Below are 105,000 nucleotides of genomic sequence, written 5' to 3' on the forward strand. Positions count from 1 at the left end.
CACGTGCACACTTACGCTGCTCTCTGCCATGGTGTTTGTGTCTCCTCTGCACAGAGTCTCTGGCGTCGCCAGGCCGCTTCTCAGCCTGACTGGCCCATAGAACACTTCCGGAGCACAGCGAGGACCCCTGGCCCGCCGGTCCGCTGAGCCTCAGGCCGCTGGTGGAGCTGCACTCCAGCATGGCTGTGGTGTAGTCCGGGAGCCCCGCCCCAGAGCCCCTGTCCCAGCGAGGAGCGTAGCGTGGCACGGGGGCCTCGGCCTGGGGGACGAGCGTCCTGTCTCCCTGCTGAGTGTAGCAGAGGAGCTGCCTGGAGCCCCGGCGAGCCCCCGCTTCCTCCGCACAGTCTTTGTTCTGCGCGTACTGAATGATCCAGTTGATTTTTTGGCTCAGGACATTTTTCACTCCTTCGTAGGTGCTTGTGGAGACTTTGGCTCGCGAGAGTTTCTGGTTGGCTATCAGGTGGTACTTTTCAAAGCAGTCTCTGTGACCTCTGGAAGACTTGGAGTGCAGGAGTGTCGACCTCGTCATGCCTGCGGGGAAAGACATAGCAACATGTTAGCAAAAAAAACAAATAAAACACAAAGCAGCGATATTCATGAGGAAAAGCTATTGCACACGCACAACAAATACACATACATTTCATTAAAATTAATCCATGTTTTCCCCATTGCTTTATATTTATTTATTATGTGTCCAAAACTACTTCAAATGTTTGTTTTCTTCAGCGATTTCATGCATGAAAGGGTTCAAATGATTTTAACACACAAAGCAGGATCCAGGTATATTGAATAGAGAGCTAACGCCACTCAGTATGGGACAGTTACACATCACTGTACACAAGAGAAAATCAAACCTCTCCCAACACTACAGTATCAGTGATACACTACAGTATATACAGCAATGCAACACAAACCTCTCCCTACAGTACAGTATATACTGTGTATGCAGCAATGTAACCCAATACATTAAAAGGGGAGCCGTCTGCACTGCATTGTAACGATCCTGAGGCTCTTAATGAAAAGGGTTTTGATCTGTGCTTTTTAAAATCCTTTAGGAAGCTTTGCAGAATGGAAAACGAGCATCCCGGCTTTTTAACAGCTATAAATAGAGGATACAGCATGAATTCCTTTGGGATCTGCTGAACGGACAGCTAGGGAAGGGTGGAGAAGCCTTGAGCACTGGCTGCTATTATTCAGACAGCTCTGCGTTGAACATCCAGCTCATTTCAGTGAGCCATTCATAAAGCATACAGGAGAGTTATTTACTGGAGTGTCACATAGCAGAACTGAGGAAAGCAGAAGTACAGTTAATCTGTCACATGCTCCTGTAAAGCACAGAAATGTTTGTGCTGTAGTGGAAAGAGTCAACGACCAAGTATAGTAAACTAAACTAGAATGAGTGCGTGCAGGACTGTGCAAAACACACAATGAACAAAAGTGAAACTTACTCAAAAACTGGGCAATTAAAAAACGGTGCTTTAGTAAGCAAAACTAAATGTTACTGCAACACACACACACACACACACACACACACACACACACACACGCACACGCACACGCACACGCACACACACAGAGTCTCCTCACACGTTAGAAAGGGTTAGCACTGTATTTGAAAATTAAGAGACTTTTCTTGTACCTTGCCCAATCTGGTACAGTAAATGCATTTGAACCCCTCCGGTGTGACTCTCTGAATCTGCATGTGATTGAGCTCCCCTTCTCCCCTCTGCCCCGCCCCCTGGGTCATTGCGGCCACTAGGAAGCACTAAATTAGCTGTTACAATCTTACAAGAAACTATAATAAATCAACCCAGAAATGACAGGCGCTCCAGTCCTACCAGACTGCATGTGCGGTTTGAAGTCTAGGAGGATATTAAGAGGCTTTGTAGAAGCAATGCGCTCTTAATATCCTGAGCCGCAGTCCTCTCTCAAAGCATGCAAGCAGGCTCTTCGTTAATCCTCAATAAGCAGCGTGCCCTTCAACACCACGTCACATGCAAAGCTGTGCCGGGCCGGATTAGTGCTACCATGTCAAGTTTATTAGGATCATCGGCAGTGATGTCACCTGACCTGAAAGACCACAGTATCTCCCACCCTGCCCCGTCGGCAGCAGAGGAGCCCGTTCACACACAGTGCAGAGAAACATGCAGGGGGGCTCTACTGTATTCATCACCTACAGTATAAGAGCTTTGTGAGAAATGGATCACACAAACCTGGGGCTGTTCCAGCTAACAGTCTGCTAAACCCAACTCGCTTCCATTTATAAAAAAAATAATGAAATTAACATTAAGAAATGATCCTTTAAAATCAGCCAGACATGATGAGTGGATTTCTACTATCTCGCTCTATCTTAAAATAAGAAAGCTCGCTACAGCAGCTAGCAGCGTGCCAAGTGCTAACAGTGCTTAGTGAAACTGGCAAGTCTATCTGAAAGCACGGCCACTGTAGGAACTATTGATCACAGCAGGCATTTCTCTATAGAAATACATATGCGCTGTAATGCATTGTGGAGCTGGTGTCTTCTACGTGTTTATTAAGAACAATGATGTGATTCGGAGGTCTTTGTATAGCTTGTCATGTGGAAGGCTGATTGAAGAGACTTCCACTTAGTACCGTGTGGCTTCAAGCTGGCTCTAAAAAAGGCATAACCCCATTACACAAGAGCAGCCAGATCCATCTCATCATGCACTTCAAACACACTCTGAAATCATAGCTAGGGTAAGATGCCTTTCCTACTCGGTCTTTAGGATTTAGAGTCAACCTTCTGAAATACATTTGGTGATGTGATTCAATGGAGGGATTACAGGACTGGAAATGAAGATGAAATGAAATGCTAAAAGCTTTGCAGATACAGCTTACTTACTTAATGCGTGGAATAGAATGGCTGTCAGTCAAAGGGAGAGTGCAGCACACTCCGCTCCATCACAGGGATGCATTCAGGGCTGCCGTCGTTGCGCTAGTTTGTTTTTTTCAGGTTGTACTCCATGTAAGTTTACAAATTCCAGACAACATTCCAAGCAACTTGAGGCACAACCAGCAACAGGCTGAGCTTCCTTTGATCTTACACCAGAGAGAGACCCCATTTACACAGGAATGTATCACTTCTCAAATGGGTCAATAAAAGATTGAAAGGAACCCATTCTACCCTCGCCAGGCACGTGTCCTCCCAAGCTGTGAAACAAACGGCTTGCTTCATTCCATTGCAATGTGGCTTTGCTACATAAAGCAGGTTTACCCCAGGGGTGAGGAGCTCATCAGCGCGGCTGTGTTAACTGTGCTGGGTACAGAAACTCAGTGGAGGGAGGTTTAGCTGTCCCCATTGATATAATAAAAACAATAAATGAAAAGACAGGGCAATCAAGAGAGGCCAGCAGAACAGTTAATGAAACAGAGGCCTGCAGCACAAGCCTGCTGCCCGACTGGTCCCTCCGTCCCGGGATCGGAGCAGCGGTCAGAACAGATTCACATCACTGCTTGACGTGGGGATCACAACCTGACCCCAAACCTTTAAATGTGACAGTTCAAAAGAAAACGTGCTTATTTATTAAACTGTAGAGACCATGTGGGAGAAACCCTTCCGGCACAAAGAACCGCCAACCAATGGGTGTCTGCAGCAGGACATGTTGCTTCCTGCCAGAGTTCATTATCAATCAGCTAGCTGCCCGTCTGCCTGCCAGCACACAGCTCACACGCACATTGAAAGCTCTTGTATTATTTCCATGCCATCAGCCTGGGTGGAGCACGTGGACCCGGCTGCTGTGCAAAGAGCAGGAAGATCACGGATCGGGAAGCCTCCGGAATGCAATCCCACGTCACAATCACTGGGGTGTGGAGACAAGGTTTGCAACCCTGTACCACTGTGTCACTATCAAGCCTTCACTCCTACAGGACAATATTAAAACTGCTGATACACTACAGGGTCCATAGGATTAACCTTGACCGGGACAAACCACAGCTGGGGTTTCTACAGAGCATTTTTAAAGGATCAAGGAATCCACCTGAACAGCACTGTCCCCTACACGGGATCCATAATGTAGTGCAGACCAGCACCAGCATTCCCTTCGGATTCTACTCACAAGAGTTATATACAGAAAAAAACGACAGCTCATTAACATGCAAGCCAAACCCCATCATTTGACAAATAAACTCAAATATAACCCCAGTGTACACTCCAAGCAAAATAGGAGAAGATCAGCAAGCTACTGTCAAGAGAGAGATTAGATTTTCTATACTGAAAAACACAATGGGATGCTTTCTAATAATAAGCAGCAGCAGCAGCAATGGGCCATAGCTCTACTGAACTGTATGGAGAGTCAATTGCTCACAATTGAAGTTAGGGCTTGTGACTTTCTGTTAAACACTATACTTTACTAGGCAGAAATGCATCCTGCCCAAAATGTCCTGAAATGATATACAGGACTAGATAATTACACACTGTAGCACATTACTTGCATCCTTCCTGGGAAAACATACTGATCTCTACCCAACGCAATCTCACTGACACAGTGTGTGGAGCTGCTCATACTGTACGTCCTTGAACAATCCGTGACAGCATGCTGCATTCTGCACTCACAGACAATCACAACACTCCTGCGGGAGGTCACTCGAGATCTCTACCCAACGCAATCTCACTGACACAGTGTGTGGAGCTGCTCATACTGTACGTCCTTGAACAATCCGTGACAGCATGCTGCATTCTGCACTCACAGACAATCACAACACTCCTGCGGGAGGTCACTCGAGATCTCTACCCAACGCAATCTCACTGACACAGTGCGTGGAGCTGCTCATACTGTACATCCTTGAACAATCCGTGACAGCATGCTGCATTCTGCACTTACAGCCAATCACAACACTCCTGCGGGAGGTCACTCGAGATCTCTACCCAACGCAATCTCACTGACACAGTGCGTGGAGCTGCTCATACTGTACGTCCTTGAACAATCCGTGACAGCATGCTGCATTCTGCACTCACAGCCAATCACAACACTCCTGCGGGAGGTCACTCGAGATCTCTACCCAACGCAATCTCACTGACACAGTGTGTGGAGCTGCTCATACTGTACGTCCTTGAACAATCCGTGACAGCATGCTGCATTCTGCACTCACAGACAATCACAACACTCCTGCGGGAGGTCACTCGAGATCTCTACCCAACGCAATCTCACTGACACAGTGCGTGGAGCTGCTCATACTGTATGTCCTTGAACAATCCGTGACAGCATGCTGCATTCTGCACTCACAGCCAATCACAACACTCCTGCGGGAGGTCACTCGAGATCTCTACCCAACGCAATCTCACTGACACAGTGTGTGGAACTGCTCATACTGTATGTCCTTGAACAATCCGTGACAGCATGCTGCATTCTGCACTCACAGCCAATCACAACACTCCTGCGGGAGGTCACTCGAGATCTCTACCCAACGCAATCTCACTGACACAGTGCGTGGAGCTGCTCATACTGTACGTCCTTGAACAATCCGTGACAGCATGCTGCATTCTGCACTCACAGCCAATCACAACACTCCTGCGGGAGGTCACTCGAGATCTCTACCCAACGCAACACACCACAGCACGCTTACAGCTGGTTCCACAGGGATTAGTGTTAAACAGGTGTGAAACCAAATGAAGTGCAGAGATTATGAAAAGGAGACCTCATACAGGGACAGACTTAAATAAACAAATAAACACTCTTCTGGTCTTTATATGGGGACATACACAAGAAGCACACGCATGATGACCTCACATGACCATGTCATTTGTTCCCCATATAAAAACAATGGATTTTTTATTTATTTTTTAATTCAATGAAAAATACACTGTGTTCAAAACAACTTTTTTCCAGCTCTTTTCAATATTTCATGCATGCAAGCGTTGAAATGCCTCTTATTTGATTCCTCGTTAGATTGAGTACCTGCCCTCCAGGTGGTCTCGAGTGTGTAGACACTCTCTAGCTCAACACTGCATACAGAATCCAGCTGGGCCCCTGTGTTGTGTCTGACAGATACTGTAGAGCAGCATGTGATTCATTACATCACCGCACTGGAGGCTGGCAGCATTGGTTCACGTAACTTGCCTCAGCTGTTCTGAGACAACTGACTCGCATGGGATCTGCTGCACTCTTCTGAAAAAGCCAGCTAAACTAAAAGGACTCTTCAGCTTTGGAGAGCGGCAGGGAGAAGCCGTTCAGAGATCTTCAGCTCTGAATGGAGAGTGGCAGGGAGAAGCCGTTCAGAGATCTTCAGCTCTGAATGGAGAGGGGCAGGGAGAAGCCGTTCAGAGATCTTCAGCTCTGAATGGAGAGGGGCAGGGAGAAGCCGTTCAGAGATCTTCAGCTCTGAATGGAGAGTGGCAGGGAGAAGCCGTTCAGAGATCTTCAGCTCTGAATGGAGAGTGGCAGGGAGAAGCCGTTCAGAGATCTTCAGCTCTGAATGGAGAGCGGCAGGGAGAAGCCGTTCAGAGATCTTCAGCTCTGAACGGAGAGCGGCAGGGAGAAGCCGTTCAGAGATCTTCAGCTCTGAACGGAGAGCGGCAGGGAGAAGCCGTTCAGAGATCTTCAGCTCTGAATGGAGAGGGGCAGGGAGAAGCGGATGGCAGCTCTTCAGCTCTGAATGGAGAGCGGCAGGGAGAAGCGGATGGCAGCTCTTCAGCTCTGATCCCACACTTGGCTGACTCCGCTGTTACTGACATGCTCCTAATTACTCTACTGGGCATTTTCTTTGATTAAACAGAACGAGCTGGCGAGTGTGGCAAGCATTACTGTAAGGAGTCAGACTGAATTTAATTAGCACTGTTCCAAGCCCTGGAGTAACCCTTTTAAAGCCTTGTGTACAGAACTGCAGCCGACTAGAAATGTCACTCACTAGAACCGTGTGTTTAAAAGTACCTTCCCAGCGAGTTTCCCCACGTGAGGTTTCAATACGTTACAATACGCCTCAATGCAACAAAGATATGACAACATCTGCTTCCGTCTGAGAAACCACAAGGCAAGGGTCTTCCTGTGTTCACTTTACAGCATGCACACCATTATCTGAGTCATAAACAGTGTTCACTATACTGAGGCAATGAAACGGGTGTGTGCCGGTGTACAGTAAATGCTTAATAAGCAAAATGTCCCAGAGCTTTTAACTAAAAGATGCAGAAGGATGAATTGGTGCATTTGTAAACAGCAATCATAACCGCATTCCAGTAGCTGTGCTCCTTATTAAAACTAGAGCTGCATGAAGCGATTATTCCATCAGGCTCGGCACAGGGGAGGGTCCCTGCTGTCAATCCGGATCATTTATCATTCCAAGAGAAAGGGGTGAAGAAACAGCTGCTTGGATTTGTGTTGGTTGCTGTTCTCCACTCACCCTAAGAACACAAACCCAGGCAGCTGTTTCTGCACTGAATCGAGCCCGATTGACACCAGTGACCCACACCTGTGGACAGCCTGATCCCAATAATCAAACAGTTGACTTTTGAAGCTCTGATGAAAACAGACTCAGTCGTGTCTGGATTCGTCCCGTGGAACTCATTGGTCACTCCCAACGCACGAGAATGGTTTCAGGCGTTTACACAAATGAGCTACAGAGGAGTGATCTGAAAACACACAATACAGAACAGAGATGAATTCATCACCACAGTCCCGCGGCTGTGTACAACACTACATTCTCTCTGGTGTGAACTAGTCACATCACACACAGCATTTCCTGTACTGCGGTACAGAAGGCAGGCAGCGCTGGCTTCAAGGCTGTACATTTCTCATGAATTATCTAATGGAAATCAATGTACAGGCAGTAGCACAGCTCAGGAATGTCCTCCAAAGCTTCCTTTAAAGAACATCGTCCTTTTCTAACCCCTGCACTCTGTGTGCTGTTGAGAAAACCCGATGCTGCAGCTGAACTCCCTCACTGTAAAGTGAAAGCTCACTTCTGATCTCGTCACAGCGAGTCTCCTCCTGTTGAAACTGCGCTGCACGGTAAATGAACTTCCCAGACAAACCGTGACACTGTGCATGAAGAGCTATGCACCAACAGAGCTGCACATGACTGCATCGCACCTGCACAACTGCATTTAGAAAAGTCATTGTTTGCACAGAAGCCCTATTGAGTGAAGATAATGTGCAGCATGAGCTGAGGAAGGATCTCTACTACAGGTCGCTCCTATTGAAAAAGGGCACTGCCCCGTGCAGACTGGGGGTTCCTATTGAAAAAGGGCACTGCCCCTTGCAGACTGGGGGTTCCTGTTGAAAAAGGGTACTGCCTCGTGCAGACTGGGGGTTCCTATTGAAAAAGGGCACTGTCCCGTGCAGACTGGGGGTTCCTATTGAAAAAGGGCACTGCCTCTTGCAGACTGGGGGTTCCTGTTGAAAAAGGGCACTGCCCCTTGCAGACTGGGGGTTCCTATTGAAAAAGGGCACTGTCCCGTGCAGACTGGGGGTTCCTATTGAAAAAGGGCACTGTCCCGTGCAGACTGGGGGTTCCTATTGAAAAAGGGCACTGCCCCTTGCAGACTGGGGGTTCCTATTGAAAAAGGGCACTGCCCCGTGCAGACTGGGGGTTCCTATTGAAAAAGGGCACTGCCCCTTGCAGACTGGGGGTTCCTATTGAGAAAGGGTACTGCCCCTTGCAGACTGGGGGTTCCTATTGAAAAAGGGTACTGCCCCGTGCAGACTGGGGGTTCCTATTGAAAAAGGGTACTGCCCCGTGCAGACTGCAGTGTCAAGTGCAGTGAGTGAGCCTTAAAACAGAACGTCAGGACCTCAAATTATGGTCATTTTACACTTTTATTGAAAGCCAGATATAAAAAAATAAAAATAAATAAATAAATAAATAAAAAGATCAAAAGAGATCTCCACAAACAAGATATTCATGCACGCTTTACTTAAACCATTTTATTTATAGGTACAGTTTGCAACACCCCTTTGCTTTGGTTAATAACTGGTTTCTTATTCTTTTTTATACTATCACCTGAAATCAATTCACAACACTTTAAAAATCACTGCACAGCAAGGGCGACACGAAAATGATACTTAAATGACAACGCAAGCAAATGCTAAGTTCTAGATTGTGCACAATGGCATATGAAGGCGTGCAGATTGCATCCTATAGAGAATAGAAGAGACAGCCGTGTTCTCATACCCTCAATACTGAGCTCGAAGCACACGTGACAGAAGGACAGCGTGCCCGCGTCCGTTTCCACTTTACAGATACTGCAGACATTGTCGTCGTTGAGATCGATGTTCACGAAGAGCTCCTCTTCACTCATGATGACCCTGAACGACAAGCACACATGCAAGCACAAATTACATGGAGGGAAGCCCAGCAGCTGCATGGTGCCTTTTAAGGATGCAAAGACGTGTTCTGACACACAGCACAGTGCCTGGAATGAAAACTACTTGCAGTTAAATAATGAAAAGTAATCAGAGCATTGCTTGTAATCACAGCATTGCTTGTAATCACAGCATTGCTTGTAGTGCCAGTGCACTGAGAAAGGGGGGTGAGGTTTAGAAGCCACAGGCTAGAGGTAAACAGGAAAGAACACAAACAAAAAAACTGATAAAAAGCTGAACACTGATGTATTTAATGAAGGCGAGCAGGGCAAGTTACAACACCACTGAAACTCCTCTTACTTGTGAAACATGTTTCAGCAAAGAACGAAGAGACACAGACAGCTCAGTCTGATCCCTCCCGGAAATGTACAAAAAAAAAAAAAAAAAATCCAGTGTACTGAGCTCAATTCCTGGAAAGTAAAGTGAGCTCCACTGCATCAGTACCCATCTCAATCCAAACCGAATTATCCAGGCGTGATTTAAGAAGGTCTCATTCCTCAGAACCAGGGCGAGGAGAACGGGGTAGAGCGTTTACTTCAATGGAATAATATTTATAGCCCTCAGTCTCACATCAACAGTTCCCAGGCGACACCAAGGACAATTGTGATCTCATTACGAATAGCGAGCTGGGAAAGTTCTCAAAACATCATTCAAATAATAAAATCCAGCCGACTCAACTCCGTGCTGTAACAAAAATATAATAATAATAAATATATATTTTATTACCATCTCTTTTAGCAGAAGTGGCTGGTCTACAGTGCTCTCGATTTCAGATAAGATCGAGGAGTTTAAACTGACTACACCACAGCGTACAACAATAGGAGCAGCTTCGTGTTTGGTGTTATTGTATTTTAACAAGCAAAAAGCTCATCACTGCCCCAGCAAGCGACCTCACAGCAAATGCACATGACGGTTATTCTGTAATGCGAATGTAACAAGAGGTGTCTACGATGCCAGTGCAAACGCCATTGTGTAACTCCTGACAGAAACAAAAGAAATGTGTGATCAAACACGCGTACGAGTCTAGACTTACTCAGCACCTAGCAGCACAGCTTAGTAAAGAGTGTTCACTTTCATGAACATGCATTTTATCAAGATCGGTGTTTACAGCACGCCTCGCACACAGTGTGCTTGATAACACCTCCTTCCAAAATAAGAACGCTTACAAACAGTGTGTAGAAAACGTCACGGACCAAGCTTAAACTACTTCCAAAACAGCAGAGCAACTTGCCAGTTTACACAGAGCCCTAACAAAAGCAATACACATTGGCACAGCAGAGCGTTCAAGTAATCCGAGCTCCTCGGACAGAGAGAGTTAACGTTACTGCCCGGCGGGTTCTGTTGCTGTTGTTATGGTTATTAGCATGTACATGTCGCGGATCAATTTAAACACATCAATAACAATAAGTTTCTGGTCCGCTACACAAAAGGAAGTAAGACCGAACTACTAGATAATGATAGCATTACAGCGCCTTCGCTTCGTGATCAAATTGCAGTCTTGTGACACACTAACATGTAAACGGAATATCAAATGGTCTTACCTTTTTAATAAAAGCCTCCAAAACGGTGCGATTCTGCCGATTGTGTTTAAAAAGAGAGAGGGAGAGAGGACAGCAGGAAAACGCTAGATCCACACGCTAAACTACTGTGTGTATTTAATTACACTAGAAAAAAAGAAGCGTGGAAAAATCCCTCGGTTGGACCAGACCAATCACTAAGTAGGGGTGGGTGATGCGTCCAGTTATTAAAAAAAAGCATCATCAAGCTTTATAATTAACAACGTCTTTGTCAAACTGTAGCCATATTTTAATATTAATAATAAACTATCATTTATATAGGTAAATTAAAGCATTATTTTATATAAGTTACAATTGCTGCTAAAACGTGCCTCCCCGTTTCGTTTTTCAAGATGGGTTGTTCTAATTTCTTTACGTGACGTCACTTTCAGAGGTTATTCGTAGTTTCCAGGCGAGAAGGGGGTTTTACCAGGTAGAAAGACAACATGTTTTTACCTTTATCAGAGGTTATGGGTTGTCATTCCTCTTTTAGATTCGATAGCTGTGCACTGGTGTATTTGAAAGCAGCCCATTTAGATCTGTAAGTCTTTTCAAACTGGTACATTTCAACGGGAGAGGGGTTAAATCAAAAGGTTTGGACGTGTCAGCGGCGGATGAATTAACCAACACAGAATAACAACATAAGAAAGTTTACAAACGAGAGGAGGCCATGCAGCCCATCTTGCTCGTTTGGTTGTTAGTAGCTTATTGATCCCAGAATCTCATCAAGCAGCTTCTTGAAGGATCCCAGGGTGTCAGCTTCAACAGCATTACTGGGGAGTTGGTTCCAGACCCTCACAATTCTCTGTGTAAAAAAGTGCCTCCTATTTTCTGTTCTGAATGCATCGAAAGTGCGAGTCTGAAAATGTTATACACCGCATTTAAAGCTTGTCGTCATCAAGTGATTTGATCACACAGTTTATCAAAACAATTGAAAGGGAAACTGGGAAATCCCAGGCGGAACTAAGAAAACACACGAGCGTTTGTTTCTGTATGGAATCCGAACAGACAAACAGAACCGATTGTGATTATTTAGGCTGCTGTAATAACGTCATGAGACCGCGTAGTAATCTCCTAGTATTTATTTAATCAACATCTCCGTTACCAGTCTCTTAACTGAAGACACCCCAACATTGTTCCAATGGTGCCCCTATAATCCCTTTAAAATAATGAGTACCTGATTGGATTAACCGCTGTACACGCAGCGCAGATATAAAACACAGCTCGATTTCTAGAGGATTTCACAGCACTGGGGAATCACCCTAGAGCAGGGTTTCACAGCTCTGGTCCGGGGGACCCCCTGTGTGTCTGCTGGTTTTCATTCCAGCTGAGCTCTCAATTACTGAACTAGACCCTTCATTATACTCAAATAAACTTTATTTGTTTTCAGATCTTAACAGTTGCATATTTCAAGTTAGCTATATAAGTAACTTGAACTCTGCAACTGTTTAAGAGTTGAACATAATTAAAGAAAGGTCTAATTAAGCAAATGATCAGTTCAATGAAGAGAGAGAGAGAGAGAGAGAGAGAGAGAGAGAGAGAGAGAGAGAGAGAGAGAGAGAGAGTGAGAGAGAGACCCCTGTGAAGTTAATCTCAGGAATTCCAAACCCCTCGAGCATTCCATTGCTAATTCTAAATTCCATTGGGACTCTTCTGGAACCCTGGGGATTCCTGTCCAGTCTTCAGAGTCTCAGCTCACACCCGCTCCACAGGAGCACCGCGCCCCTCCCGCAGCTACACAGCACACAGACGCCCCCGCCAGTATTAAGACTGTCCGTTACCTCATCACTCAGGCAGTGTTGGTGATTCTGCGATGAGCACCGCGGGAGGCGGACCCCTGCTGGTGAAAGCCGGGATAGCAGGTTCTGTCATTACAGTATCAAACTGCCTGGTTGTGTGGGATTGGCTTCCCGAGCCTGATCTTTGCATTGAAACGAATCCCTGAAGCCGCTGGACTGCTGCCGCTGCTGGGAAGCAGCATTTACTTGACCTGCCAGTCTCACTGTGATTGGCCGATTGCCCTGGACTGACTACTGTGCTCTAAAACGAGGAGAATATCCACACACTGTGCCCTATACTGACGTGGAGCAGTAAGCACCATTCGGCTTGATAGGTTCCTTTTTGGGTGTGCTTGTTTTATTTTAAATGAGTTGGTTAAGTGACTGCAAACACATTGAAGAGGATGTGACTCCACTCAAATGCAGTCCACTTACTAGCATAGGAAGGGAAACTAAACTCAACTGTCCAGCATCCTGCAGAACCGACGTTAATCCAATTAAAAGACAGCTGCTGTAATGAACCCCAATAGCGCCCGGTCCAGTCAAACGGACTGCGGCTTCACTTGCACGTGTGTTCGGGTGAGGAATCCCGGGCCCATTCGCGGCGTATGCTGGCAGGATGAAAGTGCGACACCTAGCGGTCAAACGGGTGTATAAACAGCACTTTGTCAGGCAGCTGCCATTGAGCGCGTGTTAAGCCTTCAACTCACACACGTGCTCCGTCATTTGGAAAGTTGTCTACTATTTGGGGGAAGAATATTCCAAAATGATGCAACATCGTTATTAGCCTAAACCACTGTTTCCTTTATTAATTGTTATTATTGCTATTATTATTATCTTTAAAAGCCATTCCTGAATGCACGAAGATATATCTGGACTAGTTGTATGATATTTTAATGAGCACTATACACAGACATAGATAGCATCAGTTTCTATATAGCAAACTAAACAGCACACACATGGTTATATTAAAGATCACACCACCCTTTCATTTGTATTTGAAACGACACACGTAAAAGCCTTCTAATCCCAACAGTGTTTCGTTGTTTCTTTGATCAACAGGAAACAGTATCCAGAACAGCTATAGTTATTGTTAATATGCAGTAATTGTAATATGTATAAGGCTCATTGAAAATGTGTAATACAACCCTCAATCCATCAGCGATTCAGCTTTTCAATCAGACCTCATTCTATTTCTTCAGCATGTGCTGAAATCCAGAAATCCTGCCATACCATCATCTGTCCAGAAGGTGGTGCCAGAGAGTTATCGAAAGAAACTGCAGTTCAGAAAGCAGTGCATGCATATTGTTTGATGCACGGGCTTGTCTAATGTTCACATCTACAACCACCTCACCTCAGACTTTTAGGAGTCTTTCCAGAAGCTGTCATTTGCCCCATCGTTCTGCTGCCTCCAGGGCTGGGAAGGGTCTGTTGAGAGCTGTGAGCCTGACTCCCTGCACAGCACACTGTAGTGTCTTTACTGATGGGGACTCCCTGCACAGCACACTGTAGTGTCTTTACTGATGGGGACTCCCTGCACAGCACACTGTAGTGTCTTTACTGATGGAGACTCTGGAGGCGTTTGTCTGGATTTAATCCAAAACCAGACACAAGCACAGATCAGACAGTTTGTTATTTATTACAGCCAGGATGTCCTTTAATGTGTTTTGCAAGAGCTTATCAGTGAAGGACTTGCCTATCTCCAGTGAACTCTCTGGCAATCAGTAACTTTCCATGACATCAGCTTTCAGGCTATTACCAACATAACAGTCGTCATAAAGCACAGAATTCTGTCAAGTACGAAAACGCCCACGAGCTCATTCGAATTTCAGGTTGAGCTCCTGCTGCCTTCAGGAACTTGCATGTTAATTTACATACTGTATGAATACATTCACTATACATTATTGAAGTAATGTCAACCAGCACAGTATGCAAATAAAAAACCATGAAGCCAAATTAACAAGCCACGTTACTTCTGTGTTTGTGATGTAATCTTTTTCATCATTCTTCAACTGTTAGTGGATTTGTATATGAAAATAAATACAAAGAATGCCGTATCACTGCTGTGGGAACAACATGTTCCCTTTTCATAGAATTTCTATCAGAACAGTACAGGTTACGAAGAGAGAAAATGAACAATTCTACATTTTAAATGGTTACTGTTATATGATCTCCCCAGCCAGTTCTCAAAACATATGCACACACACACACACGCACACACGCACGCGCACACACACACACACTATATTACAGGCCATATTTTCAAAGTGTTTACTCTAGTCTTTAATGAACTCCTACAGACTCAGAGACAGGAAGCTGCAGTTTAAACACTGGAATGATATACAGTCACAGCCAGTATCAACCAGAGAAAACCTCTCTATAAAGTGCCATGTTTGAATTAATACCCATTTAGTTTATGTGACACTACTGGTTCCATTCATTATAAATGTATTTTTAATAGCACTGGTAATCTTGCTATATTAATAGTTTTAAAAGTGACAGTTATTTTATTTCGTATTAATATTTCTGAACTGTATTACTAAGTTTATATTTTTTTTTTTGGATAACGGTTTGTATTGGATTGTATTTTACTCTATTATTTTCACTTCATGTCCAGTGATTGTTGTTATTCTTATTATTCTAACTGTGTGTAATCAGGATGCGTGTTAGCAAGACACTGGTGGCACATCACCTGGCTGAATAATCCACCCTCATGAATCATACGGGACAAGTCAGCACATGTGGGGACTGGGTATTTAAAGTCACGGCAGCTGCAGGGAATTCACTTATTAAAAGGCTTACTCCCCTTTCCACAGCGGATGATCTGGGCTGGTAGCTGCTCAGGCTCTCTGTACACTTCACTGCAGAGTCACGGCTCAGTGCTCAGGGCTCGGGAGCACGTACAGCAGCTAAGCAGCACAGAGTCCAAAGTCAAGTACAGTAATACGTTAAGCAGGGCTGCAGGGGAGACCACCTCATACCAGGCAGTCCTAAAGTCTATACTCACAGGCAGATAGCCCACCGCACAGCAGATGTATTTCAGTGGGAGAGCAGTCCTCTCAGTGCTTAACAGGGCTGGATGGAGGCTTCGTTGGGTCAATGAAACAATTTAGCACAGGGCTGGAAGGGACAGCTTTGAGCAGCCCTGACCTAGTGTGTTCCTCTGTCACTTATCTAGAGATTCAAGTGGATGTGGGGTAGTAATGCTCTATTGGTACGAAGTATAATTCCCCCAGTCATGAAAAGCAAACCCCTAAACACACCTCGCTTTCCAATCAGGAATGTAACGCTTAGCAACATTGTGAGAATGTTGGCATAACTACTTTAGAATGGCCATTGTCCACCACAGTTCTGTTATTCCAAACAGAACCTCTTCTCCACAGAAACACAGTGCCAAGGACAGAGCCTTTCTTTATTACTGCATTATCTGCACACACAACAGACAACAGCCTTTACTTTGAACAACAAACATGAACCACAGTAACTCAGGGTTTACTAATGGAAAGTTTTCCCAGGAACCAGCCTTCCTTTTCCCAGGAATTACTGATGGAGCCCAGATCCAAATTCCATCTTACCAAAGACCGTCAAGACTGACAACACTAGAAGGATTCTTCAGAGCCGGTGAGCCTCTGGAGGGCACGCTGCTGTGGGGTGTTTCAGCTGCACCCCTGCCATTAGTTTTACTTTTTGCTCAAAACATACAACTTTCCAATGTTTCGCTATGTTTCATATACCTTTGATAGATTTTATATATATATATATATATATATATATATATATATATATATATATATATATATATATATATACACACACACACACACACACAGATCTAGATCTATCTATCTTAAATGTTTTATTGTCATTCTATATTAACATCATTGTATAGTGTTCTTTCTGTTTCTCTTTATAAATGTCAATATTAATCTTGTATTATAGATCAATCTGGTTTTCAGATCCCAATCAGTCAGGGAGCATATTCTCTCCAAATCCAACAATGTCACGCAGGACCTGCAGGTGAGATCCTTTCTACTCAGCCCTCTTTTATTATATTATTATTATTATTGTTATCAAATCATGCATCCATTCAGCCTTGCATCCTCTTTCTCAGGTCTGCACGGTTCTGCTTATGACCCCAATGTACACATAATGCAGTGCGGCGCGGTCCAAAGCGCATACTACCACAACAGTTACATCCCTCAGCCTGCAATGGGGCTTCCCCAGCAGACAGTGCACCAGCAGCCGCAGCCGCTGTACTACAGCCAGCCAGACAACCGCGCTGTGATCTACCAGGTACCCCCGAACCAGCTCCAGCAGGGCTTGTATCAGCAGCCCTCCACCAGACAGCCTCCCTTCTACCTGCCTCCCTACCAGGACCCCCCGCTCAGAACCGGCAGCCTGCCTGTGAGCTTCCAGCCCCCGCAGGAGCACTACATCCAGTACCACATCCAGGAGAAGAACAGCAGCCTGCAGCCACCAGCGGACCTCACGCATTTCGGACTGAGACACGTGGCAACCTTGCTGCCAGGGAGCGCCGCAGCGCCGCTGTTACCAGGAGGCGCCCAGACTATAAAACTGGAAGCCCCGGGTGCTGCCTTCGAGTCGCAGGCTGCTGCTCTTGAACCTCGGATTCCTGGTCCATCGGTTGTAACAGCCCCTGTTCTCCCGCATGGAATCCTTCCCCGATTCCTCAAAATTCAAGGTCAGTCTTTTAAACCGCAGGGAAGCCCGGTCTGGGACAGTGACCTGTCAGAGTTTGCTTCCCTCCTCTCTGTTGTGAAAGATTCATCCAGCACTTCAGAGTGTGCATTGGAGGACCTGAATAAAACTTCCCAGCTCAGAGAGGATGGACCAGAAGGCCCCAAGCCTGATTTCGAGATTAAGAAAGAACCGAGGGAGGAACTCGTTCCAGATACTGGACCACTGACAGGCACGGCTGAAGTCACCTCGTTGGAAGAGGCCATGAAAATATTCCACTGCGAGCCAGATCTGGGCAAAGCAATGAGGTGCCTGGAGCACGCATTCCCAGCAAGCACAGAGACCACAGCTCTCAGAGAACCAGAGAACCAGGTCCACTTGCTAAAGACCGTCCCCAGCGGGACAGCTTCTCGTGCAGCTCCTGAAGAAGAAGTCTGTCTCGGCGGTCTTTTTAAAATCCTGGGGGCTGCAGAACCTGGACGGGAGATGGACTTCTTTTACGAAGTAGATAACCTGGGCTGGTTCTGCGAGTTTCAGATTTTCGGCCGGCCCGTGTCCCTGGAAGGAATGGAAAGGCAGGGGGCTGGTCCGGAGGACGCGATGGAAGAGCTTCACCTTTAAGGAGGATCGGAAGCTGGGGAGTCAGAGCGTGACTCGCCCTGTGCTCCCTCGAGACATCTCAGGAAAAAAAAAAAATAAGAGCGGATTCAAAAGGAAAAGAGAAAACAGAACATATGAACAGATAGATGATAGGTATATAGATATTTACTGAAAATATGATCAGTGTCACTAAAACTGTATTTATACACGCAGCTTCAGTAGCACACAGACAAATCCTGCAGAAGTAGGTCTTCATCTGATAACTCATGACAAACAAGGTGTCTGTAGCAAACATGTTTCAATACGGGGTCATTATTGAGGCAATCCACTTTTTTCATATAGATCTGCGATGTCCATTTCATACATTCATTCATGGTCAAGGTTCACTTATCCTAAACCAGAAGGGGCGTGTCAATTTCTCCAGGAGATGTACTCCTACCTTGAAGACAGAATTTCACAATACAACAGTACAATGAATATCATAGGGAAAGCAGGGAGCTTCAGTGCATTACACAACCTCTGTTTAAGAAAGAGAGACCATGCAAACAGTTAGATTGATCCATATTTATTAATGGCATACAGTTATTATATACAGACAGATGAAACGGTGTGCAGACTGTGTACTCTGTTCCATACTGTTTTCAGCTTGAAGCCCTGCCCAATACACTTTGCTTTGCCCAATGCAACAGCAGTAAATTACAGGCTTGAAATTCACCAGCAAAGGTTATGCCAATGTGACAATGAAAGGAATCAGCTGACCCCAGACAGAGCGCTGTATTGTGGAGGTCACAGGGTACAGCCTGCAGGTCTCCCCTGTCTTACAGCAGTCTGAGGCCGACAGACAGTTAGCACTCGTATTGAAAGCTGTGCATCACCATTAGAAACCTTTCTAGACTGCACTGTAACTCTGTTTAGAGGTCATATTGGTGGGTCGCTTTCTAGATTAAACTCTACGGGCTCCAGTCCTGAGCCACGTTCTGTACAGTGGACGAGGCCACGTGTTTGTGCGGTGGGGTGTCCAGTGCACGTGGTTTAAGTGCGGTTGAGACAATGCAGAGTTCTGCACGTTCTCCACTGTCAGTAAGTTACACTCCAGGTGTGTCGCCAGGTTGAGCAGCTGCAGTACTGGGAATACTATTAGGACCGCTGTTTTGGTCATTAACATTAGACCCCAGATCCCATTAAGTGAAAGTGTGCAATATCTTAGCAATCATAAAAAAAACATGTACATTGGAATCGTAAAATATACAACAATATTAAATATCACACATGCGCGAGAGATCAAAACATCTGCAAAAATACAATTTACATTGACAGTATGAAACAAAATCTTAAACAACTTTGTTTTTTTTTTGTAGAATTAAAAGAAATAGGTCAGATATTAATCTTTCTTTTTTTCTCCTTTTGATTAAAACAAGAACAGACTAAAAAACCCTCAGTTTTGACAAAGCATATTTACAGCAAACGGTTCAAATTTGGCCGAGCAAACTGTGCCCTGACCAGAACTGCTTTTCTAATACACATATTGTACATCACGAATGTTGCATTTGCTTGTACAGTACTTCATTATCCTTGCATAAAACTGCAGGAACTTCCACTATTTCTTCAAAACGGCTCCTATTCATGCAAAGAATAAAAAATAATGTTTTAAAAAGAAATGTTTGTACTTTCCAACTCAACGACAGATTAAAGATGTGGGATTATGAACCCGTGGCAGCTGCAGGTGACCCGTCTGGGTTTTCATTTTATACTCCCGGCGTGTGCGGTTCAAAGATCAGGACACTTTCTCCTCGATCTGGTCTTCAGTTTGCAGCAGCCGCTTCACCACGGAGGTCTTCCCATTCTCCTGTGCAAGCTGCAGGGGAGTCTGAGCTGCAGCGTTCTGGCAGTTCACCAGGGCGCCGTGTGCAAGCAGGGTGTGGACGGCCTGCAGATGCCCTCCTTTGGCAGCCAGATGGAGAGCGGTGAAGCCCTGCTTGTCAGCCAGGTTCACACTTTCAGAGCTGGACAGCAGGAGCTCCTTTATGACCTCTGAATGGCCCTCCTCAGCGGCCAAATGGCAAGCCGGTCTGTGGTCGTGGTCTTTGGCGTGAACATTGGCTTGCTCGTCGATGAGCAGTCTAACTGTCGGGAGATGGCCGAACTGGGAAGCGAGATGCAGAGCAGTCCACCCTACCCCAGTTCTTGCCTCCAGGTCCGCTTTGTGTTTGAGGAGCAGCCTGGAGGTGCTGGTGTGCCCAGTTTCAGCAGCCACGTGCAGCGGGGTACGCAGCGTGGCGGTCGGTACGCTGACGTCAGCGCCCAGCTCGATCAAGAGGCGCGCCATCCTGTAGTGGCCCCTCTGAGCGGCCAGGTGCAGCGGGGTTCTCCCGTCGGAGGTCTGGGTGTTGACGTGGGCCCCAGACTGCTTCACCAGCAGCTTGACGATTGACAGGTGGCCCTGCCAGGCTGCGAAGTGGAGCGGCGCCCAGTCGTCCTTCCCCTTCAGGTGCACGTCGGCCCCTCTGCTCAGCAGGACCCGCACCACCTTGTCCTGGCCGTGCTGGCAGGCGATGTGCAGCGGCGTCCGGCCCTCGAAGTCCGTCTCATTGATGGAGGCGCCCCGGTCCAGCAGCTGCCTGGCGATGGTTTCGTCCCCGCTCTGCGCTGTGAAGTGCAGGGGGGTGTACTGGTCCTCGTCCTTGGCGTTCACATTGGTCTTCCTCCCCAGCAGGAGTTCTGTGATGTTCTTCAGCCTCTTCTCCACCGCCAGGTGGATGGGGGTGGAGCCCCGGCTGTTGGCCAGGTTGGGGTTGGCGTTGTAGAGCAGGAGCAGTTTCACGGCCTCGTCGTTGGACAGCTGGACGGCGTAGTGCAGGAGGCTCAGGCCGTCTTCCAAGACGAGGTCCACGTCCTGAGGCTGCAGGATCTTCATCAGTTTGGCAATGTCTTCAGACATGATGGCCTCGCAAAGCTTCTTCTTCTGCAGATCTAAAGTCCCAGATTCTGAATGGAGGAGGAGGAGGAATAACACAGGCTGATGTTACTACAGGAACAGCACATTGCCCTTGAGCAAAAACAACATTACAGCCATGCTGAGCATATCCAGCGGGCAAAACAGGAAAAACAGCAATAAGGTAGAGGTGCGAAATATTACATGGATGCAACACCTGGGTAATAACGTTTAGCTCAAACCGTTTCTTCAAGGAATATCTACCGAAGGGGTTGGACTTCATTTCACAGCTGCATAAATACCCCTCATCATAATTGTTATTCTCATCATCATGAAATGCCTTAATTCTGTTTGTAGCATCCTGTAGCGCACATTTAAAGATGACTTATTCACTGTTTATAATCTTTAAACTAAAGCATGAGTGCTTTGAGAAGATGTATCTTTTCTAGGGTACCACTTTCTGGGTAGGGATGCTTTTTATGTGACTTATGCAATATATCTTATCCTTACAACACGTTTCAGAAAAAATTATTAACGTGCATTGCCATGCAGTGTATTTTTATTATTATTTCCGATTAGATTTGTACACTCATTAAACACACCTGCGTATACAGATTCAGGAACTGCCCTTCTTACTCACCGCTGGAAGAGTTTTCTTTTTCAAATGACAGCAACAAGGACCCTTGAGAAGAGAAGGCAGAGTCCACAGAGGAGATTCCCGAGAGCCTCTTGCTGGTCATCTCTTTACACTCAGAGTTTTCCTTCATGCAGCCGAAGCTTTGTGAAATCCCGCAGTCTATCTGGCTCAGAAGCTCAGAAAGACTGTAATCTTTGTCAGCAGCCATCGGAGCGGACTTCATCCCCATCTGCTCCACAACGATCTCCTGTAGGGAGAGGGAGAGCATGGGGTCTTTTCAACTGATCTGAACACAGACGTCATCTGAATTTAACAACAAAACAGCACCTTCCCTGATGTTTCATTTAATTTTAGACAGAGATATAACAGAGACTGACATCATGCATGTTTATTTTTTCAGAACCTGGCCACGAGAAGCTCTGTAGACTGGTGAGGCGACTGCTGATTTTGCCTGCTTAACACACGCTAGAACCAATGTGACATTCCCTGTGTGATCTCCAGCGAAGATGAGCCACTTTACAGCCAAGAACCTGTGTTCCCCTGACTGCACGACTCACCCTGCACACCACGCGGCCGTGCCTTTACCAGGGGAGACTCTGAGGGACCCCTGCGCTCCCCTGACTGCATGATTCACCCTGCACACCACGTGGCCGTGTCTTTACCAGGTAAGACCCTGAGGGACCCCTGCGCTGCCCTGACTGCATGATTCACCCTGCACACCACACGGTCATTCCTTTACCAGGGGAGACCCTGAGGGACCCCTGCACTGCCCTGACTGCATGATTCACCCCGCACACCACACGGTCATGCCTTTACCAAGGGGGGACAGTCAGGGAACCCTGAAACTGGCATTTTGGATGCGACACCACAAAAAAAAGCTTTGCATATTTCAGTTTCATTCCAGTTCTGTCTTGGCTTTGTATGCGTTCTCTTCTCAAACAAATCACAGCACTGAAAAAGATCACATCCCTGGTTAAGTGTACAATTGCATTGTGAAGCCTTACTGTACCTGGCTGCTGGCATCTTGCCTCTGGCTGGTATCTGTGTCCTGCTCATCGAGCATATCTTTGGTTTCCTCCTGTGGTTTAGAACACAGTTCCTCTGCCTCCGAAGTAATTTCTGAAAACATGACAATAATTATACAACTTTATTTTAGGGAACACCATATGGCGCTTGGGCATAGATAATAACACCCTTAAAAATCTTCTTACTTAGTCTCCAAAGAAATATTCTATATAAAAAATATACTGAAAATTATTAGAGAGTAATATTACTATCTGTATCAGCAAGGATGAAAATAAGACTCCTATTGCATAGCAGCTTCACCCATTCCAGGTTTTACTACAAGCTTGATCAGCCCCAGTGTACACAACACAATGCAATGTTTCACTGCATCTACACAACACAATGCAATGTTTCACTGCATCTACACAACACAATGCAATGTTGCACTGCATCTGTAACACAAAAGTATTAGTTTGAAAAACAAAACAAATTGGTATAAGTGTAGAAAGACAGGCCAGGCTTTTCAGCGATGGACAACTCGAGAGAATTAGAATACCGATCTTAAGATCTAAATAAGTCTCTCTGCTCCAGGTAAAGAGCGCGGACTGTCTCTCTGCTCCAGGTAAAGAGCGCGGCCCGTCTCTCTGCTCCAGGTAAAGAGCGCGGACTGTCTCTCTGCTCCAGGTAAAGAGCGCGGACTGTCTCTCTGCTCCAGGTAAAGAGCGTGGCCCGTCTCTCTGCCTCAGGTAAAGAGCGTGGCCCGTCTCTCTGCCCCAGGTAAAGAGCGCGGCCCGTCTCTCTGCCCCAGGTAAAGAGCGCGGCCCGTCTCTCTGCCCCAGGTAAAGAGCGCGGCCCGTCTCTCTGCCCCAGGTAAAGAGCGCGGCCCGTCTCTCTGCCCCAGGTAAAGAGCGCGGCCCGTCTCTCTGCCCCAGGTAAAGAGCGCGGCCCGTCTCTCTGCCCCAGGTAAAGAGCACGGCCCGTCTCTCTGCTCCAGGTAAAGAGCGCGGCCCGTCTCTCTGCCCCAGGTAAAGAGCGCGGCCCGTCTCTCTGCCCCAGGTAAAGAGCGCGGCCCGTCTCTCTGCTCCAGGTAAAGAGCGCGGCCCGTCTCTCTGCCCCAGGTAAAGAGCGTGGCCCGTCTCTCTGCCCCAGGTAAAGAGCGCGGCCCGTCTCTCTGCCCCAGGTAAAGAGCGTGGCCCGTCTCTCTGCCCCAGGTAAAGAGCGCGGCCCTTCTCTCTGCACCCCTGTCAGAAGACCCTTACCTTGGAAGGACGGGCGCTTGCTGGAGGTGTCCAGCCAGCATCTCTCCATCAGGCTGATGAAGCCGCTGCAGGCCTGCGGTCGGGAGCGAGGGATGGCAGACAGCTCCGGACGCAGCCCCTTCACCACTTTCACCATTATGTGCAGGATGTTGATTTCTTCTGTTAACAAGAAAGAGGTTCACAGGCTTATTAGAAATGCACAAACAGACTCTCTCCAAATCAGTGTCAAACCCATAACGGAAACTGCTTCTGAGACGAGACGAGCGCTTCAACAAGAATGTCTTCAGCTTGTGTTTTTGTTTTGTTTTCAGAACTCCTTGGATGAGCCTGAATGTGTCGCATCGTTCTCCGAAGATGAAGCACAGTTTACACTCCAGGAGGTAGGCATGGCAGCTCGGTTAAACAGTGGATCACCACTTTATGGTTTTACTTTGAAATGTGTTCATTTTTTATAACGTCCAGAGCAATGTAACCCGATGAATAAAGTAAAGTCAGGATGCATGAGTGGCAGGTTGAGCGCTTTTATCAATGGTGTTATAAACTGAGCAAAATGACTTTTGGTTACAAAGACATTTTTTTTTATTATTATGTTAAAAAGACACAGATTGGAAAAAGTTTAAGGATGTAAAAGGGTGAACATGTTGTGCTTTACAGGGCTGTCCTGTAAGCCAGCGCCAGCACAGCTAACAATGCAATGACCATGTGGAAAGGCAGTACAGTGGCTGATCAGAAGCCATGAATTCGGTTATTCTGAGTGAGGACTGAGAACCCTGGGGTGGGGGAGGGCTCATCACCAGTCCCTCAGTGTGCGGATTGTCAACAGCAGTTAAATAAATATTTTCAGATTTACTGGCAAAAACAATCAATCCTCGGGTGTAATCCTGACAACACCCTTTTGTTTCAACAGTCATGGAGAGAAAATGAATGGGCATGACTCTCCGTCTCTGCTCTACTGGCATGAGAGAATAAGAGTTCCAGTAATGCACGGTTACAGGAAAACGCTTCCCCCAGCGAGCCTGTGCACAACTTGTTTAGGCAACAGTATCCCGGCAACTGAAACATTACTGATTCACTCCTGAAGAGCGCTGATGATAGGACACGGAGTTCACCTCCAAGCTCTATTCAAACTGCAGTGCACTATGAGATTACAGGGATGGAAAAACGACTCCCATTGCACAGCAGCGTGATCCACTCCTGGTTTCACTAGGAGTTTAATAAGACACACCTGACCTTCTTAACGATACACTGTGGGCTTATCAAGCTTGTATCAAAACCTGGAACAGGCGAAACTGCTATGCAAGAGAAGCCTTATTCCCATCCCTGAATTCGAATGACTCCCAGGTATTACAGGACCACAGGAGCTGATTGGGTCCTATCTAGCAATCGTGAAGTGAAAGCCAAACCTTTTGGAACAGCTTCTGTGTTTAGGAACGGACATTTAAAAAAAAAAAACAAAGAAACACCAAACCTGAGGGCAGGGACCAAAATAGATTTGTACAAATAAACTGAAAGTAAGCTTAAAATAAATAGGAGCAGTGTTAGCGAGCGTGAGCCTGTTCTCAAGAGCACACCCCCGTCAATGACAACACAGTTAAAGATGAGATTGAACTGGGGCGTTCCACACTACACAAGACACAGCGCTGGAAACACAATGCTCTGTACTGAGCTGAGCTGAACAGTGAGGGACGGAAACACAAGGCTCTGTACTGAGCTGAGCTGAACAGTGAGGGACGGAAACACAAGGCTCTGTACTGAGCTGAGCTGAACAGTGAGGGACGGAAACACAAGGCTCTGTACTGAGCTGAGCTGAACAGTGAGGGACGGAAACACAAGGCTCTGTACTGAGCTGAGCTGAACAGTGAGGGACGGAAACACAAGGCTCTGTACTGAGCTGAGCTGAACAGTGAGGGACGGAAACACAATGCTCTGTACTGAGCTGAGCTGAACAGTGAGGGACGGAAACACAATGCTCTGTACTGAGCTGAGCTGAACAGTGAGGGACGGAAACACTGCCACCGTTTACATGCTATCGTATTTTGTCCTGTATGAACAATGGGAACACTGGGATACACTGTATGGTGTCTTGTGTGAATAATGGGAACACTGGTACCTGCGTATGGTTTCTTCTGTGTCAGTATGCCCCAGATCACAATGGAGAAGCTGAAAAATAAAACAACAAAAATACTTAGTGTGTCAACTTTACATGATTATAATAGATTAGCAAGTAAACCAAAAATACAGTTATTATAGGGATGTAAATAAGACGCCCATTGCATAGCAGTTTGAGCCATGCCTGATTTCACTATGAGTTTAATAAGACACACCTGATCTTTATACCTGTACACTGGGACTAATCAAGCTCGTAGTAAACCCTGGAATGGGTGGAATGGTGCTATGCAATAGGAGTCTTATTTCCATCCCTGTGCTAGGCTATTCATACGTTTGTTATTGAAGCTGGAAGCACCTTGAGATTTAAAATCTAGTAAAACTAGTTATTTTACAGGGTTTCCAAAGAAGACAGGTAACTGTAGACCGAGCCCGTCACTGCAAACACACACAGGCAATCAGCCCCCGCTGTGCACCGTGCCCATCACTGCAAACACACACAGGCAATCAGCCCCCGCTGTGCACCGTGCCCATCACTGCAAACACACACAGGCAATCAGCCCCCGCTGTGCACCGTGCCCATCACTGCAAACACACACAGGCAATCAGCCCCCGCTGTGCACCGTGCCCATCACTGCAAACACACACAGGCAATCAGCCCCCGCTGTGCACCGTGCCCATCACTGCAAACACACACAGGCAATCAGCCCCCGCTGTGCACCGTGCCCATCACTGCAAACACACACAGGCAATCAGCCCCCGCTGTGAACCGTGCCCATCACTGCAAACACACACAGGCAATCAGCCCCCGCTGTGCACCGTGCCCATCACTGCAAACACACACAGGCAATCAGCCCCCGCTGTGCACCGTGCCCATCACTGCAAACACACACAGGCAATCAGCCCCCGCTGTGCACCGTGCCCATCACTGCAAACACACACAGGCAATCAGCCCCCGCTGTGCACCGTGCCCATCACTGCAAACACACACAGGCAATCAGCCCCCGCTGTGCACCGTGCCCATCACTGCAAACACACACAGGCAATCAGCCCCCGCTGTGCACCGTGCCCGTACTGTTTAAAGTGTGTGCAACATAAACAAACAGTCAGAGAGATAAGCAAGTCACAGGCAGTGACGATACATTTGTGGTCTGATCCTTGGATTCTGAATGGAGGCCCAGAGGAACAGGTTCATACAGAAGGTGTGGGCTGTCTGACTCTGTGACTGGAACTACTGGCACAGATTGCATCGTGATCTGGGTGCGACTGTACCATATGTCCCGCTCTTGCAGCACTCTTGCTATTTCTGTGATGAATCACGCAGTGCCGCAGGATTCCCATTGCAGCCTGAATTCCTTTAGCAATTGATCATTAAATGAGACCCGGAAAACCTGCATGATTGTGGCTCTCCAGGGCCAGGGTCGGCCACCCCTGCCCTAGAATGCATTTATGAACATTTGTGCAAGCCCTGGTGTCACTGGGGATGACAGAGACCTTTCAGTGAAGAGTTTCAAGAACTGGAGGTCATTTTAAAACAGACACCATCAAACCTTCTATATAGAAAGGGCATGACTGGTCTGGGTTATAATTCATAATGATCTCTCTCAACTCTACAGCTTGTAGGAGCAACAGTAAGAGCAAGCAGGCAATTCGGATTACAAATCTCTACGCAGTGACCCCACAACCAGCAACCCCACAACCAGCAACCCCAACAGTACTATCTGGAATGGCAGTAAGGAATATATACAGCATCGATGATCAAAGAGTTACACTATTTAGTGAAAACATTAAAGTGATGCCATTATTTTATGTATGGGGGGGCGACAAACTGATTTAAAGAAGGACACACGCACACGCACACACACACACACACACGCACACGCACACGCACACACACACGCACACACATGCACACGCACACATCCCACCCAATTCAATCTATTGGGAATACTGACTAAATGGATGAACTAAAAGGAAAATGACCGACTTCTGTTTGGAGCATCCCCAAACTCCCAAACGCAATCCAACAGGAGCGGGCTGGTTCATAAACACTGACCGTTCAATCCACTCCACTCAGATCATGCCAAGCAGCGCAATGGACATGCAAAGTTCAGTCAGAAAAAGAGGAAGTAATTCAAAAAAACAAGGTGTATCCTTGATATTGGTATTAGAGGCCTGAAAAGAATTCAATACGCTGAATACGTTGAAATCTTGGATTATTATTAGCAGCAGCAGCAGTCGTAGTCATGGACCTTGACATCTATATTAACTACTGGAGTTGACTGTTTTATTAATTACAGCTGACGTGAGACTTGCAACAGCTGTACAAACCAACTGGCAAAAAGTACATTCCTTCAGACTGTAATTCCATATCAGTGTGTGGCGACACTGATAAAATCCCCTCGAGGTAGCTCCAAGGAATCAGAGCCTTATTGTGCACAGCTGGGTACACAGCACGTTACTCCTTGTTTTAATAGACCAACCTGTAAACATCATGCTTGGTGTTCGAGGTCCTGTGTTTGCCCTTGATCCTCTCCGGGGGGAGGTACGCGATCGTGCCACAGAAACCGTCTCTGCTGATGTCATCGGTGCTCGAGAACCCGTTCCATCTCGCCAATCCAAAATCGGAGATCTGAAAAAATCAATCAATCAACACAATTAAATAAATACACACGTTAATTACAAGAAGAAAAGGGGTTCCAAATAAATAATCATGAAACCCCATTACTTCACGCTGTTTATTAATAACAGGGGTTTCCTTCTTTAATCATTTGTTCTTTTTGGCATCTTTACAACGCTATTCATTTCACTCCGTGGGCCCTTCTGGTTTCCACGCCGGCGTGCTTTGGAACTCCCTTGCATGAGGAGTGGTTTGTGATTCATGCGTCGCGTGTTTTTCAAGTCAGGACTCGACCTGTCCCCTTGCCTGACCTATTCTTAGACAGGATTCTAAGTTCTGACTGCAGCACGTATTTTTATTCCATAGTTTTTGCCCCGAGGCTGTGAGGTGCGTGCGTGGATAGAACCTGCTGTAGAGCTGGACTGTAAGGGTGTTCTAGCGCCAGTTCACATGCAGTGTGTAGTTAATAGATAACGTGTCAACAGAACAGCAGGCACCCAGTGAGAATATAAAATCCCAGGCAAGGTTTACAGAAAATCTGTTTCTTCGGAGCGTAGAGAACCAGCAGCAGAACTGCTCCCAGGAAAGGAGTTTCTGGACCAGCAAAGCATCAGCTCTGAGCAGAGACACCAGAGCAGGCCATGGCTGGGACTGAAGCACAGGGTTAAACACAATGGGGAGGCAGTCTCAGCAGGTAGTTCTGCGTGGTGTTCCTACCCTTGTGGGGACTGTTCTGACCCTGTAAGCCTGTGGTGCACAACCCTGGACTCTCAAGACCCATCTCAGTCCAGGTACAAGCAGGTAAGCAGGTAACTCATTTAGGATCTGACTGGAACACAAACCCAGACTGGAATGGATCTGGGTTGGTGTGCCACTGCTGTAAGCACTATAAACAAGCCAGCACCTGGACACAGGCGTGGAGGAAGAATCACTGGGATCCTTTAAGACACAACTTGACCAAGCTTTGAGTTCAGCCGAGCTCAGATGGAGCCGAATGGGCTCCTCTCATGTGTGTGTGTGTGTGTGTGTGTGTTCCTGTGAACCTCATGCAGACAGGCAGGCTCCGGTACCTTCACGTGATAATGTGCGTCCAGCAGGATGTTGGCCGGCTTCAAGTCGAGGTGCAGCAGGGGGGGGTTCATGCAGTGCAGGAAGTTCATCCCCACGGCCGCCTCGTGAATGATGCGGAAGCGCAGTTCCCATGGTAACGGCTCCGAGGCCAGAAGCTTTTCCAGAGATCCCGTCTCCATGTATTCCATGACAAGTCCGACGGGGTCCTGGCAGATGCCGTACACTGGGAGGATGTAGCGGAACTTGGCCATTTCCATTTTCTTGGCTTCGTCGAGCAGCTCGGCGCGTTCCCTGCAACACAGTTACAAAACAATGAGGATAGCAGCACCCTACCAGCGAGGGAAACACACACAGGACTAGCCAAAACAATGAGGATAGCAGCACCCTACCAGCGAGGGAAACACACACAGGACTAGCCAAAACAATGAGGATAGCAGCACCCTACCAGCGAGGGAAACACACACAGGACTAGCCAAAACAATGAGGATAGCAGCACCTTACCAGCGAGGGAAACACACACACAGGAGTAGCACATTACCATTTCCCATGGTGCAAACTTTACACTTGAGCAGCAGCTCCTTGCAAACAAACCAACCTTCTTACACAGAGCGCAAAACCACAAGATCGTTCTTGTTTTGTACTACAAATCATGAGGCACCTGAAGCCCACCTTCCCAGTGCTTAACTCAAATAAAGGAATGCTTGTCATTTATTTTTTTTTGCACTATTATTTGAAGTGTGTTAACCCTTTAACCTGCTGATCAGTTCTAACGCTATAGAACATGCCTCCATGGTCTCTAAGCCTACTGAACAATGTACATGAACACCCACTTAAGCAGCAGGCGGAGCCCCAACAGACTTGCACAATGAACGCTCTGTACTCAATAAAACCAGACATGAAGCAAGAGTGAATGCTGGATTAAGCTTTGCAAACCTCTTGAGGTCTGCATGACTATGGTAAATGGGTGGAGACAGACTTCCTTGCATCCATCAACTTATTCCAATTGACTGTGAAAAGCTGAACCCAAGTGTCTGTGTGTGTAGACAGAGTGGTTAAGCTTAAATCTGACATAAAAGGCGAACAACAGAATGTACCAGACAGTGTCAAAACCAGCCTCAGAGGGAGGGGATCCGAATGTACCAGACAGTGTCAAAACCAGCCTCAGAGGCAGGGGATCCGAATGTACCAGACAGTGTCAAAACCAGGCTCAGAGGTAGAGCATCCGAAGTAAATGAAATACGACTTTCCAAGATAATTTGCTAACAATTTTGCTGTGTCCTAATAATAAACAGATTCCTATTTAATAGTCTTCAGTGCCAGTGCAGTGTTTTAATCAGATTTGTTTTTCATATTAAATTGTGGGGGTGGAGGAGTCTCTAATGTAATTTTTTTAAATGCTGCAAATGTTTCAACAAACTGGGGCTAAGGAGGCGACATTAAAATCCTGAATTATCAGGATTCAAATAGAATAACAAAAAATGCACCGCCCCCCCCCAAAAAAAGCCATACAAACACCAGTCCATATGCACAGACAAACACCAGTCCATATGCACAGACAAACACCAGTCCATATTCACAGACAAACACCAGTCCATATGCACAGACAAACACCAGTCCATATGCACAGACAAACACCAGTCCATATGCACAGACAAACACCAGTCCATATGCACAGACAAACACCAGTCCATATGCACAGACAAACACCAGTCCATATGCACAGACAAACACCAGTCCATATGCACAGACAAACACCAGTCCATATGCACAGACAAACACCAGTCCATATGCACAGACAAACACCAGTCCATATGCACAGACAAACACCAGTCCATATTCACAGACAAACACCAGTCCATATGCACAGACAAACACCAGTCCATATGCACAGACAAACACCAGTCCATATGCACAGACAAACACCAGTCCATATGCACAGACAAACACCAGTCCATATGCACACACACAAACACCAGTCCATATGCACACACACAAACACCAGTCCATATGCACAGACAAACACCAGTCCATATGCACACAGACAAACACCAGTCCATGTGCACAGACAAACACCAGTCCATATTCACACACAAACACCAGTCCATATTCACACACAAACACCAGTCCATATTCACACACAAACACCAGTCCATATTCACACACAAACACCAGTCCATATTCACACACAAACACCAGTCCATATTCACACACGTTTTTAAGGACTGTTTAAGGGATTTGGATAAAAACAGTGCTTTGAAAAATAAGACTAGTCTTCTTATCCTCTCTAAAACAAGATGAAAAAGGGTCCCGCTCTTTCTTAATTAAAGCCCAGTATCGTCAGAAAGGACACTTTTCCCCTCCAGGTATCTCTAACAAAAAGTTCCCACAGTACCCACAGGAGTCTGTGTGGTCCAGTGGTTAAAGAAAATGGCTTGTAACCAGGAGGTTCAAATCCCAGCTCAGCCACTGACTCACTGTGTGTGACCCTGAGCAAGTCACTTCACCTCCTTGTGCTTCGTCTTTCAGGTGAGACGTGGTTGTGAGTGACTCTGTAGCTGATGCATAGTTCACACACCCTAGTCTCTGTAAATCACCTTGGATAAAAGCGTCTGCTAAATAAATAACAAATAACAGTACATTTGCAGACTTCACATGGCTATACTACACATTTAAAATACTTTACAACAGTTTGGCACTTTTGTTTTTTAAAATCTGCTTTACCACACCTCTGTGGCCTCACAATGCTTACCTGTGCTTAACCATGCCTTCGCTATACTTCACTACTCTTTGCTATACCTTTACTATGAGAACATGCCCGCTGGCACATTCTGTTTCTGTCTGCTGCAGTTCCAGACAATGTCAGCATTAACATCCTGAACAGACTAACTGGTATAGCAACATTGCTCATTGCCTCCAGAAAAAAAAAAAAAAAAAAAACTGCTTCAAAACACAGATAAGATCAGAATTTTTCCAACAAAGACTATTTTGAGCGGAATTTGAAAAGGATCGTGTACCACGGGTCGTGTACGAGATGTTTCGACAACGACAGCAGGACCCGGGAACCGCACGAGCTTCACAAAGATAAACTGCTGCTACAAGCAGGGCCTATTCACCAAACTGGAAGGAATGCTTTACAGAGCGGTTACTGCCATGCTCTCAGGATATTACACTGTATTAATAAACCCTAAAACAGGTGAACGGGATTAGCAAACTGACAACCTGCTTTAATTAATCAAAATTCATCAAAACAGACTTTATAATGTATATTTTAAACAGTCCTAAAATAAATTATTCTTTAATGTTTCGTGCATAGGACAATACAGAATGCAGATATTTTACACTGTGGTTATATTATATATATGTTCATATTTTTGCGTATGACAAAGAGTCTTGTTCAAGTTGGATTTTCCAAAAAGTGAATTGCAAAAGGTAAAGGAAGTGGCTCACACAATACTGCCTGTTACAATTACATAACAAACCAAATTACCAGGTAGGCTGACCTGCTATTTATAATAAGTTACACCAAAAACAATTCCAAACACAGGCAGACTTCAGCTGTCTAATAATATAAATCATACCAGCTCTATGGATTTGCTAGTACACATACAGAAAGAACAATAAAAGCACCTTGAAATAGTTGCCATGGAAACAGGGTTCAGGTGGACTTCAAGCCCTCTTGTTGTGCAACAGCCCGCGTCGAGGTACTGCTTCACAGATGTGTCGCTGTTTCATTTGTGTTTTACTGTGTCATTTCCCTGATTAACCCAAGTGTTAAGCAGCACACTGCTGAATCCATTCCCTAGTGGGATGAATATTATTCTTTAGAAAAACACAGAGATGCGTCTCAAAGTGTGGACTTTCCCGGAGCGTCAAGCATCAGAGGAACAGATAGCCTGCTGTGAAGAAGCTGTTGGATTGATGGCCATTCACATCCCCACAGAGACATCAGAGCTATACAATCGGCTGACATCAAGCAGACACCTAATCAACCTGCCAATAAACTACCTACGTGCTAACTGCAGATCAGCAATAAACTACCTACGTGCAGACGAAGGACTGGGAAACATCGTAGCTATCCTAACACACTCTTCTCATCTTCACCGTGAAACATCGTAGCTATCCTAACACACTCTTCTCATCTTCACCGTGAAACATCGTAGCTATCCTAACACGCTCTTCTCATCTTCACCGTGAAACATCGCAGCTATCCTAACACGCTCTTCTCATCTTCACCGTGAAACATCGTAGCTATCCTAACACGCTCTTCTCATCTTCACCGTGAAACATCGTAGCTATCCTAACACGCTCTTCTCATCTTCACCGTGAAACATCGTAGCTATCCTAACACACTCTTCTCATCTTCACCGTGAAACATCGTAGCTATCCTAACACGCTCTTCTCATCTTCACCGTGAAACATCGTAGCTATCCTAACACGCTCTTCTCATCTTCACCGTGAAACATCGTAGCTATCCTAACACGCTCTTCTCATCTTCACCGTGAAACATCGTAGCTATCCTAACACGCTCTTCTCATCTTCACCGTGAAACATCGTAGCTATCCTAACACGCTCTTCTCATCTTCACCGTGAAACATCGTAGCTATCCTAACACGCTCTTCTCATCTTCACCGTGAAACATCGTAGCTATCCTAACACGCTCTTCTCATCTTCACCGTGAAACATCGTAGCTATCCTAACACGCTCTTCTCATCTTCACCGTGAAACATCGTAGCTATCCTAACACGCTCTTCTCATCTTCACCGTGAAACATCGTAGCTATCCTAACACGCTCTTCTCATCTTCACCGTGAAACATCGTAGCTATCCTAACACGCTCTTCTCATCTTCACCGTGAAACATCGTAGCTATCCTAACACGCTCTTCTCATCTTCACCGTGAAACATCGTAGCTATCCTAACACACTCTTCTCATCTTCACCGGGAAACATCGTAGCTATCCTAACACACTCTTCTCATCTTCACCGGGAAACATCGTAGCTATCCTAACACACTCTTCTCATCTTCACCGGGAAACATCGTAGCTATCCTAACACACTCTTCTCATCTTCACCGTGAAACATCGTAGCTATCCTAACACACTCTTCTCATCTTCACCGTGAAACATCGTAGCTATCCTAACACACTCTTCTCATCTTCACCGTGAAACATCGCAGCTATCCTAACACACTCTTCTCATCTTCACTGTGAAACATCGTAGCTATCCTAATACACTCTTCTCTGTGAAACATTAAGAGGTGGGGAAACACCCATTAGGAACACATGCAGTATTTGCCCCGGGGGGTGACGCTGCCACTCTTGCCCAATGGTTTTGACAGTGCAGACTTACAGTTACAAAGGTTAACAAAAAACTCTTCTTATGTTGATTAGTTGGCATGGGAATTTTCCCCCAACAATGGGCTCCATTATAAAACACTTCCAATACAATACAAAAGCACATTCAACACACAGCAGCTATACTCTTTGGTTGAATGTCCTAAATGCATTACGAAAACAAAACAATGTTCTTTGATTGTAAGAACAGTTTTAAACATACATACATACATACATACATACATACATAGATTGGCTTCAGTGAGTTACAGGAAAATAATTCCATCTAGTGTTTCTGTGACGTCATAAGCTATGAGACTGTTCTATGTGGTTATTCGTTAGTGCTTCAGCTTTATTTGGATGATTGTCTTTACCTTGTTTTAATTTCCCATTCCTCTTCAGTTTCTCATTTAAATCACTTTTTTTTTTTTAAAGTATTCTCATTTTGTTGATCATTAATGAACATTTCTGTACTATGGGTGTTGTCGAGTGATTGAAAACGAGACATTTTGTGTTTGAATTGAAAGTGACGGTCTCGAGGAGTCGAATGGGTCAAAGTTCAAAGTATATTTTCTTCCAGGGGAATTACAGTATCACTTTTTGACGTCACTGCTGTGGTATTATGATTTTTTTTCTTTTTAATGGCTCAGGATGCAAATATATAGACTTCTTGCCCAAATGTTCTATTCAGCAGCCCATCGAGGGATTATTACTGTACAAACCCCCAGGACTGTGCTATAAAATGTAAACTGTGTGATCCCAGCCCATCGAGGGATTATTACTGTACAAACCCCCAGGACTGTGCTATAAAATGTAAACTGTGTGATCCCAGCCCATCGAGGGATTATTACTGTACAAACCCCCAGGACTGTGCTATAAAATGTAAACTGTGTGATCCCAGCCCATCGAGGGATTATTACTGTACAAACCCCCAGGACTGTGCTATAAAATGTAAACTGTGTGATCCCAGCCCATCGAGGGATTATTACTGTACAAACCCCCAGGACTGTGCTATAAAATGTAAACTGTGTGATCCCAGCCCGTTTTAATGGCATGTCAATGATCTTTACTTGACGGGATTCGTTCTGAAGGTCCTTTGCAGGTTTTGATTCCTCGTGCAGGCAGGGGGAGATGTTTACTCTGTGGGACAGGACTAGTTGCTGATCTACTGAAACAACCTTGTACACCACATGGCATACATCTGAGGAGGCAGCAATCAAAGAGTGCAGTCTTTATACTTCATTCAGGACAGAGCATTTTCAATATTAACACAGAGTCACTACACTGATACAAATATTCTCTGATTAAGCAGAGCTTTTAAAAAAGAGATGCATGAACTTCTAGCCCGCTCTCCAACAGCTGAAAAAAAGGGTTCATGGACAGCAAACTGTGACTGCATTAATAATAATAATAATAATAATAATAATAATAATAATAATAATAATAATAATAATAATAATAATAAGGGTATTGAACAAAACTTTCTTTTCAATTTTAAGAATATGGCTCACAGGCACAAGCCAAAGCCAGGGTCGAGATCAATTCCAATTCCGTTTGAATCTATTCTAATTCCAATTCTAATTCCATTTGAATCAATTCTAATTCCAATTCCAATTCCATTTTAATCAATTCTAATTCCAATTCCAATTCCATTTGAATCCATTCCAATTCCTTCAAAAGGAACAGCAGCGTGGGTAGATACCCTCATACAAGTTCAGGATGCACACTGCACGCTAGACTGTAGCTTATCATGCTCTCCCACGCACACCTGTCTGCTTTACCCTTATGACACTGCAGAAATCCCTACCCTATCACCATGTTAAAAGCACAGCAATCTGCAATGTGAATATAAATAGCACTTAGGACTTTGAGGGGGATGTGAAGCAATGGCATGCAGGCTTTCCATAACACAGAAGGAATGCATTTATTTATCGTGTTGAATAACCTGCACCTTTCACATACACCAGAGTGATTCTCCAAGCTTTAAAATCAACATGAATGAAACACACATGCAGCAAGTTTGCAGCTCCTTCCTTTAAAAAACAGATTGATAAACCCACAGACAAAGAGTTCCTTAACCGGCAAATGAACTGCGTGTGCGTCAGAAAGGGAAATTCGAATGAATGCGTTTGAATAGATTTCAAGAACACGGACCGTGTTAATAAAGTAAACGTCAGAAATGATTGACACACACAGTCAGGAACAGAAGGCACACCTGGGTCTGGGGTGTTTTTGACACAGATCCACCAGTGAAAGATTTCCTTTAGTGGTGTGGTGATTATTAAGCAAAGACGAGATCCACATTGCATTGCTAGCAAAACAATTAAAAACCCTGCAGTTCAAAGTGAAGGTGTCAGGTACCCAGTTCAGCGTGACAGGACAGGGCAGGGCAGGACAGACACAAACAGACAGACACACAGACGCACAGACACACAGACGCACAGACACACAGACCCAGCAGCTCCCTGCAGTTCAAAGTGAAGGTGTCAGGTACTCAGTTCACCATGACAGGACAGGGCAGGGCAGGACAGGACAGGACAGACACAGACACAAACATACACACAGACACAGACACAGAGACAGAGACAGACAGACAGACAGACAGACAGACACAGACACCGACACCTACTTTTCATCCACGCGCAGGCTGGGAGGGCACTTGATTGCCAGCCATGTTTTCCAGTGTACATGTCTCACTTTGTAAACTTGCCCAAATCCACCAGAACCAATTTTCTCCCACTTCCCAAACTCATCACAGTCAAACGTCTTGAGCAGCCCCATTCCCGAGGGGGAGCTCTCCTGGTGCTCCATGTCCAGTAGTTGACACTCTGTTTGTTCTGTTGTTTTTACCCAGCTCTGTACCTTGAGCTTCCCTGTTCTCTCACACTGTTTGCCTGGCTGTTATTTGCTCTACTCCCTTCCCAGGTGATTAGGGAGTGTTCATGCACCTCGGGGTACTGTGACATCATTTCCTGTCAGAAGCTCGCTGTTTTGTTTTCTGTTCAGGTACTGGCTGCCCTTGAGATTTCTATCAGGCTGTTTACAAATATGGGCATTACAGCATATACCGGCTGTACGGAGTCTGTGCAAGCGAGATGCTTCTCATTGAGATTTCTGGAAGTACAGATTTGTTGTTGACAATAAACAACTCAGCCCCGTAAACTAAATCAGTCTTGACCGTTAGCTTGAAGCTCTTCCAGAATATGCCTGTGTCATATAGTATGTAGCCCTGGTTCAGTAAGAACACATTTGCAATATGTATTTAAATGGAGTTTGTCAGACTGAACCACAGTGATTCAGAGGTAGTCTGTTCTAGAAGCGCAGCTTTGCAACAGGCGGGTCAGTCAGTAATACTGATTGCGGAACCGGCTTGAGCAATATCGCGCAACCAGACACGCGTAATTACAGAACATGAAAACAACAGGACCGAGTCAAAGCTTTCCGAATCGGGACCATGCGTTCTGAATTACACGAACCCCTCCTGCTCACTCGAGGCGTCTCCAATAACGCGGAGGCTTGCTCCAGTTTTCCTTATCCTTTAATCTGTAGCACAGATTTTGCAAGCTCTTGCTAGTCGTCATTTTCAGCAGGATCCCATGCACTGCAACAAAAGGCAGGAGGTGTGATTGATTGTGCGCTACAGTGCAGGTGCGTGCTTGCATTCGAGGCGGATCAGAGGAACAATCCTGATAAACAGATCTGTTTATTTATATCACTGTAGGTTCAGCTATGGCCACACGTTTTGCATCACTTAGAATTTTAGGATTGAGACATAATCTTAAAAAAAACACTATATGAACATAATTTAAATCTTTTATTTAACATCATGTGATTAAAGAAACTACAAAATGATACCGCAAAAGTCTACAGGTGTACCTACACAGGAAGCCATAATAGTTTAGTACAGTACAGACTAGTTGATGTTAGATTTTTTTTCGCTAACTATATGGAAAAATACAAAGCTGTATGTAATTCAATATGTCAAAATAACATTATTCAGCAGCTTTCATTCGACTTTATGAAGCGATTCTTTTGAGTGACGCAAACCTTTCGTCCATATAGCTGTAGTTATCAGCGTAGAGGAATTATCAGAACCGACTCAGTCCGCTGTCTCTCCGAACCCGAGCTGACATAAAGAATCGGCAGCCCAGGATTAGGGCTGAACCATGGTCTGTGAAACCAGCTGAATATTATGATCGAGGGCAAAGTGGGACTCAGACAGAAAGTACAAGAGCAATTCGAACGTGTACGTTTCAGTGACGTCCCCATGACCTTCTGAAATGTTACCCGACTTGGGTACGTGTGGAGCCTCGAATACTTCCATGGTAAGGTGTAGTGCTACATTCTCAGCGTCACATTTACAGGACAGTCAGGACTTTAACACGCTTATGTTAAACGCCGTTTGTGTCAGCACTGCCATTTATTGGCACTGAAAACAGGACTAGTTATCAGCACGATTATATAAGAACATAAGAAAGTTTACAAACGAGAAGAGGTCATTCAGCCCATCTTGCTCATTTGGTTGTTAGTAGCTTATTGATCCCAGAATCTCATCAAGCAGCTTCTTGAAGGATCCCAGGGTGTCAGCTTCAATATTACTGGGGAGTTGGTTCCAGACCCTCACAATTCTTTGTGAAAAAAAGTGCCTCCTATTTTCTGTTCTGAATGCCCCTTTATCTAATCTCCACTTGTGACCCCTGGTCCTTGTTTCTTTTTTCAGGTATTTTAGCCTGTCTGCATACGACATGCCTTTTAAACCCGGGATAATTCTGGTTGCTCTTCTTTGCACTCTTTCTAGAGCAGCAATATCCTTTTTGTAACAAGGTGACCAGAACTAAACACAATATTCTAGGTGAGGTCTTACTAATGCATTGTAAAGTTTTAACATTACTTCCCTTGATTTAAATTCAACACTTCTCACAATACATCCGAGCATCTTGTTGGCCTTGTTCATAGCTTCCCCACATTGTCTAGGAAGGCTGGTTCATGTTGTGTCTTTATATACCCCTTGGATAGAGTTCCGTCTGTAACAGATTTGCTATTGCTGCAGAAGCTGGGATTTACAAAACTTGTTCAGACACGGTAACTGAAATACAATTTTTTTTCTTCATTGAAAAATAGAGCACACCTGTTTGAGCTTTAAAACAGAGACAATAGCCCGTGTTAAACACACTGTCTTCACTACTGTCTGAAGTGCACGTTTTTAATTAACATTTTATCAAATTCTGTATTAAGAGGTAGTGTGTGTGAAAAATCAACATTCTAACACTGATGGAATTACAGAAGCATTCTCTTGCAGTTCATGCAATAAAGGACAGCTTTGTAAAGATGCCAGCTGACTTCATAACCACCCTGCATGTTGCAGCCTGTTGAGATTCCTTTAACTCGACGTGTCGTAGCATTGAGTGTGGGTTTAGTGCTAAACGAGCACTTACTGTACACTTTGATGGAATTACTGAAGCATTCTCTTGCAGTTCATGCAATAAAGGATAGCTTTGTAAAGATGCCAGCTGACTTCATAACCACCCTGCATGTTGCAGCCTGTTGGGATTCAAACACTGTAGCTTGACATGTTGTGGCATTGTGAGTGTGGGTTCAGTGCTAAACACGCACTTTCTGTACACGTTCATGACCATATATAAAAGCACAGATCACACACGCACTGACATGTGTACAGTTTGATTATCATTGATTTAATACAGTCACACTGTGCATCAATACTATCGAAACGCCAGAGCTGAATAATGACAATGCAAAACATTTCAGGGCTGTGCATTACAATCTCAGATATTTTACAACATGCATTCATCTAAAATGGGAATTACAATTAGCATGAATTATGAAAAGATTCATAATTTAACTAAATCTTAACCGCCCCAAAATATAGAAGATTCATAAAATGCCCATAACTGGTACTGGGCTCCTGCCATTTCAGAAAATGTAATCCCTTTGAAAGCGAGCTCAAACCCTTTGAAAACGAGCCTTTGCTGGTATAACAATGCACACTGGTGATTTCCATGGCTTCACTTTCTGGGCACAAAACTGGTTCACAGAACCACATGTATATCATTGAAAGATTCCTCTCACTAGTTCAAAAAAAGTTTCAAAAACAAAAGAAACTGCTGCTGTTGCTTCCTGGTACTGAATCACTTCCTGTGTTGTTCAAATTCGCACCAATGGTCCATCTCCAAGCAGACCGTGTGACCGCACAGCAACAGTGCCAGGATGTAGGGCTCTCCATAGCCGTGCATTTGAAATACACGCAAATCCCGAACTGACGTAAAAAAAAACACGTGGGAAGAAATTCTAAACACAATAAAAGAGGCGCTGGTAACAATGTTAATAAAGCCAGTAGGAGGTATTAGATTTCACAGCACTGGGTAAGGTTTGTGTTCAAGTGCTGCGCTTCAGCAAAGAGAGTGTGAAAGAATCCTGCAGTTCAACCTGAAACTAGGTGAGGTAAGAGAATCGCTGATCACATGACCTCTTTACCAGGTTTAGAAAAGAAACGGTACAACAGACGCTGGACATGCATCTGCAGCACACCTGCAGAAATACATAAAACACATTACTGTTCCTAGAATAAGACAACTGGAATTCCTTTCACTGATACATTCCCCATGAGCCTGCCCCCATTAATATGACAAATATACACCCCTACCTTAACATTGCACAGGGTTTGTCTTTTTATATTTTCGTAATCTGTCGGGATATAAAAAGTCCCAAAAAACACAAGAAACTGGAGAGAGAAAGAAGAGTTTTCTCTTACAAAACATTGATGGAAATAAGACTCCTATTGCACAGCAGTCTCACCCATCCCAGGTTTTACTACAAGCTTGATTAGCCGCAGTGTATAGTTAAACTCAGGTGTGTCTTATCGAACTCCTAGTAAAACCAGGAATGGATCACACTGCTGTGCAATGGGAGTCTTCTTTCCATCCCTGTAATCTGTTTCTTAGTGCACTGCAACTCGAGTGGAACTTGTAATGAACTCCATGTTCTATGATCTTCCAAACAGAAAGACAATCAAACAATCTGTATTCCCAGCCCCCTGGCTACTTCTGTGAGCGCCTCCACAGCCCCTGAGCGGTGCGTGTGCAGCCCCTGCCCCTCCTCCTCCTCGGGCGTGACGTTGCTGAGGGCGCAGTACACGGGCTGGGGCTCCGGCTCCATGCCGCTGCTCTGGGAGCTCTCCCCCCCAGCTGCAGGGCCGCTCCTCCGGGGCTGGCTGCTCCACAGCTTCCTGGGCGTCCTCTTCTTCACCATGTTCTTCATGATCTGCTCCGTCACCTCCACCGTCTCGTAGCGCACCATGTTGAGACGCAGGTAGCCGTCCTCGTCCTCCTTGTACCTGGAACAAATCACAAGCACAGCGTTTCACAAGGCTAATAAATATTGGATGGATATACACACGCAACACTCAGTTTAGTATACATAAAGAGATATATAGTACTGTGCTCTGTACCTGAATCGAGAGTGTCCCGATGGCCACTTGAGCTGGTGCTTCTTCCGGAGGTGGAGAGTGAGCGTGTAGCACCAGGAGAAGCACTTGTCACAGAGGTGACACTTGTATTTTGCCACCATGTCCCCCTAGATAACAAATAAATACATACAGAAATAAATAAATCATTGCATAACAGCATAAAAATCTCCCTCAGCATTTACAACTCAAACATGGTGACTCCATTCTCAATCCAAAAGCATTACCTTCTACCCTTTTCGCTCTTGTTTTGTGCCAGACCAATAAATGGGATATGAGCGGAAAGCTCTCCAACCCCTCCTGGCTACAGCGCTGTTTCATTGAAGCACAGCAGGGAACACTGCTTGCCATTTCCACCTGGTTTAGAGTTCAAATTACAACGATCCCCACAACACACAGGTAATATACTAGGGTTTGTTTTGGGGAAGTCTTCAATTAGAACACCGGAAAATGAGCTACAAAAAATGGTCACATCACAATAAAAAAAATAAAAACAAAAAGGTTGTGCATTGAGCTGCAAAAACTACTCAGCGATATAAAGGAAGTTTGACAAAAACAAAACCTGTGAAGCAGTGACATCTAGTGGGGAAAACGAAGATATGCAGTTTGATCTACCGCACAAACACTGGATCTAGATCTGAATAGCGCCTGTCTGATTCAGTTCCAGGGCACAGAGACACAGTCTACACACACAGTGCTAGATCTGAACAGCGCCTGTCTGATTCAGTCCCAGGGCACAGAGACACGGTCTACACACACAGTGCTAGATCTGAACAGCGCCTGTCTGATTCAGTTCCAGGGCACAGAGACACGGTCTACACACACAGTGCTAGATCTGAACAGCGCCTGTCTGATTCAGTTCCAGGGCACAGAGACACGGTCTACACACACAGTGCTAGATCTGAACAGCGCCTGTCTGATTCAGTTCCAGAGCACAGAGACACGGTCTACACACACAGTGCTAGATCTGAACAGCGCCTGTCTGATTCAGTTCCAGGGCACAGAGACACGGTCTACACACACAGTGCTAGATCTGAACAGCGCCTGTCTGATTCAGTTCCAGGGCACAGAGACACGGTCTACACACACAGTGCTAGATCTGAACAGCGCCTGTCTGATTCAGTTCCAGAGCACAGAGACACGGTCTACACACACAGTGCTAGATCTGAACAGCGCCTGTCTGATTCAGTTCCAGGGCACAGAGACACGGTCTACACACACAGTGCTAGATCTGAACAGCGTCTGTCTGATTCAGTTCCAGTGCACAGAGACACGGTCTACACACACATTGCTAGATCTGAACAGCGCCTGTCTGATTCAGTTCCAGCACCCCCCAGTCACACTCCTACCTCATGAACTCTCTTGTAATGCTGGCTCATGCTGTGGGCCATGCGGGAGGAGTACGTGCATCCCTCCACGTCGCAGTGATAGGCGGCTCCTTCGTTGTGGGTCTCTGTGTGCTTACGGAGGTCGTGGGAGTTTTTAAAACTGGAGGAAAGCAGACAGAGAGTATCCTTAACCACCCGTGTTACAATAAGAGTTCTTGGTTCCCCTAACCCAGTGCTTTAGTAGTACCATACAGGCTGATTGACAATGTTTAATACACACACCCTCTCAATATCCCTTCATTGTTTAGAGATGTGTAGTTTACAGGACTACAGACAGGCAGTACCGAAGATAGACTACTTTACAGGTAAAGAAGCAACCAATAAGGCCGCAATGAAATGCTGTCCACATACAGTACTGTACGCATGCTGCAGTAATGGATTGAAATGCTGTCCACATACAGTACTGTACGCATGCTGCAGTAATGGATTGAAATGCTGTCCACATACAGTACTGTACGCATGCTGCAGTAATGGATTGAAATGCTGTCCACATACAGTACTGTACGCATGCTGCAGTAATGGATTGAAATGCTGTCCACATACAGTACTGTACGCATGCTGCAGTAATGGATCACTTCCCATGATGGCTTTTCTGATTGGCTACAATCATTCACAACATGTTAAAGTTTTAACGTTTAAACGTTTTTAATCCTGAAGTTTAAACACTTGGGAAATTCAAGGGAAGCTAACCCCCTACACATGAGCCTCCCCTCACTGAGCCCCACTCTTTGCTTGTATAAAGATAATGAAGTGTGTCCACCTGCTTTCACAGAAATCACACTGAAACGGGCGCTCGTCGCAGTGTCGAAACTTGATGTGCGTTCTCAGAGAGGCAAGGGTGGTGCAGGTCATGTCACACAGAGGACACTTAATGTGGTTAACTGGAAAACAAGAGACAGGAAGACTTATATTGAACATGTCCTCTACAGGCTCTCTAAAGAGTTTATATTGAACATGTCCTCTACAGGCTCTCTAAAGAGTTCATATTGAACACATCATCTACAGGCTCTCTATAGAGTTCATATTGAACAAGTCCTCTACAGGCTCTCTAAAGAGTTTATATTGAACATGTCCTCTACAGGCTCCCTAAAGAGTTTATATTGAACATCTCATCTACAGGCTCTCTAAATAGTTTCGTCAAACTGTAAAAAGGGGACTATGATGTATTCTGATGGGAGGGAGCAGGCTAGTAATTTGCCATGACATTTTCATACAGGCAGTAGAGCAAGTCCATCCCTATGGCAGAGCTACCAGAAGCGCTCTCTGCAAGCTGACCAGCCATTTAGTTCCTACCTGCCCACAGGAGGGCGAGGGAGGGAAGGAAGGAAGGGGCTGGTGAAGAATAGAGAACACAAACTCACCGTGCTGGCGAACGTGATCTCGCAGCAGCCTCTCATTGGCAAACGGCTTGTCACAGTGCTCACACACCAACGACTCTGGAGAATAAAACACAGGAGACAGAAGCACACACTGAGTGCAGTATAAAACACAGGAGAGAGAAGCACACACTGAGTGCAGTATAAAACACAGGAGAGAGAAGCACACACTGAGTGCAGTATAAAACACAGGAGAGAGAAGCACACACTGAGTGCAGTATAAAACACAGGAGAGAGAAGCACACACTGAGTGCAGTATAAAACACAGGAGAGAGAAGCACACACTGAGTGCAGTATAAAACACAGGAGAGAGAAGCACACACTGAGTGCAGTATAAAACACAGGAGAGAGAAGCACACACTGAGTGCAGTATAAAACACAGGAGAGAGAAGCACACACTGAGTGCAGTATAAAACACAGGAGAGAGAAGCACACACTGAGTGCAGTATAAAACACAAGAGAGAGAAGCACACACTGAGTGCAGTATAAAACACAGGAGAGAGAAGCACACACTGAGTGCAGTATAAAACACAGGAGAGAGAAGCACACACTGAGTGCAGTATAAAACACAGGAGAGAGAAGCACACACTGAGTGTATTTCTCACACACTCTTTGTTTTGTTCACTTGCTGGTCTGTCATACAAGAGTCTTTAAAATCTTAAAAGGAGTTGACACCTAACCCAAACCATTACTAGAAGCACAGTGCAGAAACCAGGACCAGAGGACACAGCTGGAAATGAAGTGCAGATCAATTTAGGAGACAGAAGGAATGAGACACTTCTCCACACAGACAGTGGTGAGGGGATGGAATGGGCTGCCTAGTCATGTTGTTGAAGGAGACACTTCTCCACACAGACAGTGGTGAGGGGATGGAATGGGCTGCCTAGTCATGTTGTTGAAGGAGACTCTTCTTCACACACAGAGTGGTAAGGAGATGGAATGGGCTGCCTAGTCATGTTGTTGAAGGAGACTCCTCTTCACAGAGTGGTAAGGAGATGGAATGGGCTGCCTAGTCATGTTGTTGAAGGAGACTCCTCTTCACAGAGTGGTGAGGGGATGGAATGGGTTGACTAGTCATGTTATTGAGGCAGAAACACTGGAATCCTTTAAGACCAGACTTCTGAGATCAATCGGCTACTAGGAAGCGGATGATCTCAGATGGTATATTTTATTATGTAGCGGCCCGGGGGCTGCACTCACCCTCGCTCACGCACTGCCTCTGGATGTGGTCGAAGAACTTGGTGTTGCTGGCGAACATGCAGCCGCAGGTGGGGCAGGACACCACCCTCTCCTGGGTGTGGCTCCTCAGGTGCTCCCGCAGTCGGTATTTAATCTTGAAGGTGGCGTCGCAATCTGCAAGCGCACACAGGGCAGGAGGTTTCTGAGAGCTCACATGTCCCTGTGACAGGCTTGGGGTCAATTCTACTGCCTTTTTAAAATCAATTCCTAATTCCTTCAAAGGAACTGGGAACTGATATTTAGAGCCATACCAGCTGTCGTGACAGCTGATTTTACAAAGGAATTGGAATTGATTTTACAAAGGAATTGGAATTGATTTTAAAAAGGAATTGGAATTGGGAATTGGAATTGATTTTACAAAGGAATTGGAATTGATTTTACAAAGGAATTGGAATTGATTTTAGAAAGGACTTAGAATTGGAATTGATTTTAAAAGGGAAAGGAAATTTAAATTGATTTTAAAAGGGAAAGGGAATTGACCCCAACCCTGCGTGGCACTGTAAAAGGGGTGCGAGATGAGACACAGAAATGTATTAAAACTAATCCAGTCTCTTCTATCGTATTACTCTGTGTACAGTGTACCATCGTTATTTCACAATGCAATGAATGTAACGGGCAGTGTTTGTGTGCTGCACTGCCGTTACGGATTCTGTCCTGGAGAGCAGGGACGTCACTCTACCTCTCCAGCAGCAGGCGAGGGCGTCCTGTCTGTTCGGGAGGGGCTCCTTCTCCGTGCACTGAGCGTGCATGTCCACGTGCCGGTAGAACCACTCAGGGTTGTTAAAAGTACTCTGTACGAAAACACACAGAATCAGCAAGACCTGCAAGAGACTTCTCTGTCAACACCCCCCTCGGTGCATGCGGGGGGTGCGGTATATATATATATATATATTTTTTTTTTTTTGTATTAATGTATTTTTAATCTAAATCAAAAACGTTACATCCAAGTTTCCAGAAGGTTTGTTTTAATAAATAAAAAATAAATTAAAAAGTGTGAAGTTTTGAGAATGCTAGAGAGGTCATTTAGCAGTGGTTTAATACGATTCAGACTGCACTGGGTGGCCTTAATATTGAAACTGAAGAGGCACAACCAGCTTGCTTAAGAGCGATGGAAAGCTGAAACTGCAGACAAGCAGGAAGGGAACCTGTGAAATATACTGGAGTGGATTTGGCCGAGGAGAAGGAATGAAAAGCAGATTCAAGTCATTTTGTTGCATTGGTACTTGCCGGTAATGCTGACACAGTTTTCTTGTAGTATTAAAATGCCGGTAGTAAACAGGATACAGAAGTGGCTGCTTTAATCTCTGAAGAGCAGAGCTGCAGTGAAACTAATGGACTTCAGTAGTAATGAAACCGCAATTCAATAGGAGTCTTATTACCAGCCCTGACTGCACTTCACCACCGCAGCTCCACACTGATCCAAGACTGCAGTCCACACTCGTGTCACAATAATAATAATAATAATAACAACAACACAGCTGGAAATAAGGTTCCTATTGCATAGCAGTTTGATCCATTCCTGGCTTCACTATAATAAGACACTCCTGAGCTTGTTGCCTATACACACTGAGGCTAATCAAGCTCCTAGTAAAACCTGGAATGGGTGAAGCCGCGATGCAGTCGGAGCCTTATTCCCATCCCTGCTGCACTGAGCTGTGGTGCACACTCACGTCACAGTGTTCCCACTGACACTCGAATGCCCCCGACAGCTCCGGCACCAGGTTCTTGCTGTGCAGGTCCTGGGAGCAGGCTCTCAGCTCCGGGTGGGACAGCAGCAGCTGGGATCCGATGCACTTCAGCTTGGCGTGGAAGGTGTGGAAGTTCACGTGGACTACCAGCTCTCTGGGACTTCCGATCGCAATGAACTCGCAGCCATTCCACAGACAGGCGTAATCATCTGGAACACAGACAGGAGTAATCATCTGGAACACAGACAGGAGTAATCATCTGGAACACAGACAGGCGTAATCATCTGGAACACAGACAGGCGTAATCATCTGGAACACAGACAGGAGTAATCATCTGAACACAGACAGGAGTAATCATCTGGAACACAGACAGATGTCAATATTATATAATGTAAAGATTTGTTTTTTCTTCTTCTAAGTAATAGGTTCCGCCATGCCAAGTTGTTTGAATGTAAACTATGTACGCAGTATTAGTGTGGCTGTGCATGGTGGAAAGGAGAGTTAAACTGCAGAGTTTGTGTGCAGCTATCTGGTCAATTCCTGTTATTCAATTCCTTTTAAAAATCGATAACCAATTCCGATTCCAATTCTCTTTAAATCAATTCCAGCACATCATTGATCAAAACTGCAATTATTATTCTGTTATAACGAGTTTCTCACAGTGGCAAGAGGTTATTTAAATTGAAGTCACTGTTAAGTCAATTAAAATGGCTTCAAATGAACGCAGCTGAATAATCACAACCATTCAAATATCAATTCCAATGGAAGGAATTGCAAATTGAAAAACAGGATCTGAGTCCAACCCTGATGGCTACAGACTGACTTGAAGTTTCTGTAGTATGTAACTGGTTTTATTTCATTTCAAAGCTGATGTACTACATGGAAACCCCTTACCCCAGAAGATAACAGGTGCAGTTAAAAATCAATGGCATGTTTACCTAGTTCCTCCAGGGCTTCCCCATCCCCCAGGTGTTCTTTGAGGTGCAGGGCGGTGTGGTCACACAGCTCCTCCATGCTCTTCCCTTTGAAGGAGCAGGACGCCCACTCACAGGACACCACCAGCTCTGAGGGCTTGCTCTTCCTGGCCATGTCTAGAGAGGAACCGAAATACAAACAGAGAACTACTCATAACAAAGGGGTGGTGGCTTTTCAATCTACAGTATATTACAGGGGTGGACAGCCCTGGAGAGCAGCACGGCTATTCATCTAATGTCATGTTTCATATCCTTTTATATCTACAGTATATTACAGGGGTGGACAGCCCTGGAGAGCAGCACGGCTATTCATCTAATGTCATGTTTCATATCCTTTTATATCTACAGTATATTACAGGGGTGGACAGCCCTGGAGAGCAGCACGGCTATTCATCTAATGTCATGTTTCATATCCTTTTATATCTACAGTATATTACAGGGGTGGACAGCCCTGGAGAGCAGCACGGCTATTCATCTAATGTCATGTTTCACAGCCTTTAACTAATCTAGGGGTTTGGATCATTCATGGGGCAGTTTATATGCTGTCATACTATTGACAGCATATACAACTATTTTTTTTTTATTTTTTTTTTAAAACATACTTCTAAGTCACCTGAAATAAAACGAGTCTCCATAACAATAACACTCATTACACCTGTGAAGGAATCACCAGAAACGAGTACCTGCTTGACTCCACCTTAGTTCTATATAATATATATGAACACTGATGCTACAATTCTGTGATGCCAGTGTTCAGCACACACTTGTATACACTCGCACTATATATTGGTGAAGCCGAGCATCTAGCGCCTCAGAATCAACGTTTTCAGTTTCAAAATGTATTGATTTGTTAAAATGACAACCTATATAAAATGGTAGCAGGTGAAATACAGACAAAGATATCTGGATGCCCACTGTATGCATTTACAACTGAATGCTTCGAGACACGTAATATGCCCGCCGAAACAAAACGTTGTTTACTTTTGATGTTGCCGTGTCTCTCAAAATAAGTATTTACAACATAATAATAACAACAGCAACTAAGCGTATATTATTACAGATGCAACGTGTTAAAAAAAATGCAGAATCCCCTTTACATTTTGGAGTTGCGCATTTTCACTTTCAGTCACACTTGCGTTCTGTGAGACAAGGGATTATTTTCCATTTGGGCCCCGTCTCCCCTTTTGGTAAGTTACATATTTTTTGTATATTAAAACACGACAGTAACATACATCTATTGGTTATTAGTGTTATTTACAAAGTGTCCCGTCCGTAGTATGATGCGCCCCTAGTTTTCTATTCTGACAACGACACGTCTTGTTAAACGCGTATGAATTTCAAATTGCACAAGAATAACAGTGTGTGTGGTATATCTAAAAAAAAAAAAAAAAAGCACTTCGCTTTAAAGTCCTGTTTTTTATTACCTTCAAAATCCTTCACAGTAAAACAAAATGTGCTCTTTTCTGAGTTAGGATATCAACAAACGGGTCCCGATACTCATTTCTCTTCTGCTCCCTTCCTGTTGTTTTTCTTTACTTCCTGCTTTTGTCCCACCAAGGCACAGCACTCACATTTACCGCGTAAATGATCTCACAAAACTCGGTTCCGCCCACCAGCACATCTTTCATTGTAATTGGGCGGTTGAGCCGCCAGTCCCGGTTCTTGCCGACACACCTGTAGTAAAGAATTGTGGGATTTGGAGTTCGTCATATATTTGTATACTGTGCTCTTAATACAGTATGCTTTTAAATGGTCGTACATATCCATTTGAGAGTGACTTTCCTATTTTAAGGAAACGTCATGCTGGTGAAAAGTACAGCTGATGGTTTAAATGCCTGGAAAGAAAATCATGAATTAATTTAAACAACACTCAAATATATCAGTTGCATTATTATTATTATTATTATTATTATTATTATTGCAATTGTTTTTTCACTCTTCAGTTGTGCTTAACAATGACAGTATGGAATAATGATACAAATGTTTGAAATGTAATTTCTAGTGATTCTCAGTGCTGCTTTTCTAACCCTGGACTCGTTTCTCTCTCCTTTAGTTTTCCTGTATTCCCTGACAGTCACAGGACTCTGAAATGACTGTGCCTCAGTCGTAGGGTTCCCTTTTTCAGCCTGGTTTTAGAACACACAGCTGGTCAGGTTCTCACTGGTTAAGAGTTCCAGCACTTTGTGCTCTGCACACGTTCCAGCAAAGCTCTACAGTTTAATAGAGGCAGTCCTTTGTTGGTAACCCCATACACACAACACTTGCAACTCACATACGATAAAACATAAAACGAAATTAAAATCACGACAGGCGAGCATGAAAAAAAAGTCTTATATTTCAATAAAAAAAAAAATATATATCATTAAAAAAATCTAACCAAACCCATCACTGTCTCTAACAAAGCGTTCCCAAATAGAGGCAGTTGAAATCTTGCCCATTCCTTGTGCGCTCCTTCCATCTTCCAGACACACCCCCTGCACGCGGCTGTGCAAGGCCTGCACACAAAGCCTTCTTTTTCCGTGAAGCGCACCTTCCTGCAGAGCTCTGACTTCAAACTTTCATTTTATGGTCTTGCATGTTTTGCTTGATCCTTTGCATTTGTGTCGGTCTGAATAGATAACCTGAAGTCACTTTCCAGTGTAATATTGCATTCTTCACCTGGCACAGGTATTTACACCTTCACTAGAAGTGTGAGTAATTTAAACGTCATTATATTTCCAATTGAATTCCTACAGGGAGTGAAAGAACCAGGACAAACTTTCACATCTCTACAAGCTGAACTCATCATAAACAGACACTTATTTGAAAATGGGATCTTTCCCTCCCAGAATGAAGAGCCCCTCCTGTCTCTGAACAGCGGAGCAGCATTCAAGCGGTTTGGTTTTTCTGTTTATCTTTTTATGACCTAAACTTTATTTTCTGTTGACTCCTGTGAAGCCTGTTTAAGCTGCCACAGGGATAAAAGTGAATTTCATGTGTTACAGGGAATAGGAACCCACTGTAGTGTCCTGCGGGCAGCAGGGGGAATCCTAAAACATGTAAACACAGCAAATGAACCTGTAGTTTTGTGGCAGGATTCCCTTCAATAAAAGTGCAGCCCAAACCAGGTAAAAACTAAATGAGATCAACATGATGCAGTACTAATGAGAGGCAAGGGAATGATTTGTAAAACCTTATTGACATTACTGCATCAAACAAACAATATTCCAGAGGCTCAGAGAAGGAGATCAGAAGCAATGACTGCACACATCCTTCGTATGACTATCATTCATATATATAGTCCAAGTGCAGCCTGGTTGAGCAGAAGTGAACCGACACCACAAGGCTGTCTTGAAACACAAAGCGTTTACTGTTTCACTGATCAGGACACGTGGAGCTTTGTCTCTTCATTCTCACGCCCTCTTTAACACAGGAAGGTTATGCTGTGAAGTCTAGAACATCAGCATAGTGTGAGCATGTAGCTCCAGGCAGGGTCACGGAGCTCGTGCCCCACTGCATTCTGGTACTTGTAGTCCCGCAGCTCTTCATGCAAAACTGTCACAGTGATCCTGGAGCTACATCGTCTCCCAAGCACAGAAGGGCTGAGCCTTTTATATTTAGTGTTTCTAGAGCTATAGTTCCAATGTTCAACAGCAGAGATACGAGTCCAGATACTTCTGCCTGCTACTGGCTGCTGCTCAGAGCCTTTTGAGAAAGACGCCAAGCCAATTGCAACCATGCAGTCAAGACACAGGATACACTGTGCCTGCTTTCATTTACAAATCACACATGGTAGTTTGTTTTTTTTTGTTTAATGCTGCAACACAGAATAGGTGACGGCATCACATAAATGCATCCCTCCCTCCAAAACAAACACACCTAACAAGAATACAGTGGAGCTGAGAATGAGAAACCAGAGGCAGCGCGGTGCACTGATCCGCTTTCTTACAGGAAAAAAAATACAAGAAGAAAAAGACAGGGCAGATTTCTTAAGCCACCGTTTTTCTGTTTGCTGTTTTTAATGTCAAGTCATCTCATAGCTGCATGTATAACCGCAATGCGGCACTGGGGCCAAGGAACGCGGATATCCCACAATGCCACGCACCTCCGCGGGCTACACTGCCTTAATATCCACCTCCCCTGCAATGTGTTCTGTTTTGTGTTTGATTCTTTTTTGTTCATGATATCCTTTTTGTTTTCTCAAGCCCGGCTACAGCACTCCTCCCAAGCAGCAGCAGCAGCAGCAGCAGCAGCAGCACTCCCATCATTACAGAATTCTGGTTCGAGGGCGGGTTGAAAGAATGCAGCAGCTGATCAGTAACCGTACATCTGCTGCTGTTGCTGCTGCTGCTGCTCCCCCTCCTCCTGGCCCTGCTCCTGCACAGGCACCTCCTGCTCGGCCTGCTGGCCCCCCGCCCCGTCCCCCTGCTGCTGCTGGGGCTGCAGCCCGTCGGTGGGGCTGCCCTCGGAGGGGGTGAGTGGCCTCCAGGCGAGGGCCGGGTTGGTGATGGGGTTCACAAAGGTGGCCAGGTTGATGAAGTGGGCGACGGACTGCGCCGGGGCCCCGGGCCCCTGCACCGAGGGGAGCTGCAGGTCAGCGGGCCGGTTGAGCAGCGTGGCCGAGCCGCTGACCGCGTCGAAGGTCACCGTCAGGATGGAGCTGTCCAGGGCGAGCTGCGGGTCGCCAGGGCTCAGGTGGCTGACTGCTACAGGCTGCAGGCTGGTGAACTGCCCTCCCGCCGCGGTGGTGATGGGGGTGACCGAGATGCTGGTCAGCCCCATGGAGCTGGAGGGGGCGGCCGTCACACTGGGGTCCGCCATGGTCACCACCACCTGCCGAAAATAAAAGCAAACCACATTAGAACAGAGAAAGAGAGGAGCACTGGGGCCCTGTTAAACTGACAGCCCTGGAGACGGTACAATCCTCTGTGTCTATTCTCTGTACAAAGATACATTCCTGTCATTTTAGAGCTTGAAAAAAAATCTACAAACAACTTGGCATTTATGAGAAACCTTAGAATTACTGGTGGCACTTTAGCTTAGGGATCCGTTCCACAATCTATACGTGATAACGATTAGAAATAATACAGCTGAATTATGACACACTTTTGAAATGGTTATTTGCTGTAACGTGATACGAATGTTATAATATACTGTACAGTAGTGTGCACGTTTATCAGAACACCTCACGATCTGTCATTTAAATATATACCTACCTGCAGGAAAACCTCTGGGTGTGAGAATTAATGTTCGGTCACTAATCAGTGATACAGAAACAACAGGCACTCGTGCTTTCATTAGGCATCTTAAACAACTTCTAAAAGTCTCATGCATTTTATCATGTGTGGCTACGTGTTCCTTTTCTCTTCCTATTTTAAATGAATTGCATGTGATTCATTTGCCTATGTTTTCCCCCGCTGTTCCGTTCCAGTGGTTTGATTTGATAAGCACGACAGAAGCAATGGGGTGCTGTAATGAATGTACACTCTGCTGTATATTACCCAGGCCAGCCCCTGACCTGCTGAATGCTCTGCACTGCAGAGCTGGTCTCGTCTCCCAGGCTCCCTGTGAACTCCACCTCCTTGTCTGTGTACCCGCTGTAGGCAGGCTGCTCCCCCTCCTCCCCGGCAGAGCTTTTCCGCTTCTTCTTCGCTGGCCTGGGAGTCCTCGCCGGCTTCTCCCCCGGCAGGTCAGCCTCGTCCAGGGCCAGCTGCGGCTAGACAGCGGGGAGGAAGCAGAGCTTTCATTTTATATTGCTCATTTCAGCATTGTGAAGCAGCCTGTTGTTTAAAAACAGCTCCAAGACACTGTAATGAGATCTATCCATAAAGAAGAGAGTTACTAATTCTCAGAGCTATTCTCCAAATTGTCATTCGAGCAATTGTTTTTTTTTAAATGAGTAAGAAACAACTTAATACTTTATTCCAGCCCCTAAAATAAAAGTCTCAGTTTATTTCTGGTTGGGTAACTTTATTGGCTGCATTTCTCCTTTCTGAAAGGATCATGCTAATGACAAATTGGAGGAAACAGCTTTGAGAATGTAGCCCTATTATTAGTACTACTACTGTACATTATTCAATCTGTCATCTCATACTGAGGAAGCATTCGTACAGATTCAGCAGCAGATCACAGTGAACTGCTCAAGCTCTTGAAGGCAGTCTTGTTTTGTATAGATTCAGCAGTAGATCAGATTGAACTGCTCAAGCTCTTGAAGGCAGTCTTGTTTTGTATAGATTCAACAGTAGATCAGATTGAACTGCTCAAGCTCTTGAAGGCAGTCTTGTTTTGTATAGATTCAACAGTAGATCAGATTGAACTGCTCAAGCTCTTGAAGGCAGTCTTGTTTTGTATAGATTCAGCAGTAGATCAGATTGAACTGCTCAAGCTCTTGAAGGCAGTCTTGTTTTGTATAGATTCAGCAGCAGATCAGATTGAACTGCTCAAGCTCTTGAAGGCAGTCTTGTTTTGTATAGATTCAGCAGTAGATCAGATTGAACTGCTCAAGCTCTTGAAGGCAGTCTTGTTTTGTATAGATTCAGCAGCAGGTCAGATTGAACTGCTCAAGCTCTTGAAGGCAGTCTTGTTTTGTATAGATTCAGCAGCAGATCAGATTGAACTGCTCAAGCTCTTGAAGGCAGTCTTGTTTTGTATAGATTCAGCAGCAGATCAGATTGAACTGCTCAGGCTCTTGAAGGCAGTCTTGTTTTCCCTAAACTCTGCAATTCTGTTTGCATGCTTTTCAGTGGAATAACACTGTAATGAATAGAGAGCACCAGTGACCATGCAAGTATACACTGTGGAGCTGGATTGGGATTGCATCAGCCAGATAGGTGGGTGATGCAATCCAGGATGATTTCCCCAGGGCTGTAGTGCTCTAAGCCCTTAGCGTTCACTATGACCAGCTCCTAATGCCCAAAGGAAAGAGATGATGCAGCGATGGAAATAAGACTCCTATTGCAGAGCAGTTTCACCCATTCCAGGTTTTAATACAAGCCTGATTAGCCCCAGTGTACAGGGAACAAGCTCAGGTGTGTCTAGTTAAACTCGAGAATGGATCAAACGGCTGTGCAGTGGGGTTCTTCTTTCGATCCCTGTTATGAGACGCTCCAGACAGCACGTACCTGCACAATGCTAATAGTGGAGGCATCAATGGTGCTGCCTTCATGTAGCTCATCCTCAAAGTCATCGATCCTCACGGATATGATCTGCATGTAGAAGAAACAACCATCAGCACCCTGCATGCAGATCTGCATTGCATGGGAGGAGTGCACTGGGTGGGGGGAGTGCTCTACTGTACATATGCACACGAAGGCATTAGCCAGACACACTTCTTATGCTTGTGCTTGTTCTTTATCAGTAATAGAAGCTGTTTGTTTCGAGTCATGGTCAATGATCCACTTTTCCCAAATACAGCGCAGCAATGTAAAACAACCACATGAAGGCTTTAGCTGAAAACAACAAGCTTGGTTAAGCAGAGAGCGGTCGAAGACCAGGGGTTTAGCCAACCTTCCAGTCCAGGTCTTTGTTCCAACCATAGCGTCAATTATTAACCCTTTCAGTCTTTCTTTTTGTCAAGCTGAAGAATAAACTCTTTTATTGAGTATTTTTTTGACATCTATTTCTCCACTAGCTCAGACTGGGACCGAGGAGTCCCGTGAGGTTCCAGCGTGATTTCTACACTACATCAGACTGGGACCGAGGAGTCCCGTGAGGTTCCAGCGTGATTTCTACACTACATCAGACTGGGACCTAGGAGTCCCGTGAGGTTCCAGCGTGATTTCTACACTACATCAGACTGGGACGGAAGGGTTCCCGTGAGGTTCCAGCGTGATTTCTACACTACATCAGACTGGGACCGAGGAGTCCCGTGAGGTTCCAGTGTGATTTCTACACTACATCAGACTGGGACCGAGGAGTCCCGTGAGGTTCCAGCGTGATTTCTACACTACATCAGACTGGGACCTAGGAGTCCCGTGAGCTTCCAGTGTGCTTTCTACACTACATCAGACTGGGACCTAGGAGTCCCGTGAGGTTGCAATGTGATTTCTCCACTAGCTCAGTCTGGGACCTAGGAGTCCCGTCAGGTTGCAATGCGATTTCTCCACTAGCTCAGACTGGGACCTAGGAGTCCCGTGAGGTTCCAGCATGATTTCTCCACTAGCTCAGACTGGGACCTAGGAGTCCCGTGAGGTTCCAGCTTGATTTCTACACTACATCAGACTGGGACCTAGGAGTCCCGTGAGGTTCCAGTGTGATTTCTACACTAGTTCAGACTGGGACCTAGGAGTCCCGTGAGGTTCCAGTGTGATTTCCGGTGGCACATGTTAACATACAGCACTAAGATAAGGAGGGACCTTCAGGTCCTGCCATGACTGACAGGGTTAGAAACCAGTTAAAAACTCTGACCGGACCCCTAACCACTTCAATGCTTTATTGGATCTATTAACCCTGCAGTGGACAGTCCATACTGGAGCAGAGCTGCCTCCCCTGTCAGGACCCCCACTGTTGGGCTCAGCTCACTTCAGGATGCTTGCGTCTCATGTGCTGGTTCATGGAGGCTCGGGTGGGTTAGGGTTAGGGTTAGGGTCCCCTATCAGGACCCCCGGTGTCGGGCTCAGCTCACCTCAGTGTGCTTGCGTCTCATGTGCTGGTTCACGGAGGCTCTGGTGGGTTAGGGTTAGGGTCCCCTATCAGGACCCCCGGTGTCGGGCTCAGCTCACCTCAGTGTGCTTGCGTCTCATGTGCTGGTTCACGGAGGCTCTGGTGGGTTAGGGTTAGGGTCCCCTATCAGGACCCCCGGTGTCGGGTTCAGCTCACCTCAGGGTGCTTGCGTCTCATGTGCCGGTTCATGGAGGCTCTGGTGGACACCTTCGTCCCACACAGGTGGCAGCTCTGTGCCTCCACCTTCTCGTGAGTCAGCTGGACGTGTTTCTGCAACATGTACTCGGTGACGTACTTCTTATCACACACTGAGCACGTCCAGGTCTTACCAACTGTGAGAGACACAAAGACAAACACAAACAAATACATAAATAAAAGCGTTAGAGCAGCTTTGTTTTACCAGAAGGATGTATCAGCAGTATTTCATCATCATTTACAAATGTTAAAGCATGTGTGTGTGTCTGTCTGTGGTCATGCTTGGGAACCAGATTTAATCCCGCAGTCTGCAGCTAAAAAACCATAAACTTAAGTATGCAAAAAAAAAAAAAAAAAAAAAAAAAGGAGGATTAAAGATGTCAACGGTACTAAACTCTGTGGTGTTTTGAATACAAGCTGTTGTGTGAGCGAATGTTATACTGGAGGGCTGGTGTTCACCCCTCCTTCACTTCACCTGCAGAATATTTTAAAAAGGTTTCAAACAAACCAAGAACACACCTGTGTGAATCAGTTTGTGTGTTTCCATGGTGTTCCTCTCGCTAAACGTCTTTCCACACAGCTCACACATGAAATCTTTGATTCCTAGGAGAGGAAATACAGCATCAGTGTAATCAATCAATCACTCCCCCCGCTCTCCCGATTCCTCTCATCTCTGCATGGAAAGTACTTTATTAAATAAAGGAGTACGCAGCAATCCATGCAGAGCTCATGAATGAGAAACAGAGCACAGCTCAATCCATGCAGAGCTCATGAATGAGAAACAGTGCACAGCTCAATCCATGCAGAGCTCATGAATGAGAAACAGAGCACAGCTCAATCCATGCAGAGCTCATGAATGAGAAACAGAGCACAGCTCAATCCATGCAGAGCTCATGAATGAGAAACAGAGCACAGCTCAATCCATGCAGAGCTCATGAATGAGAAACAGAGCACAGCTCAATCCATGCAGAGCTCATGAATGAGAAACAGTGCACAGCTCAATCCATGCAGAGCTCATGAATGAGAAACAGTGCACAGCTCAATCCATGCAGAGCTCATGAATGAGAAACAGAGCACAGCTCAATCCATGCAGAGCTCATGAATGAGAAACAGAGCTCAGCTCAATCCATGCAGAGCTCATGAATGAGAAACAGAGCACAGCTCAATCCATGCAGAGCTCATGAATGAGAAACAGAGCACAGCTCAATCCATGCAGAGCTCATGAATGAGAAACAGTGCACAGCTCAATCCATGCAGAGTTCATGAATGAGAAACAGTGCACAGATGTTTCTGCCCATCTCCCATCCTCTCTCAGCTCATTCACATTGAGACAAAGCCACTGCCAGCCCTGGTCCGACACGAGCTGATGTACCACTTAGCCCAGGAAACTAGAGCTGCCCTGACACTGTGCCCAGGAAACTAGAGCCGCCCTGACACTGTGCCCAGGAAACTAGAGCCGCCATGACACTGTGCCCAGGAAACTAGAGCTGCCCTGACACTGTGCCCAGGAAACTAGAGCCGAACTGACACTGCTAGCCCATGAAGAGCAGAGCGGACTGCCCTGATGCAGACTGTCACGAGAGACCCTGGGATCAGCTCCTCACCAGTGTGTCTCTTGTAGTGCTTCAGCATGTTGACCTTCTGTGCGAATTTGCGGCTGCATTCTTTACACTCGTACTCCTTAATGCCCTTGTGCAGCTTCATGTGGTGACGCAGTGCGTGCTTCGTCTTCATTCCTGGTAGAAGAGGAGAGAACGACACAGAGAAATTATATTTTCTTTGCATAATAATATCCAGACGGTGGAGAAACTGAAATGTTCACATGAACAGCCACATCTGAAATAAGCCTTTGTGTGTGGAGGGGTGCGAGCTGCTGAAGGACGCCACACTGTGCTCCATTGCATGCAGCGTTCGAATGAAGGAAGGTGCTGACGTTGACGTCGGCACATCAACACTCCTCTACTGGCCACAATGTCCACACCTGCACAGTATCTAGTGTCTGCCTTTTGTTTTAAAAACTAGACTAGCTCTTAAGCAAACAGATAGGGTATACCAGGCAAGGAAAGAAGACTCCCGTTTTCCTGGTTTTGAGTTTAATAAGACACACCTGAGCTTGTTAGCTATACACACTGTGGCTGATCAAGCTCTTAGTGAATCCGGGAATGGGTGAAAGTGAGTCTTGTTTCCTTCCCTGGTATACTGTGCTAGGAGTTGTTTCCGCAGGTACCTTTCCCGCACTCCGCACACAGGTAATCTCGGATGTTGTCGTGGACCCTCAGGTGCTCCTTCAGCATGTCTTTCCTAGCAAAGGACTTCCCACACCGATCACAACCATGGCTCTTCACACCTAGCGAGAACAAGAGGGTCAATCAATCAATATATCAACCAATTAATATATCAGTCAACCAATCAATATATCAACCAATCAATATATCAGTCAACCAATCAATATATCAGTCACAGCCATGGCTCTTCACACCTAGCAAGAACAAGAGGGTCAATCAATCAATATATCAACCAATCAATATATCAGTCAATCAATATCAATCCCAGTAATGGCTCTTCACACCTAGCGAGAATAAGAGGGTCAATCAATCAATATATCAACCAATCAATATATAAGTCAACCAATCAATATATCAACCAATCAATATATCAGTCAATCAATCAATATATAATTGAATCAATATCAATCCCAGTAATGGCTCTTCACACCTAGCGAGAACAAGAGGGTCAATCAATCAATACATCAACCAATCAATATATCAGTCAACCAATCAATATATCAGTCAATCAATAACAATCACAGCCATGGCTCTTCACACCTAGCGTCAATCAATCACAACAGTACAAATGTTATTTATAAATCTATTTTACGAAGCGTGTTTAAACCTACCTGTGTGTATAATTTTGTGTCTTTCCAGGTTGCCAATGCTGTTAAATATCCTCCCACAGATTTCACATGGATGAATATACCTGAAACGATAAGCACACTTTCACAGAACTTGCGGTGTTACATTCTGTTTATTTCAGTTTTCTGATCACTAAACTGCAGTGACACAAGCTTCCTCTCACCTTGAAACCTGCCAGCAATGATGTCACTCTCTCAGCCACATAGGAATGATCCTGAAACTGCAGAGCAGGGTTTCCCAATGAAACTGCAGTGTGTTCAACAGGAGCTCCTGAGAGCAGGGCAGTGTGCCTTTAAACTGTGTAGAGACTTCAGAGCAGGGTTTCCCAATGAAACTGCAGTGTGTTCAACAGGAGCTCCTGAGAGCAGGGCAGTGTGTCTTTAAACTGTGTAGAGACTTCAGAGCAGGGTTTCCCAATGAAACTGCAGTGTGTTCAACAGGAGCTCCTGAGAGCAGGGCAGTGTGCCTTTAAACTGTGTAGAGACTTCAGAGCAGGGTTTCCCAATGAAACTGCAGTGTGTTCAACAGGAGCTCCTGAGAGCAGGGCAGTGTGTCTTTAAACTGTGTAGAGACTTCAGAGCAGGGTTTCCCAATGAAACTGCAGTGTGTTCAACAGGAGCTCCTGAGAGCAGGGCAGTGTGCCTTTAAACTGTGTAGAGACTTCACAGCAGGGTTTCCCAATGAAACTGCAGTGTGTTCAACAGGAGCTCCTGAGAGCAGGGCAGTGTGCCTTTAAACTGTGTAGAGACTTCACAGCAGGGTTTCCCAGTGAAACTGCAGTGTGTTCAACAGGAGCTCCTGAGAGCGGGGCAGTGTGCCTTTAAACTGTGTAGAGACTTCACAGCAGGGTTTCCCAATGAAACTGCAGTGTGTTCAACAGGAGCTCCTGACAGCAGGGCAGTGTGCCTTTAAACTGTGTAGAGACTGCAGAGCAGGGTTTCCCAATGAAACTGCAGTGTGTTCAACAGGAGCTCCTGAGAGCAGGGCAGTGTGTCTTTAAACTGTGTAGAGACTTCAGAGCAGGGTTTCCCAAGCCTGGTCTGGGTACCCACTGTATCTACTGGTTTTCATTCCAACAGAGCTATCAATTACTTATTTGAACCCTTAATTGAACTATTCATTAGCTTAAGACCTTTCTTTAATTTGTTCAGCTTTTAAACAATTGGAGATTTCAAGTTAACTATATAATTGTATAAGTAACTTGAAACCAGCAACTGTATAGGAGCTGAGAACAATTAAAAACGTCTAATTAAAGAACATTATTAGTTCAATGAAGTAACTGAGAGCTCAGTTGGAATGACAGCCAGAAGACTCAGTGGGTCCCCAGGACCAGGGTCGGGAAGCCCTGCTTTACAGCATGTGGGATCATATTTCAGCACGTGACATGGGTCCATGCACTGTATGTAAATGTGTTCCTCCATAGAACCAATGCCTTAACTAAAATCTCATCACAATTGCAAAGAATGCCCTTAATCATGTTTCGCCCAATTACAAAGAATGCTGTAGTCCAGTGTCCCCTCAACGGCATGTCTGGATTCCAGTGGAAGTGTGCCGCTGGTAAAGCAGGCGGTGGATTGAAGCCTGGCCCCTCACCTCTGCACGTTGGGGTCAGGCAGGTTCTCCCTGTGGATCACCATGTGCGCGTTGTAGGTGGCTTTCAGGGCGAAGCGGCGGTTGCAGATGTTACAGCCGTACCCCTTCTCCTTGTGCAGCTCCATGATGTGTCTCAGGTAATCCCTGCCTTTAGCGAAGGTCACCTAGGAGGACACGGGGCTCGGGTTACCACGGGACTTTAACACGGGATTCTTGCACTTTTCCCCCCATGCTTTCCCAGTGGTTATACTATGAATTTAACATGTATTGTTTTTAATATGCTTTACCAGACCTCTCTGTGCTTTACAAGACCTCTCTGTGCTTTACAATGCTTCCCTATGCTTTACCAGACCTCTCTGTGCGTTTCAATGCTTCCCTATGCTTTACCATCCCTCTCTGTGCTTTGCTATGCTTTTACTCTGGGAAACTTTTACAAGGGTTAAACTGACAACTGATTTCTAGAATAGATAGCATCACTTTTCTAAATGTGATTTTTCCCTGTACTTTGGTAGATTAGTTTATAATAAAAGACACAGAATAGAAGATCTTCTTGTTTTCCTGACTGATTTAACCCATTTGTCCTGTCGCCCCTCTTCGGGTTCTCTTCCTATTTTACTAGTAACAGGACCCTGCCTGCTGCCCTTAGAAGAATACGTGGGGTCAGGGGGTGTTCTAGTAACAGGACCCCGCCTGCTGCCCTTAGAAGAATACGTGGGGTCAGGGAGTGTTCTAGTAACTAACACAGGGAAGTGAGATTCTGGCTGGATACATGGGCTTCAGAGGAGTGATTAACGGACCGGTGAGAAGAGATTTTATTAAAACCTTGGTTGCACTAGTCTTTAATGGATCCAGGGTTACACAGAGAGAGAGAAGCAGGACCGAGAGGAGATTCACACACACACACCTGGCATCGCTTGCAGCTGTACTTGTGCAGCTCCATGTCATCCTCTCCATCCTCTTCCTCCGAATCTCCATCCTCATCCTCCACCGAGATCCCGATTTTACCGATGAACTCCTCCCTCTGATGCTCGTCCATCAAGGCAATGTCCTGGGTTAAAAAAAACAAACCACCTTTCAGACCCTGTAACTCTCCCCTCTCCCCAGTATACAACCAACACACAGCAATACTGAGCCTGTCATTGAACCCTTACACGAATGACAATGACAAGAAACGTCTACACTGAGGCTAACCATTCCCATCGGTGCTAACAACATGTCTTTAGCAGCTGGGCATGCAGAGCTGGGGCATGGTGCTGGTGCACAGCGTATGCAAAGTGGAATTACTTATTCAAGAGTTGCATTAACCAGCTTCCTTTATTCATTCTAAAAATCAGAAGTTACACACATATTGCTTAAGCACTATCATTAGACACAATAATGTAGCACCTAGTTCTAAACAGAAATGAAGTAGTGATGAATTCCCGAATCCTCTAGAAGCAGCACAGGCACGGCATGTCAGGAGAGGACTCAGGTCTGCTTCTCGAATGCACCTCCATGTGCTGCTGTTTATACTCTCTCTACACGGCTTTGCGTGCAAAGCGTAGCTGCTGGCTTATCCCTGTGTGTCAGCAACGTCTAGACCAGAGCACTCTTACTGGCACCAGGTCAGGTGAGGCCAGTTCTGTTCATTTTATAACCCAGGCAGTGAAACATTCCTCCCTGATTGCAGCAGCACACACTGCCCACACAGCAGCAGCACACACACTGCCCACACAGCAGCAGCACACACACTGCCCGCACAGCAGCAGCACACACACTGCCCGCACAGCAGCAGCACACACACTGCCCGCACAGCAGCAGCACACACACTGCCCGCACAGCAGCAGCACACACACTGCCCGCACAGCAGCAGCACACACACTGCCCGCACAGCAGCACACACACTGCCCGCACAGCAGCACACACACACTGCCCACACAGCAGCAGCACACACACTGCCCACACAGCAGCAGCACACACTGCCCGCACAGCAGCAGCACACACACTGCCCACACAGCAGCAGCACACACTGCGCACACAGCAGCAGCACACACACTGCCCACACAGCAGCAGCACACACTGCCCGCACAGCAGCAGCACACACTGCCCACACAGCAGCAGCACACACACTGCCCACACAGCAGCAGCACACACACTGCCCACACAGCAGCAGCACACACACTGCCCACACAGCAGCAGCACACACACTGCCCACACAGCAGCAGCACACACTGTGCACACAGCAGCAGCACACACTGCCCGCACAGCAGCAGCACACACTGTGCACACAGCAGCACACACTGCCCACACAGCAGCAGCACACACTCCCCGCACAGCAGCAGCAGCACACACTGCCCACACAGCAGCAGCACACACTGCCCACACAGCAGCACCACACACTGCCCGCACAGCAGCACACACTGCCCGCACAGCAGCAGCAGCACACACTGCCCGCACAGCAGCAGCACACACACTGCCCGCACAGCAGCAGCACAGCTGCTTCTCACTCACAGTTTTGTACTCTTTTCATGGACTCTTTCCTAACAGCAGTGTGACTCAGAAGCTTCCCCTGTCCCTGTGAAAGGAGCTCCAGAAAGAGCTTTGGTACCTTGAAATGCACGTGGATGTGGTCCCTCAGAACGTCGACCCGGTAGAACTTGCGTCCACAGATCTCACACGTGTACTTCTTATCTCCGTGAGTGAGGAGGTGCTTGTTCATGTTACTCCTGCACGAGAACACCTGCATGCAGGGAGGGAGGGAGAGAGGGTGTCACTGATGGAATCATTTCAAAACGTGCTCTAATGCAAAGAAATGTAACGTGAAATAGTCAAGAGATTAAAGGTGTTCAGCCCTGCGGAGTCTTTTCAGAAGCATTGTTTGCTGGAACAGGTAGTAAGCAAGGTAAGCAAAGCTCTAAACAGACACAATAGAGAATGATGGGTAACTCACAATGACATCAAATATTCCATTAACAATCCTGTTTGGAAGCGAGTACAAAGACAAATTAAAAATATGAGAGAAATTAAATAATTTTAGCACGAAACCACTCTGTACAGTCACTCACTCTCTGTACAGTCACACCCTGTACAGTCAGTCACTCCCTGTACAGTCAGTCCCTCCCTGTACAGTCAGTCACTCTCTGTACAGTCAGTCACTCCCTGTACAGTCAGTCACTCCCTGTACAGTCACTCCCTGTACAGTCACTCTCTGTACAGTCACTCACTCCCTGTACAGTCACTCACTCCCTGTACAGTCACTCACTCCCTGTACAGTCACTCCCTGTACAGTCACTCCCTGTACAGTCACTGCCGCTCTTCCGTGAAGTGATTGTCTTACTGCTCTCAGAAGGCTTGCTTTGTCTTTCCACTTGCTCCAGAAGAGCGCCTTAGACTGCTGAGTGAAGCCTGATAAAAACTCGTGACCTGAACGCCTCCTCTCACCTTTCCACATATGGGACAGGCAGATGGCTCCTTCCTGTATTTAGTCCCTTCCTCACCGTTAGCAAGGTCTTCCCTCTTCATGTGCTTCGGACCTAGAGATTGACCAGAGGAACAGAAGATTTTTTTACATGTCTCCAGCACGGTGCTTTCAGCAATGGATTACACCCAGCTCCAGCCCCAGCCCCAGCCCCAACCCCAGCTCCAGCCCCAGCCCCAGCCCAGCCCCAGCCCCAGCCCCAGCCCCATCACAACCCCAGCCCCAGCCCCAGCACCATCACAACCCCAGCCCCAGCTCCTCACCCACAATGTGCCTCCGCTGATGGTCCTGCATGACGTCCTTCCTGTAAAACATTTTGTTGCAGATCTCACAGGTGTACATCTTCTCTCCGTGCTTCTTCTTGTGCTTCGAGAGGTTGCTGTTTGTTGAGAAGAAGCGCGAGCAAATCTCACACTGGAATGTTTTATCATCTGGGAGAAGGGGAAGGAGAAGTTTAATGTTTTAAATTCTTTATTTTAAAAAATACATTTCTTCAAAATGTAGGCAGGTACGCCGTTTGAGCAAATACGTAGGTATTTCAAAAGGATACACATTTGCAAACTGTTACAGAAAGGAAGTGTTTACCTGTCCTGCAGTTGTGGAATTTGAGAGCGCTCTCCACCCTGAATGCCTTCTCACATGTGAGGCACCTGTACCTGTACTCCATGTCAATCTGATGGAAGCACAACACAACAAATCTCAGCATCAGACACCATGGAGAGCAGCAGTAGCTCCTGCTCTTCTGAAATACCTGAACCCTCTTCCAATATCATGACCACATGGGTAAAGCTCAGTGGTAGAACTCGAAGGGCTTCTTGTTTTGTCAAGCAAACTATCTAGATCTCTGAATGTCTAACCATAACCAAGTGAGCCACCAACCCAACTACCAAGGCATGCCACCCCCTGCCTCCCAATAACTTAACAAGTCTAGAACACACCCAGAATGATCATGATCATCGTCCAACCCTAGACCCTCACGTAATAGTATAGCAATCCTCTGTGAAAATGAACCCTAAAGGCCAGTCTGTAGGCTGAAGAGCACACCCAGCCCACCTCGTTCTTGCTGTGCTTGTATGAGATGTGCTGCTTCAGAGACTCCTTGCGGCTGAACAGCTTATCACACTCGTCACACTTGAAAAGTTTATCTCCTGCGGGAACAGAAAACAACAACAGGGTTTTGTAGTTTCTGATGCCTGATGATGCAGTCCGTGGCCTCTCTGCAGACCTCATGGCTGGTCTGGCTGGTTCACATTATCACTGTGCGTTGTGCTGTTCTAGATGAGCTCTCACACTGAGGTACGTATGAAAGGCCTGGCTTTACCGTGGGAGCGGATGTGGCGATTGAGGTTGCTGCTGTTCTGAAACACCTTGTTGCAGAGATTGCACTGATAAACCCTCTTGTGCTCCCCTGCCGACCTCATGAACCTCTTCCGAACTCCAGACCTGCACAAAACAAGCACAGCATTTACACATAACTCCAAACCCCACAGAGTGGTACTGACAACAAGCACAGCATTTACACATAACCCCAAACCCCTCAGAGTGGTACCAGATAGATATATTAGGGGTTTTAATCTTGACATTTTCTATTGCTCGACTAATCATCCAATCTATGATCGATTAATCACACCTGTTTGTTAGTGATAAGAAATTGCATTGAAAGACAGTTACAAGTAATACAAAGTATTGACAGAATGCCATTTACTGCACATGTTTTTATAATGCCAGGTAATGTTGAATGATCTTAGGAGTAGCTCCTTCACACTATGAATGATTGCATGTGTAAAGGGTGAAGCCAGCTGGCCCTGGTCTGGGAGTGGCCCTTACTTCCCAGCAGGCAGCATGGTGCGACTCATTCTCTGTAGCTTCCCTGGGACGGGTTCTGCTCCGGCCGCGAGGTCTTGCTGTTGAGGCTCCGGGGCTCCAGCTGTAATCATCTCCCCCACTGGGAGTGCGGGTACAGCATCAGCTTACAGGGAGACAGAGGGGTTCAATGAGCTTACTGCAAACAGAAACCACTGGGAGTGCGGGTACAGCATCAGCTTACAGGAAGACAGAGGGGTTCAATGAGCTTACTGAAAACAGAAACCACTGGGAGTGCGGGTACAGCATCAGCTTACAGGGAGACAGAGGGTTTCAATGAGCTTACTGCAGACAGAAACCACTGGGAGTGTGGGTACAGCATCAGCTTACAGGGAGACAGAGGGTTTCAATGAGCTTACTGCAGACAGAAACCACTGGACCTAGAAACTGCAGCTGGAAGATTGTTAGTGTTTGTATTAGGGGTGTGCTGACGCTCGTACTTGGAACTACCTTTAAGATGCGTTTAAAATATGCAGCTATTCAATAAAATCCATTACAAGAAATAAGAAAAGCTGTCCTTCCCTCACCTTTACAACTGAGCACCAATCAATGGAAGTTAACTTCCGCACTGAGTGTTTTAAAAGCCGAATGGTCCTCTCATCCAGGGTGATGACATTGTACTGAGGCTGTAAACTGACAATGATAATACTGGCAGTGTTTGTATGTGTGAATCTGTGCTTCTAAACTGACAATGATAATACTGGCAGTGTCTGTATGTGTGAATCTGTGCTTCTAAACTGACAATGATAATACTGGCAGTGTCTGTATGTGTGAATCTGTGTTTCTAAGACACTGCATGGGTCTCTAATGTGGAGTTGCCCTCAAAGGGAATTTCGAATGATTTCATTGGAGGATCCGATGTGTGTCTCTAAATCCTCAAGGACTCTTTTAAAGACACTAACCTGTGCTGTCCATCTGCTCTCCTAAAACCGGGATGGGGTCTGTTTTGGGAACTTTGGGCTTCCGTACTCTTCCTGGTTTGCGCTTGGGATCCGGAGGGGGCGTGGCGACACGGGGGATTACAGTAGGGTCAGGGGGCACCACTTCCGGTTCCTGTTCAAGAGGAGGAGGGGGCGGGGCCGCACTCATTGACTGACACGCCCCTTTCACCTCCTCCAGGTGGATCAATAGATGATCTGAAATCAAATACAAAAGAGGCCATTTGTAAAAATGCATGCTAGGTACAAGCTGTCTGAGCAACAGGTCCAGGGAACTAAACTAAACAAATAAATACAGTATCATCCATGATCTGTGGATACACCCGAGAATTCAACACCATGATAAATAAATGCAGTATCATCCATGATCTGTGGATACACCCGAGAATTCAACACCATGATAAATAAATACAGTATCATCCATGATCTGTGGATTCAGCTGAGAATTCAATACCATGATAAATAAATACAGTATCATCCATGATCTGTGGATACACCCGAGAATTCAACACCATGATAAATAAATACAGTATCATCCATGATCTGTGGATACAGCTGAGAATTCAATACCATGATAAATAAATACAGCATCATCCATGATCTGTGGATACACCCGAGAATTCAACACCATGATAAATAAATACAGTATCATCCATGATCTGTGGATTCAGCTGAGAATTCAATACCATCATAAATAAATACAGTATCATCCATGATCTGTGGATACACCCGAGAATTCAACACCATGATAAATAAATACAGTATCATCCATGATCTGTGGATACAGCTGAGAATTCAATACCTTGATAAATAAATGAGGTATCATACATGATATGTGGATTCAGCTGAGAATCCAGCGCTTTAATAAAATGTAGTGAATTCAGTCAAACTAGGACAGGGTTACGAAACAGCTGCATGTTGAGTCCTGTCATTCAGGTCATTATTTCATCTCCCTCACCCGTTAGAAGCTGTGGCTCCAGAAAGACTGCAGAGCAAACTTTACAAGTCCACTGACTGCACTCCACCGCCTGGGCGACACTGCTCTGGCCTCCAACTCAGAAAAAAAAACAAGAAAAGTGGGAATGAAAAAATATACAATTGTGGCAGTGTCATATTTTAACAGCTTCATGTTTTGAGGGCCGCAGTGTCACAGGATTGAACCTATGACCTGACGGGATACGCCCCAGTGTTCAGTCCTTCGAACCCCGTGGACTGGCACTCTGTGACACTAACAGGAAGCTCCCTCTCCCTCTCTCTCACCTGCAGGAGTCGGGACTCTGGAATCGGAAGCTGCTGCTTCAGGAGACCCCATGCCATGGTTCTTCAGAGCGTTCCCTCCCATCACTTCATACTTCGACGGGGAAGTGCTGACCACTAAGAAAAACACAACAGACAGCATTTCTTTTGTAAAGAGCAGAAATAAAAATAAACTAAATACAGAAATAAACAAATGATCCTTTTATATACACTGAGACAGATGTGGAAACAACTCCTGGAACAGTATACCAGGGATGGAAATCAGACTCCTATTGCACAGCAGTTTAACCCATTCCAGGTTTTACTACCAGCTTGATCAGCCCTCAGTGTATCGGTAAGAATCTCAGGTTTGTCTTATTAAACTCATAGTAAAACCAGGAATGGATCACAAACTGTTATGCAATGAGAGTCTCCATTTCCATCCCTGGTAAACTGATTTCTGCCAAGGCTGACAGTGATGCAATAATGGGTCGTTCTATGCCTCCAGGGTTAGTATTTCAGAATGTTACCAAATTAACTTGGCTTGCAAATTAGTTGGTCACACTAGAATCCACAAAATGGCAGACTTCAAGCGGTATTATTTTCAGTGATCTGGAATATCTGGAATAAACATCTGACAGCTTCCCCCATCTTCAAATACATTTCAAATGCTTTCGCTGACCAGACAGGGTTCACTGAGGACAGCTTCTCATTTGCAGTGGTGGTGAGAACAGTACAGAAAGGGAGACTTCGAGAGGTGGCATGTACAATACACTAGTTTCATTGAGCTCTATCATATATCATATCATAGGAGGCTGTGTGGTCCAGTGGTTAAAGAAAAGGACTTGTAACCAGGAGATCCCCGGTTCAAATCCCACCTCAGACACTGACTCATTGTGTGACCCTAAGCAAGTCACTTAACCTCCTTGTGCTCCGTCTTTCGGGTGAGACGTAGTTGTAAGTGACTCTGCAGCTGATGCATAGTTCACACACCCTAGTCTCTGTAAGTCGCCTTGGATAAAGGCGTCTGCTAAATAAACAAATAATAATATTGTACTGTACTGGGGTTTAGATATACCAGGACACCTTCAAAGATTATACCCGTGGGATCTTAAAGCAAAACTTACAAGAAACCGAGTCAAGAAAATAAGTGTTGTCTTCTAAGCTGCCTTGGAATTGTGATTGGGCATTTTGAAATAAATAGATAGAGCCTCACTTGAATGGCATGCTGTAGTAACTTTGGCATTCAAATTAAAAAGCGGAATGAATTACCGTCTGTTGGTGGAAAAGCGACTGGCTTCAGCACAGGCTTCTCCATCCTCTTTGCATAAAAAGCACCGTACCAGACCCGCAGCTCAGTCCCCGGCTGGATATCCTGCACATTAAATACACATGCTTTAATGAGACCCCGTCCCAGACCCGCAGCTCAGTCCCCGGCTGGATATCCTGCACATTAAATACACATGCTTTAATGAGACCCCGTCCCAGACCCGCAGCTCAGTCCCCGGCTGGATATCCTGCACATTAAATACACATGCTTTAATGAGACCCCGTCCCAGACCCGCAGCTCAGTCCCCGGCTGGATATCCTGCACATTAAATACACATGCTTTAATGAGACCCCGTCCCAGACCCGCAGCTCAGTCCCCGGCTGGATATCCTGCACATTAAATACACATGCTTTAATGAGACCCCGTCCCAGACCCGCAGCTCAGTCCCCGGCTGGATATCCTGCACATTAAATACACATGCTTTAAAGGAGACAGAGACTGTTGAGGGGTGGAATGGGTTACCTACACTAGCCATGCTGTATCACTGGAGTCCTTTAAGAATGGGTTACCTACACTAGCCATGCTGTATCACTGGAGTCCTTTAAGAATGGGTTACCTACACTAGCCATGCTGTATCACTGGAGTCCTTTAAGAATGGGTTACCTACACTAGCCATGCTGTATCACTGGAGTCCTTTAAGAATGGGTTACCTACACTAGCCATGCTGTATCACTGGAGTCCTTTAAGAATGGGCCTTTTCTCGCTCCTAAATTTTCTTTGTTCTTTTAAATTCTTCTTTTCTTAAAACTGAGCACCTTCATTTAAGAAGAGATTAGCCAAAAAATGTTTCTACATAATGCGTCACTTTCAGGGTATCAGTTCAGTAAGACACATATATACAAATATTTAAATCAAACCCAATTCTGTCCAGGTGCCGTATTCGTCAATGAAAAAAGAAAATTCTTAAGAAAAATTGTTGTGAATAGCAGTTCTTCTTAACTTTCTTCTTAAGTACAAGCAAAAGAATAATGTCATGCTTGGGAAGATTTTTCTTTTGAAGAATACGACCCCAGGTGCTCCTCAGTGACACCTCTGCTCACCTGGGAGGTGTTGAAATAGACATCACTGCCTTGCTGATAGGCCGTCAGGTTCTGGTGTTTGTAATCAGTGGCCGGCCTGACCAGCCCCATCCAGTTACAGTCGTCTTCATTACTGTAGTCAAAACAAACCACCAGGCCGTCCTTCTGGAACACCTGAAAAATGCATAGGAATTCTTGTAACAGCCAGCAGACAGGACGGGGGTCCCTGTGATAGTGTTAAACAGGTCTGCCAGGGGAGTCAAGGCTGGACCGCAATCCAAGGGCTTGGAAGTTTACATGGATCGGAGGTAACAGCCAGCAGACAGGACGGGGGTCCCTGTGATAGTGTTAAACAGGTCTGCCAGGGGAGTCAAGGCTGGACCTCGATCCAAGGGCTTGGAAGTTTACATGAATCAGAGGTAACAGCCAGCAGACAGGACGGGGGTCCCTGTGATAGTGTTAAACAGGTCTGCCAGGGGGAGTCAAGGGAGTACGTGAAACCAGACTAATATCTCTTTCCACACTGAAACTAAGCAGAGGATCAGCCCCACCTTCAAGGGGAACGGCACTTCTTCCTTGTCCAGTCCGGTCACTTTCTTCGCCTCGAATGGTCCGAACTGGGTGCGCTTCACCAGCTTAGCCAGAGCAAAGACCCCCTCTGCTCCATCCGCCAGCCTCCGGATCTGCAGGCTGTCCGGCAGAGATGACCTGTGAGAAGAAGCAAGGCTACAGTGATGATCACAGCTCTGCACCCTCCCCCCTGGATCTGCAGGCTGTCCAGCAGGGATGACCTGGGTGTGAAGCAAGGCTACAGTGATGATCACAGCTCTGCACCCTCCCCCCTGGATCTGCAGGCTGTCCAGCAGGGATGACCTGTGAGAAGAAGCAAGGCTACAGTGATGATCACAGCTCTGCACCCTCCCCCCTGGATCTGCAGGCTGTCCGGCAGGGATGACCTGGATGTGAAGCAAGGCTACAGTGATGATCACAGCTCTGCACCCTCCCCCCTGGATCTGCAGGCTGTCCGGCAGGGATGACCTGGATGTGAAGCAAGGCTACAGTGGTGATCACAGCTCTGCACCCTCCCCCCTGGACTTTAACCACTGGACCACACTGCCTCAATAATAGCATTGATTGACAAATAAATACATAATAATAGCACTGATTGATGAGGTTAATGAGCCGTCAGTCAGTGGATGCACACAGCTGGGCAGCAGCAGCAGCAGGATGAGGAGGATGTGGAGGGCTGCCTCAATCAAGGGCTGGAGAAATTAAACCCATTGATACAGGATAATGACAGTTCCAGCAGCAGCTTGAGTCAGCCTGCACACCGTTCTGATGAATGGATTCCTCTCCCAAGCCTCAGCAGGTGCAGCACTGCCCTGAACGAACCCATTCCTTTCAGCTCTCCAATCTGCTCCAGCAGTCCGCGCTGCTTTCCTGCAAGACTTTTTGGCAGCATTCCTGAAAATCCCAGTTTACTAACAGGAAACCGTGCAGCACGTGTGAATGGGTTTGACATTCGGATTCGGATTCTCTGCATGCTGTATTTGAGAAAGCAGAATGTCAAACACGATATAATCTAATATTTCCCATGTGTGTGTTCAGACTATGAGGCATTTGCTAGCTGGTGTAACACCAGTAGTATGCAGTGAACTTGAAGCCCCTTTTTGCAGTGCGTAGCATGCTGGTGGAATTGTTCCAATAGGCAAAGGCCCTCTGAGCTTCATCTGTGTCCAGGCATGTGTTTAACACGAGACCGGCCCCTCACTGTGACGTTCCTTGCCCCAACACTCACCTCGCTCTGCTCAGCACAAAGGAGTCTCTCACAGTCACGACGGGTCCCAGTTCTGGGCATTCGCTGTTATGATACTGCCCACAGTCCTCGCACCCTGGCACACGACACAAGACAGTGCATTGGAAACAACATACACGGCTCTGACTTGACTTTCCAGTCAAATGGCTGCTAAAACTGTGTGACAAGATTTCTGTTATAATAGGATAATAAGAGAAACGTCATTTATTATAGATTCCTCATGGACTTCTATTAAATATAAAAAGGGCTGTTTGGTTTACGGTCCGGTTACGTCACATGTCATGTGATGACCTCTGCACACAAGAGAAGAGGTTGTGGAGTTTTGAGAAATCCGAAACGCTTCGGGGTTTGATTTCTCATGCGTGATTTATCATCCCAGCTGCTGCGGGTGCATGAAGGGACAGTATATATTGTGTTTAATACTCACAAATAAATTCATCTGGTCCACCTTCAGCCATTCTGAAAACCTGAGGAAAAACAACAACAATGAAAAGCACAATGGATTTATATTGCTGCAGTCTGGACTGTGGATACTTCAGCCAGATGTATAAACTAGAAAGACACTCAGCCTTGAAGCGAAGGATAAAATCAGAAAGCTGACAGTGAGTCCAGTAGAGCACGTCACAGGAAGCCAGTCTCACTTAGGTTTTATCAACGCTACATTTTTTTTTAAATGCAATGTTTGTTCAATTGACAAATCTGAATCCAGCAAGAATGGATTCCGCGGGTCTGCCTGCAGCTCAGACAGGAGGCTCCCTGGAGGAGACTGGCTGCAGGTCTCTGGTGGGCATGTTCCACCTGCCACACAGAAGATGCACACACATACACCAATACAAAGAGTTTCACAAGCCATCAGAGTCACCAGCTTTCATAGAAACAGACATCCACTAAGCACTGTGTAACACTGCAAGCATGGGAAACACAACAAGGTGTTAGAGGAGCACAACATCATCATCATCATAATAATAATAATAATAATAATAATTTAAAATGCTTTTAGGAAAGGACACAGGCTTTCTGATTACCCGCCAAGTAAAACACACAGCACTGTTAACTGTTATAAGGGAGAGGTGAAGACAGTGAAAGCACTGGATCCCATTGTGCAGTTAATAAGTTATTTACAGAATAATACAGAACCCCACAGCTGGGTCTAATGTAATTGAATACACTGGAGAGAGGACACATAGGCACACTCGCGTGGAACGGAGACAACAATCGCATTGTTCTGTAATGGAAGGCTACATGAATTCTAGAACAGGCGGCAGAACGCAGTCAGGTGCAGCGGGTGGGCGTGTAACAATGTACAGACACAAGGCTTGTTGAAATCAGTATTAATAACGGGGTTTGGATCATCGCGTATTAAGCATACGGGTGACATTTGAATTAAACAAAACCCATTCAGACTGCTGGACAGTTAAGTATCAGGGTGGAATGAGAATGAAAAAGACTATACTGTGCATTCAGACAAGCGGGCGGCTGGAATCAACGCATCTCCCTCCATGTCGTTATTAAAAGATGTTTGAAGAGAGAAATATTGAGACACACAGATCAATGCACAGTGAAGCATCCCCGTGCATTAACACTGGAGTGGAGTGGGGCTGCACCGTTCTTAGAAAAAGCACGCAGAACTTCAATAAAGAGAATGTAAGGATTCACGCGGAAGTTTCTAACAGGTACGCTCACCCCCAGACCGTGTTTAGATGTATTAATTAACACACTGGGTTACAGCAGCAGGTCATTTTATATAATCACATGTCTACACGGCTGTGCGAGACACCTCCTCACGCCCCTGATCAATAACGACAATGGTCTGTTTATACGAAGCGGGGCGATGCCTTTCACAAACACCAAGCCGCACTGTGCAATGCAGACTGCGACCCAGTCATGACGGGATCCGGGATTCATTCGGATTCAAAATCCGCCCGGGTTTTGAATCCGATCTCAGCTCTGTCCGCAAGGCAAATGTAACAAAGAACAGTCGGCATGGCGGATGGACCGGAGACTGAAAAGCGCATCGGGAGCTGAACACAATGCATGCTGTATCCTCCTTCAATACCACCGATATTCACTCTAAAAACGCAACATGCAAATACATAACTACAGCACTAACGCACTGTTCGGAAAGTTACGTGCAAAAACAAGCCAGTGTTGAATTAGAACAGTTACCTGGTTTTCAACGACCAGAAATTAACTGAATCCTGACTCCGGGTTCCAATCCGCTCCGGAAACCGCGCAGGACCGGAAATAATGTGGAAGCGAGGTGATCTGGCAGTTGTAGTTTTTTTTAACCCGACCCCTGCTCTGCAGAGTTACTGTAGGAGACATATTAATGCTGAGAGCACGCCCCTTTCTTCTTTTATTCACGCTGCATGTTAAAAGAAGCAGAAACCATTTTCAAATGATCTGCCCGTTCTGATTTAGTATCGTAATGTATAAACACAGTCATCGTCTGTGCGTAGAGCATTAGGAGACTGCATCATATTATTAACCCTATGAAATAAGGATTTGGATAATTGATGCGCTATACAGCACGCACCTTTAGCACGGCGTGTTTGCGCTTTACCGTGCTTTTCTCGTGCTGCATTTAACAGTTTAACCCGGCTTCCCGATTGCCATGTTTATTAACGTGCTTTCAATGTGCTTTTATATGGGGCACTTTTAAAAGGGGTCGAACCTGCGCCCAACCCTAATGGGACTGGTACACAACCTTTGTCATTGACTCCCTGTCATGTGGACCTCGTGCTGTTTTTAATGACCTTAAGCACGTTAGCACAGGCAATTCAGGTATGTTCCAGGACTTGCTGAAATACACAATAGAGTTGACAATAGTGTGCGATTGTATGTATTATATATGATGTACTGTGCAGCACTGGGATCAGTGTGATACAATATACACTGATGAGGAATGTGTCATTCAAGTTCATCCCAGACATGCCCACTTGGATTGATATTGGGGGTTCTGGTGGCCTTGGAAGATGCCTGGAATCAGAGCACGGTCAATTCCTAATTCCCATTCCAACACATCATTGCTCAAAACCGCAATTAGCAGCACTCTGTTAAAATGAGCTTCTCACTAGTGGAAAAAGAAAATGACTGAAACTGAAGTCAGCGTGTGTTCGTCAATTAAACTGCCTTCAAAGAAAAGCAGATGAACAATCACAACAATTGGAACATCTCTAAAATATCCATTCCTACTGCGATTCCTTGGAAGGGATTGGGATTGGGATTGGATTGGAAAAGCCTGCCTGGGATCTGTGGTGCTCCTCCAGTCACTGCCACACGATTGTGGCAGGGTGGACAGGAGCGTCGCTGTCTGAAAAGGAGGACTCGGGTGCAAGTGCAGATAGACTTGATCAGGAAGTAAATCACAGCATGTGTGACCAAGGGTCTACAACATGCTCCGCCCCAGGGGGATGCCCAATCAAATGAGCAGACAGGTCCGAATAAAGGGACCAGGTAGTCTTTATATACTTTGCTGTACATGCAATTTATTAATAAATACTATTAATAATCCTTCGTGGCACAACTAACAAAAAACAAACACACTGCATTGTGTTATTCAATATTTTATTATTGCTCCAAATTCCAATCCTGATATGGTGATTAGTCCTAATAATCCCTGCACTGCGTTCACTGAAACGTTTCACAGCAGCAGTCAGTTTTCATATAGCAAAGCCAGTCTCAGATATCAAGTATTTGTAAGCAGATACATTATTTACAGGTGATATTTATTACAGGTAATTTATATTCATTTTTCAGGTAGGCTTGTATTAGGCTCAGAACAGTATGAAAACAGCCTTTTTTTACCTTTAGTTAGAAAGTTAAACGACAAAGGTTGCAATGCATTCTAAGTAAGCATTTAAGAGGCATCTGAAGCAGACAGTGAACATCACTATTATACAGCCCCCCTCTCAGCACTGAGTGGCTCTGGATACTTCAGACTAGATCGAGAGAGATAACCATCGATGCATAAGAGTGTGCAAAGTGCACAGGTCCCTTTAGTCTTTTTATACAGAGTTTACTCCTTCTCATTAAAGTATTGTGTATAAACTACACCTCCTAATTCGAATACAGTCATCCATGCCAATGTCGTTTTTATGTGAAATGCTTATTTATTTATTTATTTATTTATTTATTTATTAGTATTTGTTTTTGTTTTCTACAATGACTGATGGCATTTGTGTTTCTGTTTTACACCCAGACCAAACTGGATGTCTTAAGTTAATGTAAGAATTCCCACAATAACGCTTAGAAACAGCAGCATGTTGCATGGAGTTAGGATAGCTACCCGCTGTCTTTATGGGTTGCAAGTCACCATAAAAATTTAAATATTCTACCCACACACACACACACACACACAGACACACGCGTAGGGTACAGACTTTATGTCTGGGTGTAAATGCAACGAGCCCAAGGGAACGGACTGATGTCTGGGTGTAAATGCAACGAGCCCAAGGGAACGGACTGATGTCTGGGTGTAAATGCAACGAGCCCAAGGGAACGGACTGATGTCTGGGTGTAAATGCAACGAGCCCATGGGAACGGACTGATGTCTGGGTGTAAATGCAACGAGCCCAAGGGAACGGACTGATGTCTGGGTGTAAATGCAACGAGCCCATGGGAACGGACTGATGTCTGGGTGTAAATGCAACGAGCCCATGGGAACGGACTGATGTCTGGGTGTAAATGCAACGAGCCCATGGGAACGGACTGATGTCTGGGTGTAAATGCAACGAGCCCATGGGAACGGACTGATGTCTGGGTGTAAATGCAACGAGCCCATGGGAACGGACTGATGTCTGGGTGTAAATGCAACGAGCCCATGGGAACGGACTGATGTCTGGGTGTAAATGCAACGAGCCCATGGGAACGGACTGATGTCTGGGTGTAAATGCAACGAGCCCATGGGAACGGACTGATGTCCTCTGCTGTAGAAAGTTTGCTTCAATTTGTTTGCTTTTGTTAGTCTAAAGCTTTGTTGGCAAAAGCACAATAAAAAACAATGCATTGGAAATTCACAACAAAAAAAGCAACAAACGCAGAACTGACCGGCCCCTTGTGGCTGTTCTACTGTAGTGTTCAAAGCAATTTGAAAACCATACATGACATGCAGCTGGGCTCGCAGACCCTGATCAGCCCTAATCTGGGATTACTTTACCTGAGGCACCATTAGGGAGTCCGGTATTTGTGCGAATCAGGGTCTGTGGAACCAGACAATAGAGCTTTGTGCAAGTTAGGTTAGGCGCTTCTAACTGCTGGGCTTCTGCACAGACACCACGATGCACGCTGTGTGTTCTGGAGTTTAATGTTAGGGGTTCTCTTCCAGCAGTGCTTTAGAAACCGCTCTCTCACACTAATCTTAGACCAGCAGTAGCACGGTAACTGTGTAAGAAGTGTACATCTATACAAGGACACGCTGGGGTGTGCTGTAGGCTACACAATACTACTGCATGTTTTATACAGTGCATCACGTCTTCTGCACCTATGTTGCCAAATGGATTTTAGCGCACCAGGAATAACAAACAGAAAGCAACCAAAAAAACTTTAAATAAATGTGCGACTTATGATGATGCAGCTGTGTAGCTGTGAGGCAGTCGACTGGCAAGACAAAACTGGTCATTGTTACTGGACCCCGACACAGAGGGATCCTTTAATGCAGAACATCAATGGTTTTGAGTTATACTGAAACAAACGTTTCGCCTACAACTCTTCCTCAATGTCTTCAGAAAGACTTGTAGTGAAAATGTTTCTTTTAGGATTGCTACACATGCCAGTGTTGAGTATTTCAGAAAGACTACTGCTCTCTAATGTGTGGAGAATGAATAACTTTAACCTCCTTGCATGCATGTAAAACAAGCAACTTCAGCAAGCTAGCTGCCTGTTACTGAACCCAGCTCTGTGATGCAAAAACATCATTTAAAATGGCAAAAGGGTTATTAATGCTGTGATCTGGCTACAATTCAGTGTTTTACCTCACAAATTTATTTAAGGGCAATTCTCACTTTGCTTTAGTCTTTGGATACTTGTCTCTGCTTTGGCTGAGCTGTCGTATGGTTAAATCTTTGATTCCAGAGAAAATAGAGAAACTGTACATCACAGGTGCCATGAGTTGATGAAAACACCCAGCTTTCACAAAACGGTTCCCTCAGAACTGGGGTTAAATAGAGGTTAAATAGGCTCATGATAAACTTGTTGTAGTCAAAAAGATTAGACATCTTAATAAAGAGTGAGCTTGAGATGTCTGTTTCATCCCCATCTGAAAAAACAATCACACACAAAACCACAGACACAGACAATCATACGCACACAATCACACATCCGAGATCAGACTAGCAATGACATTCCCTTCAATTCAAATCCCACTTTGTAGAATTCCTTTTCTTAGTCAATAAACATGAATTGTAAATGTAGGAGCACACGTGTTGAAGTAATAGAAACCTTTGCACACACACGCCCTCCCAATTCATTTCCATGTTGCATATAGAGCTGAAACAATTTATGTTTTTTTTTTCTGCTCAACCCACAACAACACTCAATAAACAGTGGCTGGTTTCACACACCCCAATTAGCACTAATCTTGTGACTGTGTTCCCTTCGGTGCCAGTGCTGGTGCGGTGTGTAAAAGCAGCCTGATCAACTGCATACAGTACTGCATCTTCATGAAGCGTTCTAAAGCAATGTGAATGCGTGGACAGGTATTTGCACAGTGATCATGCACTGGGGCAATGTGAATGCGTGGACAGGTATTTGCACAATGATCATGCACTGGGGCAATGTGAATGCGTGGACAGGTATTTACACAGTGATCATGCACTGGGGCAATGTGAATGCGTGGACGGGTATTTACACAGTGATCATGCACTGGGGCAATGTGAATGTGTGATCATGCACTGGGGCAATGTGAATGCGTGGACGGGTATTTACACAGTGATCATGCACTGGGGCAATGTGAATGCGTGGACGGGTATTTGCACGATGATCATGCACTGGGGCAATGTGAATGTGTGATCATGCACTGGGGCAATGTGAATGCGTGGACGGGTATTTGCACAGTGATCATGCACTGGGGTCCCCCATGGCTCCGTTCACTTTGCTCTTGCTCTTGTTCCTGGGAAGCAGCTTCCTGTTGATGATGCGGCTGAGGGTAGCAGACTTCCTCTCCTTCTCCACAGCCACGGGCTGCTCCAGGTACACCAGGTCGTTGTGTGACTGGCTCATGCCCGGGTCCTTCCGGTGGTGCCGGCGTCGGAAGAACAGCCTGGCGCTCTTGTGCAAGAACCCGCCTGCAGCGCCGGGGAGGAATGAAAGCGCGGGTTACATATCAAACATACCACATTTATTAATGCCTCTTTAATAGGGGTGCTCCACCTTTCTTCTAATGAGAAGGGCTTACATATCAACCCGCAATAGACATTTCTGCAACGCTTTGGATACAGGGATGGAAATAAGAGTGCCACTGCACAGCGGTTTGATCCAGTCCTGGTTTTACTATGTTTAGATAGACACTCCTGAGCTTGGTACCTATACACTGTGGCTAATCAAGCTCCTAGTAAAACCTGGAATGAGTGAAACTGCTATGCAAAATGAGTCTGCAATACAATGAAAGACATTGAACCCGTTTACATGAGGACTGCAATACAATGTACTCCTTTTTATGGAGCATATAGGATACCCACCACCTTTATCAAATATAACCATGTCTATTTTGTGATAGGTGGTGGATCACAGTTGCAATGCAATCTCAGTGTGGCTCGATTGCACTGAATTCACAGACTGGAGGCTGAAATAAACAGTAACACAGGGATTCTGCTCTGGCATGGTGTTGAGAACAGCTGGCACGGTTTAATTCTATGATCTTCGCAAGTTTCACTGCAGCCATTGGTTTAATATAGTTAAAGGATGATTGCGTCATTTTAACTGTAACCAGAAGGAAAGAATCAATAGCCTGTGAGGTCATCAGTTTACAAACGCTCTGCCTAGCAACAAAGGCAAGCCTGTATGCCTAGCAACAAAGGCAAGCCTGGCTCGCTTGGGAACCAAGGTTTCTACAACTATGAAAACAAGTGTACTTCCCTTCACTGAATGCAAACTCACTGTCCATATATATGGTACAGTCTTTAATGAACTCACTTGTTTTAGAAGAGGTTAATTCTGTTAATTCTACCGAACTAGAAGCAAAACAACACAGTTATATATTACAAGTCCTCTTAAGCTCCCTTAATGCACTTCTGTTTTTCATTTTGTAACATTAACATGATTTTTTTTTCCTGGTTTAAAAAAAAAAATTGAGTCAATTATAGAATGGAGGAAACGCTTTGAAAATCTGGCCCACAGTAACATATATCCTCCATCATGCTGCAGAGATGGAAAGAAGACTCCCGTTGCATAGCAGTTTGATCCATTCCTGATTTTACTAGTTTATTAAGACTTACCTGAGCTTGTTACCGATACACACTGTGGCTAATCAGGCTGGTAATAAAGCCTGGAATGGGTGAAACTGCTGTGCAATAGGGGTCTTACTGCCATCCCTGTGCTGTGAATACTAAATTAGAGCTAGCAAGATCACGTATAAAAAGAAGTAGGTCCTGACCTGCTTACTGTAGAGGCGGAAGCTCTGGAGAATAAAGACGCAATTGCTCTCATAAGGAAGAACAAGCTTGATTACACAGCACGAGCGCCACTACTGTTACAGGACATGCATGGCTATGCTCATAATAAGAGCACAATTAAAAAAACACACGTACAGCTAATGTGTACCAATCCAAACCGTACGCTAAAACAGCACCTATTTAAAACTGCCTGTGCAGTAACTTACTCTGGATTTACTCTGCAATTATTTCAGGTTAGCACTGGCTTCCTCTTAAGGTGGTGAAAACAAAAAACAAAACACAAAAGAAAAGAATCAAAAAGATAAAATGTAAGACAGGGAACAAGAGAGACAAAATGCATGTAGACTTGTATAGGAAGCACGCAAAGCAACGAGACAGAATGAACATATGAAATGCACATGCTGTACAAGCATGCAGAGGTGACACCAGTGAATAAACACGGAGGGATTCTACCCAGCGCAGCGACCCCCAGGGTATCAATAACAATATGAAATGCACATGCTGTACAAGCATGCAGAGGTGACACCAGTGAATAAACACTGAGGGATTCTACCCAGCGCAGCGACCCTATGGGGACCCAACCAGGTTATCAATAACAAGTCAGCACGGCACACACACTCTGGGTTAAGGGTTACTGAATACTGAGTAACTGGAGTTTTAGTACATCCTTATAAAACTTTAAAACTCCTTTGGTGCAATACGTTGGAAAAACCTTGTCCAGGGAGAAGGAAATCTTGTTGAATTTGTGAAATGCGTGGCTTGTTAGAGTGGGCAGTATGCAAGCATCTTTAAAGCAGAACAGGCTGTTCCAAGGCATACATACATTACAGCATTTCATCTGCAGCCCGCTGTGTAAAACCCTTTCCTAATAATGTTAATGAAGCCATGCTGCTGTCCTTGTGTTTCGACAGCAGTTAAAACACATTCAGCATCTGATGCGATTTGCAATGGTTGTGCTTGACTGACAGTACAATCCAAAGAAAGAACCCCCACGAGGGCACGGGACTGTCCTCCTCCTTACCTTTGGATTTCTTGACGGTGCCAGACTCGGACACGCACAGTGAGAGTTGGGACTGGGTCTCGGTGTCGGGGTCCTGGACAGCGCTGAGCTCCCCCCCTCGGGCAGGGCTGCCGCTGGGACCCTCCTGTAGCTCTGGGATCTCCAGCTCGAGGGGAGGGGCCTCTGGAGCAGCGCAGAGAGGCTCCTGGGTCATCGAGGCGTCCATCGCTGCAGCGTAGCCCCTCATGAGGGCCGTTTCATCGTCCTGAGATATAGGAGACTGAAAGAAAGGGACCAGCACAAATAATTCAATACAAACATTTGTTTTTTCAGATGGCAGCACAGATAGTCTTTGCAGATCAAGCCCTGCAGGAGCCCAAGGTTGTCTTTATTCTTAGCAAACTAGCAGGGTTGTTTTGATCAGCCCATACCCAGCCAGGAGAAGCCACAGCTGGATTTGTTTAACGCATTTTACAGTCATTTCATTTCAAACTAAAATAGAAGCCAAAATGAAAAGGAATATAACTTTAGCATTTTCTTCAGGAGATTGCAAAGTGAAGCTTTTTATCTTATACACCCCATTTAGTGAGTTAGCCATTTTCAAAGGTGTTTTCTTTTTTCCTGCAGTAGCTTAATCTAAGATAATTTAAAATCGTTCTAAAACAATGCTAGAAGCTGGACACCTTTGCCACCCCTGAGATGATGATGGTGCTCTTCTTCACTGGAGATCTCAGGCGCTGCTTGGCAGACTCGTGAAGCTGCCGAATCGCTGCTTCTGCCACCGGGTCTGTACCGTTCAGCATCAGCAGCTCTGCAAATGAGAAAACACAAAGCAGTCTGTATGTGTGTGTGTGAAAACACAAAGCAGTCTGTATGTGTGTGTGAGAAAACACAAAGCAGTCTGTATGTGTGTGTGAGAAAACACAAAGCAGTCTGTATGTGTGTGTGTGTGAAAACACAAAGCAGTCTGTATGTGTGTGTGTGTGAAAACACAAAGCAGTCTGTATGTGTGTGTGAGGAAACACAAAGCAGTCTGTATGTGTGTGTGAGAAAACACAAAGCAGTCTGTATGTGTGTGTGTGTGAGAAAACACAAAGCAGTCTGTATGTGTGTGTGTGAGAAAACACAAAGCAGTCTGTATGTGTGTGTGAGAAAACACAAAGCAGTCTGTATGTGTGTGTGTGAAAACACAAAGCAGTCTGTATGTGTGTGTGAGAAAACACAAAGCAGTCTGTATGTGTGTGTGAGAAAACACAAAGCAGTCTGTATGTGTGTGTGTGTGAAAACACAAAGCAGTCTGTATGTGTGTGTGTGTGAAAACACAAAGCAGTCTGTATGTGTGTGTGAGAAAACACAAAGCAGTCTGTATGTGTGTGTGAGAAAACACAAAGCAGTCTGTATGTGTGTGTGTGTGAGAAAACACAAAGCAGTCTGTATGTGTGTGTGTGAGAAAACACAAAGCAGTCTGTATGTGTGTGTGTGTGTGAAAACACAAAGCAGTCTGTATGTGTGTGTGTGAAAACACAAAGCAGTCTGTATGTGTGTGTGAGAAAACACAAAGCAGTCTGTATGTGTGTGTGTGTGAGAAAACACAAAGCAGTCTGTATGTGTGTGTGTGTGAAAACACAAAGCAGTCTGTATGTGTGTGTGTGAGAAAACACAAAGCAGTCTGTATGTGTGTGTGAGAAAACACAAAGCAGTCTGTATGTGTGTGTGTGTGAGAAAACACAAAGCAGTCTGTATGTGTGTGTGTGTGAGAAAACACAAAGCAGTCTGTATGTGTGTGTGTGAAAACACAAAGCAGTCTGTATGTGTGTGTGTGTGAGAAAACACAAAGCAGTCTGTATGTGTGTGTGTGAAAACACAAAGCAGTCTGTATGTGTGTGTGTGAGAAAACACAAAGCAGTCTGTATGTGTGTGTGTGTGAAAACACAAAGCAGTCTGTATGTGTGTGTGTGAGAAAACACAAAGCAGTCTGTATGTGTGTGTGAGAAAACACAAAGCAGTCTGTATGTGTGTGTGTGTGAGAAAACACAAAGCAGTCTGTATGTGTGTGTGTGAAAACACAAAGCAGTCTGTATGTGTGTGAGAAAACACAAAGCAGTCTGTATGTGTGTGTGTGTGAAAACACAAAGCAGTCTGTATGTGTGTGTGTGTGAGAAAACACAAAGCAGTCTGTATGTGTGTGTGTGTGAGAAAACACAAAGCAGTCTGTATGTGTGTGTGTGTGTGAAAACACAAAGCAGTCTGTATGTGTGTGTGTGTGAAAACACAAAGCAGTCTGTATGTGTGTGTGTGTGAAAACACAAAGCAGTCTGTATGTGTGTGTGTGAGAAAACACAAAGCAGTCTGTATGTGTGTGTGTGTGAAAACACAAAGCAGTCTGTATGTGTGTGTGTGAGAAAACACAAAGCAGTCTGTATGTGTGTGTGTGAGAAAACACAAAGCAGTCTGTATGTGTGTGTGTGTGAAAACACAAAGCAGTCTGTATGTGTGTGTGTGTGAAAACACAAAGCAGTCTGTATGTGTGTGTGTGTGAGAAAACACAAAGCAGTCTGTATGTGTGTGCGAGAAAACACAAAGCAGTCTGTATGTGTGTGTGTGTGTGAAAACACAAAGCAGTCTGTATGTGTGTGTGTGAAAACACAAAGCAGTCTGTATGTGTGTGTGAGAAAACACAAAGCAGTCTGTATGTGTGTGTGTGTGAAAACACAAAGCAGTCTGTATGTGTGTGTGTGTGAAAACACAAAGCAGTCTGTATGTGTGTGTGAGAAAACACAAAGCAGTCTGTATGTGTGTGTGTGTGAAAACACAAAGCAGCCTGTATGTGTGTGTGAAAACACAAAGTTTTCTTGTTACATACAGACTGCTTTGTGTTTTCACACACACACGCAGAAAAATAAAGTGTTTCCGAATGCAGCCATTCTGGGCTGCTGAGGGGCACAGCAGCATACAAACAGAAGAAAGTTTACAAACGAAAGGAGGCCATTCGGCCCATCTTGTTTGTTTGGTTGTTAGTAGCTTATTGATCCCAGAATCTCAGGGCCTTGCTGACTGTGCTCCTCCTACCTGTATCAGAGGAGGACAGGGCCTTGCTGACTGTGCTCCTCCTACCTGTATCAGAGGAGGACAGGGCCTTGCTGACTGTGCTCCTCCTACCTGTATCAGAGGAGGACAGGGCCTTGCTGACTGTGCTCCTCCTACCTGTATCAGAGGAGGACAGGGCCTTGCTGACTGTGCTCCTCCTACCTGTATCAGAGGAGGACAGGGCCTTGCTGACTGTGCTCCTCCTACCTGTATCAGAGGAGGACAGGGCCTTGCTGACTGTGCTCCTCCTACCTGTATCAGAGGAGGACAGGGCCTTGCTGACTGTGCTCCTCCTACCTGTATCAGAGGAGGACAGGGCCTTGCTGACTGTGCTCCTCCTACCTGTATCAGAGGAGGACAGGGCCTTGCTGACTGTGCTCCTCCTACCTGTATCAGAGGAGGACAGGGCCTTGCTGACTGTGCTCCTCCTACCTGTATCAGAGGAGGACAGGGCCTTGCTGACTGTGCTCCTCCTACCTGTATCAGAGGAGGACAGGGCCTTGCTGACTGTGCTCCTCCTACCTGTATCAGAGGAGGACAGGGCCTTGCTGACTGTGCTCCTCCTACCTGTATCAGAGGAGGACAGGGCCTTGCTGACTGTGCTCCTCCTACCTTTATCAGAGGAGGACAGGGCCTTGCTGACTGTGCTCCTCCTACCTGTATCAGAGGAGGACAGGGCCTTGCTGACTGTGCTCCTCCTACCTTTATCAGAGGAGGACAGGGCCTTGCTGACTGTGGCTCCTACCTGTATCAGAGGAGGACAGGGCCTTGCTGACTGTGGCTCCTGTGGGGCCAGTTTGATCAGAGACGCTTCTTTCAGACAGTTTCAGTCTAGAGGGAATCTTCATGGGAGAATCTAAACAAAACAAGTATACTGACATGTTATTTCAAATGTTACTACAGGCGAAACAGCTAACAGCTGGAGCTCATAAAAAAACAAAACAAACAATAAAGACTTCTTATATTGTTTAAACCACAGTAGCCGATCCCTTTTATTGGTTAAATTCCACTCCAGGTTTAAAAGGTAAACTGATATACTGACTAACTACTTTAGGGTCTGGGTGGGGGTTTAATTGGTTCAATTAAACAGTTTAGAGCAGGGCTGGAACAAAGACCAGGAGTGGAAGCACTGACTTGGGCCACCCCTGCGCTGTTCTGACCTCCAGAGAGGTGGTGTCAGAAACGCACCTGCACTGAGCGCCGAAGGAGATCTCCCAGGCTTGCTTTTCACTGCAGTGACCGTGGTCACCACTGTCCCACACGGCATGACGGTCCGGTCCATCTCCACCTTCTTGGTGGGGGCGGGGGTGGGAGCCTGCCATGACCGCAGCTCACTGGGCTCTAGGTACGTGAACTGGAAATAACAATAAGAATGATCATCATTATCATTAGCATTACCATCACCATCACCATCACCATTATAGTTATCTTTACCATCACCATCATCATTATAGTTATCATTACCATCATCATTATCATTAGCATTAGCAGTAATAGTCCTATTTTAATATCTGTATGTGGGATTACAGAAAAAAATAGATTTCTATTTAGCAAGCTGTAAAAAAAAAAAAAAAAAAGGGTGCTAACAAGGATGAATATTTATCTGATTTGAAATAAAAACTGGTTGCTTGTAAATTGAATATTCACTTGCAAAATGGATCCAAAGGAGATGGTGCAGAGCTCTCCATTTAGAGCCCACTAGTGGTAATGTTATTAGAACAACGTACATCCAATAATATACATGAGGCTGTGACTCCTTCAAGGGTTTGAAGGGCAAGCTGGAATATATTACAGCCTGCTGCAAGATACACCTGCTCAGGGATTTCCAAACCATTTGATGGATTTCTAGAGGCTCTCCGGTTTCTCACATGTGTATTAAATGTGGATATCGCGCAAAGATTTTTCACTGTTGCTGCGTTTTCTTGAATTTCAATAAATATTTTCTTCATCTTCATAAATCAAAGTAATTCTGGACATCTGTAATTCTTCAACTACTTTTCCGAGAAACATTCCCGTACAAAGCTTATCTACACAGGACAAAAATAAATAAATCACCAGAACACAGATGGTATATTCTAGTGGAGGAATTCAGTGTTCATTTTCCATGCCGTGGTAAACCTCCCTGGACAACAGGCATGCTAATAAATCTCTTTTTATTACTATTAGGAGGACCAAATCTTCTGCTTGGAAAGTAGCTCTATTTTAACACTCACTGCACATGCTTCCCACCCCAAACAGAAAGGTTTTTGTTAACTGCTTTGTTATATTTTATTAAAATGATGCAACACCTGTTTGTGCTGCAGTGTGCAGTAATTCTAACCATGTAACTGACAAGAAACCTTTATGCAACACACCCGGGCTGCACAATTTCGGTCATTGTTCGTCCTGTTCTCTTTGTCACTTAAACGTCCTTCAAGGTCAATCAGTTTATTACTGAATGCTCCCTATAAACTCCAGAGGTCCCCGGACCTTGTGAACCCCTGCAAATCATTACTGAATGCTCCCTAAAAACCCCAGAGGTCCCCTGACCTTGTGAATCCCTGCAATGCATTACTGAATGCTCCCTATAAACCCCAGAGGTCCCCTGACCTCGTGAACCCCAACAATGCATTATTTGAACGCCGGTCACTCTTCCGATGGTTCAGAAAAGCTCAGGCAGACACAAGCCCATGAAATGATGGGTACCTCAGCAGAGACGGACCCTCTCGCTGCGTCGGTGCTGTTCAGTGCAAAGGTGTGCAGCCCGGAAGGATGTCTCTTAAACAGATCCAAAGGCACAGAAACCAGACCCAGCATGGCACCTATGGCAGAGAGGAAAGAGATCCTTCCATTGGAAACATGTATCTGGGGCAGACCTGCTCAGACAACCTCGTGTTCACAACAAGGTGAGGAAACTGGCAATGGATCAGCTGCTAAAAGCATATCACTGTGTGGCAGGAGCTCTCCTCACTCCCCCTGTGATCAGCTGCTAAAAGCATATCACTGTGTGGCAGGAGCTCCCCTCACTCCCCCTTTGATCAGCTGCTAAAAGCATATCACTGTGTGGCAGGAGCTCCCCTCACTCCCCCTTTGATCAGCTGCTAAAAGCATATCACTGTGCGGCAGGAGCTCCCCTCACTCCCCCTTTGATCAGCTGCTAAAAGCATATCACTGTGTGGCAGGAGCTCCCCTCACTCCCCCTTTGATCAGCTGCTAAAAGCATATCACTGTGCGGCAGGAGCTCCCCTCACGCCACCTTTGCTCTTAAATAACTTGTAAGTATTAAAACCCACACTGCACAATGTGAACCTGTACAGAAAATAAACTGCATATGTTAAAGAAAAGGGCTTGTAACCAGGAGATCCCCGGTTCAAATCCCACCTCAGCCACTGACTCATTGTGTGACCCTGAGCAAGTCACTTAACCTCCTTGTGCTCCGTCTTTCGGGTGAGACGTAATTGTAAGTGACTCTGCAGCTGATGCATAGTTCACACCCCCTAGTCTCTGTAAGTCGCCTTGGATAAAGGCGTCTTCTAAATAAACACATTTTGGTTTTCTTAGGAACCCATTTAGTGCCATTGTCCTCATTTCATTGACAGGCTACTTTGTCATTTTTTGGAGCATTTCTAACTGGTATCTACCTGTTATTTAAAATTTCTCTTTGACTATACTGTTATGATAACTTTAACCTTGTTAACCTGCAAAAGTTAAGTCTAAATGCAATGCATCAAATTACACAAATACAGCTTGTGTTCTGATTTTTTCAAAGAGAAATAAATGTGGTTCTTAATAGGTTATGCGATAACTCCAGAGTGACAGGTGCCTTTGACTTTCCTAGATTTTAATAATCATCATAATAATAATAATAAAGGTCAGTTATGAGTCTTACGCTATACTGGTACTTACTTTTTGGGGGCTTGCCCTCATCCAGAAGCTGTATCTTTAACTCCTTTGATTTAGCACTGAGCTCACTGTGAAAACATACAAAAGGACTCACTACCCAGCTCCACACTGCACACAGTACAGCAGTATTACAGTACAGAGTACAGGACTCACTACCCAGCTCCACACTGCACACTGTACAGCAGTATTACAGTACAGAGTACAGGACTCACTACCCAGCTCCACACTGCACACTGTACAGCAGTATTACAGTATACAGTACATGACTCACTACCCAGCTCCACACTGCACACTGTACAGCAGTATTACAGTACAGAGTACAGGACTCACTACCCAGCTCCACACTGCACACTGTACAGCAGTAGATAGTCAATTTAAAGTATATGGTGCTAACACAATAATGCATCACTTGGTATCTCTTATCCTTTCCTATATGAACGATGCACACACTATGTTAAATAATGCATTAGCATCACTTGGTAGATCTCACCCTTTCCTATATGGCCGAATTGCCTTTTCTCGTTCCCAAAGTTTTCTCGTGTTCTCATGTTCTTAAGGGTAAAAGGCATTCTTTTCCCTGCGCTATGCTGGGTACTTACAGCATGACAGGCTGGTCCCACGAAGGGGTAGTAGTGTTCTTTATTACAGGGCTTGAAAGCTGCTGTGGAGGGTCATCCAGCTGTATTGCAAAGTATGGATGAATACTGCCTAGGAGAAGAAACACAAAAACAAGCTTAGCACTTTGGGGGACAGACACCATTGTGAAAATGCATTGCACATTACTTTTTTTTTTTTTTTTTTAAGGCATGAAGCATTATAAGAGGGGGGGCTATTTTGATGATCTGAACAGTGGCGGATCTTAACACCGCCAGCCTTCAGCTCTTCTATTACTCCTGCAGCCCCCCCCCCCCCCCACCCCTTTCAGTGTCAGTTATGTAGTGACACTGAAAATCTACAAAGACTGAACATGTATACACCGGGTGCAGGACTGTTTTCTTTAAAAGCATCAGGAATGATTATGAACGGAAGGGAACGGCTGCAATGAACTATAGCAGGGATGGGATCAGGAGAGCAGCCAACCTTCAGGGAGCAGGGAGTCAGGGAAGGACTGGTACCGGCTTGTTGAAACATGCAGCTTATTAGAATCATCTATCTGCACAAGAATGGAACAGCCCAGGGAATGCATTCGTCTTAATGAATAGCATGAAGCTGATCCAGTGAATGCATTAGTCTTAATGAATAGCATGAACCTGATCCAGTGAATGCATTAGTCTTAATGAATAGCATGAACCTGATCCAGTGAATGCATTAGTCTTAATGAATAGCATGAAGCTGATCCAGTGAATGCATTAGTCTTAATGAATAGCATGAAGCTGATCCAGTGAATGCATTAGTCTTAATGAATAGCATGAAGCTGATCCAGTGAATGCATTAGTCTTAATGAATAGCATGAAGCTGATCCAGTGAATGCATTAGTCTTAATGAATAGCATGAAGCTGATCCAGTGAATGCATTAGTCTTAATGAATAGCATGAAGCTGATCCAGTGAATGCATTAGTCTTAATGAATAGCATGAAGCTGATCCAGTGAATGCATTAGTCTTAATGAATAGCATGAAGCTGATCCAGTGAATGCATTAGTCTTAATGAATAGCATGAAGCTGATCCAGTGAATGCATTAGTCTTAATGAATAGCATGAAGCTGATCCAGTGAATGCATTAGTCTTAATGAATAGCATGAAGCTGATCCAGTGAATGCATTAGTCTTAATGAATAGCATGAAGCTGATCCAGTGAATGCATTAGTCTTAATGAATAGCATGAAGCTGATCCAGTGAATGCATTAGTCTTAATGAATAGCATGAAGCTGATCCAGTGAATGCATTAGTCTTAATGAATAGCATGAAGCTGATCCAGTGAATGCATTAGTCTTAATCTATAGCACGAAGCTCATCCAGTGAATGATGCTACTATGAAGAGGCACCACTCCAAAAAAAGTGATGAAGCTGCTGCAAATCAATAAATACAATTCAATAAAACACAGCCGGTAGCGTGTGGCTTGGACAGTACTGCAGCTGCAGATTCAACACATACTGACACACAGGTATGTTTAATATACCTACCACCTGAAACTCAAACACTGACACATATACACACAGTGCAGGACAGTCATCACACAGATACTACGAGCCAACAAGAGAAACAGGAGGCTGCTAAACCACATAGTACAGCGATGGGAATAAGACTCCTATTGCATAGCAGATTCATCCATTTCAGGTTTTACTACAAGCTTGATTAGCCCCAGTGTGCAGGTAACTATCCCGGGTGGGTCTTTTCTTCACCAGGAATGGATGAAACTGCTATGCAGCGGGAGTCTGATTTCCATCTCTGCAGTGATCACATGTATGCTGTAACACCTACAGCATCATCTCCAGTGTTATACATGGTAATACCTGCAGCATCATCTCCAGTGTTATACATGGTGATACCTGCAGCATCACCTCCAGTGTTATACATGGTGATACCTGCAGCATCATCTCCAGTGTTATACATGGTGATACCTGCAGCATCATCTCCAGTGTTATACATGGTGATACCTACAGCATCATCTCCAGTGTTATACATGGTGATACCTACAGCATCATCTCCAGTGTTATACATGGTGATACCTACAGCATCATCTCCAGTGTTATACATGGTGATACCTGCAGCATCATCTCCAGTGTTATACATGGTGATACCTACAGCATCATCTCCAGTGTTATACATGGTGATACCTGCAGCATCATCTCCAGTGTTATACATGGTGATACCTGCAGCATCATCTCCAGTGTTATACATGGTGATACCTACAGCATCATCTCCAGTGTTATACATGGTGATACCTACAGCATCATCTCCAGTGTTATACATGGTGATACCTACAGCATCATCTCCAGTGTTATACATGGTGATACCTGCAGCATCATCTCCAGTGTTATTCATAGTAATACCTGCAGCATCATCTCCAGTGTTATACATGGTGATACCTACAGCATCATCTCCAGTGTTATACATGGTGATACCTACAGCATCATCTCCAGTGTTATACATGGTAATACCTGCAGCATCATCTCCAGTGTTATACATGGTGATACCTGCAGCATCATCTCCAGTGTTATACATGGTGATACCTGCAGCATCATCTCCAGTGTTATACATGGTGATACCTGCAGCATCATCTCCAGTGTTATACATGGTGATACCTGCAGCATCATCTCCAGTGTTATACATGGTGATACCTGCAGCATCACCTCCAGTGTTATACATGGTCATACCTGCAGCATCATCTCCAGTGTTATACATGGTGATACCTGCAGCATCACCTCCAGTGTTATACATGGTGATACCTGCAGCATCATCTCCAGTGTTATACATGGTGATACCTGCAGCATCATCTCCAGTGTTATACATGGTGATACCTGTAGCATCACCTCCAGTGTTATACATGGTGATACCTGCAGCATCATATCCAGTGTTATACATGGTAATACCTGCAGCATCATCTCCAGTGTTATACATGGTGATACCTGCAGCATCATCTCCAGTGTTATACATGGTGATACCTGCAGCATCATCTCCAGTGTTATACATGGTGATACCTGCAGCATCATCTCCAGTGTTATACATAGTAATACCTGCAGCATCACCTCCAGTGTTATACATGGTGATACCTGCAGCATCACCTCCAGTGTTATACATGGTGATACCTGCAGCATCATCTCCAGTGTTATACATGGTGATACCTGCAGCATCATCTCCAGTGTTATACATGGTGATACCTGCAGCATCATCTCCAGTGTTATACATGGTGATACCTGCAGCATCATCTCCAGTGTTATACATGGTGATACCTGCAGCATCACCTCCAGTGTTATACATAGTAATACCTGCAGCATCATCTCCAGTGTTATACATAGTAATACCTGCAGCATCATCTCCAGTGTTATACATGGTAATACCTGCAGCATCATCTCCAGTGTTATACATAGTAAAACCTGCAGCATCATCTCCAGTGTTATACATAGTAATACCTGCAGCATCATCTCCAGTGTTATACATGGCTTTTATATTCTTCAATAGTAGTTTCCAATCGTGAGCCCGCGGTGGTTTGGGGGGAGAGGTGACCTGAGAAGAAGATGATCCCACATTTCGGATACCCTATAAGCAAAACAAAAAACAAACAAAAACAACACTGCTCACTGCATCGCAGACCACCAACACCTGAAGTGCAAAGCTGCGTCACGCGAAGCCCTCTTCTGTACAATTTAAAAACATCAGGGCTGGAAATAAGACCCCGACTGCGTATCAGTGTCACCCATTTCAAGTTTTACTGCAAGCTTGATTAGCATCAGTGTACAGGTAACAAGCTCAGGTGTGTCTTATTAAACTCATAGTAAAACCAGGAGTGGATCACACTGCTATGCAATGGAAGTCTTCTTTCCATCGCTGTAAGATGCTCTTCCACTAAAACATTTTTAAGATATGATGTGCACGCCCTTTTTTGGAATTCACGCCAGATGTTGCAAAACATGTGCAATTGTATTTATGACAGAATAGAAAATGCTGGTAGAGCATCTCCAAATTGCACATATTACAGCAATAGTAACTAACGGGAAAAAACAATTGAAATCGACCAACAATCCGATCAATGGAAAAATCAAAGGTTGGTCAGTAAGACATACATCGTATTCCCTTAGAAATGATCTAAACACGTTCACGTCAGGTTTATGAGAAAAAGTGCAGAACAAATGCCTACGTCTTGCTTCACAACAACTGCAGTGTTGTGAACTCCACAGCTATGCAACATATTGAATATACTGAATATACTGAAGGCTGAAATAAGAGACACCGAGAGACTAAAAGCTTCAATTCATGGTAAGCACTATATCTGACAAAGAACTGCATCACAGCAGTCTGAGATTTACCCCAAATAATAACTAATTCTCCAGCTCTACAGTACGTGTGCCTGCACAAGGCACTGAAGGGGGCTAAAAATAAGCTGCCGGTTCCGCGGGGGAGAGGCAAGGGGAAGGAGAACACTCACCTTGGCCTCTTTTCCATCTGCAGGTTTGGTGCTCAGAAGCACAGATGGGCGGGCTGAACAAATGATATCTTCAAGTGTATTTCTGAGAGCTGCGATATCTGGATTTCCTTCAGGCAGCTGTACAGGCGGTTCCAAGCACAGATGCATTAGGAAAATGTATGAGGAAATAGAGAAAAACAAAAGCATTACTGTATGGCAAGCTTCGACTAGCGGACATAAACACTTACACAGGGCCAAACAATGAAGGCTCATGAAAGAACCTGGAGGGGATCAAACTGCTACTAAATGGGAGTCTTAAATTCCATTGAGGAGTTGATTTAAAACACCCTACACCCTGTCGTAATTAGCCACAAATGAATTGACTTTATTAGAGAACTTTACAGCATCAGCGAAGCCACTTTGATTGCATCAAACCTTTATTGTTTGGGGGTAATCTTGGGATAACCACAGATAGTGCAGTAAAATGCACTCAAATAATCCAGCTGTGACTTATCATGGCAGGTTACTGAACGATCAAATCAACCCCTTACTGTGCTAACAAAACTGGAAGAGTGAGCAAAGCTGGAGAGCAGCTGAATGCACAGAAAACACTGCTAAAAAAAAACAACAACTCCTGCACACTCTCGGGCCACATGTTTACATTCCTGCAGGAGACAAACATGTGGGTTCACAGGTCAACATGCCATGTGCGTTACCAGTACTGGCGAACAGAACAGGATACATCCAGCACTGATTTAGATAGGAACACACAGGCTTGACATTACAAACACAAATACTTGATACCGCTGTTGGGCTTTGGTCAGGACATTACTTTTAAGATGTTGCATTTAATGTTATTCTACCCCAAACCCAAATGTAATTTTTTTTCAATGCAGATCTCAGCACAGCACTTCCAAGGCAGGGCTGTGCTGCGCTCCAGTGCTGCAGTCCTGCAGGGCTTACTGACCCACCTCCTCTCTATTCCTTGGTGTGACCTGCAGGTTCCAGTCTTCCAGGCGTGAAAGGGACCAGGAGACTTGAATATCCTGCTCCGCCTCATGCAGCCTGAGCTCCAACTGCAGAGCAAACACACAGCTCAGTCAGGAAGGGTTCAACAGAGTCATCTTATAAAGCAACTTCAAATCCTTCTCACGCTGACAAACACATCGAAAAAGGAAGTTCATTGATGCTCCTAGCGGGCCTATCCTTTACTGGAACTACAATGTATTGTTCAGTGTTTTATTTATTTATTTATTGATTTATTTATTGATTGATTTATTTTCTTTAAAAACATAGTAGTTGGCAATTACTTTTTATTATTTTCTCCCGATTTAGAATATCCAATTATTATTTAAGCTCGGCTCACTGCTACTACCCCCGTGTTGACTCGGGAGGGTGAAGATGAACCCACGCTGTCCTCCGAAGCCTGTGCCGTCAGCCGACCTCGGAGCTACAGCGTCGGAGGACAACGCAGCTCTGGGCAGCTTACTGGCAAGCCCGCAGGCGTCCAGCCAGTCTACAGGGGTCGCTGGTGCGCGGTGAGCCGAGGACACCCTGGCTGACCTAAACCCTCCCCCTCCGGGAGACGCTTGGCCAATTGTGCGCCGCCCCCTGGGAACTCCCATCCAAGGTTGGCAATGAAATAGCCTGGACTCGAACTGGCGACGTCCAGGCTGTAGGGCGCATCCTGCACTCCACGCGGAGTGCTTTTTACCAGATGCACCACTCTGGAGCCCCCTTGTTGAGTATTTTTCCAGGTTCCAGAACAGTAAAACACAACAGAACACAGCTACGGCAAAGTTCCACAAGAATGCCTAATTCAGATCATCTGAGACTAAAATGTCACGGAGATATCTCAGCTGACCCTTAATACAATCAACAATGGTAGGCTTCCGCACTCATGAGCAGCTGGCACTGAATGAAGTAATGGGATGACAGGAAAAGCTTTATTTTACTAAACTAAACACAAGGATATTCCCAGTATAAGGTGGACTGTACTTGTATTCACACAACCCCCTACCAAACACATCTGCATTAGGGCCAATTGGATTGTTTGAAACAATTACATTTTTAATACTTGAATTTCTCCCAAAACGCAGTGAGAAGCATTCATAAGCCTTCTTCCTAACAGCAAACTCAGTGGTTAGATGTGCATTTTCTACAGTCTGATAGCGTCTCAGTGGTTAGATGTGCATTTTCTACAGTCTGATAGCATCTCAATGGTTAGATGTGCATTTTCTACAGTCTGATAGCGTCTCAGTGGTTAGATGTGCATTTTCTAGTCTGATAGCATCTCAGTGGTTAGATGTGCATTTTCTACAGTCTGATAATGTCTCAGTGGTTAGATGTGCATTTTCTACAGTCTGATAGCGTCTCATGGTTAGATGTGCATTTTCTACAGTCTGATAGCGTCTCAGTGGTTAGATGTGCATTTTCTAGTCTGATAGCATCTCAGTGGTTAGATGTGCATTTTCTACAGTCTGATAATGTCTCAGTGGTTAGATGTGCATTTTCTACAGTCTGATAGCGTCTCATGGTTAGATGTGCATTTTCTAGTCTGATAATGTCTCAGTGGTTAGATGTGCATTTTCTAGTCTGATAGCATCTCAGTGGTTAGATGTGCATTTTCTACAGTCTGATAATGTCTCAGTGGTTAGATGTGCATTTTCTACAGTCTGATAGCGTCTCATGGTTAGATGTGCATTTTCTAGTCTGATAGCATCTCAGTGGTTAGATGTGCATTTTCTACAGTCTGATAATGTCTCAGTGGTTAGATGTGCATTTTCTACAGTCTGATAATGTCTCAATGGTTAGATGTGCATTTTCTACAGTCTGATAGCATCTCAATGGTTAGATGTGCATTTTCTAGTCTGATAACGTTTATAGTGTTGATAAAGCTGTCAGTCGTTAAGCTTGTCTAAAGCACTGCACTCCAGATATAATGCAAGGAAGCGCTGTGGTTTTGTCATGCAGCATCGTAACCATTGCCTGTCTGGTTTGTAATCTTGCCTGTAGTTTGAAGGGGGAGATTTGAATGCTGTACGTCTTCTGCAGTCCTGCTGCTGCGGCGGCTGTCCTCCGAGTCACGCCAAGGGAAAACTGCACACTTTCCCCGACGACTTGGCAGCACACAATCTAGAACAAACACACACACACACACCCACCAACTATTACTCAGAAACACTGCATTAAACAGTACTGCACATACCACTATCCCTTCCACAACCCAATTCAATACATTTCATTATAAAATCTATTTATTTATTCATTCATTTTGTAGTGTGTGTGAAAGGTGCTATATTAAGAGCACAAGAAAAGAAAAAAAAAGTCCTTTGGTTAATACAAACAGCAGATAATGTTCAGTGGGGACGTGTCAGTGGAAACAGAGTTGTCCAGAGTGTCAACTGTGATGGGGACACTTGCTTAATAAGAACTAGTCACCCATAACCCCAAAAACACTCAATCAGAGCTACCCCAACCCCAACCCCATAACCCCAACCCTAACATCAAAAGCACTCAATCAGAGCTACCCCAACCCCAACCCCAACGTCAAAAACACTCACAGAGCTACCCTAATGTACCTCCAGGAAATGATTACTGTAAGCATCCAGCACTGTGTATCACAGAGAGTTAAAGGCAGCTCTGGCTGCGCAGTGTTCTGGTGTATCACAGAGAGTTAAAGGCAGCTCTGGCTGCGCAGTGTTCTGGTGTATCACAGAGAGTTAAAGGCAGCTCTGGCTGCGCAGTGTTCTGGTGTATCACAGAGAGTTAAAGGCAGCTCTGGCTGCGCAGTGTTCTGGTGTATCACAGAGAGTTAAAGGCAGCTCTGGCTGCGCAGTGTTCTGGTGTATCACAGAGAGTTAAAGGCAGCTCTGGCTGCGCAGTGTTCTGGTGTATCACAGAGAGTTAAAGGCAGCTCTGGCTGCGCAGTGTTCTGGTGTATCACAGAGAGTTAAAGGCAGCTCTGGCTGCGCAGTGTTCTGGTGTATCACAGAGAGTTAAAGGCAGCTCTGACTGCGCAGTGTTCTGGTGTATCACAGAGAGTTAAAGGCAGCTCTGGCTGCGCAGTGTTCTGGTGTATCACAGAGAGTTAAAGGCAGCTCTGGCTGCGCAGTGTTCTGGTGTATCACAGAGAGTTAAAGGCAGCTCTGGCTGCGCAGTGTTCTGGTGTATCGCAGAGTCAGCATTCCTTTTTCATCAATGAACTGTAAGAGGCTAGAACTTAATCTCCTTATGTTTCCGATCACTAGCGGTTAAGATGAAGTATCGCACACACAGGATCATGTCAGGTACCAGTTAATCAAGTTATTTATACAAGAGGAATTTATTTACAGCAAATGCAATTCCTTAAAACGTCTTCTAATGCACACAGCCAACGAGACAGCGCTCTGTCCAGCTTGACATTTACACACTTGTTCCCCCAGTCATGGGTGGGAGTGCTGGATGCTTACAGTAATCATTTCCTGGAGGTACATTAACAACATAAGGCTGTACTGCTGCCAAGGCAAACAAAAGAGGTCTCCCAAGTGCAATTTGGACCATTAACGTCCTTTTCAGTTATTGGCTAATGCACTGCAGAAGCAAAGTGAAATGGAGCAACAATTAAAAAGAAATACATAAAGCAATAAAGCACAAAGCTTTTAACAGCCCTGCATTATGGGATGGCGAGCCATTAGCTATCATGACATGAGCAAGGCTGTACTAGTACTAATGGGTTATCTGTACAGTGCACACAGCTCCCACGAACACTGGCACATCCAGACCCGGGCTCAATTACCACGGTGTCGTTCGGAATTAATGGCAAATACAATGTAGCAGTAACAGTCATTTTAACTATACAACACAACTGATCAATTCCAGCTCAATGCCATGCCTTTCCCAGCTGAATCGTTCGCAGCTCCATCTTGTGTTTTTCATTGAGCGATCGTTACATATAATGTTGGTGTATTTGCACCTGTGATTACTGCTGGTGATTTAGAACAGACAGAGTAAACATGCTAAACGTGTGTAGTTGTTTATGTTACCTTTTTGTAATTGCAATTACTGAAGCATAATTATACCTAAACAGACTGCATAATATAAATCTCACTGTAAATCGGAATTGCAGCAAACCGTGCTGCTGTAAGCCAGGTCTGGACACAGCAGTATATTTACTGTTCTCCACGTTACATTGTGACCAGTTACATTTCAACAGGCGTTTACCTGTTACTAAACAACGCATGCAGTAAATGAAGCTTTGTGCATCTTCTTTGATGCACTTACATTACTATTACATGCAGACAGTGAAATGCATTACTGTGTTTGTTCACATAAACATCTTTCCAACAGCATGTCACCAGCCATGTGCCTGCCGTCTCAATATTCTCTAACTGGACAGGCCTCCCGAATTCAAAGCCCACACGCTGTTCTTGAGGATTTCTTCCCACGAGCAGCTGATTAATAAGACAGCTCAATTATATATTGGTCATTTACAGCACAATACTATTGAACTGAACACTTCTTTCTTAAAGAAACAATCATTCGATGGGTTTTTTGTGTGTTTTTATTTAAGCCTATATTAACCCCCCCCCCTCCCCCCGACAGGTTTTTCACAACCTTTCCAGCAAATGCGGTTTTCTGTGCTGCCAGGGTAAACAGTAAACAAGGCCTTTCTCCTGTAGAGTCCTGCTACACAGCAGCTGTGTGTGCAAACGCAGCCGGCTTCTGTCACGTGACCAGTCCGCTCCATGTAAAAGGCGAGGCTGGAAGCCACGGTGAGGCACACTCTAATAAACTGTCAGGGTGGGTTTACTGTGCTGTACGTACAGTACAGTACAAGGAGAATGAAGAGTCGAGCCCTGGTGAAAGCAAACAGTCACAGCCAGTTGTAGTTTCTTTCTTACCTTGTCCTCGTCTACCTTTCGGAAACTGGAAACCTGGCTGACAGCCAGTTCTGCTGGTTGAAGTCCGCATTCTTGAAATGTGAGCTGCAAAGGTCCCTGAGTCATAAAATAAGAAGAAAGAGCACTTTACTGTGAAGCCTTGTCTGTCAAGGGCATTAACTGTAGCTGTGGCAAACCATACATCGTCTTTCCTTTCTTTAGAAAAAATACAAATCCTACAGCAGCCTGACATACAAGGCTATCCAAACCAACGAAGGCTAGCCGATAGTGCATTGATTCATTATTTAGGTGGAATAAAGACCCAAAGCTTTTGATTACTCTTTTTGATTGGTCTTTCATGATCTAAACAGGGCCACATTTTAATGGTGCCATCCAAAATGTTATCATTTTTGTAACTTGATTTCAATGTATTTTTATTGCATGCAGTGTGGTTATTAACTGGGTCACGGCATCACTGTCAGACAGGCATCATTAAGATTTAAAGAGAGTGAAGATCATTAAAATGGACCATAAACTGTTAATCTCTAAACAGCTTTTTCTTCAAAGGATTGTTCGCAGGGTTTAGGAGCCTCCCACTAGCCCTGCCCCTACTCCTTTCAGAACTCCCCTTTGTTCAGGGATGTCATTGAAATACGCAGGCGCCAGGAGTAATCAGATCCCTGCTACTGGCTCTTACCACAGCAAGAATAATACCCTCTACACATCACCGAAATAATGTGCAATCTACACGACTGTCATTCAAGTCACTTACAACTTTCAAAACATGCTCATTGTGCATTATGTAGGAATGTGAACGGGGTGTTAGTCTCACCTGAGTCTGTAGATTTACTAGGAGTTCTAATAGGTAGAGGGGACAAACGATTTACTCAACAGGGGCCTGACTGCTCAAACTCCTGGCTCCTGATCATGTACTGTAAATAACATAGCCTACTTCACTGAGGGGAGTTCTGAACCCCAGGACTGGGTGCAGCAGCAGAGCTAGTGTGAGTTTCTAACCCTGCTCAAACTCCTGGCTCCTGATCATGTACTGTAAATAACATAGCCTACTTCACTGAGGAGAGTTCTGAACCCCAGGACTGGGTGCAGCAGCAGGGCTAGTCAGTTTCTAGGCCTGGTTTGTGTAGCACCTCATGGTTGGTACAGCCTGTAACCCTGTCAGAGGGATCATCGTTGTGTACATCACAAAACGGCACAGCGGGCACCCACAGAACCTGCTTATGAACCCCACAGCACACAGGTGGAAATAACACTCCTATTGCATAGCAGTTTCACCCATTCCAGATTTAAATACTGTACAAGCTTGATTAGCCAGTGTGTATCGGTAACAAGCTCAAGTGAGTCTATACAGATCATAGTAAAATCAGGAATGGATCAAACTGCAATGCAATGGGAGTCTTATTTCCATTCCTGGCACATATGGAATCACCGTGACAGATCTGAAGCCCACATCCTGGGATAAACCAGCACCAAGGTCAGGTGCCCTACCAAAAAGCTTACTGTGTGTTATACAAATACCACGCCCAGGCATCGTCACACACACAAAGGGACTGCAGAATATAAAGTTGTGCACAGCACACATACAGTACGTTGAGCTTTTCCAGTCCTCTATCAACAGCAATAATATTATTATACACACACACACACACAAACTTCTGTTGTATAAGTTTTTTTTTGTTAAGTAAATCCATATACTCCATTGATGAACACTGATCAGGACAGCTATACTGTACAGCATAGCACAGCACAACACAGTACTGACAAGCGAAACATTTAAACAAGAACGGCAAACCGAAAGTCCACGCGAAAGAAATATAATCCTATTCATTAGCAAACATCTGCACTAAACAATACGACAGGTCGAAAACAACACCCACTGCTGCTGCCGTCACGTGACTAACAAGACAATAACTTTATTTAACGCTGATACAATGCGCACGCACATTGTTCTCTGAATGTTCACTTACTGTATATCTAATTAGACCGTTAGTAACCAGCTGGAAGTAACTCGTCCCCGGAGCAATGACAACCACGGATCAAAAGCATTGCGTTTCGGCGTCTTTTTGTTTTAGCATTTGAAATAATGCACTTGTGCACAGTACATCGATACTCGTGTAAACACTCACCCCAATCCGTTTAGCTTCTTTGTTAATGGAAGTAAACCACGCTTCCTGCCACTGGCTTTTCCAGTTCTTCAACGACAGCGCCCAGCTCAGTAACCGGTCAGCTTCTTCCGACTCAGGGAAAGCACCACAAGTTCTACTCGGGGTCCGAACCCGGAAAATGCCAACCGAGTACTGGAGTAAATAGAGCAGCACTGTCACTATGGAGGCAGCGAAGAGAGTAGCCAAGCAAAACCATTGCATATCAACGCCACCCGGCGCTAAGCATGCCAGGACACTTTCCAGGAGCGACATATCTGAACATAATACAGTATCTTCTTTAAAAAAAATTAAAACATCTAGAACACAAACAGCAACAGATTTTTAAACAAATATGTGTATACTTTGGTTATCCTTGTTTTGTTAAAAAAAAAAAACAGCTGTAATAATAATAAAATAAAAACACGAAGCGCACAAATGAAAGTTTTTAACGCTGCATATATTGCCTCGCGATACAAAAAAAAAAACGAAACACTACTGCACTCTTTGCTACACTGAGGTCATCTGGTTCCGTGTTTTCAACCTTTGGTTAATAAAGAGAAACAGAAAAGGAAAATGCATGACCAATTCCCTATACATGTTTTAAATTCGAGCACACACCACTATTTATTTCCACAGCCAGGCCCACTGACAGCCAGTCAGTGTCGGTCACACACGCAGAGCAGCATTCCTCAAACTGCACAGCAGCTATACCCACTGCACTGCAGCGCTCAACAAAGTTACTGCCCTCCTCTGAACAGCTTTGCATAGCAGTACAGCCCTCCTGCCAGCAGAACCGAGGTGTCCCAATTTAAAAACAAAATGCTGCCGGCGTGATTTTGTAGCTGTGACGAATAAAAAAAGTCTTGCTGTAATCCGACTGGACTCTGAGCTCCGGTTACTGTCTGTGCTACTTTCGATACAGCCAGTACAGTTAACAAGCACATAGTGCCCGTCCCTGTATGCATTGCGGCTTCTTAAAGGTGTAGTGCGGCATAAGAAAATTGGGGTGGGAAGCAGTTTGCGGAGTAAACGCGATACAGTAGACATGCCACGAGCCACAGGCTGCGGAAACTACACCCTCTTAATGATTTATTTATCTAAACCAACCGAACTGAGTTCACTCGGAACCGAACTCTGGAGAAAAAGAACTGCGTTCCTTTTGTATTCACACACTGTACGCACCTCAGTGCAAAAGGACTCGGCTCACTTCCAAAGGACTCAGTTCATTTTGTATTCACACACTGTACTCACCTCAGTGCAAAAGGACTCGGCTCACTTCCAAAGGAC

The 105,000-nt window shown here is 45.2% G+C and overlaps 5 protein-coding genes across 7 annotated transcripts in view; all 5 read right to left on the reverse strand.

Annotated features, from left to right (window-relative positions):
• Positions 1–10,977, reverse strand: part of LOC117405990 (protein EURL homolog) — an 18,935-nt gene extending 7,958 nt beyond the window's left edge. The window contains exons 1-3 of one of the 2 annotated variants that reach the window (XM_059030610.1): positions 10,856–10,977; positions 9,124–9,257; positions 16–531 (exon numbers count right to left, since the gene is read on the reverse strand). In XM_059030610.1, coding sequence (XP_058886593.1) covers positions 16–531; positions 9,124–9,250 — 643 coding nt within the window. In that variant the 5' untranslated portion in view covers positions 9,251–9,257; positions 10,856–10,977. The remainder of the gene's footprint in view (positions 1–15; positions 532–9,123; positions 9,258–10,855) is intronic. The other variant, XM_059030611.1, reaches the window with a different exon arrangement.
• A 7,518-nt stretch (positions 10,978–18,495) lies between these two features.
• On the reverse strand, positions 18,496–38,359 carry LOC117971241 (receptor-interacting serine/threonine-protein kinase 4-like). The gene is made up of 8 exons (XM_034919330.2): positions 37,535–38,359; positions 29,576–29,867; positions 28,369–28,517; positions 25,890–25,939; positions 23,780–23,938; positions 22,525–22,634; positions 21,519–21,762; positions 18,496–20,931 (listed from the first exon to the last, which is right to left on the reverse strand). Exons 1-8 carry the CDS (start codon positions 37,714–37,716, stop codon positions 19,721–19,723), a joined length of 2,397 nt encoding a protein of 798 aa, XP_034775221.2. The 5' UTR covers positions 37,717–38,359; the 3' UTR covers positions 18,496–19,720.
• Positions 38,360–40,577: 2,218 nt separating this feature from the next.
• Positions 40,578–50,614, reverse strand: LOC117405704 (histone H4 transcription factor). Its single transcript, XM_059030614.1, has 10 exons — positions 50,475–50,614; positions 49,015–49,167; positions 48,059–48,285; positions 47,068–47,179; positions 46,350–46,502; positions 45,135–45,209; positions 44,534–44,654; positions 43,735–43,873; positions 42,371–42,495; positions 40,578–42,256 (listed from the first exon to the last, which is right to left on the reverse strand). Exons 2-10 carry the CDS (start codon positions 49,163–49,165, stop codon positions 41,932–41,934), a joined length of 1,428 nt encoding a protein of 475 aa, XP_058886597.1. The 5' UTR covers positions 49,166–49,167; positions 50,475–50,614; the 3' UTR covers positions 40,578–41,931.
• A 294-nt stretch (positions 50,615–50,908) lies between these two features.
• On the reverse strand, positions 50,909–76,356 carry LOC117972620 (PR domain zinc finger protein 15-like). Of its 2 annotated transcripts, none has more exons than XM_059030612.1 (26): positions 76,216–76,356; positions 74,477–74,516; positions 74,032–74,125; positions 72,785–72,941; positions 72,255–72,407; positions 71,157–71,259; positions 69,909–70,022; positions 69,607–69,702; positions 68,613–68,846; positions 67,675–67,816; positions 67,169–67,290; positions 66,901–66,995; positions 66,433–66,520; positions 66,111–66,278; positions 65,811–65,902; positions 64,978–65,109; positions 63,295–63,438; positions 62,391–62,554; positions 60,782–60,861; positions 60,113–60,232; positions 59,490–59,621; positions 58,405–58,488; positions 57,847–58,022; positions 56,151–56,234; positions 54,548–54,745; positions 50,909–53,862 (listed from the first exon to the last, which is right to left on the reverse strand). In XM_059030612.1, exons 2-26 carry the CDS (start codon positions 74,505–74,507, stop codon positions 53,344–53,346), a joined length of 3,522 nt encoding a protein of 1,173 aa, XP_058886595.1. In that variant the 5' UTR covers positions 74,508–74,516; positions 76,216–76,356; the 3' UTR covers positions 50,909–53,343. The 2 variants fall into 2 exon arrangements, with proteins under 2 accessions (XP_058886595.1, XP_058886596.1); XM_059030613.1 differs by having other exon boundaries at positions 53,720–53,862; positions 54,531–54,745.
• Positions 76,357–77,599: 1,243 nt separating this feature from the next.
• Positions 77,600–104,673, reverse strand: LOC131738015 (C2 domain-containing protein 2-like). The gene is made up of 14 exons (XM_059030615.1): positions 103,696–104,673; positions 101,573–101,668; positions 98,700–98,825; positions 96,662–96,766; positions 95,712–95,828; positions 94,699–94,825; positions 91,227–91,335; positions 90,631–90,695; positions 89,431–89,546; positions 87,934–88,099; positions 87,491–87,601; positions 84,342–84,469; positions 83,680–83,938; positions 77,600–81,332 (listed from the first exon to the last, which is right to left on the reverse strand). The coding sequence occupies exons 1-14, from the start codon at positions 103,984–103,986 to the stop codon at positions 81,106–81,108; spliced, it is 2,043 nt and encodes a 680-aa protein (XP_058886598.1). The 5' UTR covers positions 103,987–104,673; the 3' UTR covers positions 77,600–81,105.
• Positions 104,674–105,000: the final 327 nt, after the last annotated feature.

Source organism: Acipenser ruthenus, chromosome 9 (genome assembly GCF_902713425.1).
Source record: "Acipenser ruthenus chromosome 9, fAciRut3.2 maternal haplotype, whole genome shotgun sequence".
NCBI classification, from domain to species: domain Eukaryota; kingdom Metazoa; phylum Chordata; class Actinopteri; order Acipenseriformes; family Acipenseridae; genus Acipenser; species Acipenser ruthenus.

Bases quoted from the DNA above. Each gene is read 5' to 3' on its own strand.
- LOC117971241 (XM_034919330.2), bottom strand. From the start codon at position 37,716: ATGGAGCACCAGGAGAGCTCCCCCTCGGGAATGGGGCTGCTCAAGACG. The intron at 29,868-37,534 runs GTAGGTGTCGGT...ACTGTGTTGCAG, and splicing joins AGCCTGCGCGTGGATGAAAA to GGAACGCGCCGAGCTGCTCG. The intron at 22,635-23,779 runs GTAAGGGTCTTC...TCATGTTTTCAG, and splicing joins CAAGCGCCCGTCCTTCCAAG to AAATTACTTCGGAGGCAGAG.
- LOC117405704 (XM_059030614.1), bottom strand. From the start codon at position 49,165: ATGGCCAGGAAGAGCAAGCCCTCAGAGCTGGTGGTGTCCTGTGAGTGG. The intron at 46,503-47,067 runs GTAGAGTGACGT...GTGCGCTTGCAG, and splicing joins CCTCGCCTGCTGCTGGAGAG to ATTGCGACGCCACCTTCAAG. The intron at 43,874-44,533 runs GTGGACACACTT...GCTTTCCTCCAG, and splicing joins TGTGATTTCTGTGAAAGCAG to TTTTAAAAACTCCCACGACC.
- LOC117972620 (XM_059030612.1), bottom strand. From the start codon at position 74,507: ATGGCTGAAGGTGGACCAGATGAATTTATTT. The intron at 66,996-67,168 runs GTAAAGCCAGGC...CTGTTCCCGCAG, and splicing joins TCGCCACATCCGCTCCCACG to GAGATAAACTTTTCAAGTGT. The intron at 65,903-66,110 runs GTGAGGAGCTGG...GTCAATCTCTAG, and splicing joins TCAGCGGAGGCACATTGTGG to GTCCGAAGCACATGAAGAGG.
- LOC131738015 (XM_059030615.1), bottom strand. From the start codon at position 103,986: ATGTCGCTCCTGGAAAGTGTCCTGGCATGCTTAGCGCCGGGTGGCGTT. The intron at 84,470-87,490 runs GTAGGAGCCACA...TCTCATTTGCAG, and splicing joins CCTGTCCTCCTCTGATACAG to AGCTGCTGATGCTGAACGGT. The intron at 83,939-84,341 runs GTGTCCAGCTTC...CCTTTCTTTCAG, and splicing joins TCATCTCAGGGGTGGCAAAG to TCTCCTATATCTCAGGACGA.